Raw genomic sequence first — 131,593 nt, 5'->3', positions numbered from 1 at the left:
TGCCACGCCTTTTTCGATCTTTAAACCTCTCTTCTTCAGACCTTAGTGAGTGAACATTACATACATTCAATATGAAAATATATATTCAGATCAGTCTGGCTACAGAGAAACAAGTGATTTTAAGGATGCAAATGAAAGTTTTTATAATGTTCAATACTTACGGCATGGGAAAGTTCTGCAGGAGAACTACCATCGCCTAATTTGCTGCATGTTTTCCTTTAAAAAAGAAAATCACACAATCGGATGGGGATCCCAAAGAACATTAAATCCACTAGTGATGAGAATTTCATAATTTATACATACCTCAGTGAAATCACACTGTGCTTCCAATGCAATGTACACAGCGTAGTGTAAGTTAAGAAAGAGTAGGTTGTTAAGTTTGATAGTTATGATAACAACAATAATGATAATAGTACATTTTACATTTACATTTAAGTCATTTAGCAGACGCTCTTATCCAGAGCGACTTACAAATTGGTGCATTCACCTTATAATATCCAGTGGAACAACCACTTTACAATAGTGCATCTAAATCTTTTAAGGGGGGGTTAGAAGGATTACTTTATCCTATCCCAGGTATTCCTTCAAGAGGTGGGGTTTCAGGTGTCTCCGGAAGGTGGTGATTGACGCCGCTGTCCTGGCGTCGTGAGGGAGCTTGTTCCACCATTGGGGTGCCAGAGCAGCGAACAGTTTTGACTGGGCTGAGCGGGAACTGTGCTTCCTCAGAGGTAGGGAGGCGAGCAGGCCAGAGGTGGATGAACGCAGTGCCCTTGTTTGGGTGTAGGGCCTGATCAGAGCCTGAAGGTACGGAGGTGCCGTTCCCCTCACAGCTCCGTAGGCAAGCACCATGGTCTTGTAGCGGATGCGAGCTTCGACTGGAAGCCAGTGGAGAGAGCGGAGGAGCGGGGTGACGTGAGAGAACTTGGGAAGGTTGAACACCAGACGGGCTGCGGCGTTCTGGATGAGTTGTAGGGGTTTAATGGCACAGGCAGGGAGCCCAGCCAACAACGAGTTGCAGTAATCCAGACGGGAGATGACAAGTGCCTGGATTAGGACCTGCGCCGCTTCCTGTGTGAGGCAGGGTCGTACTCTGCGAATGTTGTAGAGCATGAACCTACAGGATCGGGTCACCGCCTTGATGTTAGTGGAGAACGACAGGGTGTTGTCCAGGGTCACGCCGAGGCTCTTAGCACTCTGGGAGGAGGACACAAGGGAGTTGTCAACCGTGATGGCGAGATCATGGAACGGGCAGTCCTTCCCCGCGAGGAAGAGCAGCTCCGTCTTGCCGAGGTTCAGCTTGAGGTGGTGATCCGTCATCCACACTGATATGTCTGCCAGACATGCAGAGATGCGATTCGCCACCTGGTTGTCAGAAGGGGGAAAGGAGAAGATTAATTGTGTGTCATCTGCATAGCAATGATATGAGAGACCATGTGAGGATATGACAGAGCCAAGTTACTTGGTGTATAGCGAGAATAGGAGAGGGCCTAGAACAGAGCCCTGGGGGACACCAGTGGTGAGAGCACGTGGTGCGGAGACAGATTCTCGCCACGCCACCTGGTAGGAGCGACCTGTCAGGTAGGACGCAATCCAAGCGTGGGCCGCGCCGGGAGATGCCCAGCTCGGAGAGGGTGGAGAGGAGGATCTGATGGTTCACAGTATCAAAGGCAGCAGATAGGTCTAGAAGGATGAGAGCAGAGGAGAGAGAGTTAGCTTTAGCAGTGCGGAGAGCCTCCGTGACACAGAGAAGAGCAGTCTCAGTTGAATGCCCAGTCTTGAAACCTGACTGATTAGGATCAAGAAGGTCATTCTGAGAGAGATAGCAAGAGAGCTGGCCAAGGACGGCACGTTCAAGAGTTTTGGAGAGAAAGGAAAGAAGGGATACTGGTCTGTAGTTGTTGACATCGGAGGGATCGAGTGTAGGTTTTTTCAGAAGGGGTGCAACTCTCGCTCTCTTGAAGACGGAAGGGACGTAGCCAGCGGTCAAGGATGAGTTGATGAGCGAGGTGAGGTAGGGGAGAAGGTCTCCGGAAATGGTCTGGAGAAGAGAGGAGGGGATAGGGTCAAGTGGGCAGGTTGTTGGGCGGCCGGCCGTCACAAGACGCGAGATTTCATCTGGAGAGAGAGGGGAGAAAGAGGTCAAAGCACAGGGTAGGGCAGTGTGAGCAGGACCAGCGGTGTCGTTTGACTTAGCAAACGAGGATCGGATGTCGTCAACCTTCTTTTCAAAATGGTTGACGAAGTCATCCGCAGAGAGGGAGGAGGGGGGGAGGGGGAGGAGGATTCAGGAGGGAGGAGAAGGTAGCAAAGAGCTTCCTAGGGTTAGAGGCAGATGCTTGGAGTTTAGAGTGGTAGAAATTGGCTTTAGCAGCAGAGACAGAAGAGGAAAATGTAGAGAGGAGGGAGTGAAAGGATGCCAGGTCCGCAGGGAGGCGAGTTTTCCTCCATTTCCGCTCGGCTGCCCGGAGCCCTGTTCTGTGAGCTCGCAGTGAGTCGTCGAGCCACGGAGCAGGAGGGGAGGACCGAGCCGGCCTGGAGGATAGGGGACAGAGGAAATCAAAGGATGCAGAGAGGGAGGAGAGGAGGGTTGAGGAGGCAGAATCAGGAGATAGGTTGGAGAAGGTTTGAGCAGAGGGAAGAGATGATAGGATGGAAGAGGAGAGAGTAGCGGGAGATAGAGAGCGAAGGTTGGGACGGCGCAATACCATCCGAGTAGGGGCAGAGTGAGAAGTGTTGGATGAGAGCGAGAGGGAAAAGGATACAAGGTAGTGGTCGGAGACTTGGAGGGGAGTTGCAATGAGATTAGTGGAAGAACAGCATCTAGTAAAGATGAGGTCAAGCATATTGCCTGCCTTGTGAGTAGGGGGGGAGGTGAGAGGGTGAGGTCAAAAGAGGAGAGGAGTGGAAAGAAGGAGGTAGAGAGGAATGAGTCAATAATACAACTCCCCCAGGAATATATTTCAGGATGTAGAAGACCCCCCCCCCCAAGAAGTCACATCAGCATCCAGCTCTGCAGGAGGTTGATGTATGAATTGTGTGTGTTGTGTAAAAACTGTAGGAAATAGGTCCCAAAAAAAGTCAAGAATGATAAACAAGAAAAAGTATGAGCAATAACAATAGTGTGCTTTGCATGCTGCAAGCACAGAAATAACAATAACTTTTCATATGTTATAACAGAAAATAGGACTAATATAATATACTGAATAGCCAGCATATTACCATCAAAACAAACACCCCACAATTGTTTGAGAAACCTTGCTTTGGTATGCCCTGTGATGTGAACAAGGTACAATTTTCAATACAGGAATGACAATCAAATGGTACAGTTCAGTGGAATAACTTAAAGGAATATCCAACCTGAACATCATCCACACCAAAAGTCCTCCAAGGTCCAGGGGACAAGATCTGAACAATGTTTCTGTGAACACAGTGTATGTGAAAGTAAAGAAAAAGTACAATTCAACAGCTTTTTATACTCCAGCATGCATAACAGTTTTGAACACAGTTGGAACTGAATTATCCCAAGTATTTTTCACAACATGTATGGGTGTGGCTGGACCAGAAAATGTATTTTTCGAATGCAAACACACCATTTCTCACATCAGTGCGCTCACATGCCAAAAATCTTTCCTTGGACACTGTTTCAAAGCAATGTGTAGGCTTTCTTCGTAAATATGTTTAGAAGTTTTTCTTATTTAACAGTTTGCAGTGTGGACAAGTTACAATGACTTTTCTTGACTTGCCATGTATGTTGGGACCAGGTGATTTCATTATTGTATATACTATGTGTAGGCCGTGTAGACTCGCTATGTGTAACTAAGAGAATGGCATTAACGATACACATTTAGAGCCAACCAAGCACAACAAGGCATACATTGAAGAAACACAGAAAATCAATGATCAAATCGATTACATAACTTTACTGTAAACCTAGGCTTACTGCTCAAGTAGGCAAATTTGTCCAAATAAGATTCCCTCATTGTGAGCAATTAGCTAGCCCACAAGCAAAAGGGTGTTAATTAACGCTATGCTAACATCGGTGCGGTAGTTGGTCAAATACAAAATATACCACTGCACTGGTATAACATGAATATTACAAAGTACATTATGCATGATGACAGTCTCACTTACTTCCATGGTTTATATTTTTATCCATGTAGGTTAGGTTCGATTAAGATTCTCTTTCGTTGATGTTGATACCTTCGACGTTTACCTCAACTTGGGTGACCTTGAAGGAGACGGGAAGGGTTCGGGTTAAATGCGTTTGACTCCGCCCACATTGAGCCCGTCCCGCTGTTTGACTCCGCCCACATTGAGCCCGTCCCACCGTTTGACTCCGCCCACATTGAGCCCAGCCCCGAACTGCACACTGCAGTCAGGAGCTTCTCAACTCCAAGGTCCTCTGATAAAGCTAGTCCCGTGCGAAACGACATCCCTATGTTTTGAGAGCAATGTCTCAGTTTGACAGGTGTTTGAGCAAGAAAACTATAACTGATTCGATAAATTGAACGAAGTGCTACGCATAGCCTATATAGGAAGGGCCTACATGTAACCTATCAACTTTCACAGTGATTGCTTTTATTTATATGTTGTGTGTGTATGAATTGAATATTGCCAAATGCATCAGTAAAAAAATATTGTGCCTATTTAATGTAACCCCTGCTATTACTAGATGTCAAAGCTGCATACAACTGGCATACATTTTTGTAAATTATAAGTTAACTTTCTCATCCATAGCCTTAAAACGCATCTCAAGTGCAAGTGCACTGTTTAGCTCACATCTGAAGGTTGGTGGGCATAGAGATCTACTGCGGATCGCAAAAATATCCTAATGATTATGACCACACTTCCACAATTCAAATATTATGGGCACACTATCAGGGCTGGCCCTGGATGTTCTGCCACCCTAGGAGAGACAAAAATCTGCGCCCCCTGCCATCCTCTTATTGTAGTGGGCCACCGAAAACTTCCGTTGCCCCTCATCGCTTGGGAAATTCCCCTCATTATCCTGATGTGGCCCAGCCTGCACTAACATATCCTGTAACGATCCATTCATATATTTTGGCCACTCACCGGGATCTTTTATGTTTTTTTGTCTGGGAGTCGGATTTAGCAGCAGCACCACCACTGTCATCTGGGACGGGGAGTGACAAATCTGAGTCTGGGTCCAAGATAGTAGGGTCTTTCCCGGCATTGTTTGGAGGTGTGGCTAGGCCTGGTGCTCTTGTCTCTTGTCCAGCCAGAGAGCTGTCATCATCGGTGGAAGTGCATGGCTCGGACTCCTCCGGTTTGCCCTCTTTGCTGCTAGAATCAGCGAATGGGGGCTTGTTGTTCTGGCGAATGAATGGCCTGTTCATGTAGGCTTGTCATTCTCCACACCAGCTGATGGACATTGCTCCACGTGGATACATTTCACCAGCGAATTTCTTTGGTTTAGAAATTGTGCCTCTTTTCTCATTGTTTATTTTATATTCGCTTCCTGAGTTTTTGTCTCTTAGACATGGTAGCAAATTGTTTCAAATCTCTATAGATTACTTATAGCTAACATGATATCCACCAGTAGTAGCTAGCTAACAGGCTAGGTTAGGCTACTGCTTTAATCACTAATTGTCTTCGTCACACACAAACAGAAAAAAAAGTACAATAATTTAATTTGCAGATTCATTTTTATTAATGTTTCACAATTGGATAATCCCATATAAACACACACATCACAATAGCTACCATGGATAGTGGGAGTGAACTGGAAGGAAAAGTAGGAATTGGCTTTGGGGGTGACCAGTGAAATATACCTGCTGGAGCACGTGCTGCGGGTGGGTGCTGCTATGGTGACCAGTGAGCTGTGATAAGGCGGGGCTTTACCTGGCAAAGACTTGTAGATGACCTGGAGCCAGTGGGTTTGGCGACGAGTATGAAGCGAGGGCCAGCAAACGAGAGTGTACAGGTCGCAGTGGTGGGTAGTATATGGGGCGTTGGTGACCAAATGGATGGCACTGTGATAGTCTGCATCCAATTTGTTGAGTGTTGGAGGCTATTTTGTAAATGACATCGCCGAAGTTGAGGATTGGTAGGATAGTCAGTTTTACGAGGGTATGTTTGGCAGCATGAGTGAAGGATGCTTTGTTGCGAAATAGGAAGCCAATTCTAGATTTAATTTTGGATTGGAGATGCTTAAGCTGGCGGGCGGCTCTGGCCCAGGATTCACCAGGCTGGGGAGACATGAAGGAGGCCTGGCCCTGGGCGCAGGCACAGGACTCACCAGGCTGGTGGGTGGCTCTGGCTGCTCCGGACAGGCGGGCGGCTCTGGCGGCTCCGGACTGGCGGGCGGCTCTGGCGGCTCCGGACTGGCGGATGGCTCTGGCGGCTCCGGACTGGCGGGCGGCTCTGGCGGCTCTGGCCCTGGACTCACCAGGCTGGGGAGACCCACAGGAGGCCTGGTCCGTGGAGGAGGCACAGGACTGACCAGGATGGGGAGACCCACTGGAGGCCTGGCCCGTGGAGGAGGCACAGGCTTGACCAGGATGGGGAGACCCAATGGAGGCCTGGTCCGTGGAGGAGGCACAGGACTGACCAGGATGGGGAGACCCACTGGAGGCCTGGTCCGAGGAGGAGGCACAGGATAAACCGGGCTGTAGGGGAGCACTGGAGTTCTGGTACGTAGGCTCTTTACCCACACTCCAGGCTGAATGCCCACTTTGGCCCGGCATGGGCGAAGCGCAGGCATTGGCGAACTGGACCCTCCCAGCGCCCTGGAGACACAGTGCGCAGAGCCAGTGCAGGATAACCTGGACCGAAAAGGCGCACCGGAGACCAGACGCGCTGAGCTGGCACAATCCATCCTGGCTCGATGCCTGCACTCGCATGGCACTTGCAGGGGGCTGGCCTATAGCGCACCAGGCTATGAACGCGCACTGGAGACACCGTGCGCTTAACCGCATAACACGGTGCCTGACCAGTACTGCGCTGCCTCCAGTAAGCACGGGGAGTTGGCTCAGTTCTACCGCCTGACTCCGTCAATCTCCTCGTGTGCCCCCCCAAAAAGATGTTGGGGGCTGCCTCCCATGTCCGTCGCTCTCCCTCGGCAGGTTGTTGCGGTGGTCAAATAATTCATCCCATGTCCAGTCAATCCTTGACTCCAACACCTCCAGCGACCAGGATGCCATGACCTCCCGAGCACGCTGCTTCATCCCCTCCTTGTGCTGCTCCTTCCTCCGCTGCTTGGTCCGTTTTTGGTGGGTGATTCTGTAACGGCCGTCGTCAGAATTAGACCAAGTTGCAGCGGAGGATGTGTTCATCTTTAGAATTTTAATTGAAAAAGAGAACACTACAAAAATAAACAAAAGATGACAGCAAAACAGTCCTGTCAGGATACACACTAAACAGAAAACAATCACCCACAAACACCCAAAGGAAAACCAGGCTACTTATGTGTGACTCCCAATCAGCAACAACGAACTACAGCTGTGCCTGATTGGGAGCCACACACGGCCCAAAACAAAGAAATACAAAAACATAGAAAAATGAACATAGAACGCCCACCCAATGTAACACCCTGGCCTAACCAAAATAAAGAACAAAAACCCCTCTCTATGGCCAGGGCGTTACACTGTCTGTGTATATTGGTTCCTGACTTCCCTGAAAAGTTGCATATCGCGGGGTCTATTCGATGCTAATGTAGAACGCCACAGGATGTTTTTGTCCTGGTCAAGGGCAGTCAGGTCTGGAGTGAACCAAGGGCTATATCTGTTCCTAGTTCTACATTTTTTGAATGGGGCATGATTTTTTAAGATGGTGAGGAAGGCACTTTTAAAGAATAACCAAGCATCCTCTACTGACGGGATGAGGTCAATATCCTTCCAGGATACCCAGGCCAGGTCGATTAGAAAGGCCTGCTTGCTGAAGAGTTTTAGGGAGCGTTTGACAGGGATGAGGGGTGGTCGTTTGACCGCAGACCCATTACAGATGCAGGCAATGAGGCAGTGATCGCTGAGATCTTGGTTGAAGACAGCAGCGGTGTATTTGGAGTGCAAGTTGGTTAGGATGATATCTATGAGGGTGCCCGTGTTTACGGATTTGGGGTTGTACCTGGTAGGTTCATTGATAATTTGTGTGAGATTGAGGGCATCAAGCTTAGATTGTAGGATGTTAAGCATGTCTCAGTTTAGGTCACCTAGCAGCACGAGCTCTGAAGATAGATGGGGGGCAATCAATTCACATATGGTGTCCAGGGCACAGCTGGGGGCAGAGGGTGGTCTATAGCAAGCGACAACGGTGAAAGACTTATTTCTGGAAAGGTGGATTTTTAGAAGTAGAAGCTCGAATTGTTTGGGCACAGACCTGGATAGTATGACAGAACTCTGCAGGCTATCTCTGCAGTAGATTGCCATTCCGCCCCCTTTGGCAGTTCCATCTTGTCAGAAAATGTTATAGTTAGGGATGGAAATTTCTGGGTTTTTGGTGGTCTTCCTAAGCCAGGATTCAGACACGGCTAGGACATCCGGGTTGGCAGAGTGTGCTAAGGCAGTGAATAAAACAAACTTGGGGAGGAGGCTTCTAATGTTAACAAGCATGAAACCAAGGCGTTTACGGTTACAGAAGTCAACAAATGAGAGCACCTGGGGAATGGGAGTGGAGCTAGGCACTGCAGGGCCTGGATTAACCTCTACATCACCAGAGGAACAGAGGAGGAGTAGGATAAGGGTATGGCTAAAGGCTATAAGAACTGGTCGTCTAGTACGTTCGGAACAGAGAGTAAAAGGAGCAGGTTTCTGGGCGTGATAGAATAGATTCAAGGCTTAATGTGCAGACGAAGGTATGGTAGGATGTGAATACAGTGGAGGTAAACCTAGGCATAGAGTGACAATGAGAGAGATATTGTCTCTAGAAACATAATTTAAACCAGGTGATGTCACCGCATGTGTGGGAGGTGGAACTGAAGGGTTAGCTAAGGCATATTGAGCAGGGCTAGAGGCTCTACAGTGAAATAAGACAATCACTAACCAGAACAGCAATGGACAAGGCATATTGACATTAGGGAGAGGCGTGCGTAGCCGAGTGATCATAGGGGTCGAGTGAGTAGTTAAACTGGCTGGAGACACGGCGAATCAGGCAGCTAGCAGGCCCGGGGCTAGCAAGCTAGCAGAAGGGCCTTAGAGGTACGTCGCGACAGAAGAAGTCTGTTGTAGCCTCCTCGTGCAGTTCCGTTGGCAGACCAGCCGTGATGGATTAGTAGGGTTCCGTGTAGTAAAGGTGATCAGTCCAATTGGCAAAATAGGTATAGTGGCCCAAGAAATTGGTAGATGGACCTATTCAGCTAACAGTCCGATATGCTGTAGACAGCTAGCGGGCCGCGGCTAGCAGGCTAGCTGATGGGTATTCAGGGGACGTCGCGACTGAGGGGCCTGTTGCAAAAAGAACCCTCGGGCAGATTACGTCAGTAGTCCAGTCGTGATGGATTAGCAGGGCTTTGTGTAGTAAAAGGGGTCTAGGCCAATTGGCAAAATAGGTATTGTAGACCAAGGAGTGGCTGATGGACCTCTTCAGCTAGCCGGGAGATGGGCCTAGCATGGGCTAGCTCCAGGCTAATTGGTACTTGCTTCGGGACAGAGACGTTAGCCAGGAGTAGCAACTCGGATTGCAGCTAGCTATCTGCGATGATCCAGGTGAAAAGGTTCAGAGCTTGCGGTAGGAATCTGGGGATATGGAGAGAAAATAAGTCCGGAATGCTCTGGTTTGAATCGCGTTGTGCAAACTTGCGAGAGATTTCCGAGTTAGAGGTTAGCTGATGACCGCTAGCAGTGGTTAGCTGACTACTAGCTAGTTAGCTGGCTAGCTTCTGTTGGAGGATACCGGTTCGAAAGTAAAGAAAAATACTTTAGAAAATAGCAGATCCATACCACATTGGGTGAGGCGGGTTGCAGGAGAGTTTATTGAAGTTGAGGTTTAGGAAAAATATAAAAAAGATATCTGAAGAAAAAAGATAAAGGATATATACACGGGACACGGGACAAAGACGTCTGACTGCTACGCCATCTTGGATTCTAGATTCACAATCAACTTTCTCTAGTAATACTAGTGTCACACCCTGATCTGTTTCACCTGTTCCTGTGATTGTCTCCACCCCCTCCAGGTGTCGCTTATTTTCCCCAGTGGACTTATCCCTGTGTTTCCTGATTCTCTGTGCCAGTTCGTCTTGTATGTTTAGTCAAGTCAACCAGCGTGTTTTTCCCATACTCCTTTTGCTATTCTCCTTTTTCTAGTCCTCCCGGTTTTGACCCTTGCCTGTTTCTGGACTCTTTACCTACCTGCCTGCCTGACCATTCTGCCTGCCTTGACCACGAGCCTGTCTGCCACTCTGTACCTCCTGGACTCTGATCTGGTTTTGACATTTTGCCTGTCCACGACCATTCTCTTGCCTACCCCTTTGGATTATTTAACATGGTAAGACTCCAACCATCTGCCTCCTGTGTCTGCATCTGTGTCTCGCCTTTTGCCTTGATAACTAGTCCAGTGAATAAGCTCAAAGACCCCTGCCCAGTCAGGCCCCGAGTTTCCTGCCCTGCTAGACCCTCAGCCTCCTAATCTGGGGGACTCTCCGTTTCCTGACCTGGGGTGCCTGCTGTCTCCAGTTATGGAGGGTCGCCCGCCGCCTGCAATGTTAGACCCTCCGGCCCTCGCACCTGGGGAACCACCCGACCTTGTCTCTGGGGCCCAGCCGGGCCCTGCCTCCAGATCCCTGACGAGCCTCACCCAGGGGTCCCCACCTGCTCCACCATGGGAGCCATTGCATTCAGCAGTGGTGAAAGAGTCACCAACCTCCGCAGTAGCCAGTGAGCTGCCAAAGACAGTTGTAGCCGTTGTGCCATATTCCTCTGCCGCAGTAGGTGAGCCATCTGCCCCTCTACCCTGCCTGTCCTGCTAGATAGGACTAGGTGCTTAAGGACAAAGTCCCCCTTTCAGGCCTTTTCTGATGTGTGGGTTTCCATAAGAAATCCAGGGACTGTTGCAAAAAAAGGCCATGCCTGAGCACGTGACTTTACCCACAGTCTCTCTGATTTCTTTCACCCCTTCTTAGTTGTCTATCACAGCCTCCTGGTTTCAGCCAATCTGTGTGCCCGAATGGACATTTGGACTCTAGCTCCTCCCACTCTAGCTCAGAGTGGTTATCGTCTTTAGCCGATGAAGACGCAAAGTTTGGCTAGAGAACGACTTTTCAGTGTGCATCTGCAATAACCATAAAGATCACTTCTACGTGTGTGTGTGTGTGTGTGTGTGTGTGTGTGTGTGTGTGTGTGTGTGTGTGTGTGTGTGTGTGTGTGTGTGTGTGTGTGTGTGTGTGTGTGTGTGTGTGTGTGTGTGTGTGTGCTAATGTCTGGTGGTGAACTAGAGAATACAACTCTGGATATGGCCACATCTGTTCCTGCCGGACCGCTTGTAGTGGGTCAGAACAAGTTAGAGTCAGCTTAAGTCACTAGCGAATGAGGGCATCTTTATCATTTTTACAAATGGCTTTTACAAAGTGTAAGTCACCCAGTAAAATACTACTTGAGTAAAAGTGTAAAAGTATCTGCTTTAAAATGTACTTATGTACAGTGGTGGAAAAAGTACTCAATTGTCATACTTGAGTAAAAGTAACATGTAAATGCTATACATCAAATTCCTTATATTCAGCAAATCTGACGGCACAGTTTTCTTGTTTTTATTTTATTTAGAAACAGACGGGCACGCTCCAACACTCAGATATAATTTACAAACGCAGTATTTGAGTTTACTGAGTCCACCAGATCAGAGGCAGTAAGGATGACAAAACGACTTAATTAGTACTTTAAAGTCCTGGACTTCCTGACGGGCCGCCGCCAGGTGGTAAGGGTAGGTAACAACACATCTGCCACGTTGATCCTCAACACAGGGGCCCCTTAGGGGTGCGTGCATTTTAAGTTTCCTCCCAATATTACACTTTATATACATCACAGAAGACTGAAATATAACAAAATGAAATGAGGATGGACATACCCTGTTTTGTACATTTGAAATGTTCAGTCTTGCAACTCTTTGGACTAATCATTACACCCCAGATCAGCTAGATGCAGGCAAGAGTGTGCAAGGCAGTATTGAATGTGTCACTGTCTGTCACATTGATTACTCAATTTGTAAGTCGCTCTGGATAAGAGCGTCTGCTAAATGACTTAAATGTAAATGTAAATGTACTCCAACTTGCCTCTCGACCTGGGCAAATTGAATTATCATGTAGTAGCCTAAACCTATTGATGTTACATTGAGCTGGGTGAATGGAATATGACTGACAGTCATCCAATATGCTGTAATTGAAATAAGGCCATGCTCATAAAAACAACGTCCTTCTAATAGTAAACAGCACCAACCGCCACTGGTCTGAATACTTATGTAAATAAGGTATCTGTTTTTTATTTGTAATAAATTTGCTAAAATTTCTAAAAACCTGTTTTTGCATTGTCATTATGGGGTATTGTGTGTAGATTGAGGAATAAAATAAGGCTGTACCGTAACAAAATGTGGAAAAAGTCAAAGGGTCTGAATACTTTCCGAATGCACTGTATATCTACATTTTTAAAAATGTTTTCTCAATAAGCTTTGTTGTACAATTACAGGTCAAATGCATTGCATTTAAAACAGTCAGCAATAATCTTATGAATTCAGAGCTTGGTAAATTATACCTACCGGTAGGCTGAATATAAGCCTTCCACAACCATAAGAACCACTAATAATTTAATTATTTTATCAAAATAGTTATACCTGCTTTTTTTGTTGCAATAGTCACTGATCTGGCTTTCAGGTCAGTCTATAAAAATTCCCTTTTTGTTACAAATTTAACCAGAACCATGCATAATGCACATTCACTAATAATGTAGCAGGCATTATAGAAAATGAACACAGGTCTCATAAACAATCTCTCAAGCACAGGCCCACGTGCTAGTGAGTAGCCAGCTAATATATATATTTCAAAATTTAGCCAACTTGGATCTAGGTATAATCACAAGCTCTGAATTCAGCTAACAAGGCAACACAGTTGAATTATTATGAACACACCCTTCTGTCCGTCTCCAACTGTTTGAACAGCATGCTAGCCTGTCCAGTTTGTTCACATGTTGAAATCAAGTGGCCTACCAGAATGAGAACGAGTTGCCAATTCCTTATATAACGGTTTTATGCTTATTGCACATTTCTAAAAGACAGGCTAAACAGCTAGTATAACAATATTTTTTTGGACAAAAATACTGCTAGCGATACGTGGTACCGTAATGCGCATTTAACAAACTGAGCATTCATTTTCCAGAATCAATGTTCATTGGTACATCCCTTTTAGTAGTGTCTGCTCTGCTCAAAATTTGAGAAGTTGGATCATAAAGAGGGTATGGGTCGAAAGGTTTACTTCTCCTCTATTACAGTGAAATATTGTGTTTAGTGTGTTTCGGTGTCCATATGACCAATGCTGTTGGCCCAAACCTCAAATACAAATAGCGGTTAATTAATTAAATTAGTTCAAAATATCGCCCAGCCTTAATATGGAGCCAGGGGTTTACACAGCTAGTGCTCAACCTGGGCTCCAAAATGCAATTAAAGAGTTCAGAGATTGTGCTAGGGTTTGCCTGCAGCTGTCTAGGCCACAGATTGGCTGACCAGGTCACAAGACACAGGTCAGGAGAGAGTTGCCCCAAGCAACAATGTTTGCCAGAAGCAGATGTGTGGAAGTTGGGTGTCTGTAAACAATGGAAAGCCCATCCCCCAGCACCTCTCCCCTCTGTCCCAGAGTTTGTGGGTTAGACCAGGCTGAGAGAAAATGTCCAGGTTTTCTACATTGATTATGTAAGGAATCTGATAACATCAATCACACTCTTCAATACAGTCAACAGTGTGTTTGTTTTGAGTTGATAAATAACACTGTTAAATGTCAAATGTTTGTTGGTCTTACCACATTGTTCCTGTGACATTTGAGAGTTAGAGAGTTACAGAGAGAGAGAGAGAGAGAGAGAAAGAGAGAGAGAGAGAGAGCTGGATAAACACATATTTTACTGTAATTTTACTTCTGCACTCCATCACTTATGCAATAATATTAACTTGAGACAGAATACATGCACATCGTCTTATTTAGAACTGTAATATAACAACTGTTTTAAACCTCTGTAAATTGTTTACATCGATTGATTTTCTGACTTCCAGTTGTTTCCACGGGCCCCATGTGTGATAGTTTTCCTTGTGAAATTAGTTACATGGAAACAGCATTCCCAGAGAGTGTGTTTTTGCTAGTTGTAATCACATCTCTGGGCTCTGTAATGGTTGCTAATGAGATGTAGTGCATGCGCAGCTTGACTTATTCCCCTGCTGATTGCAGTGGCACAGCACACTGAAAACCAGGAGAACATTAGCTCCTTGTATTGTAGTGCAAACAAATTAGTTGCATTGCCAAACACACTAAGTATTACAGATACAGATGTATTCAATTTGATCAGAAAAGGTTTTTCACTGTGTCTACACACACTTTTTGTATTCTCACAGAAGACTGGTTTCTGGTCAATATGCAATAGCCTACATTTCTATAAATAAGCCTGTATGGTCTGAAATGTTGCCAACTTTTTTGATAGATTTAAATTCTTCTGGCTATATATTGTGGCACCTGTTTTCACTCTCCTCCAACTCAGAGTAGCAGTAGGCCTAGATAGTATGCATTACATCTGATACTGTACAATATGGGCTGAGGCTACTCTCTCTATATCAGTCACATCCTACATATTGATGACATCTGGTTTATCAGTAACTTCTCAATTCTCCTATGCCACAAACAAGCAAGTGATGTGATTGGTTGTTTAGGAGGTGGTGTGTGTGTATAAGACGTGTGGTAACTGTAGCTTGTTGCCATTTCTGGAGCAGAAGGGTCTTATTCTCACAATGCTGGTATGCTCTCTCGCGTACTCTGAACTTCCTTATTGTTTTAGTTTGCTGGGTTACTGTTTCAAGTCAGGGCACCTTCACTCTGCTCTCCAAGTGTCTGTGATATAGGTGAGTCTATTGCTTCCCTCAGAAGGACTTATGTTTACAGCATGTACAATGTATTGTATTTGTTTGCTCTTTTAAAAATCTCAGCGCACGCACACTTCAAATCTCGTGCATTTGTAATTTTTGTCACCACAAGCAATTTTATGATGCACTGAAACTTTTCAACTTCCACTACTGCAAAAAGCTGACTTAGTCCTGCTTGCAAATGAACCAAGCTATTTCTTGACATTTGTATGTGACCTTTTGCGTTTTAATCAAATGTTCCCTGTGTTGCCTTTTCAATTAGTGTGAGATTTGAACTATTTTGAACTATGTCTCCATGTCATCAGCAGTAACAAAACAATGTCCTCTGATGATCTACTGCTGACTGAGGTTATATATTGTGGGGAAAAACAACATTTGTGTATTTCATCTCAAAGTCTGGGTTGTTGGAGGAAGTCGCCAGGTTAATTTGGTGTCTTTATTAAATTTGAGCTCAAATGACCTTAGTGTATTACGGTATGAGGAGTTTGCCATGGAGGTATGCTCTGTCTTAATGAGTGGGTGGCATGCTTTAGTTGGTTGATTTCCCTCTACTTAGATAATGGGTGATTCAGTTCATTATTTGGTCATTCATGTTAACACCCTTACAGAAAAAACATGTGGAAATGAGTTCATATTCAAATTGACATGCGAAAACAAGTGTTTGTAACACTTCACATATGATGACATTTTCACATGTATAGTTTAAGGTTATCACGTTACCACATTAACTTCACATAAGATCACACGTAATCATATGAAAACGTGTTTTTGGAGCACTTCACGTGATCACATGTAAAATGAATGTGTTTTCTTTGTAAGGGCATGCTCTCCTATCACGGTTGGATACAAAGCCTAACCTTAAACCGTTAGCTGTCGCTCAGCATCTTAAATAAGCATGCCCCATTCAAAATATGTAGAACTAAGAACAGATATAGCCCTTGGTTCACCCCAGACTTGACTGCCCTTGACCAGCACAAAAACATCCTGTGGCATTCTACATTAGCATGGTTTCGCCACCGCGATATGTAACTTTTCAGGGAAGTCAGGAACCAATATACACAGTCAGTTAGGAAAGCTAAGGCTAGCTTTTTCAAACAGAAATTTGCATCCTCTGGCACTAATTCCAAAATGTTTGGGACACTGTAAAGTCCATGGAGAATAAGAGCACCTCCTCCCAGCTGCCCACTGCACTGAGGCTAGGAAACACTGTCACCGCCGATAAATCTACGATAATCGATAATTTCAATAAGCATTTTTCTATGGCTGGCCATGCTTTCCACCTGGCTACCCCTACCCCGGCTAACAGCTCTGCACCCCCTGCAGCAACTTGCCCAAGCCCCCCCTGCTTCTCCTTCACCCAAATCCAGACAGCTGATGTTCTGAAAGAGCTGCAAAATCTGGATCCCTACAAATCAGCTGGGCTAGACAATCTGGACCCTCTCTTTCTGAAGTTATCCTCCGCAATTGTTGCAACCCCTATTACTAGCCTGTTCAACCTCTCTTTCATATCGTCTGAGATCCCCAAAGATTGGAAAGCTGCCGCGGTTATCCCCCTCTTCAGAGGGGGAGACACTCTAGACCCAAACTGTTATAGACCTATATCTATCCTCCCCTGCCTTTCTAAAATCTTCGAAAGCCAAGTCAACAAACAGATCACCGACCATTTCGAATCCCACCGTACCTTCTCCACTATGGTTTCCGAGCTGGTCATGGGTGCACATCAGCCACGCTCAAGGTCCTAAACGATACCATAACCACCATCGATAAAAGACAGTAGTGTGCAGCCGTCTTCATCGACCTGGCCGACTCTTTTCTCTGTAAATATCAATGATGTTGCTATTGCTGCTGGTGATTCTCTGATCCACCTCTACGCAGACGACACCATTCTGTATACTTCTGGCCCTTCTTTGGACACTGTGTTAACAAACCTCCAAACAAGCTTCAATGCCACACAGCACTCCTTCCGTGGCCTCCAACGGCTCTTAAATGCTAGTAAAACTAAATGCATGCTCTTCAACCAATTTCTGCCCGCACCCGCCCGCCCGACTAGCATCACTACTCTGGACGGTTCTGACTTAGAATATGTGGACAACTACAAATGCCTAGGTGTCTGGTTAGACTGTAAACTCTCCTTCCAGACTCACATTAAGCATCTCCAATCCAAAATTAAATCTACAATCGGCTTCCTGTTCTGCAACAAAGCCTCCTTCACTCATGCTGCCAAACATACCCTCGTAAAACTGACTATCCTACCGATCCTTGATTTCGGTGATGTCATTTACAAAATAGCCTCCAACCACTCTACTCAACAAACTGGATGTAGTCTATCACAGCGCCATCCATTTGGTCACCAAAGCCCCATATACTACCCACTACTGCGACCTGTATACTCTCGTTGGCTGGCCCTCGCTACATATTCGTCGCCAAACCCACTGGCTCCAAGTCTTTGCTAGGTAAAGCTCCGCCTTATCTCAGCTCACTGGTCACCATAGCAACACCCACCCATAGCACGCGCTCCAGCAGGTATATTTCACTGGTCATCCCCAAAGCCAACACTTACGTTGGCCGCCTTTCCTTCCAGTTCTCTGCTGACAATGACTTCGACGAACTGCAAAAATCACTGAAGCTGGAGATATCTCCCTCTCTAACTTTAAGCATCAGCTGTCAGAGCAGCTTACTGATCACTGTACCTGTACATAGCCAATCTGTAAATAGCAGACCCAACTACCTCATCCCCATATTGTTATTTATCTTCTTGCTCTTTCGCACCCCAGTATCTCTACTTGCACATCATCATCTGCACATCTATCAGTCCAGCGTTAATGCTAAATTGTAATTATTTAGCTTCTACGCCTCTATTTATTGCCTTACCTCCCTACTCTTATGCATTTGCACACAGTGTACATAGATTTTTTCTATTGTGTTATTGACTGTACGTTTCTTTATGTGTAACTCTGTGTTGTTGTTTTTGTCGCACTGCTTTGCTCTATCTTGGCCAGGTCGCAGTTGTAATCTGTTTAGGTGTATATATATATTTTTTAAAACATTAGCTGTTTTTTGTGTGCTGTAGAATGTGGAATAATGGTCACTGTGGAATAACTGTATGAATACATTAGGTTTCACTAGGGCTGTGCACAGTGTGTTGTGAGTCTGTTGGTCGTTATAATTAGAATTGAAAAAGCCTGCTAAACCCCCTAGAGTTGATGTCCGTGCCCCCATATAAAATAATTAGCATAATAAAAAAATCCCCATAAAAATCTGTCAGTTTATGCTAGAGATATTTATTGGATGCGTCTCAATACACCGCATCCGCCGATGTCGCACTTCCTCATCTGCGGTGAAAGGTGTCAGAGCTAGAGCGGTATTTGTCAGCCATGAGACATCCCGAACGTCGGTCTCCTCACAGAATTGTCTGTAGCGTTCGAACAGTTTGGCCCACAACTATTATGACCCCTCTATTGAAAGAGAACACGAAAGTGTTCTCTGTTTTGCTCCATGTCCCCCACAAGCGTCTTGGATCTCTGATATCTGTACAGCCGATCTGCCAACTTCTGTCTGAGGCGTCCGAACAGTTTGGACTACACACTAATATTACCCATCTGTGGAAAGGTGAGACTCTCACAAACACATATGTCAGTTGTTTTGCTCTAGGATGCCCACAGACTCATCTGAAGGTCCCTGGTACCAGTTGAAAAAATGAATGGAAATGTATATGGAGACAGTTTAGTGCCTTCTTAAAAGTTCCATACAGTTTAGTAGACTGTAATGGGTTAATTCTACAGTTTTTACATACTTCATTATTTAAATAACTTTATACTTATCTTTATCAGTTAAACATCTTTATCAGTTAAACAAGATAATTTGCTTCTTTATGTCACACCTTGATCTGTGTCACCTGTCTTTGTGATTGTTTCCACCCCCCTCCAGGTGTTGCCCATCTTCCCCATTATCCCCTGTGTATTTAGACCTGTGTTCTCTGTTTGTCTGTTGCCAGATTGTCTTGTTTGTTCAAGCCAACCAGCATTTTGTGTCTCAGCTCCTGCTTTTTCCAGTTTCTCTTTTCTCGCCCTCCTGGTTTTGACCCTTGCCTGTCCTGACTCCGAGCCCGCCTGCCTGACCACTCTGCCTGCCCCTGCCCCTGAGCCTGTCTGCCGATCTGTACCTTTGCCACCATCTGGACTACCGACCTCTGCCTTACCCTGAGCCTGCCGCCCAGTACTGTTGCCCCACCTCTGGTTTCTGACCCCTGCCTGCCTTGACCTGTCTATTGCCTGCCCCTGTTGGAATATTAAACTATTGTTTATTTGATGTGGTCTGCATCTGGGTCTTACCTTCATACCTGATACTTTGTGTCTCTCATCCATTATTTTGGACAGTTTAGATTAGGCCAACTGGCTTTCTCATTTATCATTTGAGCTGAGTAGTGCTGTGTGTTCAAGAGTAGAATGGTTTCAGATCTAAGTGATTATATCCTATGACTTTGGTTTTGATTATCTGCTGTGTGACGAAACATGTTTTTCTGCTGTGACCAAAGATTTTTCCCAGAAAGATGAACAGAACAATTCCCGGCTTAACCCACTTTGTCAGGGTTTTTGGAGACGACTCTCCCCCTCCCATGGTAACCTGAAATTGAGAGAATATGAGGGGACTAGAGTGGGTAGCTAAAAGGTCTGGTCTCCTCCTGCAGGCTCCTTTAGAAGATGGCGGAGAGCTCTTGGGAGAGGGGTGGGGAAGGGGGGGACATGGGGAGAGAGAGGTCACATGGGCTGGGAGTAATTCTGAGTATTGCTGCAATGCTGGCTTTGTTAGATTTTGCCTGTTTTTAGGACATGGAATCAATGTGTGCATTTGCAAATTGGATGTTATACTTTACCATTTGGATGAGTCACATGACTGCTGTGGCAAAATTTCCCCATCACAACTCATATAATCAATCTGAATGAATTGTTTACAATTTTAGCTAGTTAGAAGAAGTGAATTTCTGTACCTTTATTTCTATTCAGATGTTTTCACATCTTCTCAGCTATTGTTGACCTTTAGTTGCAGTGCAGTAACCACTTGCTGAATTATTGTAGCCTTTAGTTGTTATACCATAAGGGGGTAAACACCTACCCACACAGAACAATGACGGCCTAGGAACAGTGGGTTAACAGTGGGTTAACTGCCTTGTTCAGGGGAAGAACGACAGATTTTTACCTTGTCAGCTCGGGGATTCGATCTAGCAACCTTCCGGTTATTGGCCCAATGCACTAGCCACAAGGCTACCTGCTGACCCAAATATACCAACCACACAATGGAAAAGAGTACTTCCTGTTATTTGTTTACTGTGACAGTTTCAAGTCAAGAAAAGATTGTCAAAGAGTTTATGATGCTCAGTCAAGTTCAGGCTATCAGTCATCATCCCAGTATGGAACCAGAAGTGTAGAGAGCAGAGAGATAACTAAATCTCTATGCACACAGGACTCTACCCACACACTCACATATACTTACACTGATACCCCAATACACACACACACACACACACACACACACACACACACACACACACACACACACACACACACACACACACACACACACACACACACGCACACACACGCCCACACACACACATGCTTACTGACGCCACACACACTCACACACACACACATGCACACACACACTTTCATACTCACCACATACGCTGCTGCAACTGCTCCACATATGCTGCTACTACAGCTCAGTCTATCATCTATCCTGTTGCCTTGTCACTTTACCCCTACCTATATGTACATAGCTACCTCAATTACCTCCGTACCCCTGCACATCAACTCGATACTGGTACTCCCTCTATATAGACATGTCATTTTTACTTGTTATTTTTATTCGTTCACTATGTATTTATTCCCTCTGTTACTATTTCTTTTTTTTTTGTCTTTAACTCTGGATTTTTGGAAAAGGATTTGCAAGTACCGATTTCACTGTTAGTCTACACCTGTTGTTCACAAAGCATGCGGCAAATAAAATTACATTTTGATTTGAGATAAGACTTCAGGTATAGTGGGCTTTTTTCTTTACAACCACTGATAGTTCATTGCATTTTGTCAAAGTCACATATGCTTTGTCATATTTTACTGGCCGCACAATTCAGTCCCATAAATGTGATGTTAATGTGGCTAAAATATTATTATGTGGCTAAGAGATTATTGACTCTTTTCACTAAATCATGAATTGATGGTCTTTGTTAAAAATTGAATTCATGCATGTTTTGCTTTTGCAGCCATTACCTACGGTATGTCTTATGATGGGAAAAATCTCTATCTTTCTGTCATTCCCACATGTGGGGACATTATAATGTTGGTGTCTATGCGCTGCTTGTAGATACTGACTGCGTGTATGTGTGCGCATGCGTGTGTGTGTGTGTGTGTGTGTGTGTGTGTGTGCGCTAGGAGGGAGGCTCAGGCAGATATGTGTTAGCTAATGCTGTCTGAGAGCAGCTGGGCAGGGCTAATAAACGAACAATAACACAATGACATCACCCAGAGAGAGAGTGGGGGCGCGTGCAAGCGAGCCAGAGTAAGGGAGAAGCTCAGATGCAGAGAGGCAGGAGAGAGAGAAAGCGTGTGTGAGTGGGAGACCACTGGACAGTACTCACTCAACACTGACAGGGGGATACAGCTCTTTCCAGAAGATTTTGCCGATTTTTTTTTTTTTCTTCTCCCTCTCTTCCATTGCACCTCTCCCCCTCCCCCTTTCCCCTTCCCCTCATCCTCTGTCAGCCCGTCTCAGCCTCTGCTTCCGGCTGCTCCTCCGGGCATGCTACTTAAGCCAAAGTATGGCCGCTTTCGCAACGCCTCTGTGACCTCCTCCGACGACCTGATGCAGAGCTTAGCCATGAGCGGCAAAGTGGTGGCCACCCCGGTGGTCCTTTCCTCCGCCCCCAGTCTGCCGCTGCCCCCCCTGCCTCCTCTGGAGTCCATCCCCGGGTCCTCCTCCGCAGCCCCGGCCCTGGCCGACTCCCCCTGCCTGGACGGGGAGCAGGACGCCACCACCACTTTCTGCATGCTCATCCCCAGGATGCCTCAGTGGAAGTTCTCCAACACTCTGCTGAGCAGGAGCCCCTCTAACTCCAGCTCCAGCAAGGACTCCGGCAAGACAGCAGCCCCCTCATCGCAGGGCTCGCACGGCCCCAGTGGCCCTTCTGTCCCCAGTGGTCCCGTGGCAAGTCTGGCCGCTGTTTTGAACTCCTGTGACCCTGTGTGTGTCACCCCCTGTTCCCTACAGGCCATCAGCAGGCAGAGATCTGCAATGCGCTCAGCCAGTCCAGGGGGCCACGGAGCAGGGGCTGCAGAGGGCACAGGGAGCCCTGGGGGCCACAACGGCTTCAGGACAGGGATGAACCGCAGGACCAGGGTGGAGGGCATGTGGCTGGGAGGGGAGGACTTCAACCAGAAGGGCAGCTTCATCCACAAGCCCTCCCAAGGATGGCTGCACCCAGACAAGAACATCACAGGCCCTGGGGCCTCCTACATTGTCAGGGTGAGTCACCATGCGTGCAGTCCCTCTACAGCTCTCTGCATTACCCACATATTGTTTTCATTCTGTGTATATTAAAGCATTCCTGCATTGCATTTTTTTAAGGGTTGTCTTCCGTGCTGTTAAATACTGTATCTGTCAGGGATAATTTGACAGCTTGTTGATGCTTTCCACCCAGAGTTCCTGTTATGTTGTTTACAAACAAACCTGTAGAATAGTGAATAATTTAAATCCCTTTCGGAGTAAAGCTTTAATAAGACAACACTGTCAGAAAGATATCCTGTTTGCAGATGACATTGGGACGTCTCATTCCTTGGAAATAATATCAGAATGTTAAGATGAGAAACCACCCTAAGTGTGTCTCTTGGATACAATGGGACATTAGGATGCCGGGCAGTGTGTTATGCAGCCAATGTGTCGAGGCTGAGGAGTTAGATGGCTCTCTCTGCTTTATGTGGTGTGATGTAGTGGGCTGGGGAGACTGCGTCAGCCTTCAGGCTTTCGGGTGGGTGGATGTCAGTTGAGTGAAATAAAGAGAATGGAATCGTAAACTGAACAAGAAATATTGCATGTGGTGAATGAGTGATACGTGGAGTGAGTCAGAATCTATATTAATAGAATGTGCATAACAAAGCACAATAATTTAATGAGGTTCATCTCTAGTTTCAATGAAGTGTGTGTGTGGGAGGGGCATGCTTTGTGATTAGCCTGATTGCGCCTAACTGAAGGATTGGATGTCATGTTACTTCAGACAGACAGACATACATTACATCGTCGTAATCAGTGACAACGGTTATTTCCTTGTTACAAATCCTGATGGTAGTGGATATTATGGTATGTGTTATCGCACATTGAGTTAAAATACACCTGAAATAACAAATTATAGTATTGTTGATAAAAAGCTTTTCCTGATCTCCCAACACAGAAGCAAAAAAGCAAATATACAAAGATTTAGATATCATTTCCTGGTCTAAGCTGGTGACTTTGGCTCACAAAGGGTTACATCCGAGGCAGAGTGTTTGACGTCAATGTCAATGATCTCCCCCTCCTTTACTCCCCCCAGCCTCAATAAAACGACATGGCTCTTTATTAGCCCAGTCTAGGCCCAAGCACGCTTTGTAATTACATTACACACAGGCACCATTCATTCCTATATTCAATTACATTTAATCACAGTCATTTGCATCACATGTACTGGGGTAGAACTAGCGTGACATAGCAGGGTATTCTAGTCCATCTGTCGTAGCAGACAGCAGAGAGAGAACACTCAGCCAGGGGTTTCCCTCAGCTCTAATCCTGCTTTCCTCACATGCCTAACATAGTCCGCAGCTAAGCATGCTACAAGGAGAAAAAATACCAAAGAGCATTATAGGAAGTATTTCAGTACTGTTATGCCCTGCACCAGTTTTCATTAGCAGTTTGCTGTAGCCTACCATTATAATAATATTTAAATGGCCCCTGCAGCCAGCCAGGCAGATAAGATGGCAGTGTGTGTATATATATATATATATATATTACTGTCTGTATGACAGCAGATTTCTGCTGCGCTAAAGCTTTTCTCTCTGCCATCTTTATATCTTTATATCTTTATTTTTTATTTAACCTTTATTTAACTAGGAAAGTCAGTTAAGAACAAATTCTTATTTACAATCACGGTCTACCAAAAGGCAAAATGCATCCTGCGGTGACGGGGGCTTGGATTAAAAATAAAAATAAATGAAATAAAAATATAGGACAAAACACACATCACGACAAGACAGACAACACTGCATAAAGATAGACCTAAGACAACGACACAACATGGTAGCAACACAGCATGGCAGCAGCACAACATGGTAGCAGCACAAAACAGGGTACAAACATTATTGGGCACGGACAACAGCACAAAGGGAAAGAAGGTAGAGACAACGATACATCACGCAAAGCAACCACAACTGTCAGTAAGAGTTTCCATGATTGAGGCTTTGAATGAAGAGATGTGTGCTGCTGCCATTGTTTTTATTGTTGTTTTTTATTTTCTTATTTTACCAGGTAAGAAAAAACACATACTCATTTACAGCAACGACCTGGGGAACAGTTACAGGTGAGAGGAGGAATGAGCCAATTGGAAGCTGGGGATGATTAGTTGGCCATGAGGGACAAGTTGGGAATTTAGCCAGGACAATCACCCTTACGGCCTTCCCTGTGGCTCAGTTGGTAGAGCATGGTGTTTGCAACGCCAGCATGGTGTGTGCAACGCCAGGGTTGTGGGTTTGATTCCCACGGGGGGCCAGTACAAAAATAAAAAATACATGTAAAGAAATGCATGAAATGAAATGTCCAGACGCTCTGGATAAGAGCGTCTGCTAAATGACTAAAATGTAAAAATGTACAATAAGTGCCATGTCATCTTTAGTGACCGTAGAGAGTCAGGACACCCGTTTAACGTCCCATCTGAAAGACAGCACCCTACACAGGGCAATCACTTTCCTGGGGCATTGGGATATTTTTTTTTAGACCAGAGGAAAGAGTGCCTCCTACTGGCCCTCCAACACCACTTCTAGCAGCATCTGGTCTCCCATCCAGGGACTGACCAGGATCAACTCTGTTTAGCGTCAGAGGCCAGCCAGCAGTGAGATGAATGCCACATCGTCTTCTCTCTTCTCTGCTGGAAGGAGACACAGGCAGACAGACAGGCAGACAGACACCATTGTGCACATTTCCTCCTAGGCACTTCCTCCCTGTCCCTGCAGCCAGCCGACCACCCCGGCAAGCTGAGGCAGCAGCTGTGGTGTGGTGGTCCTGCATCTGCCTCTTCCACAGCCATTCCACCGCAATGCAGGCCTTCTGAAACCAAACCCACACAGCTGCCATCCATCCACCCTGACCTGGAAAACTGCAACATGAGAAATACTAAGAGTTATTCAGTGAAAAGAAAAAGACTTGCACCTTGGTTGGACAGTAAGGTAGCGACAGTGCAGTATAACTTTTCCACCTAGAAACATGAGCCCCTAGCCAGTATCTCCCTGCATCTATCTAGAGAGCCGAGCATCAACAACATAGATATTAGATCGACTTCGGCTGGAGACTTGAACAGGATGTTCTTGGAAAGAGGGACCAAATTTGCCTCTGTAATATGATAGATACCCTTTGTTGACCGTCACTTCCTTCAAGGCAACGCAACAGTGAGGATGGCGTGTCTTTCAGAGGAAGAGAGCTGGCTAAGAAGAAGGACACATTGTCACGCCCTGACCGTAGAGATCCTTAGTATTCTCTATGTTTGGTTAGGTCAGGGTGTGACTCGGGTGGGAAAGTCTATGTTTTCTGTTTCTTTGTTTGTGGGCCGAGTGTGGTTCCCAATCAGAGGCAGCTGTCTATCGTTGTCTCTGATTGGGAATCATACTTAGGCAGCCTGTTTTCCACCTGTGTTTGTGGGAGGTTATTTTCTGTTTAGTGTCTGTGCCTGACGGAACTGTTCGCTTTCATTTTGTTGCTTTTGGTTATTCTTGTTTGAGTGTTTCTTGAAATAAAGTATCATGAACACTTACCACGCTGCGCCTTGGTCCACTTCTCCTTCTAACGACGTGCGTTACAGAACCTCCCGCCTAAAACGGACTGGAGAAATACTGGCAGCGTGGCCAGGAGGAGTGGACATGGGAGGAGATCCTGGACTGCAAAGGGCCCTGGACGCAGATTGGGGAGTATCGCCGTCCAAGGGAGGAATTAGAGGCAGCAAGAGAGGAACGGCGACGATACGAGGAATTAGCACGGCAACGACGGAAGTCTGAGAGGCAGCTCCCCAAAAATGTTTTTGGGGGGGCACATGGGGAGATTGGCGGAGTCAGGGTTTAGACCTGAGCCAACTCCCCGTGCTTACCGTGGGGAGCGTGTGACCAGTCAGGCACCGTGTTATGCGGTGATGCGCACCGTATCTCCAGTGCGCATTCACAGCTCGGTGCGCTCGTTGCCGGCTCCCCGCATTTGCCGGGCTAAAGTGAGCATTCAGCCAGGACGGGTTGTGCCAGCTCAGCGCTCCTGGTCTCCAGTACGCCTCCTCGGTCCAGGATACCCTGCGCCAGCTCTACGCACTGTGTCGCCAGTGCGCCTTCACAGCCCAGTGCGTCCTGTGCCGGCGCCCCGCACTTGCCGGGCTAAAGTGAGCATCCAGCCAGGATGGGTTGTGCCAGCCCTATGCTCCAGACCTTCAGTGCGCCTCCATGGCCCAGTATACCCTATGCCTGCTCCACGTACCAGGCCTCCAGTGTGTCTCCCCAGCCTGGTAAGCCCTGTGGCAGCTCCACGCACCAGGCTGCCAGTACGTCTCCTCAGTCCGGTGAGACCTGTTCCAGCTCCACGTACGAAGCCTCCAGTGACGATCCATGGTTCGAAGCCTCCAGTGATGATCCATGGCACGAAGCCTCCAGTGATGATCCATGGCCCAGCGCCTGTAGTGATGATCCATGGCACAAAGCCTCCAGTTATAATCCATGGCCCGGAGCCTCCAGTGATAATCCATGGCACGAAGCCTCCAGTGATGATCCATGGCCCGGAGCCTGTAGTGACGATCCATGGCACGAAGCCTCCAGTGATGATCCAGGGCACGAAGCCTCCAGTGATGATCCATGGTGCGGAGCCTGTAGTGACGATCCATGGCACGAAGCCTCCAGTGATGATCCAGGGCACGAAGCCTCCAGTGATGATCCATGGTGCGGAGCCTGTAGTGACGATCCATGGCACGAAGCCTCCAGTGATGATCCAGGGCACGAAGCCTCCAGTGACGATCCATGGTGCGGAGCCTGTAGAGACGATCCATGGCGTGGAGCCTCCAGCGACGGTCCCCGGTCCGGAGCCTCCAGCAACGGTCGGCAGTTCGGAGCCTCCAGCGGGGTTTCCCAGTCCGGAGCCTCCGGCGATGATCTACGGTCCGGTTCCTCCGGCAACGATCCAGTGTCCGGAGCCTCCAGCGACGATCCATGGTCCGGTTCCACAAAAGTGGGGGGAGCCCCAAGCGGAGGGGGATCTGCGTCCCGCACCGGAGCCTCCACCGAGAGGAGATGCCCACCCGGACCCTCCCCTATAGGTTCAGGTTTGCGGCCAGAGTCCGCACCTTTGGGGGGAGGGGGGGGGGTACTGTCACGCCCTGACTGTAGAGATCCTTAGTATTCTCTATGTTTGGTTAGGTCAGGGTGTGACTCGGGTGGGAAAGTCTATGTTTTCTGTTTCTTTGTTTGTGGGCCGAGTGTGATTCCCAATCAGAGGCAGCTGTCTATTGTTGTCTCTGATTGGGAATCATACTTAGGCAGCCTGTTTTCCACCTGTGTTTGTGGGAGGTTATTTTCTGTTTAGTGTCTGTGCCTGACGGAACTGTTTGCTTTTGTTTTGTTGCTTTTGGTTATTCTTGTTTGAGTGTTTCTTGAAATAAAGTATCATGAACACTTACCATGCAGTCCCGTGTGGCTCAGTTGGTAGAGCATGGTGTTTGCAATGCCAGGGTTGTGGGTTTGATTCCCACGGGGGACCAGTATGGGGGAAAAAAAAGAATAAGTAAAAAATTTATGAAATGTATGCATTCACTACTGTAAGTTGCTCTGGATAAGAGTGTCTGCTAAATGACTAAAATGTAAAAATGCCTTGGTCCACTTCTCCTTCTAACGACAAGCATTACACACATTTTCTGAATTTCTCTGGAATGTTTCTTGGAAATGCTGCATCACAGGTTTCCGGAAGGGAGTATTGGAGATTATGTCTGGGGGGGCAGAAGTAGAGTAGAGCGCTTGGAAGCACAGTGTATCATCCAAGAGAGTGACAATGAAGGCATTGAGAAGGAGAGGGAAAAGGAGGGAGAGGAGGAGACTGTCTGACTGATGGAAGACTTCCCCTGTCTCCTAATCTGGTTAGGGTGCTTGTTTAGCTCTCAGGCAGTGGAGTTAGCCTGATTATTTCTTTCCCTGTCTCTGGCAGCAGCCAGCCACAACAACAGATCCAGACAAACTACACATACAGTAACAAGACATTGATTGAGCTTGAGTCAAATGAGGATGCATAGGTTGGCTAAGCTCCTACACCTGTGAAAGTGAAGGACTACAGTATACCTACCCCATACACTGCATGTGCAACACATTAAGAACGTTCTTCCTAATATTGGTTTGCCTCAATTCATCATGGGGTCTACAAGGTGTTGAAAGAGTTCCACAGGGATGCTGGCCCATGTTGACTCCAGTGCTTCCCACAGTTGTGTCAAGTTGGCTGGATGTCCTTTGGGTGGTGGACCATTTTTGAGACACACAGTAAACTGTTGAGCATGAAAAACCCAGCAGCGTTGCAGTTCTTGACACAAACCAGTGCGCCTGGCACCTACTACCATACCCCGTTCAAAGGCACTTAAATATTATGTCTTGCCCGTTCACCATCTGAATGGCCCACATACACAATTAATGTCTCAAGGCTTAAATATCCTTCTTTAACCTGTCTCCTCCTCTTCATCTACACTGATTGAAGTGGATTTAACAAATGACATCAATAAGGGATCATAGCTTTCACCTGGATCCACCTGGTCAGTCTATGTCATGGAAAGAGCAGATGTTGCTAATGTTTTGTGCACTCAGTGTACATACAGCAGGTTGATACTGTATAGTGGAAGCACAGTCAACTTGGTGTGCTCTTTAAAAGTAGCACAGTAATGCAAATGGGTCTGCGTAGGTGTATCAGTCAATCAGTGAGAAGTGTGTGTGTGTGTGTGTGTGTGTGTGTGTGTGTGTGTGTGTGTGTGTGTGTGTGTGTGTGTGTGTGTGTGTGTGTGTGTGTGTGTGTGTGTGTGTGTGTGTGTGTGTGGGTTTACTCGGCTGATTTATCTGTTGTCTATATTGGTGTTTGGTTTAAATTGGCTTATATCTATGATGTTTATTTTACTCCGATGCTGATATGGTTCAGTAATACAACCCATTTAATGTCCTAGTATACGTAGCATACGTATGGTGTATAATAGTATTTTTGGTAGTTGATGGGAGTTTCAGTGTGACTAATAACAGACTCCAGTGGAGCCCTGGTGATGAAGTAACCTCTCCCAGAGCACTTTCCCTGGTCCCCCGTGACACACACTCTCACAAACACACACCCACACACAAAACACGCATAAACACACACACACACACATGCTCCATTGGGGCCTCTGAGGCTGCAGCTCCCTAATCTAATACCCATTATTACCACCTTAACCTGACCATTACCCCGTCCCTAACACTGCCTGCAAATGACTGGGCCTCAGTCATATTGACTATGTTACTATATAGGGTATTAGTACTATGGTAGAGATATTTTTCATTCTGTACAGTAATGTGTTAACCATTCTGGAAATACATGCCACACTGTGTGTGACCCATTGCCGTAGGGCCATGTATCAGTGAAAAGGGCGGTCATGACAGTTCCTGTCTTGTAAAGCACTGTATGTATTAACGACCCTCTAATTGGATTGAGAAAAGGAATCTGTAGAAGAATAAATCTGGGTTGGAAATCTGTCATGTAATAAAGTATGTTTTTTTTTGTCTTTGCAGTACATGGGCTGTATTGAGGTGTTGAAGTCGATGCGATCGCTGGACTTCAACACTCGGACCCAGGTGACGAGGTAAGCGAGAGTTGAGTTTGTCCTGCTTGTGATGAGTCAGTAGAACCCGATCTGAGCAGAGGGAGAAGGTAAACACAAGTCACAGTGATACCAAATCAGGTAGAGATTCACAGGCATGCCAGCCCTGCTTTCCCCTGTAATGATATCACTAGAAGGCCCAGAATACTGTGTGACATTTTGACTGAGCTATTTATGCATGTAAATGGCACATGTGAGCTTTTGCTGTGTGCGTGACTGTTGGCACTCACACGTGTGTTTGTGTGTCTGTGTGCGCGGGGCTCCATGCCTTAGTTGGAGCAGTGTAGTCCCTCCCTATATTTCTCTCCTCCATGATCGATTGTCAGTAATCTGAGCCCACACACACACAGGGCTTAAGTGCTGGGGAAGAGGCAGAGATGGAGTGATGAAGAGATCTATTATTGATAATGCTCACTAATGACTGTGGAGAGCTGAGCTGCAGTGGTCCACATGGACTCTACCCTGCCTGTCTGTGGGAGACAGAGTAAAACAACAAGGAAGAAGGAAGTGGGAGAAATATAATGTTTATATGGTTTAAAGAGCAGAGATTGAAGATGGATGTATTTATGACAGTGTTATGGCAAGATCTATGATATAATGAACTTACCAGTGCTCCATTTTAATCATTTAGTAACGAGCTCAGTTGTCATTGCTTTCAGAATGACATTTGTTTACACTATACCGTTATTGTTTAAGGATGTTGAAGAACAGTTTGGGATTTGTACATTTAACCATGCATTCCGAATGAATGAGTTTTTCCTGTTCTGCTTCTATTAGTTTTTTTCCTGTTGTGTATTTTCTGCAGTCGTTTGTTATTGGCAGCTTAACAAAAAGCCTGACATTCCCCATGAAACAACTTCAAAGACTGCCTGGAGATTAAACCACTGATTATTTGTTGGTCCAGCATGAGTCTGAAGGTCCTCTTTGACAGGTCATGCAGTGTCATGGTTTTGGACCAATATGCTCCAATGGGACTGTACTTGGCCAGGACAGAGACTGCAGACTAACACACCAAAACACTCACGCCCAGGATCCATGCACTGCTATTCTCCCAGGCCTCAAGTTGAGTCACATGCAAATGCTGTTTTTCAAAACTCTCTTAAAAGTTCTTTACTAGAGATGGACGGTGATCCTTGACTCTAGCTGGCGTCACCACCTGTCCCCTCTGTCCCCTGACAGACCCTGTGTTCCGGCTATCTCTGCCACCACACAAGGGGACAACATCATCAGACATCATCACTCATTAGTCCCCAAGGCTGCCCATGCTCACAGTTAGAGCAGCTTAATGGCATAGAATACACTGCAGTAGTGCACCACAAAATGTGGCTCTCCCATTGCTTCTGAATCAGGAGAATAAATGGAGAGGAAAATGAAGGCTAATCGAATAGAGCCTAATGAGCCCATAAATCCTCAGACCAAGACATCAATCATGCTGAGATGTTTTTGTTCCTTACCCAAACAGAATTTACTGGGGAGAATGTGCTTATGTGAACTCAGCTGAATAGGATATTGATATTAAGTGTTCCTCCTGTTAGCCTTGTGTAAACTGAGATTAGACATCTTCTGTCCTGCTTTGTTCTGAGGGACCTCGCCGTGACCTTTGAAGTGAGATGGATTGGTGACCCCTGACCTCTGACCTGAGGCTGAGGGAGGGGCTACTGACCTGCTTTCTCTATAGCTTACGTAACCACTTCACCCATAGGCTGTCTATAGGTTGATGATGAAGGAGTACAGTTAGACTGTTCAACCTTTTCCCATGTAGCTGCTTGATTTGAACCCCTAGCCCATATCCTCTTTAGTAGATCTGAGTGGATTGGCTAGGTGTATCCAACATGGCAAGATGCTCTTCTAGCCTATCAAAGGGCAAGATGGAAATATTACCATGATGCTCAGATCTAGAACTCTTCAAGGGTATGGTTAAGGGGGAGATATGGGATTCAGTATGGCTGTAACTGTCTCGTCTTAGTGTGTTGTCATTGTGACCCCTCCGCCTCTCCTCTTTCCCTCTCCACCCACCCAGGGAGGCCATCAACAGACTGTGTGAATCTGTGCCTGGGAGTAAGGGGGCCTGGAGGAAGAAGGTGGGTGAAAAAATCTGTTGATGCAACACTGTAGTTAAGTGTGTGTGTGTGATGCTAACCCAGGCTCTGTGCTCCTGTCCTGAAGAACATTAACAAGGCCCTGCAGTCCATCATGGGGAAGAGTAACCTGCGCTTCGCTGGTATGAGCATCGCTGTCAACATCTCTATAGAGGGCCTCAACCTGCTCATCCCCACCACACGACAGGTTAGGGATCCCCTCTCTTCAACTAACCACAGAACATAGCACAGGATATCACACCCAGGGCCATCATTGGAGTATGGCAGTCGCCATATCCTAGCTCAAAACCAAAAATATAAAAGCAGGCTACAAAAAAGTAGACCAAAATGATTCCAATCCCGATTAAAATGCAACGGCTGTTTAGTGTGTTGGTTGGCTGGCTTTATGACCATACAGAGCATCGATCGGAGAGAAGCTGCCAGTCTAGCCTGCATGCCTTTCTCTCACTTTAAAGTGGAACTGAAACACTCAAATCAACCTACATCATTGCTTTACATGTCGATGTTAGGTTTTCTTGTTGAATGTGCTTTTAGAACATAATATTATACATTTTTTGAGCACCTAGCACAAGCTTCGAGAGATGTGGCCGCAGCCATATTGAAACAGCGTCATGGGAATGGTAGAGCGTCCGTCTGCCTACTTTACTCATGGATTTTTTAAAACAAGACTCTGATCAAGAAGTGAATAAACTTAAAGTTTAAACTACCAATTTGAGATGGAAAAACAACTAAATACACACAATCATGTTAACAAGCCTTTATAATCCGGTTAAAAATCCACTTGCATACATTTTTGAGCTCATTCAGCTGTAGGCTACATTACAGTGATTTTCACATGGGCAGTGGATCTACTTTTACCCGACATTATGTAAGCTAGCTAAATGCATGATGTCCACAAGAACGAAGTTGGTAACTTGCATCGAATAAGCCGGAATAGTCCAGTCAAAAACCCACGTTTTTGTGTTCATTTAGCGAGTAAGGTCTAACTGTGTTAAACAGTTTTGACATGGGCATCGGATCATACTGTGTTAGACGAAGTTAAGGCCTTTTCTCACCAACTGCTTTGCGATCTTTTTGTCCAAATCCATCTTATTTTCATAAACTGTGTTTTTATTGTTGTCAAAATGAAAGCATTCTCATTGAGGCTACTAACATGCATTGTAATCTGTGCTGCCTGTCAGACGAACCATTCAAGGGATGTCATTGGTGACACGTTATCAAGATGGCGGCACGTAGTAGTCAGATGAGGCAATTTCCAAACGTTTTAACATAAATATGAGTTTTAGCAGTTTTAAGGGTAGCATCATGCTTCTTTATCACATTTGGTTAACAAAATCACCTTAACTTACTAAAATATTTCAGTTCATCTTTAAGAAGGCAAAGAGCAGAGACAGTGCCAGAGAGTTTGCTTTACCAGTCAGACATTTAGGCAGTGCACCGATTGATTTGAATTTGATGTCTGCATTTGACCTCGGCCTAGTAAGCCTCGTGGCCAGCTGTTTTATGCATCTGTTACTTTCACATTAATCTCGGCATTTGAAGTTGGCCTTGTTGTGACTTGATACCGTGTATTATGCATCTATTTCATGTTGCACGGTATGGGCCTTTCCACAAGTAAATGCATCATTTTATGATGCGGTTGACATTGTATATGCCGTTCCACGGACATTTAAACCTATTATTGCGGTGATAATTAATGGCTGGGGTCATTTTTGTTTGTTTTTGTTGTTCTCCAAATAGCATTTTAGAGTTTTTCAATTGTGTAGAAATGCAGTAAATGACATTCAACTTCCCCCACCATGGAGAGGTGAGACCAATGGGGCTAGCTAATGCCAAGTGTGTGAAATGAAAGGTGTGATCAGGCGCGTCAGTTCAGCTAAACCTAAGGAATGACAAAGCTAGGGAATGACAAAGCTAGGGAATGGCAAAGCTAGGGAATGACAAAGCTAGGGAATGACAAAGCTAGGGAATGGCAAAGCTAGGGAATGACAAAGCTAGGGAATGGCAAAGCTAGGGAATGACAAAGCTAGGGAATGGCAAAGCTAGGGAATGGCAAAGCTAGGGAATGACATGCTAGGGAATGACAAAGCTAGGGAATGACAAAGCTAGGGAATGGCAAAGCTAGGGAATGACAAAGCTAGGGAATGGCAAAGCTAGGGAATGACAAAGCTAGGGAATGACAAAGCTAGGGAATGACAAAGCTAGGGAATGACAAAGCTAGGGAATGGCAAAGCTAGGGAATGACAAAGCTAGGGAATGACAAAGCTAGGGAATGACAAAGCTGAAGATGTGATATTGATGTGGTGAAGGACTGATATAAAGTCTGCACCTTCCTTTCTTTCTCTCTCTCTTTCACAGGTGATAGCACACCATCCCATGCAGTCCATCTCCTTTGCCTCTGGGGGAGACACGGTGAGAGTTGGCAGCATAAGTGCACTTTAGGCTTTCCCTGTTTTCCTCTGTCTGTTTGTTGAAATGGGCCTCTTGGTAGACTGCATGTCTGACTTGGCTGCTTTTGACCGTTTTCCAATCCTGTGACCATCTTATTCAATTATATTCTAATTCATCAGAGTTTATTGAGGTTTTTCCCTCTGTTGCAGGACACGCCCGATTATGTTGCTTATGTGGCCAAAGATCCAGTCAATCAGAGAGGTATCTTCAGTTCACCATTCTATTTCATAAACAGAAATAATATGTCTATTATACGTCCATGCAGTTTCTTCCTGGTATTAAACGCATGAGGGTTTACTGACAATATGGTTCACTAACAGTTGTTAAAGATATTGATGTTTCTAACTATTCTTTAAAATATAAGTTGTTATGCTCACAGGGGTGTTGCAGCGCTCACATCCTCTGTGTTCTCTTCAGCATGCCATATCCTGGAGTGTTGTGACGGTCTAGCCCAGAATGTCATCAGTACCATCGGCCAGGCCTTTGAACTGCAGTTTAAACAGTATCTCCACAGCCCTCCCAAAGCCATCCCCACCATGGAGAGGTGAGACCAATGATTTATATATACACTAGATCAAGCCTGATGAGGAGTTGGTTATTTGAATCAGCAGTGTAGTGCTAGGGCCAAAAACCAAACGTTACCCAGGACCAAGTTTGAGAAACCCTGCAATAGATGACTGATAGGAGACGCTGGGTTGAAGCCACCGTGCCTCCACCATTGCAAAAAATAGTTAGGAAGCTAAAGAAATGCATTTATTGCATTAGTTTTTGCCACGTTTATTCTATTACAGACACCTTTGTGCATACTTTTAAATTAGATCATGTGAGCTAAACATAAAAATGTAAAAAGTATAGAAAAACATATAAAACAATGTGTATTTTTGGGCAACCTGACCAAATTCACATAGTAAGTTAGAGATCTGTCATTCTCATTGAAAGCAAGTCTAAGACGTGGTAGATCAGTTCTATGTTCACTATTTCTATGCTTCCCATTCTTATGTTTCGTTTTTTGCGTTTTTTACTTTGGTTTTGTACACTAGCTTGAAACAGCTGAAAATACAATATTTTTGGTTATGAAAAAGATATTTCACAGCGGTTTAGATGGTACAATGATTCTCTACACTATACTTCCTTGTTTTGTCACATAAACTATTAGAGTTTTAGCAACCAGGAAATGGCGTAGCGACTTTCTGCATAGTGCAACTTTAAAGTCAGATTTTTTGAGATGACTAATGTTACTGTCCCCACTACAACAACATAAAAGACTTAAATACACACAATGTATTCATCCTATGTGGTTAGCACACATTGGTACAGTGCAAGCATGGTGTCCTATTTAAAGCGTTGACTTGCATTTTACACTGACACACACTAAACTTGATATGAAACTCGTCCTTTTTTCTCTCGGTCAGGTGTTAGAAATGTGATATGCTGCGCTTAGATTTCAGCCCATCGTCCTGTTTTGAGCCCAATTAAATCAAAACGGTTATTTAAAGTGTAATGTGTTTCGCTGTGTCACCGGGTAGACGGAAGAACTCTACTGTACCTGCTCTGCTCTTGATTCAAATGTATCTCCTGCTACCAACAATATAACCATTCAAACCTAGTGTTTTATGTTATCGGCTGTGGAGGATGTGTCTGATCCCTTTTCCTTGTCACATTTGGAAATTCAATTACCTCTATTCTAACCGTGTCACCTCAGGAACATCAGGACAGAGGACTCGGCGTGGGGTGATGACGAGGACTCCTCGGAGCATGACTACTACAACAGCATCCCAGGGAAGGAGCCTCCTGTTGGAGGAGTGGTGGACTCGAGGCTGAGGCCTTGTACGGCCTTGCTGGGCCACGTCCACAGCCAACCACAGAGCAAGGCAGTGCAGGTGATTCCCCAGCCTCCAGGATTACCTACATAAACCCTTTGATCTAGTATCTGTGGACACACGACTGATGACCTTGCCTGCCTTTCCCCCATAATGTCTATAAGAGAGAGCTGTGGGCTTACAATAGCAGTGAACTCAATAACTGTAGATGTGCCTGCTACATAGTTACAAGAGATAGACATCACAGGAGATAGAAACCAGGCCTCTGGGTTGCCTAATTGGTGAGAGGAAAGTCTTCCTTATACCCTACAGTCTATACTGAGGATTCAAACATATGGTGTCTGTAGAAGTGTATTACATAGGCAAGAAAGGGACTATTTATTAACAGGTGGTCTGAAGAGTCATAAAGAAACACATGTCTACTATTAGTAATGCTAATGAGATTTTGTGGAATCTGTTTTTAGATGGGTTCTCCGGCCAGGAGAGACACTGCGTCCTACCCCTCAGGTCAGCTGTGCTACGAGCTTCACTGGGACACTGAGAACAACGGCAGCTCAGGTGAGACACCATGTGGCCTGATATGGTACTGCAGGACACAATACTGCAAGTCATAGGCATTATAATGGTTGGGTAAATAATTCATTTTCATTCCCATATCATTTCACCAAAGTATATACACTACATGGCCAAAAGTATGTGCTCGTCAAACATCTCATTCCAAAATCATGGGCATTAATATGGAGTTGGTCCTTCCTTTGCTGCTATAACATCCTCCACTCTTCTTGGAAGGCTTTCCACTAGATTTTGAAACATTGCTGCGGGAACTTGCTTCCATTCAGCCACAAGAGCATTAGTGAGGTCGGGTACTGATGTTGGGCGATTAGGCCTGTCTCGCAGTCGACTTTCCAATTCATCCCAATTATGTTCGATGGGGTTGAGGTCATGGGCTCTGAGAAGGTGAGTCAAGTTCTTCCACACCGATCTCGACCAACCATTTCGTTTTGGACCTCGTTTTGTGCACGGGGGTATTGTCATGCTGAAACAGGAAAGGGCCTTCCTCAAACTGTTGCCACAAAGCTGGAAGCACAGAATCGTCTAGAATGTTATTGTATGCTGTAGCATTAAGATTTCCATTGCTCCAGAGTCCAATGGTGGCGAGTTTTACACCACTCCTTTTGACGCTTGATCTTAGGCTTGTGTGCAGCTGCTCGGCCATGGAAACCCTCCTGACGAACAGTTCTTGTGCTGACGTTGCTTCCAGAGGCAGTTTGGAACTCGGTAGGGAATGTTGCAACCAAGGACAGATGATGTTTGCACGCTACGCGCTTCAGCACTCGGCGATCCCGTTCTGTGAGCTTGTGTGGTCTATCACTTCGCGACTGAGCCGTTGTTGCACCTAGATGTTTCCACTTCACAATAACAGCACTTACAGTTGACCAGGGCAGAAATTTGACGAACTGACTTGTTGGAAATGTGGCATTCTATGACTGTGCCACATTGAAAGTCACTGAGCTCTTCAGTAAGGCCATTCTACTGCCAAAGTTTGTCTATGGAGATTGCATGGCTGTGTGCTCGATTTATACACCTGTCAGCAACGGTTGTGGCTGAAATAGCCAAATCCAGTCATCTGAAGGGGTGTCCACATACTTTTGGTAATGTAGTGTGTTAGTAAACTGAGTTGTGATTGACAGGTCTGACATCAGATGGGTACCTGCGGGCAGATGGCCATCCCCCGGGAAGTAGGGACTATGAAGAGCACCTGTATGTGAACACCCAGAGTCTGGAGGGCCTGGAGCAGGGAGCAGAGGGCCATAGGGGGGCCAGGGGGCCAGACAGCCCCAAGAAAGACATATTTGACATGAGTGAGTCTCATCAACAGCTACCCATCTGCTGAACACAGCCACTGACACAATAGAGATACCGTTATTATTCAAGATGTGGGGAGTATCTGGGCAATTGGGTTGGCATGTATGGATGATGTCATTCATGTTACAGGTTCCGTGTGTGTGCCATGCATGTGTTCTCACTCTTCCTGGTTCTCTGCAGAACCCTTTGAGGATGCTCTGAAGATGCACGAGGCCGGTGGTAACGGTGGGGTGCGTGTGTTGGAGGACCAGTGGCCCAGTCCGCCCCGGCGTCGTGCCCCTGTCGCCCCCACAGAGGAGCAGCTTCGGCGGGAGGCCTGGTACCATGGCCGTATGAGCCGCCGGGACGCTGAGAAACTGCTGGTCCGAGACGGGGACTTCCTTGTACGAGACAGTGCCACCAACCCAGGCCAGTACGTCTTGACGGGCATGCACTGCGGTCTGCCCAAACACCTGCTACTGGTCGACCCAGAGGGAATGGTGAGTGATAACCGCTGAGTGATAAACAATATTGGATGGGGAAATGATGGTCTATGGGGCTGGAGAGTATACAGAAGACTCAAGGCTACTTATGCAAAAATGTCTACCAACCTGTTTTCACTTTGTCATTATGGGGTAATGTGTGTAGATTGATGAGGATTATTTAATCCATTTTAGAATAAGGCTGTAACGTAACAAAATATGGAAAAATTCAAGGGGTCTGAATACTTTCTGAAGGCACTTTAAATAGTTTACTGAAATGATGTCAGTCACCTGAAATGTGAATTTGTTTATTTAGCTACAGTCAAGCATTAGCATTGTTGTGCTAGTGCAAAACATGCTAAAGAATAATAGTGGTAGCACCCCTCTTAGCAATTGCTCCAGAAAGCTGATACTTGTATTTTTTTACTTAGCTACAGCCTAGCATGAGTATTGTTGAATGCAAAACAATGGTGGTGGGAGCATCCCTGTTAACATGCATCAAGAAGTAGCCATTTAAACTCTTTGTGACCTACTAACATCTGTTAGCCCACTCCTCCCCGTCACTGCCAGGTACGAACCAAAGACATGCTGTTTGAGAGTATCAGTCACCTGATCAGCTACCACCTGAAGAACGAGCTGCCCATCGTGGCAGCCGAGAGCGAGCTGCACCTCAAACAGGTGGTCCGGAGGAAAGAGGGGACAGCGTTCTGGAATGGTAAGAGACAGAAATGACAGCCCAAAGTGATTGTGCTCAGCACTGCCTAGTTCTATTTGAATTACTGTTTTGTGATAACCTTTGTTTCAGTGTGGGCAGTTTATTGATACATTATAGTGTTTTAATAAAGTTTATGTTGTAGATTTTAGTGTTCTGCTGGTCTAGTTCTTTAGTATGTGTTTGATTGATATCCTTTGAAAGTTTTCCAATTTTGCCTGTTTTACTAGGAGTCAGAGGTGTGTCCATATAACCCCCAGGGAGGAAGATCTTCACTTTGTCATATCCCCAGAATCAGAGCTTTCGCAGGGGTAGGAGAACACAGGCAACTCCCTCTGTCCAGGACCCAAGGGCATGGCTGCAGTACCTGGCTGCCTCCGACAGTGCCGACAAACTTTCCACCATCTCCACCTGAACTCTCAGTATACAGTCATTAAGCTAACCGACACCTCGGAACAGCCCAGCCAATCACAAGGATGGAATGTGAGGTCACAGAGGGTCACAGTCACATACAGTAGTTGTTCCATAGGAAAGCATCATTTTTGAGTGCATGATGATGTTGCACCTCATACTGAGTCTCATACTGCTGATGTCATACGCAGTCCCAGAATGATTTGGGTTCCCTGTGTCTTTCAACGGACAAATGTGAACATTTTAAATGATATGTGAGAAACTCCTGGCAGCAAAATATCACTAAATTGTTTTATCAGAATGCAGTTCTTTGCTCCTCAGACATTGGGATGCTTTAATGGACTTTTATAAACTGTTCATCTGCAGCAGCAGCACCTTCATGATTTATTCATATGTAATCTCAGGACCTAATTCTGAAGGCGTTAAATATCTGATTGCATGAATTGAAATATGCTTCAGAGATAGAGTACTAACCAGACACCAACCTTGAAAATGTGTCTGTCTCACTGTCCCATCAATATCCACAGGAAGTCTGCATAACACAACATTGGGTATATACAGTTGGCCAAAACACATGGGTAGAACTCCAAATATCAATGTGTTTAATATTAACCACATGCTTGTCAAAGTGTTTGTATGGGACAGTCATAGCTCGTCAGTGAATACCTACCCAAGTTGTGTGTTACCATGCCTACTGTGTGAAGTTATCACACTGGTCAGAGCCTGTGCTCTCAGAAGGCAGACTACACTCAGTGTAAAGATAATTAAGACCCATAAAATAGTTCAGTGCCTTAATACTTGGTGTTTCATATCTTTCCTCCCAAATCACTTGTGCAGTATCATACATTCTATATATACCACAGCAGAAGACAGTAGTGTGTGCTGCATGTATGTATGCCCTGAGAGCAAATGGCAAATTTTCTTGCCATGCCAAATCACACTTTAATCAATGAATGGACTGAAAGTCAAATCATCCCTTTTTATTGTGAAACTTTCTATAAGCTGCTGATTGGGGGGGGTGTAAATACTGTAGAACACTGGCTGTCGTCTTTTGTGTGCTTCCTATTCTATTGTACCAGTCCTCCAATCAACACTCTTCATGAGCATAGGCCCTTACTGATTTGATCACCATCCTGTGTTGTTAATGGCAACATGTTTTATCAATAGATAGGGGATCTCCTGGTATCTGCTGTGTCCTTGTCTCAGTCCAGGCACAGGGAGACAGAGAGGACATGGCTTTCTGTGATGTTAGTGTACTTTACAGTATGCAACTTTTCCAAATGACCCCTTTGCTTTATCAGGCCTTTCTTGTATCTACTCTTCTTTGAACTAAATACATTTTTTTCAATAAAATGTGTCAAAATTAAGGTTATTCAAATGTGTGTGGTTTGTGTTGGATCCAATCCACATCATTCGGGGTGGCAGGTAGCCTAGTGGTTAGAATGTTGGACTAGAAACTCAAAGGTTGCAAGATCGAATCCCTGAGCTGACAAAGTAAAAATCTGTCGTTCTGCCCCTGAACAAGGCAGTTCCTAGGCCATCATTGAAAATAAGAATGAGTTCTTAACTGACTTGCCTGGTTAAATAAAGGTAAAATAAATAAAAACTCTTCCTCTGTCTGGATTGATTAGGAATGTAGGCTAATGTTGATGTTTTAAAGTGAGATGTACATACAGTATGGAGTGGCTCCATGAAAAGTCCAGCTGTCAGGCATTATTTGAGCACATGGCCGCCCCCAATGAAGACTGGTCTTTTCCATTTGAAGGACCCATGAGTGCCAACATGTGAAGTTCCTAGAAGTATGTCAAATGAAAGCTAAAAGTATATATTTTTTTGATTTTTTAATTAAGGCTATATACATTTTCCACCATTTCCCACCCTTAAAATTAGAAATAAGCAAAGGCTTTGATTTCTGGTCAAACAGATGGAAAAGGGCTCTTAGAAATCATCTACCAGAAAAAGTCTTAAAACGTACATTACATTTGTATATCTATTTAGCATACATCACCATGAAGAAAATTACATTCATATCCATAATTATGGATTTCTGTGTAGTACAGATCAGTGGCCCATGAGGAAATTCCGTTACCACAATTCAGTTACCGGTTGTAAATCCACTTCACTTAGTGTAGTTCAATAACCAAAATATATTTTTTCAACTTCAATGTGTCATGACATAGCTGACACCCATTCTTTCTGCCAACATCTTGAATCTTAATTCAGAGCAGATATTTAACAGTTTTGGGAAAACTTGGACACAAGAAAATGGGAGATTTTACAAAATTTCTCTTACCAAACTTTGTGTCTGCAAAGTTCTTCCAGTAAATGTTTTATAAATTGTCAGTGTAAATTGTTAAAATTAGTTGTATGGTTTGTTAAACTTTTAAATCAATGGTTTTTGTTTGGAATACATTTTAAGTGAAAAATCAGAGTCTCTGTGCAATTCCGTTACCATGGAATTGCCCGACCCCTGATTTCCCTGACCTAGCCTAAAATAGATCAAGGGAATAGATGGAAAGCATCACCTTTGAGCTTTTATTCATCCAACAAATGTTCAACAAATAAACAATGAGGTAGAGGCAGGAGTTTGGTTTCTTTCTATATCTTTACTGTAAGAATATCATACAAAATACAATCAGTCATACAATCAGTAGGCTCAAGAGACAAGGGATACATTCTTGTTATTCAATACAAGTACATCTCTATACAGACATTTCTCTTTCTGATACCAGAAAACCATACTTGTCCATGCATATCCAGTTCAATGCGAGTCATAAATGGGTTAGCCTTGATGTCTATCTAAGGCTACACGTACTGTACTGTATTGTATTGTATGCAGCTGTCTCCAGAACAGACCAGCTGCTTTCAGTAAGTGTGTACATATTCTGTAGTTAGTAGATGGTACAGTACAGTGCTGGATCCCATGGCCTGTTGTGTCTTCCAGTGTACAGTGAGTATTCTCTGTCTTGTCTGTCTGCCTGCCTGCCTGCCTGCCTGCCTGCCTGCCTGCCTGCCTGCGGGGTCAGTGTCCCTGGTCCTTGTGTGACATGCTGAGGATCTGAAGTAACAGACCCTGTACCTCCTCGTCCATCCGGCCCTGAGGAAGATGCAACACAAGTCTACACAACAATTCATTTTGCACTGACCCTATACTGATATGTCTTCTACAAAAGTGCATAGAGTACTTACCTGGACAGCAGCCAGTAGGTGGGATCGGTACACAGCTATGACTTGTCTGTGCGTTCGTTTCCAATCCTGTAATAACATATAGAGTACAGTATGCTCAAGCAGTCTTTTAACCATGAACGTGAATAAAGGTATTTATTTTGGCTCATTGGTGCCCTCACTTGGATTTCCTTGGAGAGTACAGCCACTCTGTTCTGCAGTGACACCTGCTGGCCAGGGTTCCCAGGGTGGACTCTCTCAGACTGGGAGTGAGAGGAGGAGGAAAAGCCCAGAGGAGGACTCAGAGCCTCCACAGCCTCCTTCAGACAGAACACTTCCTTAGACAGCTCAATTATCTACACACAACAAGGGAGGAAGGGAGATCATAGATCCCTTCATTTCCAAAGGTCATTTTCTCAATTCAAATCACACTCATGCCCTCACTCTTAAGCACTATGTGTAGATATAAAGGAGTGTATAGCAATATGGAACCCAGCTTCCCAGAGGGCAAGGAACCTAACCCTTAAGATCTGGAAGAAGTGTCAGGGGGTAGGTTGCCTGACGACTCATACTGAATGTAATTCCGCTGCTCTATCGCGACATGCAGTGCATTTGGAAAGTATTCAGACCCTTTGTCTTTTTCCACATTTTGTGACGTTACAGCCTTATTCTAAAATGGATTCGATTGTTTTTTCCCTCATCAATCTACAGTACCCCATAATGACAAAGCGAAAAAATGTTTTTAGAAATGTTTGCATATATATGTTTGCACATACATACATACATACATACATACATACATACATACATACATATAAAAAACAGAAATACCTTATTTACATAAGTATTCAGACCCTTTGCTATGAGACTTGAAATTGAGCTCAGGAGCATCCCGTTTCCATTGATCATCCTTGAGATGTTTCTACAACTTGATTGGAGTCCACCTGTGGTAAATTCAATTGATTGGACAAAATTTGGAAAGGCACACACCTGTCTATATAAGGTCCCACAGTTGACAGTGCATGTCAGAGCAAAAGCCAAGCCATGAGGTTGAAGGAATTGTCCGTAAAGCTCAGAGGCAGAATTTTGTTGAGGCACAGATCTGGGGAAGGGTACCAAAACATTTATGCAGCATTGAATGTCCCCAAGAACACAGTTGCCTCCATCATTCTTAAATGGAAGAAGTTTGGAACCACCAAGACTTCCTAGAGCTAGCCGCCCGGCCAAACTGAGCAATCGGGGGAGAAGAGCCTTGGTCAGGGAGGTGACCAAGAACCCAATGGTCACTCTAACAGAGCTCCAGAGTTCCTCTGGGGAGATAGGAATAACTTCCAGAAGGACAGCCATCTCTGCAGGTAACAGCACTCCCCCAATCAGGCCTTTATAGTAGAGTGGTCGCTTGGAGTTTGCCAAAAGGCACCTAAAGACTCTCTGACCATAAGAAACAAGATTCTCTGGTCTAATGAAACCAAGATTGAACTCTTTGGCCTGAATGACAAGCATCACATCTGGAGGAAACATAGCACCATCCCTGCGGTGAAGCATGGTGGTGGCAGCATCATGCTATGGGGATGTTTTTCAGTAGCAGGGACTGGGAGACTAGTCAGGATCGAGGATAAGATGAACGGAGCAAAGTACACAGAGATTCTTGATGAAAATCTGCTCCAGAGCGCTCAGGACCTCAGACTGGGGCAGCCAAGACAACACAGGAGTGGCTTCGGAATAAGTCTCTGAATGTCCTTGAGTGGCCCAGCCAGAGACCGGACTTGAACCCGATCAAACATCTCTGGAGAGACCTGAATAGAGACCTAAATAGCTGTGCAGCGACGCTCCCCATCCAACCTGACAGAGCTGGAAAGGATCTGCAGAGAATAATTGGAGAAACTCCCAAAATACAGGTGTGCCAACCTTGTAGCGTCATACCCAAGAAGACTCAAATCACTGCCAAAGGTGCTTTAACAAAGTTCTGAGTAAAGGGTCTGACTACTTATGTAAATGTCATGTTTCAGTTTTTATGTTTTATAAAATGTGCAAAAATGTCTAAAAAACATTATGGGGTATTGTGTGTAGATTGATGAGGGGAAAAAATGATTTTATACATTTTAGAATAAGGCTGTAACGTAACAAAATGTGGAAAAAGTCAAGGGGTCTGAATATTTTCCGAATGCACTGTACATTCAGTCGGAGACCGCCACTGTAGAAGCTGTTTCTGCTGACGTCAAAGTGAGGGGCGTTGTACAAAACAAGTCATCAGCGATTGGATTGTCTGTAACCAATCAGAATATCAAAGGCAATTTCTATTTCCGAAATGCCGCTTTCACAAGTGTGTTCAGGCTCTAGCCCAACCCATCGGTTTTTGGGACCAATCAGAATTGTTTGAATGTGTTCGCATTCGAAAAGTCGTCGGGGAGGAGATCAAATCCAGACTCCTCGTGTAGAATAAATGTTAGTTGGTGTGGTGTTTGACCAGAGTGATGTGGATGGGTAGCCAGGCGAAGGGGGAGGGGCTAGAGGTTGATTTTGAATAAAGGACAGTGTTGCTAAATTTTACTTCTATCATTTGTGTCTCAGTCTTACCTTGCGGTCCTTCTCCTTGACCAGGGCCTGGGAGTCCTGGATGTCTTTCTGGAGCTCCTGGACGTGGCTGGACTGGGCCTGCAGGTCAGCCAGCTGCTGCTGCGCCGTGGCCAGCTGAGCCTCGGCCACCTGACACTCACTCTTATTAAACAGAGCCTCACGCTGCACCTGGAACACCTGTTGGGAGGGAGTCAGGGGAGAGAGGGGGGAGTGAGGAGAGATAAAGACAAGGGGAGGAGGGAGAGCACGTCAATGGCCATGAAAGGAAAAGCGGCAAGGAGCTACTGTATAGTACACACACATAACTAATGCTAGGAGAAAGGAAACCCTGGTGCACATCAGTCCAATGTGTAGTCAGTAGCATGTGGCTTGTGGTTAACTCTTGAGTTAAGGTTTCAGTCTCTAATTTTGTTAAAATTCTCTGTATTTTGGTGAACAGGAACAAATACAACACACACACCTCGGTGCAAGTCTTCTGGTGATTGCGTGTGAGGTTGTTGAATTGGGCGGTGAATGCGTTGATCTCGGCCTGCAGTGAGAGGCGCTGGGACTCGTGGTCCTCCTTGGACACCAGGCCCTGTTCCACAGCCTTCTGGGACCTCAGGTCTCTCAGCTCTGTCTCCTTCACACTCAAAGCCTCCTTGGCCTCCGCTGCACTGTTCTCACTGGCCTGCAGGGAGCGCTGCAGCTCCGCCTGACACACAGCAGAGACAACACACACAACGTGAGGGTGCTTTCCTAGTACTTTTACTGTAGGTAACAGTAATTGATTTTGGGTCATACATGATGACGGAGGGGTTGTTATTAGTGCCAAATTATATTGATTGCACAACCCCATGATTTTTATCTACAATTTGTAGATTTTTTTATAAAAGCCTAATGTCCATTCACTTAGGACCTCAAAGTAGTATGACAGCTCATTCTTGTTATTTGCTAGAATACCATTTGAAGCTAACCTTAACTTTGTCATGCTCCTCCCAGGATATAAGGTCCTGTTGTGTGGCCTGTAGTTGGGCCTCCAACCTGGCCGTTTCTGTCTGGGCGTGGCATCGCAAAGCCCTCTCCGCCTGCAGTTCCTGGGCTGTCTGGGCCAGCTGCTCCGACAGAGCCGTCAGCGCCTCTGTGTGTTGGGACAGGGATACTGCATGTCTCAGGTGGAGGGTGTCCTGAGACCGACCCTCGCGCTCCGCACACAGACAGTCCGGAGCCTGAGCTGCTTCCTGCCTAGCCACCTCCAGTTCCTCCCTCACCCGTCTCAGGGAGAGCTCTGATATTAGAGAAGAAATATTACAGATGTAGAGAGTGCTCTTATTGGTGAGAAGTATCACCACGCAAAGCTAAGAAAGAGCTCTGATTGGACAGAACCCACTGGGCTCAGATGTTAATTCAACATCTATTCCACATTGGTTCAATATAATTTCATTGAAATAATGTGGAAACAACGTTGATTTAACCAGTGTGTGCCCAGTTGGAAGTGAAAGCAAATGAGACATAAAAGCAAATTAATGGTTATAAACTAGTTATTTACAGCTTACCACTAATTAACTACAGTAAAATAATTTGTCCTTATGCCCCAAAGTGAGCAACATTTTTTGATAAGTGACAGAGATCATTATAATAGCGGAGTAGCTAGGTTTCCATCCAATTGGCGACAGATTTCATGCAAATATTTCCCACCAGAGATGTGTTTTCATCACACTGACTTGTTGCAGATAAAAGGCTGTGCGTGATCAAGTAGTGCACATGAAAATAACTTTTGCGGTTAAAGTTAAATGGGTTTCCATCGCATTTTCAACTCTATCAAGGTTTTTTTTCACAAAGTGCTCTAGCCAACAGCTCACAGATACAGTGCTGGTAGGCTAGTCTACATGATGAGATTATTATGGATAAAAGCAAGATCATTTTGGGGGGTCAAACGGCAGCCCAGCATCAATCATCATGTCACCAGAATAAGACCCTCGATATTTATTGGAAATGAGCATCAAGCTCATCACCCTGAACTTTCACCAACCTTATGAAGTTCATCAACTTATTTAATCTGTAGCCTAATAAACTGCAATAAACCGAGTCACACAACATATCATTGTGTGACTCCAAGTTCATTTCGATATGATGGTTATTATATCAATATTTATGCATAAAGGCTTTTCCTCTGATGTTTTTTGCATAATCAATTTTACAGACATAAAAAGAACCCACAATGTCGAACAAACAAATTGTCTGCAGACAATTATGAAATTGTTCCGGCATTTCCTGTTTCCAACAGCCCGGTCATTACTTTTTTCATGCATCAGGTAATTCATCTGCATGAAATGGTTGGATGGAAACCTGATTAGTAACAGGACACCAGGTTGACACCAGGGAAAAACACACCTGATGTAATGGAGGGCTCTGACCCTTCCGACCTCTCTTCCTCATCTCCCTGACAGTGTTTGGGGCTGGGGGACCGTAGTCTGTCCAGCTCCAGTAGGGCCTCGTTCAGTCTCAGGCTGGCCTCGGACCTCTCCCTGGCCAGTTGCTCACACTGCAGACCCAGGGTCACCTGCACCTCGTCCATCTCCGAACGGGGAACACAGTCCCTCAGCTCCCTCTCCAGCTCCACCACACGGCCCTGGAGCCTCAGCAACACCTCTCCGTCTGACTCTACCACTTTCTCTCTCCCTCCCCCAGCTCTCCCTGACTCTTTGCTCTCCGCCAGGGTGGCCTCCAGTTCGCTCACCCTCTCCCTGAGGCTCCTCACCCTCTCACTCTCCCCTCCTCCGTCCTCCTTTTCAAACTCTTTTTCTGTCCCTTTCTCTTCCAGGACTGCCTGTAGTTCCTCAACTTTCTTTCTCAGCTGTTTGACTGTGTCATTGTCCTCTGCGCTCTCCCCCTCTCCCTCCCTCTGTCCCTCCCCCTCTACCTCCCTCAGGCCCGCTTCCTCCCTCTGTCCCTCTCCTTGTCCCTCTCTCTCTTTCAGCGCCTCCTCCAGCTCCCTCACCCTCTCTCTCAGCTGCTGCGTCTCCAGGCTCACCACCTCGCCGCTGCCCCTGGGGGTCTCTCTCTCACCCCCCATTCCCCCTGCCTGTTCCCCAGAATATACCTCCAGGTGCACCTGTTCTCTCAGCTCCTCCAGCTCAGACTGGGAGTGGGCCAGCTGTTTCTCCTTGCCACACAGCCTCTCCCTCAGCTCCTTACTGCTCTCATCCTCCGTCCCCTTCCCCTCTGTCCCCTCCTTCTCCTCTGCCGCTGTCTCTCCCTCTCCTCCTCCCGCCACCTCACACCTGGAGGTGAACAAAAATAAACATCAGAACTGAAGTGAAGTGAGAGGCTTACCTATTGTGTTAGAATCTTCAATTACAATACTGTGGCTGGCAGGGTTCAAATTACATATTGACTCTTAAATAGTGGGCTTAAAGACTCTAAAATAGGACTGGACCAGTGTTAATATGTTGAAGCCTTCTGGGGGTGTCCATGTTTATATATTACTGTAGTGCCCTGGGGTGGACTACCCCAGGGCACCAAATTGAACTCCACCCCAGGGCACCAAATTGAACTCTAACCTTAGTGAGTGATGTAAATGTGACATTTTAGTAATTTAGCAGATACTCTTACCCAGAGGGTATACAGCGGGGCTGGTGTTGTGGGTGATAATCCTTACCCCTCTCCCGCCATGCTGGAGGCCTCAGCTGAAGCCTGGGCCTGGCAGTAGCGCTCCTGTAGAGCTTCAAACTCCTTCCTGAGGGAGTCATACAGAGCCGTGGGGACAAAGTCTGGGCCGGTTGTCTGCATGTCAGGGTCATCCTTCTCAAACATCTCCAGCATCTGCAAACCACACAAAATCACAGTACAGAAATAATCAGTAAGGGTTTTCTTTCTTCGCTAACAGTTGTAATGTGTATCTCAAGTCAAGCATCCTATTTTTATGTCACAATTTTAGGTCCACATTCACAGAACTGCTTCCTCTCCTCTTCCTTCATGACAGCTTCATAGTTAGCTTCTGTGCTGTACCACCACCCCTGCTGCCCCTCACACACAGTCCCAGACAAACCCTCCAATAGTAGCCTGGTTATAACCAATGATTTATATTTTCAGTACACTAGATGGCTGATAGGAGGCGTTGTGTTGAAGCCACTGTGCCTCCATCTTGGCACGCCCTCACCATTGTAAAAAATAGTTAGGAAGCTATAGAAATCTATTTATTAATGTCTACATTAGTTTTTGCCACATTTATTCTATTACAGACACCTTAATACAAATAAAAAAATACAAAATATATTAAAACATTTCCCTGAAAGTATAATTTTTAGAGATGTTACTGTCCCCACTACAAAAAAAAAAAAACACATGTAATTTTGACCTTTAAACATTTAATTGAAATACTGTAGAATTCCATTCATGCCTATGGAGGACTGTTACGTACTGGGGAGTGTCAATATGGGCGACCAGTGGCTTCAAAGCCTCTCAATAGCCAATACATAGCATCAGCAATCCAGGGTTTAAATACATTGAATAAAAATATGTAAAATGTTGGTCCCATGTTTCATGAGCTAAAATAAAAGATGTTCCACACACACAAAAAGCTTATTTCTCTCATATTTTGTGCACAAATTTGTTTACATCCCTGTCAGTGAGCATTTCTCCTTTACCAAGATAATCCATCCCCCTGACAAGTGTGGCATATTAAGAAGCGGATTAAACAGCATGATCATTACACAGGTGCACCTTGTGCTGGGGACAATAAAAGGCCACTCTAAAATGTGCAGTTTTGTCACACAGCACAATGCCACAGATGTCTCAAGTTTTGAGGGAGCGTGCAATTGGCATGCTGACTGCAGGAATGTCCACCAGAGCTGTTGCTCTACTATACACCGCCTCCAATTTGGCAGTAAAAGGGCCTCACAACCGCAGACCACGTTTCACCACGCCAGCCCAGGACCTCCACATCCGGCTTCTTCACCTGCGGTATCGTCTGAGACCAGCCACCTGGACAGATGATGAAACTGAGGAGTATTTCTGTCCGTAATCAAGATCTTTTGTAGGGAAAAACTCATTCTGATTGGCTGGGCCTGGCTCGCCAGTGGGTGGGCCTGGCTCCCAAGTGGGTGGGCCAATGGCTGCGCCCCTGCCCAGTCATGTGAAATCCATAGATTAGGGCCTAATGAATTTATTTCAATTGACTGATTTCCTTATATGAACTGTAACTAAGTAAAATCGTTGAAATTGTTGCTCTATACATCATTGGCTGTAACCCTTTGTCCTAATTCTGTCTACTTGTACAGACCATGACCCAGTTAGTGAAGAAAGCCTGCACCTCTGTGTGATGCTATTATTCTATTTATACCTGGGTACTGCTTCATCATAGACCTATAAAGTGGTAATATGACAAACGGTCCAATCTGACGCTGTTCAGCCATCCTTGAACCAGTGCATCATCATCATCATCTGCTGACTGGGACTTCTCTGGTCTGGATTACCTTTTGATTACCCCATTTTTATCAATGAATCAGCTGATGGCGTGTATGTGTGTGTGTGTGTGTGTTCTTACCTGCACTTTGAGGACCAGCTCCTGGTTCTGTGAGGTCAGCTCATCCACCTGTCTGCATAGCTCAGCCACAGTGTCTGGGTCTGCAGGACGAGGAGAGGTGGAGTTGGGGGAGTGTGCCTCCTCCTCGTCCAGAGCAGAGGGAGACTCTCTGGACCACCTGGAGAGCAGCTTCTCAGCAACTTCAAGATATACGGGGTAAATCAATGTCATATTTTGTCAAACACATTGCAAAACATCAGCCATTACCATGGCAGTAGAATTTGAGTGAAATGCATCATCTAGTTATGATGTATGACTCATTAGGGTTATACAACTTAGTCCAACATTTGGTCCATTTAACAAATATACAAATGCCGTATCTTAATTTGATCATCCTGTTGTTGCAGGAAATGCAAGCTTGTAGTATATTTGGGGTTTAAAAAGGCTTTCAAAGTTTGTAAATTCCTCTTTATTTCATACATGATTTTATTTCACCTTTATTTAACCAGGTAGGCAAGTTGAGAACAAGTTCTCATTTACAATTGCGACCTTGACCTACATTTGCCCTAACAAAAAATGTATTAAGCCCTACAAAACAATGTCCATTCATTATAATCCACATTTCCTGTTGCTGCAGGATTATTTTTAAGAAACTGGGACAAAAATTAAGATACGGCATCTGTAACAATTTGCTAGCAGTATTCCCTCTCTCCCCCCACACACACCTGGGAAGTCCAGTATGTCATCATCTGAGTCACTGGCTCCGATCACCTGACCTGCCTTCAGCTCCTCCAGCTCAGTCTGTAGCCTGTCCCGCTCTGCCTCCGCCTGTTCCAGACACTCTCTCAGCTGGGTCAGCTAGCACAGGGAGACAGTGAGGGCACAGCTATTACCAGATTTCTAACATCCTTTCAGATATATGAGACGTTTCCAAGGAAGGGGGTTTGAGCTTGATCTCAGACTGGGAAATGAACCGTGCATGCAGTACCTCCTCCAGGTCAGTGGGTGCGCTGTTGTGCTGCTGCTCCAGACCTTTAATCTTCTGGAGCAGACGCCTCCTTTCCAGACGCAGCCTTCGGATCTCCTCAAAAACCTCCTCATTCTCCGTCTCACAGACACACACAAGGAAATGCATATCAGTGGTATCACAGTCAAACAGCAGCACCGTACTCATTAGCAGTCTCAAATTGAATACAGTAGATAGTGATTCACTATGTATTGTCTGTTACTTTAGTCATGAATACTGCTCTTCAAAATTGATATCTAAAGATGAATCCTTTGAATTGAGTTGTTTGTATACCATAAATATAAGCCTATTCTATCTCCTATATGCTTAGGGTGCTATGCAGACAGTATGCCGTGGCAGGGGAAGTAACTCACGAGGTTGGCCTGATTAGAGCGCCGTGTCTCTGGAGACTGAGCTGAGGGAGAGGCAGGGGGAGGAGAGCTCTGGGGGGCAGGAGAAGGCAGGGATGGAGAGTCCTGGAACATCGTTATTAAAGTTAGTATGATTATGATCATCACAGCCTAGCATAAGTTAGAGTTAGTAAGAATCATATAGAAAGTATTTTGTAAAAACTGTGCCATCCATCTCTGGAGTTAGCCTCGTACCTGGGGAGGGGAGTGAGGTGGAGGAGGGGCTTTCCTCTTGCGGGGGGTGGTCCCCCCTGGCAGAGGAGGGGGAGGTGGGGGCTGCCTCTGGAGACACAGACAAGCAGAAGGAACAGGAAAACAGGAGAGAAATAGCAGCAAGGACAAAAGCAAAGCCAGGCAGTACTGTAGCCCAAAACGTTGTGAAATTAGCTTTTAATGTGTGATGTTACTTCAGCTGTTGTTGTTCAAAAGATGTTGTAGATTGAAAATGGGATAAGAAGTTGGTGTTCCTTCTTATGTTGTAAATTCTATTATGTACAATCTAGAAATAGTTGTGTTTTCACATGTACTGAATGTGTAGTGAGTGAAAATGGAAAGCTGAGTGGTCAGTTACCTCCTCGCCGTTGCCCTCAGTGGCTATGTATGCATGGGGAGAGACAAACGGCAAATCCTTTTAACCTCTGGTCCATTGAGATTCAATACACGCGCATGCACGCACACGCACATACACACTGTAGTTATAGCTAAACAGCATACCGGCCCATAAAAATCCTCCTATATATCGTAGCACTCAGTATAACACCAAACAACAGCCCTACTGTAAGACACAAGAGTCCTCATATATCACAGATACATCAGAGACATTTCAGGCACTGATCTGTTCCATTCATCTCCATTTCAAACGAAGCACACATCTGTTTTTCGTAAATCACCAAGCCTTTGTTTGAAGATAAAAGTGCAGCAAGCCTCTCTGTTTCAGGCTTTTACAATTACCCCCAGCTGTCCCCTTTACTTCATCCACTTCCTCACATTACAGCCATTTCCTGGGGGACCAGAGTAGGGCCATAGACCAGGCCATAAAAGTACAACTGATAGAAAGGATTATGCTCCATGGATTCTGGTACAGTACATTAAATAGCATACAAAGTGTTGTAGTAGTTGGCAATACTAATTAATTGAACATTTGAAATTGTACACCAAATATGGCCCCTGGTATAACCAGCAGGGAATGTGGTCTGTTCTATCAATTATAATTATATCCACCATTCTACCAGGGCCCAGAATGAAGCCCCAGACTGGGCTTAAAGGGTAGCAGAGCAAGATTGCGCTCAATTTAATTTCAAGTCAGTTCAGTCAAGAAATGGATTGAAGTTCCAACTAAACAAAAATCCAAATTTAAAAGGAATTGAGCCCAAACCTGCTTCAGTCAGCAGGTGAGACATCAAGAGGTTACCGTGGGTTACCTGGAAGACAGTTCTGCAGAAGCTGTGCGATCCGCTGGTTGCCGGCGGTTACGCCGTAGTGGGCTGCGTCGTGTCTGAAGGCGTCGGCCAGCTGTGGGTTAGCCCCCCCCTTAGCAACACCTCCACTGTCTCTGCACTGTCACTCTCACAGGCCAGCATCAGGGCTGACCTACAACACAAAAACCAGGACATACTTTTTTTCCACCAAATCTCTATGTTTGATGCAAATGGAATGTGTCCAGACCCTTTTTGGAAATTTCACTTTGGTTTCGGGAAACTTACCCCACCAGTGATAGACTTCCTCATGCTCGTTCTACAGTTTCAGGCAGAGATCAAACCGCAACAAAGGCTCCAAAAACACCCAAATACATCCTTTTAGAAATGGCAATGCTCTCAGTATAGTGATGCAGGTCTTTAGATATTGTACATATGACATTTTGTAATTCCAAACTTTATCCGCAACGTTATATTCCATTTTGTTGGACTCGAGCGATACATTTCCGTGTACGTTCTTTCTCGTTTCCCGTATCACCACAATGGGAACGAGAAAACCTGTGTGTGTTCGACCACGGAAATGTATTGGGTTTATGGAGCCTTTGTTCATGTTTCTCTGCCCCTGCAACAGCAGAAAGAGCATGAGGAAGTATATTGCTGGTGGGGTAAGTTTCTCAAAACCAAGTGAAATCGCAAAAACATTGTCTGGACACCTAACATGTTCTTTACAAAAACAAAGTGAACTTGACCTTTCAGTTGTGTTCACAGTTTGTCTTGCATAAGTCAATCTAATGTTGAATTACCTGCCCTGGTTGTCCTGTATGTTGGGGTTGGCCCCTCTGTCCAACAGGAAAGCACACAGCTCCACTCTGCTCATGTGGGCTCCTAGGATCAGCGGGCTCAACCCATCCTGAGATAGACAAGACCACAATGGCTTAACATGGTTGATTGAATCACATTTTAGTGCTTGGCTGTAACAAAACCCTGCCCACCCTGTAGTTCTCCAGGACCTGGCTTGGTGATTGTTGCTGTACAGAGGCAGTCTAAAGCCTACGCCACTTACCCCATCCTGGGCATCCAGACTGGCCTTAAAGTTCCACAGAGTCTCAGTGCAGGACAAGCAGCCGCTCACAGCTGCAGGAAGATGGGGAGACACCATAGGTAGACAAATGGAAGGTATAAAAGGGTTGGGTTGTTTACAGTGTTACACAGATGGTGCTGTAATCAATTGCATTATCGCTAGGGCATTGCATACCTGCGTGATGCAACGCTGTCTGACCAAAGCTGTCTGTGGAATCTACAGGCAATCTCTCCTGTGGGAGTATGAGACGTATTCACCAAAAATGTATGATAACTGCATACCTTATTTTCCATGTATCGTTGAAATGTTAACTATGTCTGTCTGCTGTACCTGTAATAGTCTCTTCAGGCACTCAGGCTGGCCGTTCTTGGCTGCTAGGTGAATGGCACTGAAGCCTTGAAGTTGATAAGGCCATCACCAAGCGAGAGAGGGAATGAATGAATTAACAAAAACAAATCGCAAGAGAGCATGTTATAATTGAGATAATCAACTTTGAATGTTGTTTTGACCAATTATAGCCACAAAGCATTACCTTGGCACTCAGTGACACTAAACATGTTAACATGTTCACTGAATGAGACTGTCTTCTTACCTGAGCCATCTGTCACGTTAATGTCTGGCCCGTGAGCCAGGATGACCTCCAGACAGTCCAGATGACCCTGAGACGCACAGAGGTGGAACCTACCAGGAAGAGAATAACAATACTGGTTATGAATATAACCAACAAGAAGATCATCAACACTAGTAATGACAACAAAGAAAGTAGAAAATATTTAAACTCTTTACCCTCTCTTACTGACAGTTTGAACATAAAGGGACGTTTTGTGGACACATTTAAACCTAGTCCTAGACTAACAAGCAAGTTCAATAACGATTCTCCATTGAAAGTACTTCTTAGTCCAAGACTAGGCTTAACCTGTGTCAGGGAAACTGTCCCTAAGTGTTTGGTACTTACGCTGACTTCCCCTCTGCATCCAGTTTGGTGGGGCAGAGTCCCTTCTTCACGATCAGAGCAGCTACTTTGTCAGGTTCGTTCTGCCCTACAGCCTGCAGTAGTCTCTCATCACTCTTACTCCAGTCCTGGCTCTGAGGGGACAGGGACAGACGGGTCATAACCCAGTCACAAGCTGGGGCTGATCAGAGCTAACCAAATGACTGTACATGCTGTACTATACAGAGTAGACCCTGACCCCCTATCTGATTACACACTGTACAAAGGTCTGAGTGATGACTAACCATACAGTAGGTCTAGATGACACACTACTAAATCTAATACTGCGGATCTCAAAGTGAAATAAAGACTGACATACAGTACCATCTGCTTGCTTTTATGGTAACATTACACACAGTGCACAAAATCACTTTCAACTGTTTTTTTCCAAAAAAAGTAACCCTTTGAGAGAAAGTACAATGAAAAGACAGCTCAGGTCAAACGGAGAGGGATACCTACCACCAGTAAGCTGAAACAAGTACAGAAATAACGCTTCATCAGGCTCAGAGCTGACGATCCATAGAGCCAAAGAGCTGTCCACAGTCTGACCAAAATACTGACACACACAAACATACACTACTCAACTACCCACAGGCCTCAAACACACCGTCAGAGTTGCACATCAACTTAGCACTAAATGACAAAGCATAAATACACAGTATAACTACACAGACAACCGATAACCCACTAGCACAATCCAGAACAGAAGAAATGTATGACAGGAAAGTCGTGATGATGATGCTACATAAACATGAAGTCTATACATCCCTGTACAAACAGAAGACCACTGCTCTAGCCCTCTGAGTCGCACAGCAATGTAGCTCTCCATATGCAGTGCTTTGCTCTCTCAGCCAAAACACCCTCCCCTCTTCCTGCACTGCTGTTAATGCTCTCAGGGACCTACATTCTCCGTCTTCAGTCTCAACCTGGCACGCAATGTCTCTCTCTCACACACACCACCTCCCTCTTTCTGTGCCCTTCTTATTTCACACCCCAGCCTAGTACGGTCTTCTCTTCCCACTCCTCTCACAGTCTGTCCATTTGTTTCAGTCAGCTCTCTCCCTCTCTGTGCTGTCCATTTGTTTCAGACGACGGCTCAGCAGAAAGAGGAGAACAGAGCTGGCTGGTACAGGGCTGGTAGGGCAGAGAGGACACGCTGATAGCAGCCATTTACATAATTAAAATTGATTTTCAGAATAAGTGTAAAAATATAATCTATTATTTTATTAAACTGAGATAACGCCATAACGTTTCTTGCTATATCATTTTATGTTTGCATTATACAACGAGTGTACAAAACGACGACCTACCAAGAGAAAAAAAAGGCACCCTGCGAGGACAGGGGCTGGGATTAAATATACAGTTGAAGTTGGAAGTTTATATACACTTAGCCAAATACATTTAAACTCAGTTTTTCACAACTCCTGACATTTAATCCTAGTAAAAATTCCATCTCTTAGGTCAGTTAGGATCACCACTTTATTTTAAGAATGTGAAATGTCAGAATAATAGAAGAGAGGATTATTTATTTCACCTTTTATTTCTTTCATCACATTCCCAGTGCGTCAGAAGTGTACATACACTCAATTAATATTTGGTAGCATTGCTTTTAAATTGCTAACTTGGGTCAAACGTTTTGGGTAGCCTTCCACAAGCTTCCCACAATAATTTGGGTGAATTGCGGCCCATTCCTCCTGACAGAGCTGGTGTAATTGAGTCAGGTTTGTAGGTCTCCTTGCTCGCACACGCTTTTCAGTTCTGCCCACAAATTTTGTCTGGGATTGAGGTCAGGGCTTTGTGATGGCCACTCCAATACCAAGACTTTGTTGTCCTTAAGCCATTTTGCCACAACTTTGGAAGTATGCTTGGGGTCATTGTTCATTTGGAAGACCCATTTAACTTCCTGACTGATGTCTTGAGATCTTGCTTCAATAAATCCACATTATTTTTCTTCCTCATGATGCCATCTATTTTGTGAAGTGCACCAGTCCCTCCTGCAGCAAAGCACCCCCACAACATGATGCTGCCACCCCTATTCTTCACGGTTGGGATGGTGTTCTTCGGCTTGCAAGCATCCTGTAACGGCTGTCGCGAGAGAGAGTAGACCAAGGTGCAGCGGAGTTAGTGTTCATCATTTAATATTTAATAGACGAAAGAACACTATACAAAAATAAGAAAACCGACAGCCAAACAGTCCTGTCAGGTGCAAAACACTAACAGAAACAATTACCCACAAAACCCCAACGGAAAAACAGGCACTTATATGCGACTCCCAATCAGCAACAACACTCTACAGCTGTGCCTGATTGGAAGCCACACGGCCAAAATCAATGAAACAAACCAACATAGAAATATGCACATAGAACGCCCACCCAATGTAACACCCTGGCCTAACCAAAATAAAGAACAAAAACCCCTCTCTATGGCCAGGGCGTTACACATCCCCCTTTTTCCTCCAAACATAACGATGGTCATTATGGCCAAACAGTTTTATTTTTGTTTCATCAGACCACAGGAAATTTCTCCAAAAAGTACGATCTTTGTCCCCATGTGCAGTTGCAAACCGTAGTCTGGATTTTTTATGCCGGTTTTGGAGCAGTGGCTTCTTCCTTGCTGGGCGGCCTTTCAGGTTATGTCGATATAGGACTCGTTTTACTGTGGATATAGATACTTTTGTACCCGTTTCCTCCAGCATCTTCACAAGGTCCTTTGCTGTTGTTCTGGGATTGATTTGCACTTTTCGCACCAAAGTACGTTCATCTCTAGGAGACAGAATGAGTCTCCTTCCTGAGCGGTATGACGGCTGCGTGGTCCCATGGTGTTTATACTTGTGTACTATTGTTTGTACAGATGAACGTGGTACCTTCAGGCATATGGAAATTGCTCCCAAGAATGAACCAGACTTGTGGAGGTCTACAATTTTTTTTCTGAGGTCTTGCCTGATTTCTTTTGATTTTCCCATGATGTCAAGCAAAGAGGCACTGGGTTTGAAGGTAGGCCTTGAAATACATCCACAGGTACACATCCAATTGACTCAAATGATGTCAATTGGCCTATCAGAAGCTTCTAAAGGCATGACATCATTTTCTGGAATTTTCCAAGCTGTTTAAAGGCACAGTCAACTTAGTGTATGTAAACTTCTGACCCACTGGAATTGTGATACAGTGAATTCTAAGTGAAATAATCTGTCTGTAAACAATTGTTGGTAAAATGACTTGTGTCATGCACAAAGTAGATGTCCTAACCAACTTGCCAAAACTATAGTTTGTCAACAAGAAATTTGTGGAGTGGTTGAAAAACGAGTTTTAATGACTCCAATCTAAGTGTATGTAAACTTCCGACTTCAACTGTAAAAATGTAGGACAAAACAAACATCACGACAAGAGAGACACCACAACACTACATAAAGAGAGACCTAAGACAATAACACAGCATGGCAGCAACACGATCAATGTAGATGAAGGGGAGGAGACATGCTAAAGACAGATTTTTAAGCCTTGTGACAATTGAGACATGGATTGTGAATATGTGCCATTCAGAGGGTGAATGGGCCTGACAAAGGGTGTAAGTGTCTTTGAACAGGGTATGGTAGTAGGTGCCAGGCGCACCGGTTTGTGTCAACAACTACAACGCTGCTGGGTTTTTCACGCTCAACAGTTTCCTGTGTGTAGCAAGAATGGTCCACGACCCAAAGGACATCCAGTCAACTTGACACAACTGTGGGAAGCATTGTAGTCAAGATGGGCCATTATCCCTGTGGAATGCTTTCAACACCTTGAAGAGTCCATGCCCCAACAAATTGAGGCTGTTCTGAGGGCGGGGGGTCTTAATGTTTTGTACAGTGTACATCGTTGTATCAAATGGTTAAGTTAGTAGAAAATAGGACAGGGTATACCAACATTAATAACCAGTAAAGTAGGCTGGTCCTATTCCCTATAGAGTGCTTATGTGTGTCGTGTGTGTGTGTGACCAACATTGTGAGAAAAATTAAGATGGATGATAAGCTACAGTCTTAGAAAAAAAATTGCTATCAAAAGAGGTTATTTGGCCCCATAGTTCGGAGAACCCTTTGAAGAACCCCTTTTGGTTCTAAGTAGAACCCTTTTGGATCCAGGTAGAACTAATTTGGGTTCCATGTAGAACCCTTTCCACAGAGGGTTCTACATGGAACTCAAAAGAGTTCTACCTAGAACCTAAAATGGTTCTTCAATATGGTGTGTGATCCCCCTTCTCTCCCTCCCCCACCCCCTTCTCTCTCACTCTCTCCCTGTCTTTAAATGAAAATCTGAGCATCCCTCCCAGTGAGAGGGTAAGTCATTGATTGATGAATTAATAACTTACTCTGTTCTCTCTCAGCTACACCCCAGCAAAGCAGTCATATTACTCTGGCTATGGGGATCTCTCACTAAAACAGGTCAAGGCACACAGGAGTTACATTTCTACTCAGAGCTTACAGTAGAGCTAACTGTACTATAACCTATAGCATAGCCACACATAGCTATCGCAACCAGCTTCAGTTGCATAGACATTTAAGACATTAGTATATACACAACATTTGTACAGAATTTTTGTCTTGGGATTGATTACTTTATTTTCACTCTCACATGTCACATTAAAACCACCTGCATAATGAGATGGTGACGACAGCAGGAAATTAATGATTCTTGTGTGTGTGTGTGTGTGTGTGTGTGTGTGTGTGTGTGTGTGATGGGCTGAATAATTAAAGGCTACCTGAGAGCTCTGGTTACAGCAGATTGGCCTGCTCCCCTGCTGCTCAGTGATACTGACATCCAGCTCAGTGCCCCCCCCCCAGCTACACACACACACACACACACTGTCTGTCAGCACAGGGACCTACACAGCCACCTAAGAAGAGCCTAGCACCACCCATAGCAGTCAATACCAGGTTCAAAGAAAGTTTGAATAAGAAGTTTTACTGCACATGAATACACCTCCAAACTCTAAATGTAAATTGACTCAGTGTATTGTAGATATCAGTGCATGGTTGGATGGTTTTGTAAGAGAGATTCTCCAACTCTTACCTCATTCTTCTTCAATTTTGCCTTGAGGTTCTTCATTTTGGCTTACTGCACTTTGCATCCAGAAAAGTGAAACTCTGAAAAGAAATACACCAATTATTTCACTCACCATAGCATTTCAACACGTGGGTTGCTAGATTTTAACATGCATTCAAACTGGTGTCCCTTTGCATTACCTAAAATACAACAATACCCGGTTTGATGGACTCTTGTGTGATAACCACAATTTATACCATGGCATTGTTAAATACTAGTTTCTGATTGGCTTAAATGGCATTTTACAGCATGCATTATTTCCATATAATGCACAGTATATCAGCATGGTATATCCGCTAGTGCATTGTGGAACACACCTTCCATTTTGTTCATTATTTTCCATATAGAATGCATAGACCATCATTGATTATGCCTTACATATTTTTAGAATGCCATCATCGAGACATAGGCCAATTCTCAGTTTAATTTATGAAGCATTTTGCCTTTTGGGAAACATAACCAATACATTTACAGTTTTTATCAGTGTTGGGGAAGCTACTCTAAAAATATAGTTTACCAAGCTACAAATTATTTCACATGAGAAGAATTTACGCTTACACTAAAGCTACCCTTAATAAAAATGTGTATTTTAGTTAACTAAAGTTACTTTGAAAAAGTAGTTCACTACATCCAAACTACTTTGGGGAAAAATTATCCTTTGTAAATCTGTAATGTCATAGACCACAAATTGCAAGACACTTTGAGGTCATATGTTAACAGAATGTGTAATTTAGCATATTAAACACAAAATTAGGCAGGTCTGATGCCAAAAAAAGAAAGGAAATGATTGCCTACTTCATCCAGAATTGATTTTTGCATGAAAAGTAGTGCATAGTTCCAGTATTCTAGTTAGCTACACTGCTACTTGACAAAAAAAACGTATTAACTACTGGAAACACTACTTATATTTGAATTTAGTTCAACTACCACCCAGCTACTGCAAAATGCAGTTCAATTACTAGTTGAACTACATGTAGTTCACACTGATTATTACTAAAGTGGTAATGTATAGGTAATGTGCATGTAGTAGGCCTACCCACATTAGGCTACATACCTCTAAATTATCTTGGTATATAAATAAATACCTGGTGTAGAGGGTTGTTACTTGGAGGGGTTGCTTCGGTCGCCTGCTGTCGCCAGTGTTGCCAACTAATTTTCAGGGTAAGTTGCTAGAGGCAGGTTGATTTGTTGCTAAATGACGTTGTGATGTCATTGCGTGATAACGTAAAACTGCGTCATTGTACTCAAATATGATTTTACATTTGTTCAGGTACAGACTCTCACTCTTTTCTGTACTTCTGGCTGTACAATTTTGATTGAGACACGTTGATTGATGTTGTAAGTTCTGATCAAACATTCGTCACCAACTACATTCATTGGGTTTGGCTCGTCGAACCCGTACTACAGCTGCTGCAGTCAGCCAACAATGATTTGCAATTTGCTGAAATTGCTGCAGGCCTTCTGCTGCCTTGCACGAGCTGAGCGCCTGCTGCTGACGTTTCTCACAATGCACTTTTGCAGGCAGGCACGTGTGTTGTGACTAAGCGTTGACCTTTTTTGCACTAACTCTTTTGACTCATAACATACGCTGCTGTTACTGTTTATTATATATTCTATTGTCTAATCACTTTATCCCTATGTACATACAATTGAAGTCGGAAGTTTACATACACTTAGATTGGAGTCATTAAAACTCGTTTTTCAACCACTCCACACATTTCTTGTTAACAAACTATAGTTTTGGCAAGTCAGTTCAGACATCTACTTTGTGCATGACACAAGTAATTTTTCCAACAATTGTTTACAGACAGATTATTTCACTTATAATTCACTGTATCACAATTCCAGTGGGTCAGAAGTGTACATACACTAAATTGACTGTGCCTTTAAACAGCTTGGAAAATTCCAGAAAATTATGTCATGGCTTTAGAAGCTTCTGATAGGCTAATTGACATCATTTGAGTCAATTGGATGTGTACCTGTGGATGTATTTAAAGGCCTACCTTCAAACTCAGTGCCTCTTTGCTTGATATCATGGGAAAATCAAAAGAAATCAGCCAAGACCTCAGAAAAGAAATTGTAGACCTCCACAAGTCTGGTTCATCCTTGGGAGCAATTTCCATATGCCTGAAGGTACCACGTTCATCTGTACAAACAATAGTACGCAAGTATAAACACCATGGGACCACGCAGCCGTCATACCGCTCAGGAAGGAGACGCATTCTGTCTCCTAGAGATGAACGTACTTTGGTGTGAAAAGTGCAAATCAATCCCAGAACAACAGCAAAGGACCCTGTGAAGATGCTGGAGGAAACAGGTACAAAAGTATCTATATCCACAGTAAATCAAGTCCTATATCGACATAACCTGAAAGGCCGCCCAGCAAGGAAGAAGCCACTGCTCCAAAGCCACCATAAAAAATCCAGACTACGGTTTGCAACTGCACATGGGGACAAAGATATGACTTTTTGGAGAAATTTCCTGTGGTCTGATGAAACAAAAATAGAACCCTTTGGCCATAATGACCATCGTTATGTTTGGAGGAAAAGGGGGGAGGCTTGCAAGCCGAAGAACACCATCCCAACCATGAAGAACGGGGGTGGCAGCATCATGTTGTGGGAGTGCTTTGCTGCAGGAGGGACTGGTGCACTTCACAAAATAGATGCATCATGAGGAAGGAAAATAATGTGAATATATTGAAGCAACATCTCAAGACATCAGTCAGGAAGTTAAAGCTTGGTCGCAAATGGGTCTTCCAAATCGACAATGACCCCAAGCACACTTCCAAAATTGTGGCAAAATGGCTTAAGGACAACAAAGTCAAGGTATTGGAGTGGCCATCATAAGGCCCTGACCTCAATCCTATAGAAAATTTGTGGGCAGAACTGAAAAAGTGTGTGCGAGCAAGGAGGCCTACAAACCTGACTCAGTTACACCAGCTCTGTCAGGAGGAAGGGGCCAAAATTCACCCAACTTATTGTGGGAAGCTTGTGGAAGGCTACCCAAAACGTTTGACCCAAGTTAAACAATTTAAAGGCAGTGCTACCAAATACTAATTGAGTGTATGTACACTTCTGACCCACTGGGAATGTGATGAAAGAAATAAAAGCTGAAATAAATAATTCTCTCTACTATTATTCTGACATTTCACATTCTTAAAATAAAGTGGTGATCCTAACTGACCTAAAACAGGGAATATTTACTAGGATTAAATGTCAGGAATTGTGAAAAACTGAGTTTAAATGTTTTTGGCTAAGGTGTATTGTGTGTAAACTTCCGACTTCAACTGTATCTACCGCAATAACCTCGTACCCCTGCACATCAAAACGGTACTATTACCCTGTGTATATAGCCTTAAATAAAGGCTACAAAGCTAATTTTCGTTGCTCATTGTGTATTTATTCCTCATGTTATTATATTTTTATGTTTCTATTATTTATCTTCATTTCTCTCTGCATTGTTGGGAAGTGCCCGTATGTCAGCATTTCACTGTTAGTCTGCAACTGTTGTTTACAAACCATGTGACAAATGCATTTTTATTTTATTTAATTTGTTTACTTTATTTTCCATCTCTTGTTTACCACAAAGTCAACACTGGCTTACAGTAGAATTTCATGAGAAAAAAATTGCTCTGTGGTCTTATTTTAAGGTTAGGGTTAGACACAAGGTTGACATTGTGGTTAAGGTTAGAGTTAGGTTTAAAATAACGTTATCAGAAGAAAAATTTTAGAAATGGCCGTGGTTTATGACTTTGGTAACTAATGACGACCTTTGCCCTGAGTGCACTACTGTACTTCCGGGCTGATCTTAAATACCACCCCCAATTATCTTCTTGCTTTGGTCTTCTAGCCTTGGGCTAGATAGAATGTATCAAATAATGTAGGCTATTCATGTCTCGAAGTCGTCCAAAAATGCAACATTTGACCGACTAGGTTAAGTTTGCAGACGACACAACAGTGGTAGGCCTGATCAACGACAAGACAGCCTATAGGGAGGAAGTCGGAGACCAGGCCGGGTGGTGCCAGAATAACAACCTATCCCTCAACGTAACCAAGACTAAGGAGATTATTGTGGACTACAGGAAAAGGAGGACCGAGCACGCCCCCATTCTCATCAACGGGGCTGTAGTGGAGCAGGTTGAGAGCTTCAAGTTCCTTGGTGTCCACATCAACAACACACTAGAATGGTCCAAACACACCAAGACAGTCGTGAAGTGGGTACGACAAAGCCTATTCCCCCTCAGGAAACTGAAAAGATTTGGCATGGGTCCTGAGATCCTCAAAAGGTTCTACAGCTGCAACATCAAGAGCATCCTGACTGGTGGCATCACTTCCTGGTACGGCAACTGCTCGGTCTCCGACCGCAAGGCACTACAGAGGGTAATGCTTACGGCCCAGTACATCACTGGGGCTAAGCTGCCTGCCATCCAGGACCTCTACACCAGGCGGTGTCAGAGGAAGGCCCTAAAAATTGTCAAAGACCCCAGCCACCCCAGTCATAGACTGTTCTCTCTACTACCGCATGGCAAGCGGTACCTGAGTGCCAAGTCTAGGACAAAAAGGCTTCTCAACAGTTTTTACACCCAAGCCACAAGACTCCTGAACAGGTAATCAAATGGCTACCCGGACTATTTACATTGTGTGCCCCCCAACCCCTCTTTTTACGCTGCTGCTACACTCTGTTTATCATATATGCATAGTCACTTTAACTATACATTCATGTACATACTACCTCAATTGGGCCGACCAACCAGTGCTCCTGCACAGTGGCTAACCGGGCTATCTGCATTGTGTCCCACCCTCTACCCGCCAACACCTCTTTTACGCTACTGCTACTCTCGGTTCATCATATATGCATAGTCACTTTAACCATATCTACATGTACATACTACCTCAATCAGCCTGACTAACCGGTGTCTATGTAGCCTCGCTACTTTTATAGCCTCGCTACTGTATATAGCCTGTCTTTTTACTGTTGTTTTGTTTCTTTACTTACCTATTGTTCACCTAATACCTTTTTTGCACTATTGGTTAGAGGAATAGAATAATGTGTCCCTGAACAAAAGGGGGTCAAAATCAAAAGTAACAGTCAGTATCTGGTGTGGCCACCAGCTGCATTAAGTACTGCAGTGCATCTCCTCCTCATGGACTGCACCAGATTTGCCAGTTCTTGCTGTGAGATGTTACCCCACTCTTACACCAAGGCACCTGCAAGTTCCCGGACATTTCTGGGGGGAATGGCCCTAGCCCTCACCCTCCAATCCAACAGGTCCCAGACGTGCTCAATGGGATTGAGATCCGGGCTCTTCACTGGCCATGGCAGAACACTGACATTCTTGTCTTGCAGGAAATCACGCACAGAACGAGCAGTATGGCTGGTGGCATTGTCATGCTGGAGGGTCATGTCAGGATGAGCCTGCAGGAAGGATACCACATGAGGGAGGAGGATGTCTTCCCTGTAACGCACAGCATTGAGATTGCCTGAAATGAAAACAAGCTCAGTCCGATGATGCTGTGACACACCGCCCTAGACCATGATGGAACCTCCACCTCCAAATCGATCCCGCTCCAGAGTACAGGCCTCGGTGTAACGCTCATTCCTTCGACGATAAACGCGAATCCGACCATCATCCCTGGTGAGACAAAATCATGACTCATCAGTGAAGAGCACTTTTTGCCAGTCCTGTCTGGCCCAACGACGGTGGGTTTGTGCCCATAGGTGACGTTGTTTCCGGTGATGTCTGGTGAGGACCTGTCTGGTGAGGACCTATCTCTCAGCCTATTGCGGACAGTCTGAGCACTGATGGAGGGATTATGCGTTCCTGGTGTAACTCAGGCAGTTGTTGTTGCCATCCTGTACCTGTCCCGCTGTTCTGATGTTCGGATGTATCGATCCTGTGCAGGTGTTGTTACACGTGGTCTGCCACTGTGCGGATGATCAGCTGTCCGTCCTGTCTCCCTGTAGCACTGTCTTAGGCGTCTCACAGTACAGACATTGCAATTTATTCCCTGGCCACATCTGCAGTCCTCATGAATCCTTGCAGCATGCCTAACAGGCTGAGTACACCACTCGCGTTGCAAAATAAATTTAGAAATCTATGTTATTCAATTATTACACACGCACTGCTCGCACGCGCCAAAGAGCGTCTGCGTTGCCAAGGGCTAAAATAGAAGTCAGTTCTATTTCTGACACAGATCGCGCTGCAAGTCCTGCCTCTCCCATCTCCTCATTGGTTTATTGAAGCAGGTACCCACATGCCACCTCCTCATTGGTTATTCCCACGTGGGTGACTGAAAGACGAACGAGGTCAGTGGCAGTAATGCACCTAATTTATGAAATTTGCAATCGCAATATAAAGTCAATAGAAGAAAAAGCCTGGAAGGAAGAGAGATGACTAGAAACAATTCGGTTGATCGTTTTATATGTGGATTAATTGGCAGAGTAGAGGACCTTGTGCATTTCATGTAAAATAACAACTCAATGTTTTTATCCCAGGACAAATTAGCTAGCAACAGCAAGCTAGCTAAATAGGACAAATTAGCTAGCAAGTGCAAGCTAACTAGCTAAAGTGCCATACATGTTTAATGCTTTTCGACCTTTCCCCAAATTAATATAATTGGTTCAGAGTTTGTTTTGATATTTTAACCTGCATGTCGTGATCGCGTTTGGTGTGGGGGGACAAAATATGCACGATGGCGCACGTGCGCAGCCGATTTGGGTTTCGTGTAAGGCACGTTTATGCAGATGAGCAGGGACTCTGGGCATCTTTCTTTTGGTGTTTTTCAGAGTCAGTAGAAAGGCCTCTTTAGTGTCCTAAGTTTTCATAACTGTGACCTTAATTGCCTACATCTGTAAGCTGTTAGTGTCTTAATGACCCTTCCACAGGTGCATGTTCATTAATTGTTTATGGTAGGTTGAACAAGCATGGGAAACAGTGTTAGAACCCTTTACAATGAAGATCTGTGAAGTTATTTGGATTTTTGCGAATTATCTTTGAAAGACAGGGTCCTGAAAAAGGGTTACTTTTTTTGCTGAGTTTGATTGAAAAGTTATTATATCAATATTTGAGCATAAAGGCGTTTACACGCCATTTCTCTCATAACTAATTTTACCGACACAAATAGATGCTACCATGTCAAACGAACAAATGTTTTCCTTTTTGTATGTATTTTTTTATATTATAATTATTTGTAGTTTTAAAAAAAGAAATTACAACTAAGAAATTATCTGTTGGCATTTATAAAATTGGATCGACACTTCCTCTTTCCATCACAGCTGTCGTGATTTTGTTTTAATAAGGTATAACTTTACTAGCATAAAAACTCTGGACGGAAACGTGGTTAGAGTTACAATTTGGGATATGCCGCAAGACAAACTGCAATGCAGTAAAACATGGCTTATCGCAATAAACCAGCATTGAACTAGATTATTTATAACTAGAAATTAGCCTACGCTAATTTGAAATGAAATAGGAATATTTGTCCTTAGTTGATAAATATGAGTTATTCCAATGTTTCCATAAAAAATACATACGATACTAAATCTGTCATCTACCCCCGCCAAACAAACTCTGATCCAACCTCTTGCGCATAGGTGATTGGAGGATCTAGAAGAAAGGGCAGGTGCCTTTGAAAGTCCTAACATGATCAGTGGTGTACGTTGCGACAGCCAGTGATGCCAATTTAGCAATTTTGTTGCTAGATTTAGCAACTTTTCAGACTACCCTGGCAACTTTTTTTTCAAACAGCACCTAGGAACTAATTTAGCTACTTTTAAAAATGTATTTGGAACCTTTAGCAGCTTTTGAAAAATGCACGCATTTTCCTTCTAAATGACACAAAAACGATTTTCTCTGTCACGCAGATAGTCCCGGTAGCTATTTGGCAGTCTTATGGCTTGGGGGTAGAAGGAGTTCAGGGTCCTGTTGGTTCCAGACTTGGTGCATCAGTTCCGCTTCATGTGCGGTAGCAGAGACAATAGTCTATAACTTTAGGGCCTTCCTCTGACAAGTCCTGGTACAGAGGTCCTGGATGGCAGGGAGCTCGGCCCCAGTGATGTACTGGGCAGTACGCACAACCCTCTGTAGCGCCTTGCGGTCGCATGCCAAGCAGTTGCCATACCAAGCCTTGATGCAACTAGTCAAGATGCTCTCAATGGGGCAGCTATATAACTTTTTGAGGATCTGAGATCACATGCCAAATCTTTTCAGCCTCCTGAGGGGGAAGAGGCATTGTCGTGCCGTCTTCACGAGTGTGTTGGTGTGTGTGGACCATGATATTTCCTTAGGGATGTGGACACCGATGAACTTGAAGCTCTCGACCTGCTCCACTACAGCCCTGTCGATGTGGATGGGGGCGTGCTCGGCTATCCGTTTCCTGTAGTCCACGATCAGCTCCTTTGCCTTGTTGACGTTGATAGAGGTTGTTGTTCTGGCACCACACTGCCAGGTCTCTGACCTCCTCCCCATAGGCAGTCTCATTGTCATCAGTGATCAGGCCTAAAACCGTTGTGTCGCTTGCAAACTTAATGATGGTGTTGGAGTTGTGCGCGGCCAAGCAGTTGTTTTGTCCAGGTGCGAAAGTGGAGTGCAATAGAGATTGTGTCATCTGTGGATCTGTTGGGGCGGTATGCGAAATGTAGTGGGTGCAGGGTGTCTGGGATGATGGTGTTGATGTCAGCCTTGACTAGCCTTTCAAAGCATTTCATGGCTACAGATGTGAGTTCTACTGGGCGACTTGAACGAGCTGCAACAAACACTCAAACTGGACCGTTTTATCTCAATCTCTTCATTCAAAGAGTCAATCATGGACACTCTTACTGACAGTTGTGGCTGCTTTGCGTGATGTATCGTTGTCTCTACTTTCTTGCCCTTTGTGCTGTTGTTTGTGCCCAAAATGTTTGTACCCTGTTTTGTGCTGCTACCATGTTGTGCTGCTGCCATGTTGTGTTTCTACCATGTTGTAGTCATGTTGTGTTGCTACCATGCTGTGTTGTCATGTGTTGCTGCCATGCTATGTTGTTGTCTTAGGTCTCTCTTTATGTAGTGTTGTGTTGTCTCTCGTCCTGATGTGGGTTTTGTCCTATATTTTTTATTTTTGTATTTGCATTTTTAATTCCAGCCCCCATCCCCGCAGGAGGCCTTTTACCTTTTGTTAGGCCGTCATTGTAAATAAGAATTTGTTCTTAACTGACTTGCCTAGTTAAATAAAGGTTAGATAAAAGGGGGAAAGGGGGATACCTAGTCAGTTGTCCAACTGAATGCCTTCAGCTGAAATGCGTCTTCCGCAATTAACCCAACCCCTCTTTGGCGCTCTTGGGCACAGGGACTATGGTGGGCTGCTCGAAACATGTAGGCATTGCACAGTGTAACCTAATAAGGTTAGAAAAGTCCGGAGCAGTTTAAACGACATTTGGCTTCTATTCATGTTTCCCTGCCCCCCACATTTTTGCAGTCAATTTTATGCCAATTTCAGGCAATTATAACACTATAAATAGACCTACACTAAAATATTGGAACTAAAATATATATCTATCTAATTGAAACTACTGGACGTTCAGTGTGTAACCCTCCAAAGCTAACTTAATTATACCTGAAATCTGTTCTTTCTCAGAAGGATGGCTGTGGCTATGTGGATGGTGGAGAGCAGAGCACTGTAGGGAGAGACACAACCCCAGGAACAGCCCAGACAAAACCACACCAGCCAAACAGTCAGTTCAGCTTCTCCTACACGAATCACATCATACAACTTAATCAGATAAATTATCTAACAGGTGTCATTATGAGAATGATGGATACATTGTGAAGTCTTTATGCAGTATGTTCAAATCACCACCAAAAGGGGGCGATAAATGCCAAGCATTAGTATTTGCTATTTTGTCACTGGTCTTCATTGATGATTGTGTTAGAAGTCTGTCCACGCACATCGATTTTCATTCAACTGGATTTGATTTGAGTCTTTGGTGGAAAAAACTGGAAGATTGTTTATGCAAACACAACATCGTATCAATAAATTTGGTCTTTTTTTTGTCCTCCTCTCTCTGCAGGGGGTTCTGCCTTCTGTTTCTTGCACTACTTCACTCTTTTGTTCCCCACTGTCCCTCCTGCCTGGCATACCAGTCTGGAAGAAGTCATTTGGGGAGTATTGCGGGGGAGGAGAGGGGGAATTGTAGCGATGGTGGTGAGGGCTGCAGCTCAGCTATGACCTCATCCTCTCTTTCTCCCGTGGAGGGAGTGAGATCATGGCTGTCGTAAAGAGGCATGAATGGTGTCTTAACTGGCCCAGACAGTACTGGATCACCCACCTAATTGCTGAAATCCAATTGGCTCCTTAACAACCCTGTGCCCAGGATAAATGGACATTTGTGGAAGTATGAAGCACACTCTGCCTAGATGACAAATGTGCAATCTATTTTAACATAAATTATGTTTTCTCTTTGTGTCTAGACCTATTATGTGGTTTTCTTTGCAGATGTTGCATCACCATGCTTTTGCATAGGTGGGCATGTCTTGGAGAGTATGGCAGGCAGGCACCTCACATCTCCCATTTGCTTGCTCAATATGTGTGTGTCAGACTTTGCTGAGGATGACAGTTTGTTGGTGTAGGTGTTAATTATTGTGCAGAGGAAATCCTTTTTCCTCTTTTACAAATTGTCCCACCTCATTTACATAATTTTGAGTGGCATAGCCTAACTTGTTATTAAGCCATACTAATCAGCAAAAGAGTGTTGGAATGAGGAACATCTGAGAGGAAAAAAGAGGAAACTGTAATTATGCAAAGCTTTTAGTCTCTTTTGATGAGTTTTCAATTGTTATTCAACCAGAACAAGCATTTCATTAATCTGGTCAAGTGTCTGAAATGCATAGCCGCAGGAAGTAGTTTTTGGGTATATAACTGGTCCCTAATATAGGACTAGTAAAGGCCCAGGGCACTACTTAACAACATTTGTAACTTGAGTCTGATAATTATCTGTACATAACAGTTAATCTGATAATTCTTGTGGAAAATAATAATAGATGCTTGATATATGTTTTCCAGTTTCTTTCTATGTGAAAACTGAAATAGTCTATTAATTCCTTTTAAGTAGACACTCTTATTCCAAGACATACATATTCATACTGGTCCCCTGTGGGAATTGAACCCACAACCCTAGCATTTCAAGTGCCATGCTCTACCAACTGAGCCACATCATATCATCACCAAACCACTTGCTGTCTCTATGTACTCAATGACCAGCCTATGTACAATATATTTACATTAAGTTGTTTGTAAGGATGGTATATTAATACTGCACAAAAAGTGGCTGTTTTCTATGTTATTTCATCAAGATAAATATTTCATTTGATGTGGATGTTTTGTGTCTTTACCCAAAACTTAGCACCTTTAGATGTACATGTTTGAGGACAGGGTTTTGTTCTTTCTGGAATCCATTAGAATGACAATCTCAGAGAAAGGGACAGGGCAACAACTCTTACAAAGCGGACACACTTTTTTGCCCATGCTACAGAAGTCTATAATCGGTCTGCTAATGCTAGTAAAGGCCCAGTACACTACGTTTGTGAAAAATATATATTTTTCTAAAAAAGAATGTTATAATTATTTATTTATATATATTTTCCTAGGGTGCTGTAGCACCCTCAGCACCCCTACTTCCCGTGGCTATGCTGAAGTTAGTTTTTTTTTCTTCCTTTAATTTGTAAGGAACATAGAATCGTGTATTTTTTATGTTTATTTTTTTCTATTGAAGCAATTACTCAGACGATATGGGATTAGTGGTCTGTGTTGAATGTTTCAATGAAAATCGGCTGATTTTTAAAGGGATAATCCGTTGGGACTCGTGGGTTGTCACCCTCCCCTTTAATCGCGTGGTTTCTCTCGTAGGTTTTGCTCTCACTTGCACATTTGCGATCAGTCGTTTCCTTCTATCGGAACTCTACTGTGCTTCTCCACCCTCGTACCGGAGCTGACTGTAGTTGTTTTACTTTCTCTGTTTACAGTAACGGACAAAAGCTATCAAAATAGGAAGACTTTCCACGTTTGACTTTATTACGATCAAAATGAAGAAACGTGGAATAAAGCGCTCGAATACTGAGTGGTAGAAGAAGCCAATGACCGAAGGTTTGTGTCTCAGCGCAATGCACTGTCAGTAGAAAAGCAGGAATTTTGTGAAAAGCTTGTTTTAAAAGCTGCAGAATTTACATGGAAGTAAAATTATAAGTTGAAGTGTATAAATTGTAGTTTGTTTCAATTTTATCGTTGTTGATGGTCAAGTAATGCACAGATCACAGAGGACTAGAACGAAAGGAAACTATGATTACAGTGGAAGGTTTTGGACCTAGATGTTTTTAGCCTATAATAAACTTTGATTAGGTATAATTGCCTTCAATGTGTGTTAAGGCGTTACCTGTATTGTTGATTTCATGATAGTGGCAATGCAGTAGGCTAATACAGTCGTATTTTGTTGTAAAATATAATTGTGATGTAACATTTAGTTATTTCATTTGGTGATGATTGCCTGCTGTTTTGAAGCAGGATTCGACACAGGTCAGGAAAAAACTGTTTTATTTTTATGATATATTACTGACAGTTGTCCCTAGTGGATTCAGTGTCAGTGAATTAAATCATACTTTATTACCTGGGCTTTAAATGTAATAGTAAATAAAGTCCAGCTGTCGTCGGAAATAGGGTTTGTTTTTTTTCGGATTTTTTTTTAAAGCTGTTGCACAGTGGCCCCTGCACCAGTGGATGTGGCCCCTGCACCAATGTCCTGCATTATAAATGGAAGAAGTTATGTTACAGTGTTTTACATAACTTCAGGACAGACAATGTCAATCCAATCCACTGTCTGTTGTCTATTTAGTCTGAGGTCTAGAATCAGTTCACCCAAGGGCATGTAAGTAGTTTAACCTGAATCATCATATTTGTCCCCAACAGCAACCTGTCTTTAAACTCATCAAGTGTCTAAGGGAGCAGAGGTCAAATGGCAAAGTGGCTCAAAGACTATCTTAGTTTTGGGAGCAGGAGGATGCCTCCTCAGCCACCCAAACCAGACTACACAGAGAGTGAGATTTTAAAAGCCTATCGGGCTCAGAAAAACCTAGACTTTGAGGACCCGTACGAGAACTCTGAGAACCGGGACAGAAACGACTCTGGGTCATCAGACTCTTCGCTTGCTGCCTTTGGTTCTCCTCTGAAGTCCGCCAGCCTGGATATGAAGGTTGTATCTCCCAAACACCGCCTCATCAAGGTGGACTCACAGGAGCTGGGGCGAACTAAGATTTTACTGAGTGCCGTCTCCTTAGAGGAACAAGAGCCTGTAAGTCATTTTTCCTGTTCTACATTAACATTAACATTCATTACCATTACAAAGACCTCTCCGCTTATTGATAAAACCCATAAGCAAGTGACTGGTAATGTGAGTCAGAAGTATGCAATGTTTCAATACATCACGCCATGTTTGAAGTGGCCCGTAACATGGTTGGCCTAGATGGCAAATGGAAGGAAGTGTTATTGATGGGCTGGATGGCTCATTGAGTGGGGCGTCATAGTCCCCTGAGTTTATGTCCAGCCATAAATAATAAATGGCGTTTGGTTTAGCAAGCTGAGAGAGACCCCCATGTGAACACATGGTGAAGGAAGCCCTGGACGGTATGCTGCCATCAGGCTTCCAGTCCCACCCTGGATGAGAACAGTATGTGTTGGCAGGAGAACACACAGGCACAGCTGCAAGGGTCAGGGATGCTCAGGATTTCATAGAGATATAGAAAGAGAGAGAGGGAGAGTGAGAGTTTGCCTATGTAGAAAGGCAGCGAATGCACATTAATTCATTTAACAAATCAGCTCACACATCATGACTAAGATAATGATGTATCATTTGAAAAGCCACAAGTGCGCAGCTCCTAACAGTACATTGAAGGTCTGAGGGAAAGTAGAGTCGATACAGACTCTCTGCATGCGTGCTCTGGCTGCCCTCATTAATGTCTCAGTGTAGAATTCTGGTGTGTGAGAACATCTATACCCTCATTAACATTGCAGATTCATTCCTGGTCGTTCGATAACCTGTTACTGAATCAACAAGGGAATGTATATAATTTGTAGCTGCGTGTCTAACAGGGGTTTGTTGAGTGACTTGGTTGTCTGATTGTGTGTGACCATATGGCTGCCTTTGTAGTTGTCAGTGTGCCAGCTGACTACTATTCCTTCCTGTGTGCAGCATGTATGGGCTATTCCACACCAGGACAGCCTGAATTGTTTTGTTGTTATCAAATCAAACTTTATTTGTCACATGCGCCGAATACAACAAGTGTAGACCTTACCGTGAAATGCTTACTTATAAGCCCTTAACCAACAGTGCAGTTCAAGAAGGGTTAAGAAAATATTTACTAAAAAATAAAAAATAAATAAAAATTAACACAATAACATAACAATAACGAGGCAATATACATGGGGTACCGGTACCGAGTCAGTGTGCGGGGGTACAGGTTAGAGGTCATACATGTAGGTAGGGGTGAAGTGACTATGCATAGATAATTAACAGTGAGTAGCAGCAGTGTACAAAACAAATGGAGGGCGTAGTCAATGTCAGATTGTTCTGGTCATTTTCACATAGACGCTTCAATGGGAGGAACACAGATCATAGGGTCTTGCAGGAGGCATTTCTGACATACTCATTTCGTGTTGCTTTCAGATGTCAACGAATTCATTTCATAGAAAAATTGGCAACACGTAGAAAAATTGGAAGTCTATTTTTGGACAATGAAAATATTTTAGAATTCTGGTGTCAGTGGTCTGTAGTTGAGACTGCTATGTGTATGAATGGTGTAGTGCACCTTATCTTTATGTGTGTGTCTCTGTATCCCAGGTAGTTCCTTCTGCCCCAGCAGCAGGGGACACAGATTACTCTGATCCGTTTGATGCTCACCCAAACCCCTGGCCAGAATCTGATCTAGGACACGTTCCCTGTGAGAACAACGGCTACATGGAGCCTTACGAGGCCCAACGTGTCATCACAGGCGAGTCTCATGGTTTTGGATGTATTTATGTCATTTTTAGAACATTGTTAAACATACTACAGACCACACGACAGGTAGGCTGATAACAGGTAGGTCACACATAATACAAAAGTATATATTTTGTAATTACATTCCTATTGTACATCCCTAGCTCATTGCCAGATCTGTTTGTGCTTTAGCCAACTCCTCTGACTTTGGTTGTCATGCCTTAGATAGAAAAATTGGCTAGAGCCTAGAGTACAAACAGATCTGCTGACTAGGCTACTTCCCCTTCCAGCAGAAACAGTTTTCCCCATCTCAGACAGTTCTTTCAGTCTGACTCACTCAGCTCTCACACAGCCTTTCACCTCCCCTTACGAATATCTCTATCCAACTGCGCCCTTTCCCGCTCGCTATTCTTCCATCCTTCAGATCTATCGTTTCTCATTTGGCTTTTCTGTAGTAACATCTCTTATTCCCCGACCACTGTCTGTCAGGCTTGTGTAGTGAAGCGTCTCTCCAATCAGAATGGTGGTTTCTCCCCTTGCTGCCCTCGGGGGAGTCTGGGTAGCTTTTTAGTCCATCTGAGAGTTAGTGAGTATGTGTTTGACTGTTGTCTTTGCTGGCTTCATTCAGGTCATAAGTACTTCATAGTCACAGGGTTAGGATGAAAGGGCTCCTAGTCTTTCAGTTTGTTAGATGCACAATGGAGTCTGAGCCAGTCAACCAAGGACTGAGTCAGTGTGGTGTGTCTGTGGCCGCTCATTAAAAAACATGGTGGAACAGAGAACCAGGTGTCTGAGACTGAATATCTCAAATTCTCAAGTAGAATCGCTATTATAATCCCAGAGACGGATTATTACTGACCATAGCCGTAACACTCGTACCCTTAAACGGATTGAAAATGGCAGATTTGGACATTGATGGATGCCTAAATTGGAACGTAGTGGCTATACAGTAACATGAATTCAGAGCTCAGGCACTGCGCTTCACATCGCTGAACAGGCGACAAGAAGTTGACCCATCCCTCATGCTAATTGGGCAACTTTTGCACGTTTTTTGTTGTCTGAATGAGGGAAGTGTCCAGAGTATTTTCACATTTTTAATAAACAAATATGGCAAAAGTACAGTAAATGTAAAATGCACAAAATCAACATTGTAATTTTTGGATTCAGGTGAATAGTTGCTACCATGGCCATATATATCCTTTTCATACTTCTTCTGTAAGAAATATTTCAATTTAGCCCTATCCATATAGGCTAATTTCCACGAGTGTAAAGGGTTAAATTATACAAATATTGGCAGATGTCATCCCAATGTATCTTTGATCTGGTTCTGTCACGTTTTTTAAAGTTTAGTAGAACTCAGTTTCTATTCTCTATCACCCACTGGTCTGCCACCCATCTGCATACTGTAATAGATTCCTCATCCCCCCCACCATCATGTTCCCATCCATTTCTCATTTCCAACCCTGCCTGTTTTTATCTCCCTCCCCTAATCTCCTCTCGGCGCCCTGACACTCCAGGCTCCCTGCACAGGTACAGCAGTATGCCACGACACTGAGCCTGCCTCTGTCTCAGTGACTTAACATCAAGCCAACCCAGCCCTCCTTTCCTCACCTCCTCCTCCCACCTCAGGGTCTGTCCCCAGGGCCTCCTCTGTCGCCATGGAGACAACAGGGGCGCCCAATGGCAGTGTGTCCTCTGAAGGTTAAAGTTAGCCCGTTCTGTGTTTCACCAACCAACCCTCCCATTTAGCTCCAGCACTCTTTCCCTCTTACATAACTGCACCTCCATAGCCAGGCTGGTAGTGGAGACAAAAGATCCTTCCACTTTCCTCACACCCAATATGTGATATGCCAGTGTTGAGCTTCTCAGCCCACATCAATGAGACAGCCACTGATTGCTGAGGCTCATCGATACGCCTGTTGTTTCAGAAGTCTGTCTTCAGATGTTTTGTTATTTCAATAATCTATGACTACGTAGCTCAAGGTCACACGTAACTCTCTGAAGGTTGATTTTTATAGAACATGCTGCATGCTGAGAAATCTGATGAAAATGCTAATGAGTGGCTGTTGTGAGATGCAGTAACTCGATTGCTGCTGTGACTGTGAAGAGAAGGGACTGTTGTTTGTTCTGCTCCACAGCTGCGGGTCTAGCCCAGGGCTTAGTTAAGCCTCCAGCAGGCTGCGTAAAAATAATACAAATACAAATAGTTGAACGCTCTTTTCATTTTAAATAAGGCAAATGTTTGTGTTCTCTCTACCAGAGTTGCAGCGTGGCCCCAGGGCAGGCCTTGCGCGGGGCGAGGTGCAGCTCTACGACACCCCCTATGAGGATGAACGGGGGCGGCCGTTGGGGGTGGGGCTGGGGTACGGAGACCTCCTGGAGGAGGGCAGGGAGAGCCGGCTGCCGCAAGATGACGAGCGGCCAGCAGATGAATACGACCAGCCCTGGGAGTGGAAGAAAGACAACATCTCTAAAGCCTTCGCAGGTACGGACTGACTTCAGTCTCCTCCTCAGCAACATGACTACCAATCTCACACTTTTACTATTACACTCACAACCACAGTTTTACACTCAATTACCAGTATTTCACTTTTGTGTCTCACCCTACTATACACGTTGAATGACCACTCTCACTCCAGCCACAATGCCCCCCCTTGAATGAATGACCACTCTCACTCCATTGCACACATATGTTGAATGATCTCACTCTCACTCCATTGCACACATATGTTGAATGATCTCACTCTCACTCCATTGCACACATATGTTGAATGATCTCACTCTCACTCCATTGCACACACATGTTGAATGATCCCACTCTCACTCCATTGCACACACATGTTGAATGATCCCACTCATGACTACTTGCCTATTGAACACGAGGCTTTTTTATTTTATTTCTTAGAAAAAATATTTTGGGGTACTTTCAAGTTTTATTGCCAGATACAGGTTAGACATGTAGAGGGGGAGACGGATGAGAAGGATAAAGCTAAGAAAGTAAGTGGCGGAATGGGGGATCAAACTGCTGCCCTCCAATGGGGCGGCAGGTAGCCTAGTGGTTAGAGTGTTGGGCTAGTAACCGAAAGGATGCTGGATCGAATCCCTGAGCTGACAAGGTAAAAATCTGTCATCCTGAGCAAGGCAGTTAACCCACTGTTCCCCGGGCGCCGAAGACGTGGATGTCGATTATGGCAGCCCCCCCCCCCACACTCTGATTCAGAGGGTTTGGGTTAGATGCGGAAGACACATTTCAGTTGAATGCATTCAGTTGTACAACTGACTAGGTATCCCACTACCACTATACTATCCCTGGCACACAATGAGTTGTCTGTCTGTGTCAGAGAGACCTACATCTTAACAATACAAGGTACAAAGTGTATTAATGTTGTGAAGCCCTGTCTCTATCTGTGTGTATGAGAGTGACAGATGGCGGTGGGCAGTAGATCAGTGTACGATACGGTAGAGCCTGCTTAAATGAGCTGCATCTCAGAGTCCGGAGGTCAAGGTGACAGGAGACTAAATCAACACGCTCGCTTTCACTCCCCTCTATTTCATGCTCTCCCTCCCCTCCTTCTCCTCCCCCTCTCTTCTCAGTTAATTACATGCTCACGTTTGCATGACTGATCCAGTGCTAATAAGCCGGTGGTCGGCAGAACTGCTACAGCAGCCCATGACAAACACAGACACACACACACACACACACACACACACACACACACACACACACACACACCAAGGTGGTTACAGTGAGGGAAAAAAGTATTTGATCCCCTGCTGATTTTGTACGTTTGCCCACTGACAAAGAAATGATCAGTCTATCATTTTAATGCTACAAGACCATCGCTAAGCAGCTTGGTGAGAAGGTGACAACAGTTGGTGCGATTATTCGCAATTGGAAGAAACACAAAAGAACTGTCAATCTCCCTCGGCCTGGGGCTCCATGCAAGATCTCACCTCGTGGAGTTGCAATGTTCATGAGAATGGTGAGGAATCAGCCCAGAACTACACGGGAGGATCTTGTCAATGATCTCAAGGCAGCTGGGACCATAGTCACCAAGAAAACACTACGCCGTGAAGGACTGAAATCCTGCAGCGGCAGCAAGGTCCCCCTGCTCAAGAAAGCACATATACATGCCCGTCTGAAGTTTGCCAATGAACATCTGAATGATTCAGATGACAACTGGGTGAAAGTGTTGTCGTCAGATGAGACCAAAATGGAGCTCTTTGGCATCAACTCAACTCGCCGTGTTTGGAGGAGGAGGAATGCTGCCTATGACCCCAAGAACACCATCCCCACTGTCAAACATGGAGGTGGAAACATTATGCTTTGGGGGTGTTTTTCTGCTAAGAGGACAGGACAACTTCACCACATCAAAGGGACGATGGACGGGGCCATGTACCGTCAAATCTTGGGTGAGAACCTCCTTCCCTCAGCCGGGGCATTGAAAATGGGTCGTGGATGGGTATTCCAGCATGACAATGACCCAAAACACACGGCCAAGGCAACAAAGGAGTGGCTCAAGAAGAAGCACATTAAGGTTCTGGAGTGGCCTAGCCAGTCTCCAGACCTTAATCCCATAGAAAATCTGTGGAGGGAGCTGAAGGTTCGAGTTTCCAAATGTCAGCCTCGAAACCTTAATGACTTGGAGAAGATCTGCAAAGAGGAGTGGGACAAAATCCCTCCTGAGATGTGTGCAACCCTGGTGGCCAACTACAAGAAACGTCTGACCTCTGTGATTGCCAACAAGGGTTTTGCCACCAAGTACTAAGTCATGTTTTGCAGAGGGGTCAAATACTTATTTCCCTCATTAAAATGCAAATCAATTTATAACATTTTTGACATGCATGTTTCTGGATTTTTTGTTGTTGTTATTCTGTCTCTCACTGTTCAAATAAACCTACCATAATAGTTATAGACTGATCATTTCTTTGTCGGTGGGCAAACGTACAAAATCAGCAGGGGATCAAATACTTCTTTCCCTCACTGTATGGCAGATTTGATGTGAGCTCAGTGGATGTTTGTGGAACCCTTGCAAAGCCGGGGGGCATTGTGGCAGGGTGCAATCAGTCACCTGCTGACAACCTCTCATTTACAGGGCTGTCCCTGCAGTCCTCTCTCCCTACTGAGGTGACACACACAGGCAGCCTGATAACGCAGGGGGTGTAGGGGGACGGGTGGGCATCACGATCTGCCAACAGTGCCTCAGCTCTCACCCCGCCCCCCTCCCCACACACAAATCACACACACTGCTGTCAGTAGGCCTGATTATCACCAGTCACCTCAGTCGGGTGAGAACAGGATGCTCGTAAATAAATATTTACAGGGCTTTTTGCATGGTTGCGTATTATTGCATGCACAATTATGATAATCAGGAAGTTAAATGTTGTGCATATCCTCTTGCCAGTGGGACTTAGTGTTCACTGTGGAGTCCAGCTCAGGTGGTTGAGATCAGGGTTAGGGTGTGAGTTGGTAGTCAATTGCGTTACACCAGTAGTGAGAGAGCCTGCGGCTGACAGTCCAGTAAGTTTTAATTAGTACACCGCAAAGCTGTCACAAGCACCTAGCTACCCCCTCATCCAGCCATCATTCATTTCTGGGAGTCATCGAACATTCAACAGTGAGGGAGGGATAGATAGCCCTGCAGCCATGCAACACCAATTAGTGAGCTAATGAAATGGACAGACTCATTACTCCACACAAAATGCCCTGTCTAATGAGTAAATGAGTGGTGTTAGGTTCACGGTGTCTTTGATTTATGTGCTGTTTGTATCTGATCTCTATCTGGTCTCCCTCCACAAGTAAGGCCTTAAAGCTAGACTCAGCGAAATGATGTTGCCATGAGCACCACCGGAGATATTGAGATGAGCGAGATGCAAGACTTCGCTCTCACACAGTCACACACAGTATCTGCGCATGTCCACGGGTTCGCTTCACGCTGTTAGTGCGTAGTAGCCAAGGCACCAAAACAGCAGAGAAGTCGAGCCTCACGCTTTAACGCTCTTAGTTGTTGTGGAAATTGTTCCACTATGTTGTTTACTTTCTGCATCTACGTCATATCGCTGAGTCTAGCACCATCTTCACACCATCTTTTGCAGATATGGAATATTAGATTGGTTAATACTGGAAAGTCTACAAAGACACGTGTGTGTTTCCTTGACTGTGTGTGAAGCTGCAATAATGAGATTTCCCTGGTCTGTTAGCTCACTCTAAGTAGGCCCTGGGGGTCCAGACTGGCTTCTCCATCAATTTACAGGATGTGTCGGGAAGATGCTCTCCCATCCATCCCTGGCTCTCTCTCTCCCTCCTTCACTCCCTCACTCGATCTGACGTTAATGATAAGACATGTCCTCCGCGATCCCGGCTCGCTCCCTCAAGTGAGCTGGATGGGAGGCAGAGCGAGATGGAAAGAGGGGAGGAGAGAAGCAGTGAATGGAGAGATAATGCCCCACTTAGAGGGGAGAATGAGTGGGGGAGAGAGGGAGGTGGAGAGAGTTGTGTGCAGGAAGGCACCAGAATATACAATCCCTAGAAAAATGGAAGAGAGCGGAGAAAGAGGAAAAGGAGGAATAGAAAATCCTTGGGTCGACTTGAAATACAACATGAGACACAAAGCAGCACATATTTTTTTCAGTTCTGTCCATGAATTCCAAATGCCATGCATATTCATCTTGTATATGCCTCAGTGTGAATTCATGGCTTGTGAATCCATGCGTGTTTCACACTCGTGTAGGGTGTTAATTGTCTTTCATTAGTAGAGAGCAGTTGTGCCCAGCAGAAGGCCTTTGTGGGCACAAAGGACATGGGGAGCTGGGCATGATACAAAGCTGATGTCTTCATAATTGTGTTTAATGAAAAGATACGACAGGATTTATCCAATGCTCCTGTCGCTTGATTCCAGGATATTTATTTATGATTATGCTAAATAAAAAGGCTTTTTATATTTACTCAGCTTTTTAGATTGTTGTGGCATTTTCTTCCAGACTGAAAGAGTAAAATGGATTGAAAATGTGTTTTGTTCAGATCCTAAAATGCCTTTTTCATGGTTCAATCCACTCAGATTGTTTGCATGTGGAATGATTACTATGATAGTGATTCAGCCAAGCCATTAATTAGTGAGTTGCTTTCACCTGTTGCCAACCACACCAATGGACCCACTTCAGTGTGAGGTTTTCTGGCTGCATTCACGCAGGCAGCCCTGTTCTGATACTTTTTGACCAATCACATCAGATCTTTTTCTGAGACGATCTGATTGGTCAAAAGACTAATTAGCGTGTCTAAATGCAGCCGCTTTTGTGTATGCTTAGTGGTCTGTTCAGGTTTCTGTACTATAATCCTGAATATTCTATTGTCCTGAAATCTCAATCTGCCTGCTAGTCCTCTCTCAGAACATTATGTTGTCACAATGTCTTATATCACAAGAAAGACCTTTGAGCAAATGGGCTCCCCAGCCTGTGTGACAGAGCCACCGGTTCTCATTAGTAGTAAATGGTGCCCAGATGTGCCTTCTGTTTGAGTGACCTCTCTCTATGTAATGTTATGTATGTGCGTGCGTGCGTGCACCAGTCCAGCAGAGGGTCACGTCCTGCCATTTGTCATGGTGATGAGTGCTGACATCCTCAGGAGGAGGTAAAGGTGATGTCATGAGGGAGTTACAAATGGTTCATTCAGGTTTGATGTTACACTGCAGACAGGTCACACTGGAACACAGATGGACCAAATAGCGTCCCCAGAAATTCAAACATTTATACTAGGCACTTGTGTGCTACATATCGCAGCAACTTTGGAATCACAACATATGAACAGAATGCTCTCATACTAGTGCAACTGGTTCATAAGCACGTGGTGGTATTATACTGTACTGCACTGAATGTCCTTTGTGTTGAATGCTGTCTGGAACTCCCCCCAAACAGGGCAGGAATTCTGTTGGAATTTTCCCATTAACCATGACACACAAAGCTTAACTCTGTCCTCTTAAAAAAAGATCTATAAAGAAATAAAATAAATGGCCACACACTCTGAAGTGCGATTCTCTTCACCGAGTTCATTCCCCTCCTCCTTACATTCTAACCCTCCCTCATTTTTGTTTGCTCTGAGCCTGTTTCTTTACCCCACACTCTCCCCTCAGTCCTTTTCTCTCTGTTTGGAGCGAGAGAGAGGTGGGGATGGGAGGCAGCCAGGAGAGGAAGTGTGGTTGGGGGGAGGTGGTGGGGGGGGGGCAGCGGGCGGAGGTCACACTTTAATCATGGCTTCTGCAGGGCTGGGGGGGGGCTCTCCAGATGGGGCCATTGTACTGCACCATGCATCAATAATTCACAGAGAGCCAGAGAAAGTGGCGGAGTGTGTCTGCCTGCTCAATAATTAAGCAGAGGGAGGGATGAGGGAGAGGGATGTATGTACAGCAGCACTGGGGTCTCTCTCCTAATGTCCCGTTCAGCTGCCCTTTGATGTCACACACCCAGGGGGTCTTTGGTTTTGTCAGATCATTAAGATGTCAGCCCCCTTTCCCTTCATTTGTTTTGTAATCCTGTTTCACTGTGTGTGTGGTGTGTAGCACAGGCATGGAGGATTCTGTGTGAGCTTGTGTGTGTGTTTCTGCCATTGAGGCTGCAGTAATGTGTTGCGTGGTTACTTGCCACGGTTTGTAATTGGGCTAATTTGGTTGGCTCCTGCCTCACTGTCCGCCCTGTCCCTGACACACAGTCCACCTCATTGTCAACCGGACATGCCACATCTACTACGCTCCCTTCCGTACTTATTTTCACCAAGACTTTCACATTCTCTATATTATCGTCCTTTCACACACTTCTCCATATATATTTTTCTCTTCCTTTCTGCCTGCCTGCCTGTAGAGATGTCAGAGCTGGCTGAGCTTCCCTGGCCCCCTCCAGTGGGGCAGCAGCTGGAGGAGGAGCTCCCAACCCCCCTCAGAGAGCAAGGTGACCTCTCAACCTCTCATCCAGGAGAACAAGACCTCCCCCAACCCCCTCCCTGACCCCCTATGACCCCCCAGCCTGAACCCCCAGTGTCCTGCATCTGCCCTGCCTGCTTTCTGTATGATGTTAACACACATCACTGGGTCAAGTGACCTAACAACCCACCACTAGGTTTGGCAACACGTAGGCTAATGTAGATGCTGGTGGTAACGCACAGCGATTGGTCTCATAAAGCATTTGGGTCATGATGAGCTTTAAGCCTGTCGCCACACATTGCGCTCTCTCTCTCCCTCAACACAGCACTGCAGCCCCTCGGGGCTCGTTCCCCACCACTACCCATAAGCTCCCTGTGCTATGTGGCCCTCTCATGCCTTGTCGTATTAGGTCACTCTGGAGCATCTCCCAGTCCCAGCCAGCCACTGGATGATGAGAAAGTTGCACCCAGTCAGATCTGTACTACCAGCTCTCCTCTCCTTTGTGGACCACTTCAGTAGAAACACTGTCTGTCCTCTATCCTATGGCACCCTTTGCCCTCTGCACCAACAACCGTATCTCTATTTTTACCAAGCCTGACTCTCTCTCATTCTTTTTTGCTCCTCCCCCTCTCTTTTAATATTTATCCTCACCCTCTGTCTCTGTACAGTACAGTTTGATGGTGCCGAGTGGGACCGGTCCTCGTCGCCCACGGAGCGCCTGCGTCCTCCCAGGTCCAGTCCCCTGGCAGGAGGGGGTATGAAGTTCCGGATGCCCTGCTCTGACCCCCACAACATGATGGGGGAGAGAGTAGACCCCACCCTGCCCCTGGAGAAACAAGTGTATGTACTGTACTCTTCTTTTGTAATGACAGTTTATTGTGTACTTTGCTATCTCTGGTTTGGGTTTTATTGCTCTGTCTATACAGTAAAACTGAACGCATGACAGTAGAATGTAAAATATGGTTGTTTTGTTTTATACATGTATATCATTAGAATAAAGTGTGTTTCTCCATATATGAATGAACAGGTCTACTAATCAATCACGTGTACACAATGCCGTAGGCATAAAGTGAGCACAGTGTGAGTGGGTAGTCCATTACTCTTCCTGGTGGTCTCTTAAGGGCTGTTACAGGATCCACTGGAGAGCCCCACTCATCTCTGGGTTTGAGTGAGCATGGTCTGGTCTGTGTGACCCCTGCGCCATCTGCCCTTAGTTAGTAAACCGTGACGGAAGGAGATAATGCTTGTTTAAAGTGACAAGGAACAGATTGTTAAAACACATTTGATGACACAGCAAACGCATTCCAGCAATGGTGACAATAAAATATTTGCACATCACTTTATTAACACGTCTGTGTAGCCTGCATCATGAAAATAATATACCGTAATTTGCCCTTCACTTCCATTAGTATTTCACAAAGCACTGAGCTGCTGGTCTCCTTCCATCCTTTCCATTACAGTTTTTTTCAATCGCTAACAAGCATCGGTCAATACTGAAGACACTTTTTCAAACTCTTCACACAGTCTGTATTACCAACATGCATCTTGGCCAAACAGTTAATCTCACCTCCAAAACTCGCTCAAACCACCAAAACACTTCATACATGTCTCAAAATAAGCTCGTTCGACCATAACACTGGTAACAGTTCTCACTCAGAAAGCATACAGTCACTCATAACACACTGAGCTAAAAAACACTAACAACAGGGAGCATTACATAAATGATGAACTTTTCTCTTTGAAGTTTGAATGATTTTTCACATAAATCAGTATTTCATTATAGAATAAGAGTAACACCCTTTTCACTTTATTGACTGTACTAAAGTATATGTAACAAGAATGAATCAGAAATGCAGCAATTTGCTTCAATATACTTTATATATATATATATATATATATCTTTGCATATACTACTTTACTTGTGAATAATAAAAAGTCCAAACAAAAAACAAATTCCTAAAATTCCAACAACATGTATAATCACTCATACTGTACAGTACTGTGAGGGTTCTAGTTCTCATCAACATGTATAGTATAATCACTCATACTGTACAGTACTGTGAGGGTTCTAGATCTCATCAACATGTATAGTATAATCACTCATACTGTACAGTACTGTGAGGGTTCTAGTTCTCATCAACATGTCTGGTATAATCACTCATACTGTACAGTACTGTGAGGGTTCTAGTTCTCATCAACATGTATAGTATAATCACTCATACTGTACAGTACTGTGAGGGTTCTAGTTCTCATCAATATGTATAGTATAAATCACTCATACTGTACACTACTGTGAGGGTTCTAGTTCTCATCAACATGTCTGGTATAATCACTCATACTGTACAGTACTGTGAGGGTTCTAGTTCTCATCAACATGTCTGGTATAATCACTCATACTGTACAGTACTGTGAGGGTTCTAGTTCTCATCAACATGTATAGTATAATCACTCATACTGTACAGTACTGTGAGGGTTCTAGTTCTCATCAACATGTCTGGTATAATCACTCATACTGTACAGTACTGTGAGGGTTCTAGTTCTCATCAACATGTCTGGTATAATCACTCATACTGTACAGTACTGTGAGGGTTCTAGTTCTCATCAACATGTCTAGTATAATCACTCATACTGTACAGTACTGTGAGGGTTCTAGTTCTCATCAACATGTCTAGTATAATCACTCATACTGTACAGTACTGTGAGGGTTCTAGTTCTCATCAACATGTCTGGTATAATCACTCATACTGTACAGTACTGTGAGGGTTCTAGTTCTCATCAACATGTCTAGTATAATCACTCATACTGTACAGTACTGTGAGGGTTCTAGTTCTCATCAACATGTCTGGTATAATCACTCATACTGTACAGTACTGTGAGGGTTCTAGTTCTCATCAACATGTCTGGTATAATCACTCATACTGTACAGTACTGTGAGGGTTCTAGTTCTCATCAACATGTCTGGTATAATCACTCATACTGTACAGTACTGTGAGGGTTCTAGTTCTCATCAACATGTCTGGTATAATCACTCATACTGTACAGTACTGTGAGGGTTCTAGTTCTCATCAACATGTATAGTATAATCACTCATACTGTACAGTACTGTGAGGGTTCTAGTTCTCATCAACATGTATAGTATAATCACTCATACTGTACAGTACTGTGAGGGTTCTAGTTCTCATCAACATGTCTAGTATAATCACTCATACTGTACAGTACTGTGAGGGTTCTAGTTCTCATCAACATGTCTGGTATAATCACTCATACTGTACAGTACTGTGAGGGTTCTAGTTCTCATCAACATGTCTGGTATAATCACTCATACTGTACAGTACTGTGAGGGTTCTAGTTCTCATCAACATGTATAGTATAATCACTCATACTGTACAGTACTGTGAGGGTTCTAGTTCTCATCAACATGTATAGTATAAATCACTCATACTGTACAGTACTGTGAGGGTTCTAGTTCTCATCAACATGTGTAGTATAATCACTCATACTGTACAGTACTGTGAGGGTTCTAGTTCTCATCAACATGTATAGTATAAATCACTCATACTGTACAGTACTGTGAGGGTTCTAGTTCTCATCAACATGTGTAGTATAATCACTCATACTGTACAGTACTGTGAGGGTTCTAGTTCTCATCAATATGTATAGTATAAATCACTCATACTGTACAGTACTGTGAGGGTTCTAGTTCTCATCAACATGTGTAGTATAATCACTCATACTGTACAGTACTGTGAGGGTTCTAGTTCTCATCAACATGTATAGTATAATCACTCATACTGTACAGTACTGTGAGGGTTCTAGTTCTCATCACATGTATAGTATAATCACTCATACTGTACAGTACTGTGAGGGTTCTAGTTCTCATCAACATGTATAGTATAATCACTCATACTGTACAGTACTGTGAGGGTTCTAGTTCTCATCAACATGTATAGTATAATCACTCATACTGTACAGTACTGTGAGGGTTCTGTTCTCATCAACATGTATAGTATAATCACTCATACTGTACAGTACTGTGAGGGTTCTCATCAACATGTATAGTATAACACTCATACTGTACAGTACTGTGAGGGTTCTCATCAACATGTATAGTATAATCACTCATACTGTACAGTACTGTGAGGGTTCTCATCAACATGTATAGTATAACACTCATACTGTACAGTACTGTGAGGGTTCTAGTTCTCATCAACATGTAGTATAATCACTCATACTGTACAGTACTGTGAGGGTTGTAGATCTCATCAACATGTATAGTATAATCACTCATACTGTACAGTACTGTGAGGGTTCTAGTTCTCATCAACATGTAGTATAATCACTCATACTGTACAGTACTGTGAGGGTTGTAGATCTCATCAACATGTATAGTATAATCACTCATACTGTACAGTACTGTGAGGGTTCTAGTTCTCATCAACATGTATAGTATAATCACTCATACTGTACAGTACTGTGAGGGTTCTAGTTCTCATCAACATGTATAGTATAATCACTCATACTGTACAGTACTGTGAGGGTTCTAGTTCTCATCAACATGTATAGTATAATCACTCATACTGTACAGTACTGTGAGGGTTCTAGTTCTCATCAACATGTATAGTATAATCACTCATACTGTACAGTACTGTGAGGGTTCTAGATCTCATCAACATGTATAGTATAATCACTCATACTGTACAGTACTGTGAGGGTTCTAGTTCTCATCAACATGTATAGTATAATCACTCATACTGTACAGTACTGTGAGGGTTCTAGTTCTCATCAACATGTATAGTATAATCACTCATACTGTACAGTACTGTGAGGGTTCTAGTTCTCATCAACATGTATAGTATAATCACTCATACTGTACAGTACTGTGAGGGTTCTTTCTCATCAACATGTATAGTATAATCACTCATACTGTACAGTACTGTGAGGGTTTAGTTCTCATCAACATGTATAGTATAATCACTCATACTGTACAGTACTGTGAGGGTTCTAGCTCATCAACATGTATAGTATAACACTCATACTGTACAGTACTGTGAGGGTTCTGGTTCTCATCAACATGTATAGTATAATCACTCATACTGTACAGTACTGTGAGGGTTCTAGTCTCATCAACATGTATAGTATAATCACTCATACTGTACAGTACTGTGAGGGTTCTAGTCTCATCAACATGTCTAGTATAATCACTCATACTGTACAGTCCTGTGAGGGTTCTAGTCATCAACATGTATAGTATAATCACTCATACTGTACAGTACTGTGAGGGTTCTAGTTCTCATCAACATGTCTAGTATAATCACTCATACTGTACAGCACTGTGAGGGTTCTAGTTCTCATCAACATGTATAGTATAATCACTCATACTGTACAGTACTGTGAGGGTTCTAGTTCTCATCAACATGTCTGGTATAATCACTCATACTGTACAGTACTGTGAGGGTTCTAGTTCTCATCAACATGTATAGTATAATCACTCATACTGTACAGTACTGTGAGGGTTCTAGTTCTCATCAACATGTATAGTATAATCACTCATACTGTACAGTACTGTGAGGGTTCTAGATCTCATCAACATGTATAGTATAATCACTCATACTGTAGAGTACTGTGAGGGTTCTAGTTCTCATCAACATGTATAGTATAATCACTCATACTGTACAGTACTGTGAGGGTTCTAGTTCTCATCAACATGTATAGTATAATCACTCATACTCTACAGTACTGTGAGGGTTCTAGTTCTCATCAACATGTATAGTATAATCACTCATACTCTACAGTACTGTGAGGGTTCTAGTTCTCATCAACATGTATATTATAATCACTCATACTGTACAGTACTGTGAGGGTTCTCATCAACATGTATAGTATAACACTCATACTGTACAGTACTGTGAGGGTTCTAGTTCTCATCAACATGTAGTATAATCACTCATACTGTACAGTACTGTGAGGGTTGTAGATCTCATCAACATGTATAGTATAATCACTCATACTGTACAGTACTGTGAGGGTTCTAGTTCTCATCAACATGTAGTATAATCACTCATACTGTACAGTACTGTGAGGGTTGTAGATCTCATCAACATCTATAGTATAATCACTCATACTGTACAGTACTGTGAGGGTTGTAGATCTCATCAACATGTATAGTATAATCACTCATACTGTACAGTACTGTGAGGGTTCTAGATCTCATCAACATGTATAGTATAATCACTCATACTGTACAGTACTGTGAGGGTTCTAGTTCTCATCAACATGTATAGTATAATCACTCATACTGTACAGTACTGTGAGGGTTCTAGTTCTCATCAACATGTATAGTATAATCACTCATACTCTACAGTACTGTGAGGGTTCTAGTTCTCATCAACATGTATAGTATAATCACTCATACTCTACAGTACTGTGAGGGTTCTAGTTCTCATCAACATGTATAGTATAATCACTCATACTGTACAGTACTGTGAGGGTTCTCATCAACATGTATAGTATAACACTCATACTGTACAGTACTGTGAGGGTTCTAGTTCTCATCAACATGTATAGTATAATCACTCATACTGTACAGTACTGTGAGGGTTCTAGTTCTCATCAACATGTATAGTATAATCACTCATACTGTACAGTACTGTGAGGGTTCTAGTTCTCATCAACATGTCTGTATAATCACTCATACTGTACAGTACTGTGAGGGTTGTAGATCTCATCAACATCTATAGTATAATCACTCATACTGTACAGTACTGTGAGGGTTCTAGATCTCATCAACATGTCTAGTATAATCACTCATACTGTACAGTACTGTGAGGGTTCTAGTTCTCATCAACATGTCTGTATAATCACTCATACTGTACAGTACTGTGAGGGTTCTAGTTCTCATCAACATGTATAGTATAATCACTCATACTGTACAGTACTGTGAGGGTTCTAGTTCTCATCAACATGTATAGTATAATCACTCATACTGTACAGTACTGTGAGGGTTCTAGTTCTCATCAACATGTATGGTATAATCACTCATACTGTACAGTACTGTGAGGGTTCTAGTTCTCATCAACATGTCTGGTATAATCACTCATACTGTACAGTACTGTGAGGGTTCTAGTTCTCATCAACATGTCTGGTATAATCACTCATACTGTACAGTACTGTGAGGGTTCTAGTTCTCATCAACATGTATAGTATAATCACTCATACTGTACAGTACTGTGAGGGTTCTAGTTCTCATCAACATGTATAGTATAAATCACTCATACTGTACAGTACTGTGAGGGTTCTAGTTCTCATCAACATGTGTAGTATAATCACTCATACTGTACAGTACTGTGAGGGTTCTAGTTCTCATCAACATGTATAGTATAAATCACTCATACTGTACAGTACTGTGAGGGTTCTAGTTCTCATCAACATGTGTAGTATAATCACTCATACTGTACAGTACTGTGAGGGTTCTAGTTCTCATCAATATGTATAGTATAAATCACTCATACTGTACAGTACTGTGAGGGTTCTAGTTCTCATCAACATGTGTAGTATAATCACTCATACTGTACAGTACTGTGAGGGTTCTAGTTCTCATCAACATGTATAGTATAACACTCATACTGTACAGTACTGTGAGGGTTCTAGTTCTCATCATGTATAGTATAATCACTCATACTGTACAGTACTGTGAGGGTTCTAGTTCTCATCAACATGTATAGTATAATCACTCATACTGTACAGTACTGTGAGGGTTCTAGTTCTCATCAACATGTATAGTATAACACTCATACTGTACAGTACTGTGAGGGTTCTAGTTCTCATCAACATGTATAGTATAATCACTCATACTGTACAGTACTGTGAGGGTTCTCATCAACATGTATAGTATAACACTCATACTGTACAGTACTGTGAGGGTTCTCATCAACATGTATAGTATAATCACTCATACTGTACAGTACTGTGAGGGTTCTCATCAACATGTATAGTATAACACTCATACTGTACAGTACTGTGAGGGTTCTAGTTCTCATCAACATGTAGTATAATCACTCATACTGTACAGTACTGTGAGGGTTGTAGATCTCATCAACATGTATAGTATAATCACTCATACTGTACAGTACTGTGAGGGTTCTAGTTCTCATCAACATGTAGTATAATCACTCATACTGTACAGTACTGTGAGGGTTGTAGATCTCATCAACATGTATAGTATAATCACTCATACTGTACAGTACTGTGAGGGTTCTAGTTCTCATCAACATGTATAGTATAATCACTCATACTGTACAGTACTGTGAGGGTTCTAGATCTCATCAACATGTATAGTATAATCACTCATACTGTACAGTACTGTGAGGGTTCTAGTTCTCATCAACATGTATAGTATAATCACTCATACTGTACAGTACTGTGAGGGTTCTAGTTCTCATCAACATGTATAGTATAATCACTCATACTGTACAGTACTGTGAGGGTTCTAGATCTCATCAACATGTATAGTATAATCACTCATACTGTACAGTACTGTGAGGGTTCTAGTTCTCATCAACATGTATAGTATAATCACTCATACTGTACAGTACTGTGAGGGTTCTAGTTCTCATCAACATGTATAGTATAATCACTCATACTGTACAGTACTGTGAGGGTTCTAGTTCTCATCAACATGTATAGTATAATCACTCATACTGTACAGTACTGTGAGGGTTCTAGTTCTCATCAACATGTATAGTATAATCACTCATACTGTACAGTACTGTGAGGGTTCTCATCAACATGTATAGTATAATCACTCATACTGTACAGTACTGTGAGGGTTCTTCATCAACATGTATAGTATAATCACTCATACTGTACAGTACTGTGAGGGTTGTTCTCATCAACATGTATAGTATAATCACTCATACTGTACAGTACTGTGAGGGTTCTCATCAACATGTATAGTATAACACTCATACTGTACAGTACTGTGAGGGTTCTGGTTCTCATCAACATGTATAGTATAACACTCATACTGTACAGTACTGTGAGGGTTCTAGTTCTCATCAACATGTATAGTATAATCACTCATACTGTACAGTACTGTGAGGGTTCTAGTTCTCATCAACATGTCTAGTATAATCACTCATACTGTACAGTCCTGTGAGGGTTCTAGTTCTCATCAACATGTATAGTATAATCACTCATACTGTACAGTACTGTGAGGGTTCTAGTTCTCATCAACATGTCTAGTATAATCACTCATACTGTACAGCACTGTGAGGGTTCTAGTTCTCATCAACATGTATAATATAATCACTCATACTGTACAGTACTGTGAGGGTTCTAGTTCTCATCAACATGTATAGTATAATCACTCATACTGTACAGTACTGTGAGGGTTCTAGTTCTCATCAACATGTATAGTATAATCACTCATACTGTACAGTACTGTGAGGGTTCTAGTTCTCATCAACATGTATAGTATAATCACTCATACTGTACAGTACTGTGAGGGTTCTAGATCTCATCAACATGTATAGTATAATCACTCATACTGTAGAGTACTGTGAGGGTTCTAGTTCTCATCAACATGTATAGTATAATCACTCATACTGTACAGTACTGTGAGGGTTCTAGTTCTCATCAACATGTATAGTATAATCACTCATACTCTACAGTACTGTGAGGGTTCTAGTTCTCATCAACATGTATAGTATAATCACTCATACTCTACAGTACTGTGAGGGTTCTAGTTCTCATCAACATGTATAGTATAATCACTCATACTGTACAGTACTGTGAGGGTTCTCTCATCAACATGTATAGTATAATCACTCATACTGTACAGTACTGTGAGGGTTCTAGTTCTCATCAACATGTAGTATAATCACTCATACTGTACAGTACTGTGAGGGTTGTAGATCTCATCAACATGTATAGTATAATCACTCATACTGTACAGTACTGTGAGGGTTCTAGTTCTCATCAACATGTATGTATAATCACTCATACTGTACAGTACTGTGAGGGTTGTAGATCTCATCAACATCTATAGTATAATCACTCATACTGTACAGTACTGTGAGGGTTCTAGTTCTCATCAACATGTATAGTATAATCACTCATACTGTACAGTACTGTGAGGGTTCTAGTTCTCATCAACATGTATAGTATAATCACTCATACTGTACAGTACTGTGAGGGTTCTAGTTCTCATCAACATGTATAGTATAATCACTCATACTGTACAGTACTGTGAGGGTTCTAGTTCTCATCAACATGTATAGTATAATCACTCATACTGTACAGTACTGTGAGGGTTCTAGTTCTCATCAACATGTATAGTATAATCACTCATACTGTACAGTACTGTGAGGGTTCTAGTTCTCATCAACATGTATAGTATAATCACTCATACTGTACAGTACTGTGAGGGTTCTAGTTCTCATCAACATGTCTGGTATAATCACTCATACTGTACAGTACTGTGAGGGTTCTAGTCCTCATCAACATGTATAGTATAATCACTCATACTGTACAGTACTGTGAGGGTTCTAGTTCTCATCAACATGTGTAGTATAATCACTCATACTGTACAGTACTGTGAGGGTTCTAGTTCTCATCAACATGTATAGTATAATCACTCATACTGTACAGTACTGTGAGGGTTCTAGTTCTCATCAACATGTCTGGTATAATCACTCATACTGTACAGTACTGTGAGGGTTCTAGTTCTCATCAACATGTGTAGTATAATCACTCATACTGTACAGTACTGTGAGGGTTCTAGTTCTCATCAACATGTGTAGTATAATCACTCATACTGTCAGTTCTGTGAGGGTTCTAGTTCTCATCAACATGTGTAGTATAATCACTCATACTGTACGGTACTGTGAGGGTTCTAGTTCTCATCAACATGTATAGTATAATCACTCATACTGTACAGTACTGTGAGGGTTCTAGTTCTCATCAACATGTATAGTATAATCACTCATACTGTACAGTACTGTGAGGGTTCTAGTTCTCATCAACATGTATAGTATAATCACTCATACTGTACAGTACTGTGAGGGTTCTAGTTCTCATCAACATGTATAGTATAATCACTCATACTGTACAGTACTGTGAGGGTTCTAGTTCTCATCAACATGTCTGGTATAATCACTCATACTGTACAGTACTGTGAGGGTTCTAGTTCTCATCAACATGTCTGGTATAATCACTCATACTGTACAGTACTGTGAGGGTTCTAGTTCTCATCAACATGTCTGGTATAATCACTCATACTGTACAGTATTGTGAGGGTTCTAGTTCTCATCAACATGTATGGTATAATCACTCATACTGTACAGTACTGTGAGGGTTCTAGTTCTCATCAACATGTATGGTATAATCACTCATACTGTACAGTACTGTGAGGGTTCTAGTTCTCATCAACATGTATAGTATAACACTCATACTGTACAGTACTGTGAGGGTTCTAGTTCTCATCAACATGTCTAGTATAATCACTCATACTGTACAGTACTGTGAGGGTTCTAGTTCTCATCAACATGTGTAGTATAATCACTCATACTGTACAGTACTCTGAGGGTTCTAGATCTCATCAACATGTCTGGTATAATCACTCATACTGTACAGTACTGTGAGGGTTCTAGATCTCATCAACATGTATAGTATAAATCACTCATACTGTACAGTACTGTGAGGGTTCTAGTTCTCATCAACATGTATAGTATAAATCACTCATACTGTACAGTACTGTGAGGGTTCTAGTTCTCATCAACATGTCTGGTATAATCACTCATGCTGAACAGTACTGTGAGGGTTCTAGTTCTCATCAACATGTATAGTATAATCACTCATACTGTACAGTACTGTGAGGGTTCTAGTTCTCATCAACATGTCTAGTATAATCACTCATACTGTACAGTACTGTGAGGGTTCTAGTTCTCATCAACATGTGTAGTATAATCACTCATACTGTACAGTACTGTGAGGGTTCTAGTTCTCATCAACATGTCTGGTATAATCACTCATACTGTACAGTACTGTGAGGGTTCTAGTTCTCATCAACATGTATAGTATAAATCACTCATACTGTACAGTACTGTGAGGGTTCTAGTTCTCATCAACATGTATAGTATAATCACTCATACTGTACAGTACTGTGAGGGTTCTAGTTCTCATCAACATGTCTGGTATAATCACTCATACTGTACAGTACTGTGAGGGTTCTAGTTCTCATCAACATGTCTAGTATAATCACTCATACTGTACAGTACCGTGAGGGTTCTAGTTCTCATCAACATGTATAGTATAATCACTCATACTGTACAGTACTGTGAGGGTTCTAGTTCTCATCAACATGTCTGGTATAATCACTCATACTGTACAGTACTGTGAGTGTTCTAGTTCTCATCAACATGTGTAGTATAATCACTCATACTGTACAGTACTGTGAGGGTTTGAGTTCTCATCAACATGTCTGGTATAATCACTCATACTGTACAGTACTGTGAGGGTTCTAGATCTCATCAACATGTATAGTATAAATCACTCATACTGTACAGTACTGTGAGGGTTTGAGTTCTCCCTCTCTCCTGCATTTGGCCACAAGTTCTCATCAACATCATGTCTTTTCTGGTGATGCATCTTGGAAAGTATCTTCTGGAATGTCTAATCCAACCCTGGCAGTCTTCAAGAGAAGTGTCTCCACACCCCACATTCAAGGCATCCAGTATGGACATCTGGTCATGTGGATGATGGTCATAAACCTTCCACCTCCACCCAGAGAAAAACTCCTCTATGGGGTTTAGGAAGGGGGAGTATGGAGGCAGGAATAGTACTGACATCCTGGGATGTGCAGCAAACCAGTCTGTGACTGCAGCAGAGTGGTGGAATGCCACATTATCCCACACAACAACGAAGGTAGGGGAGTTTCTTGCCCCTCTCTCCTCCGCTGGCACAAGTCGATTATGTAGGTCATCAAGAAAATAAATGAGCTCCTCTGTATTGTAGGGGCCAATGAGTGGTTTGTGTAACAGCAAACCGTCATTGGACAGTGCTGCACACATTATGTGGCTCAGTTGGTAGAGCATGGTGTTTGCAACGCCAGGGTTGTGGGTTTGATTCCCACGGGGGGCCAGCACAGGGAAAAAAAATATAATAATTATGAAATGTATGCATTCACTACTGTAAGTCGCTCTGGATAAGAGCGTCTGCTAAATGACTAAAATGTAAATGTAAATGTTAGCTCCTCTCTGGCCTGGGACATCCATGGTTGCTCTCTGTCCAATCACATTTCTTCCCCTGCGGTGTGTCCAGCTTCATCCACAAAGATGAATGTATGTGCAGTTTGCCTGGCTTCCATCTCCATTACTCTCTAAAATACAATAAATCCACAGTTTTACAGTACTTTACATAATGCATAGCTGTGTATGTACCCTGTTTGGTTATTGAACATTTTTTACATTTACATTTTAGTCATTTAGCAGACGCTCTTATCCAGATCGACTTACAGTAGTGAATGCATACATTTCATACAATTTCATACATTTCATACATTTTTTTTTTTCTGTGCTGGCCCCCCGTGGGAATCGAACCCACAACACTGGCGTTGCAAACACCATGCTCTACCAACTGAGCAACAAATTGGTACCAGAGTTCTTTCACACGTTCACCGTTTCTCTCAAAGGGTACAGTGTACAACTGCTTTATCCTTATTTTATGTTTCTCTAGGACTCTGGCAATTATCGTTGTGCTGACCGTATTCACATTCCCAAAAGTGATATTGTCTGCCAACACTCTGTCCCGAATTTCCCACAGTTTTATTGCATTGTTGCCAATTGCCATGTCAACAATGGCAATTTCCTGCGCATCTGATAATGTTCTGCCTCTCCCTCCTGTGGGAGGCAACATTTTGGATCCTACTGATAAAAACAAAACAATCAATATATTTCAAAATGTCAGTACAAAATGTGAACATACTGTACTGTAATATGTAGTTCAATTATCATTGAAGGATGCACATCTCACCTGTTGTTTTGCCGGAAATGTTGTACTATTGATGCAACTGTTGAATGCTGCAGATTTGGTTTCACCCTTAAACTGGCCTCTCTCAAAGAGAGACTGTGGTTTACAACATGGTCAATAATTGTGGCCGTTATCTCATCAGAGACCACCGCTCTTGGTCTTCCTCTCCTTTGTCCTCCACGTATTCTCCCTCTCCCTGCCACTCTTCTTTCCCCACCAACCTGTCTTCCTTGATCCATGTTTCCAAGCTAAATCATTCCGAAGCCGTCTTCTTTTGTCTGTTTGGTAACGAGACTAAAAACAGGACACTTGGGTAGGCTTTCAGCTGTGTTTGGAATTTATAAAATATTCTGCTGAGATTTCCTGTATGTTTCAATCTGGTTACTGCAGAAATGCATGACATTTGCCATCATTCTGTTTTGAATATGTTTTTAACAGTTTTGGAAACGTGCTGCAAATATGGTGGTGGAGTATGAATGAGAAAAGAGCTCATGGATTTCAGAGAATGTGGTCATTGAATGCATTTTGTGTGAAAGCAATGAAAAATGATTCACAGTTTGGTCCACATACACTTCTGTTTCGCTGACTGTGGGAAGAGTTTTGACAATGTGACTTCAGTTGTGACCAATGCATGTTAGCAATTGAAAAAAAACGAATGTCCCTGTGGTATGTTTGTCAGGTGGTACCACGGGGCCCTATCACGTTCAGAGGCGGAGTCTCTTCTGACCCTGTGTAAGGAGTGTAGCTACCTGGTGAGGAACAGCCAGACCAGCCGCAACGACTACTCCCTCTCACTACGGTATGACGCTCAACATAATCACACCATTGACGTTTACATTTCAACGGCAACATCAAATCATTGCTAATGCACTTAAATACAGATTGATCTGAGTCACATGGTGCAACAATTACAGTAGGTTAGAATATTTATTGAATCATCCTCAGATCAACTACTGTATGAATCTGTTGAATGTTTTTCTGCTGTGTGGGTTCAGGATACTTGCTGCCACCTCCACTGATCTTTTATCTCACTGTATGTAGGCCTCAATCTGTCTCTCTTCCTCTCCTCCTTCCCCTACTCTTCTCTCTTCTCCTCCCTCACCCCCACCGAAGATCAGTGACACACTGATTTTCCTCTCAATACTCTTTCTGCATACTGCTTATCTGGACAAATCTCTTCTCTCTAATTACTAGCTTGATCCATAACCTTTTCTCCATCGCTGTCCCCCTGTCCTCCCTCCCTTCCTTTGTCCCTCCCCACGGTCCTTCTTCTCTCTCTGAGAGGTAATCAGGCAGTGAGAGCACACTCTAGCTCTCACATCAGCCACTCTCAGATCAGCCGCTCTCACATCAGCCGCTCTCACATCAGCCGCTCTCACATCAGTCATGAATATGAATCACCTTCGGTGGGCCACAAACAGGTGCACGTGAGTGAGTGGACACGCACACTCACACTCTCTCACACACAGATGTTAACAGTGAAGGATGGCATTGTGTGAAGCGACAGTATGTGGCCCTCGTCTCACAATAGGAGGTTCCAGGGGTCAAGAGAAGAAGTGGTTTGATCTTTTCTCTGAATGGTTGTGAGGGAGACAACCAGTAGAGCAGGGTTCCCCAACTGGTGCCCCCCACTCCCGCAATTTTTGGAATCTGTTCCCTAGTATTTGCACACATAATAGAGAGTGAGACACGTGATTGTATACAAATGTAAGCAAAGTTTGAAATTGTGTTTTAGTCAAATAAATATGTTTGGGTTTCTTGTGGCCAATTGCAGTCTACAAATTATTTGTAATTATGTTCCGACCATCCGCTCCAGAAATTGCCCACTGTTGAATCTAGTTGATACCTGGTGCAGAGAGTAAGTCGGCTTGGAAACAGACTGACAGACAGCCCAGCATCACACCAATATAAATAGAGATCAGACCATGTCTCTTCAAGAGATTTTACTCTGACAGCTTGTCAGTGACCTGTGGTTATTTAATGCAAAATCTACCTTTCATTCCTGATGGTTGATGTGCACTAAAGTACATTAAGGTTGAACCAAAAGATTACATGTAACAAATATGAAATTAAATACGAAATTATGTGATGTACAATATATATGATGTACAATATTCCATTATGTTTCTACATGATAACAATAGTGTAATATATTTAATATGCCATATACTATTTTTTTAACAGTTTCACTAAATAATTTTAATTAACTTAATCATTATGACACACCCCTCACTGTTGTCATTGGTTGCACTAATTGCACTGTTTGTCTACATAACCTGGTTCAAGTATTCATGTCATTACCCTGAAGAAGGCACAGTGATGCCGAAATGTTGGTAAATACCCAATCAATTGACTGGGAGTTTATACATGGAGTGTGTGACTTTCTTTATTTTGATAGTTTACACTAAAGTACACACACAAAACAGCGCTAGCAGTTTAGCGATACTGGTTCTGTTTGTTGTTGTTGTGTAGAACAACAGATTTCCCTGGTCTTTAATGTTGATTTTGCTAACTGTAATAATGACTAAATGTAGCTCCCCAATTAGAGCCCTTGTCTTTCTCTCTGCTTCTGTAATTAGACATCCATCATGATGGGCTGGTTGCTCTTAAAGGGGAGGTGCCGCTCTGCTCTACTGCTAGTACTGTATCGCTCCCCCCTCTCTCTCTCATCCCTTCATCTTCTTTGTCTTTCTTTTTTGTCTTTTCTCTTACATGCCATTACATCACTCATTTATACTGTATCACCCCCCCCATTCCCTCTCTGCTTTCTAGTCATACATTACGATATGGTGTTAAATCTTGATGAGAAATACCTCATAAAATGCCAGAAATAAGTAGGCTGTATTTCAGCCCTGTCCCTTCCACTGTGTCATTATGTGATATGATGTGGTCCATGACTCTTCCGTGCTCTGCCCACGCTGTCTTCTCTCTCAGGAGCTGCCAAGGCTTCATGCACATGAAGTTCAGCCAGTGTAAGGATGGGAAGTATGTCCTTGGGCAGAACAGCCTGCCATTCGACACCATCCCAGAGGTCATCCACTTCTACACCACACACAAGCTACCGATCAGAGGAGCCGAACACTTGTCTCTGCTCTTCCCCGTGCTCGTACAGACCCTCTGATTGGCAGGGACTCTGTTCCTGGTATCCTGGGTCACATTGTGATTGGACACTGACTTTAGATTGGGTAAATCCCTTCGATATTCAAGTCAATCAGGCTGCCAGTGCTCTAGTTGGACTGGACTATTTTGTTGAGGATTCAGCATTTTGTTGAGGATTCAGCATCTGCTGGCTTGTCAGTACAGTACCTTCACGGGCCTTCTTGTTTCTATGATGCCAACTCTCTCTGATTTGGGAACAGATTCACATAAAATGCAATACCTGGACTATACCGGCACCTTCGGTACCTGGGATGCTATCTGGATTAACTGTTGCAGAATGAGCCTCTCACTGAGCTAGTATTGCCCAACTGGTTGACAGTCTCAAGGAAAACTTGGCTGTACTCACACAAACACACCTCTGTTGATTTGATACTTTCTGTACTGTTGAGTAAATCCTATTTGACACTGCTTCATGTTGACAAATTGGAAGTCAAACCCGCATCACTGTATGGCTGTTGTAGCAGCAGCTGTAGGGCTGTGTCTAATTGTACTACTGTTTCCATGTGTTTGTCATAATGATCTGTATGTCTGGACACCTTCACTGCCTGGTTGCAGTGCTCTGTAGTTGACCAGCACCATTTTCAGTAGAGATGGCCAAATCACAATGATAATGGGTGTTATGGTTCAATGATCATTCTTATTACCTGGATATTCATACTGTAATCAGTGACTTTGTCATCGCTGATGTATAATTATGGATAGGACATGTTTTCTCATTTACCTGCTGTGTTCAAACGTTTCACCTGTGGTAAAAACAATAAATGGTTTCTTAAAGAGCAGTGTCTGCTTTGTGTATCATGTGGAAAGACGAGTATTGCAGTTTCTGATTCTGTAGATTTGTCCTTGGTGTTATCCAGAGCCATATAGAGAGTTGGGCCAGGTTTTAGAATGGCTGCCGTGTTAACGCCCCATATTGAACTTTATTCTTGAAATTTTGTTGACATTATGAGAGCGCCTCTGACAATTTCCATATGAAATGACCCGCAGTAAAACAAGCAAAACAGAGCAGCAAATTTTAGACGTTTATATTGAGTAGCAGTCGGCATAATAGTTATCCAAGTCTTTACTGTGTTGTAGTGTCAACAAATTTCTTAATCTGCTTTCACTGAACATCTTCATAGGTTTTTAAAAATGTTAGAAATAAACAGCGCAACTCGGAAGCATTAATTCTCAACGGCTATGGACGAGAAAGTGGCGCTCTCCGGAACGTTCAACTGCGTTGGTCTAACTCTATACAACGGGTGGGTCTAATCCTGAATGCTGATTGGTTAAAAACGCATTCCAGACGGTGTCTATTCAACATGTTACCACCGGCTAAATCTATGACGCTAAAATGCCTATTTACTCTGTTCCATCTGACTTCGCAATCCATTCTCATCGGCCCAGGCAGGGAAATTATTTAATTTTATTTAACTATTATTTAACTAGGCAAGTCAGTTAAGAACAAATTCTTATTTACAATGATGGCCTACCCCGGCCAAACCCGGACGACGCTGGGCCAACTGCACCGCCCTATGGGACTCCGAATCACGGCCGGTTGTGATACAGCCTGGAATCGAACCAGGGTCTGTAGTGACGCCTCTAGCACAGATGCAGTGCCTTAGGCCTCTGCGCCACTCGGGAGCCCAAACTTGATCTCCACTATAAAAAGCATCTAGACATTATCTCACATTTCTTTTAGACTAAAATTTAATTTTCAACAGCGGAGATTTGTATAAACCCTACAGTCTGGTATGTTGTTTTGCACAGATGGGGGCAGCCTTTGTTTGTTCACTGTTCCGAGCATGCTAGTCTTCTTTGCAATGCACTTGTCTGCCAGGGAAATGGATGTGAAGAAGTTGTCCATGGTCACATTTCTGCCTTTGGCCATGTAAGGCTCCACGAGTCTCAAAACCACAGTCGCTCACCTGCTGGTCTGGTTTCATCTTTCCCCAGATATGGAAAGCCATTGAGCACGAATCTGGTTTTGACATCGGCGCTAACCAAATCTTAACTGAAGTCACATGCACCATTATCAGTTTCTATCTGGTTTCTAGCACCCATTCACCCATTGACGACAGAATAGCATATTTTAATTTTATCTTAATAGTTTTTGTTTATAGTAGCTCATCATTACGCTGTTGTCTTTCTAAATTAAATCAACCTCCTTATTCAGTTACGCCTAATTTAAATTCAATTGTGAAGTAAGGTGCACAATTATCGCCCATTCATCCATTCAGTGAGGAGAGAGGGATGCATTTGCCAAGTGAACAAACAGATCACCGACCATTTAGAATCCCACCGTACCTTCTCCGCAATGCAATCTGGTTTCCGAGCTGGTCACGGGTGCACCACAACCACGCTCAAGGTCCTAAACAATGTCATAACCGCCATCGATAAAAGACAGTACTGTGAAGCCGTCTTCATCGACCTGGCCAAGGCTTTTGACTCTGTCAATCATCGCATTCTTATCGGCAGACTCAACAGCCTTGGTTTCTCTAATGACTGCCTCGCCTGGTTCACTAACTACTTCTCAGATAGAGTTCAGTGTGTCAAATTGGAGGTCCTATTGTCCAGACCTCTGGCAGTCTCTATGGGGGTGCCACAGGGTTAAATTCTCTGGCCGACGCTCTTCTCTGTATATATCAATGATGTCGCTCTTGCTGCGGGTGATTCTTTGATCCACCTCTACGCAGACAACACCATTCTGTATACATCTGGCCCTTCTTTGGACACTGTGTTAACAAACCTCCAAACGAGCTTCAACGCCATACAACACTCCTTCCGTGGCCTCCAACTGCTCTTAAATGCTAGTAATACGAAATGCATGCTCTTCAACCGATCTCTGCCCGCACCCGCCTGCCCGTCTAGCATCACTACTCTGGAAGGTTCTGACTTAGAATATGTGGACAACTACAAATACCTAGGTGTCTGGTTAGACTGTAAACTCTCCTTCCAGACTCACATTAAGCATCTCCAATCCAAAGTTAAATCTAGAATCGGCTTCCTATTTCGCAACAAAGCATCCTTCACTCATGCTGCCAAACATACCCTCGTAAAACTGACTATCCTACCGATCCTTGACTTCGGCGATGTCATTTACAAAATAGCCTCCAACACTCTACTCAGCAAATTGGATGCAGTCTATCACAGTGCCATCCGTCTTTTCACCAAAGCCCCATATACTACCCACCACTGCGACCTGTATGCTCTTGTTGGCTGGTCCTCGCTACATATTCGTCGCCAAACCCACTGGCTCCAGGTCATCTATAAGTATTTGCTAGGTAAAGCTCCGCCTTATCTCAGCTCACTGGTCACCATAGCAACACCCACCCGTACTACACGCTCCAGCAGGTATATTTCACTGGTCATCCCCAAAGCCTTTCCTCTCCCTCTCTCCCCCTCACCTCCCCCTCCTCACCTGCCTCTCCCCCCTGCTGCCTAATGGCTGGGGAAGAGCTTGTGTGTACTAGAGTAGAGGAAGCATGGACATGCTAGAATGCTTTTGTACTCCACCATCCTCTCTTTGTTCCACTCTGAGTTCTCCAAATCGATGTCTATTCTTGAGATATAGTGCATTCGGAAAGTATTCAGACCCCCTTGACTTTTTCCACATTTTGTTACATTACAGATTCATTCTAAATGGATTAAAGCGTTTTTCCCCCCTCATCAATCTACACACAATAACCCCACAATGACAAAGCAAAAACCCGTAAAAAAATAAATAATATGACATTTACATAAGTATTCAGACCCTTTACTCAGTACTTAGTTGAAGCAATTTTGGTAGCGATTACAGCTTTGAGTCTTCTTGGGTATGACGCTACACGCTTGGCACACCTGTACTGCTGCTCCAGCAGGTATATTTCACTGGTCATCCCCAAAGCCAACACCTCCTTTGGCTGCCTTTCCTTCCAGTTCTATGCTGCCAATGACTGGAAAGAATTTAAAAAATCACTGAAGGTGGAGACTTATATCTCCCTCACTAACTTTAAACATCAGCTGTCAGAGCAGCTTACCGATCGTTGCAGCTGTACACATCCCATCTGTAAATAGCCCATCCAACCAACTACCTACCTCATCCCCATATTTGTTTTTGTTTTTCTGCTCTTTTGCACGCCAGTACTTCTACTTGCACATCCTCATCTGCACATATATCACTCCAGTGTAAATTGCTAAATTGTAATTACTTTGCCACTACTGGCCTATTTATTTATTGCCTTACCTCCTGACTTCATTTGCACACACTGTATACAGATTAGAGGTCGACCGATTAATCGGAATGGCCGATTAATTAGGGCCGATTTCAAGTTTTCATAACAATCGGTAATCGGTATTTTTGGCCACCGATTTGCCGATTTAAAAAATATATATATATTGACACCTTTATTTAACTAGGCAAGTCAGATTAAGAACACATTCTCATTTTCAATGACGGCCTAGGAACGGGGGTTAACTGCCTTGTTCATGGGGTATTCGGGGATTCGTTTTTGCAACCTTCCGGTTACTAGTCCAACGCTCTAACCACCTGCCTTACATTGCACTCCACGAGGAGCCTGCATGGCAGGATGACTACCTGTTACGCGAGGGCAGCATGAAAGCCAAGGTAAGTTGCTAGCTAGCATTAAACTTATCTTATAAGAAACTATCAATCTTAACATTATCACTAGTTAACTACACATGGTTGATGATATTACTAGTTTATCTAACGTGTCCTGCGTTGCATATAATCGATGCGGTGCCTGTTAATTTCTCATCGAATCACAGCCTACTTCGACAAACGGGTGATGATTTAACAAGCGCATTTGCGAAAAAAGCACTGTCGTTGCACCAATGTACCTAACCATAAACATCAATGCCTTTCTTTAAAATCAATACACAACTATATATTTTTAAACCTGCATATTTAGTTAATATTGCCTGCTAACATGAATTTGTGTCACTTCTCTAGCGTTCCGTGCAAGTCAGGGTATATACAGCAGTTTGGGCCGCCTGGCTCATTGCGGACTGTGTGAAGTCCATTTATTCCTAACAAAGGCCGTAATTAATTTGCCAGAATTGTACATAATTATGACATAACATTGAAGGTTGTGCAATGTAACAGGAATATTTAGACTTATGGATGCCACCCGTTAGATAAAATACGGAACGGTTCCGTATTTCACTGAAATAATAAACGTTTCGTTTTCGAAATGATAGTTTCCGGATTCGACCATATTAATGACCAAAGGCTCGTATTTCTGTGTGTTATTATGTTATAATTAAGTCTATGATTTGATATTTGATAGAGCAGTCTGACTGAGCGATGGTAGGCAGCAGCAGCTCGTAAGCATTCATTCAAACAGCACCTTCGTGCGTTTTGCCAGCAGCTCTTCGCAATTCTTCAAGCATTGCACTGTTTATGACTTCAAGCCTATCAACTCCCAAGATTAGGCTGGTGTAACTGATGTGAAATGGCTAGCTAGTTAGCGGGTGCGCGCTAATAGCGTTTCAAACGTCACTCGCTCTGAAACTTGGAGTAGTTGTTCCCCTTGCTCTACATGGGTAACGCTGCTTCGAAGGTGGCTGTTGTCGATGTGTTCCTGGTTCGAGCCCAGGTAGGAGCGAGGAGAGGGACGGAAGCTATACTGTTACACTGGCAATACTAAAGTGCCTATAAGAACATACAATAGTCAAAGGAATATGAAATACAAATCGTATAGAGAGAAATAGTCCTATAATTCCTATAATAACTACAACCTAAAACTTCTTACCTGGGAATATTGAAGACTCATGTTAAAAGGAACCACCAGCTTTCATATGTTCTCATGTTCTGAGCAAGGAACTTAAACGTTAGCTTTTTTACATGGCACATATTGCACTTTTACTTTCTTCTCCAATACTTTGTTTTTGCATTATTTAAACCAAATTGAACATATTCCATTATTTATTTGAGGCTAAATTGATAGTATTTTGGTATTATATTAAGTGAAAATAAGTGTTCATTCAGTATTGTTGTAATTGTCATTATTACAAATAAAGATGTTTTTTAATCGGCCGATTAATCGGCATCGGGTTTTTTGGGGCCTCCAATAATCGGTATCGGCGGTGAAAAATCATAATCGGTCGGCCTCTAATACAGATTAGTCTATTGTGTTATTGACTGTACGATTGTTTATCCCATGTGTAACTCTGTGTTGTTTTTGTCGCACTGCTTTGTTTTATCTTGGCCAGGTCGCAGTTGTAAATGAGAACTTGTTCTCAACTGGCCTACCTGGTTAAATAAAGGTGAAATAACTAAAGAAAATTACAAAAGTAGAGTTGAGCAAGTCGAGTCACAAGTTTAAATCAAGTCTCAATTCAAGTAAAAAAATATTTTTTACGTGTTTTTGCTTTGTCATTATAGGGTATTGTGTGTAGATTGATGAGGGGGGGAAAATGATTTAATCCATTTTTGAATAAATCTGTAATGTAACAAAATGTGGAAAAAGTGAAGGGGGTCTGAATACTTTCCGAATGCACTCTATCTCAAGAATAGACATCGATTTGCAGAACTCAGAGTGGAACAAAGAGAGGATGGTGGAGTACAAAAGCATTCTAGCATGTCCATGCTTCCTCTACTCCAGCACACACAAGCTCTTCCCCAGCCATTAGGCAGCAGGGGGGAGAGGCAGGTGAGGAGTGGGAGGCGCGGGGGAGAGAGAGAGAGAGGAAAGCAGGGCTCATTATTTAGGGTGAGCTGGAGTGAAAGGTACTGGGATTGCTTTCATTACTGAGCCAAATGAAATGGCACCGGCTGATTACGAATGTGACGGAGAGCAGAGATGAGAGAGATCGCTCTCCGTTAACAGCCTGAGAGAGAGAGATACAAAGAGAGTAGGCCCGAGGGATGGAGAGTGTCTGTATGCCTGTGTTCAAACAGGACTCCCTGGAGATAGAGATGACTAATAACAACAGCGTAAGTATACCACAAACACAATGATTATGACACGTTTTCAGCTTTCTCCCTTTTGCTTTGCATGTGTTCAGATAAGCTTTCTATCAAATATGCTATGTTATTGGGGACTGATATATGATTTCTATAAGGCTTTTGTTTGAATATGGTTGAACATGAGTTCAATGGGTGGGTACTGGACAGTATATGTACACATGCATTACAGGCAATATCCAGCTGTTATCAGAATGTGTGTATGGAATATGAGGTTTGTGGTGTGTGTCGATAATAATATGGCAGCAGCTGAAAATCTATTAGACGGGTTGACATCAACACCTGTGATCACTGTGGAGTAAGAGAAATGTTTCACACACACACACACACACACAAAACCTTGAGATTTACTCTGTGGCACTTCCAACACACACACACACAATAAGCTCAAGGTCATGGGTGATACCACCACACATAGCGTTCTCACACACATACTGTACATAGAGCAGAGAAATACCCAGCTGTGAACACACACACTGCTTGCTACAAGTGGAGGACACGCACGATGAGCCAGGGTTACTGTCTCCCCTGTCACGTGCTCCCACAGACACTAATCTCTGCTGTTGTGCTGCAGCAATGAGACTGGGCAGCCAGCTGGGGGAGCGTGCCTGTCTGTTAGGCCCCAGACACTGCGATCAGAGATGGGTCACAAAGGCAGCTAGATAGGGGAGGTGGAAGGGGATCGACCATAGAGGAGGAAGCAGAGGGTGGGTGGTGGAGGGGTTGCCTGGCTACCCAAACTCCTTTCTCCGACCAAACACTACGTCCACGCCGAGGGACGTTAGTTTCTTCTCCGCAATGAGTCTGGATCTGAGTACCTCCCCGACCCTTCACAGAATGTGAACACATTCGGGGCCATTTGATTGGTCTAGAAACCGATGGGTTGAGCCAGAACACTCGTGGGTAAAGCGGCAGTTGGCTTTGATACTCTGATTGATTAGAGATGATCCAAGCACTGATGACTTTGTTTTGTACAACGCCCCTCATACCCCTCGTCACCACAAACAACTTCAATGATGGCAGTCTCCGACCAAAGTATGTATCGAACGACAGAGCAGCAGAAGAATTTAGTGTGAGTCGTCAGGCTAGTGGAGGGGCCTGCTTAGACCACTTTACACCTACAGTACTGCCCCTGTCGGAAATGGATGGGCAGCATTCATAGGCCAACAATTACGAACTTTGACAGCGTCCATCATTAATCACTATATATTGAATATTACCTTACCTAACTGACAATAATGGAAAATAGCTAAGGGTTTGTCAAATTAGATTTTAACATTAGAGATTAGAGGAGGCACTTGAGATTCTATGGTTGAGATACTTGCTGAAGTTGGTCATGTATATTTCTAGCAATGCCTATGCAGTATTAATGTGTAAGCAACATTTCAGTGCTCAACAGAGCATAGCAGGCTGAGGGGTTATGCCTGGGTAATGTTTAGGGGGTGATTGAAAGGCGATGGGGCGTGGGTATGTGGGATGTGCAACACTGCTCTCTGTCCTCCAATATCCTGTGGAATGACCTTTAAATCTCCGCCAGCCTGCTCCCAGCTGCTCCCAGATAAACCTCCTGATCCTGGGGAGTTTATCACTAAAGCCTGCCTGGATCCAGATTTACCTCCTGATCCTGGGGAGTTTATCACTAAAGCCTGCCTGGATCCAGATAAACCTCCTGATCCTGGGGAGTTTATCACTAAAGCCTGCCTGGATCCAGATAAACCTCCAGATCCTGGGGAGTTTATCACTAAAGCCTGCCTGGATCCAGATAAACCTCCTGATCCTGGGGAGTTTATCACTAAAGCCTGCCTGGATCCAGATAAACCTCCTGATCCTGGGGAGTTTATCACTAAAGCCTGCCTGGATCCAGATAAACCTCCTGATCCTGGGGAGTTTATCACTATAGACTGCCTGGATACCAGCTGCTCCCAGATAAACCTTCTGATCCTGGGGAGTTTATCACTAAAGACTGCCTGGATACCAGCTGCTCCCAGATAAACCTTCTGATCCTGGGGAGTTTATCACTAAAGACTGCCTGGATACCAGCTGCTCCCAGATAAACCTTCTGATCCTGGGGAGTTTATCACTAAAGACTGCCTGGATACCAGCTGCTCCCAGATAAACCTTCTGATCCTGGGGAGTTTATCACTAAAGACTGCCTGGATACCAGCTGCTCCCAGATAAACCTTCTGATCCTGGGGAGTTCATCACTAAAGCCTGCCTGGATACCAGCACTTGTTGTTCCAGATGCAATTACATTGTGTTGGACTTAGGAGGTGTGTGTGTGCGTGCGAGGGTGCGTGCGTGCATGCGAGGTTGTGTGCATGCATGCGCGGCCAACCACTATCCTTGTGAGTACTAGTCCTCACAAGGAAAATTTGGATAAGTGGGGACGATTCGCCGGTTCCAACAAGGAAAAAGGCTTTTTTAAGTTTAGGGGTTAGTGTTACAATTGGAGTTATGAATTAAGATCAGGTTTGGGGTTAGGGTTCAGTTTAGGTTAGGGGTTAGGGAAAATGGGATTTTGAATGGGAATACATTTTTTGGTCCCCACAAGGATATTCAAACACGTGTGAAATATTCAGTTGTGATGGACAAAGGAGAGATTGGGAGGATCATCCAGGACTCTGGGGTGCTAAAGGAACACCTCCCAACGCCAACCAGCCACCCTCACAATGCTCTGACCCACTCCATCCCTGAGCTTGTGAAGGGGAACCTGTGGTCTTGTGAATAGAATAAATGCTCAATCCTGGCACATCCTATGGTGGAGGCCAGATGGAGTCTTTGTCTTCACAGACACCAGTGGGCTCAGTGGAATGCCGTGCCTAGTGTGACTCTCTTGTCCTCCACCATGTTCACATGACTCGTATGCTAATTAACAATATTCACAGAGAATGATACAAATCCTCCATGTCTAAGACCAGCACAGCACACTGGTGATGCTTATTTACCATGATGGCACAGTTTAAGGAGTGTGATATGACTTCGACCCAGTTGGAGATCCCAACTGTTTTTGACGTGTTTATTATGAAGCAGGGCGTATTAGCAGTTATTGACTGGTATCAGCAAGTGATGCAAATGTCCTGATGCGTTGTTTCATATGAAAACTATGTACACTGTAGATTTGTTTTTGCTAGTAAACCAACATCGACCTTTAAGCTAGATGGAGAAAGAGAGACTCCCTATGGTTTAGGTGAGTGTCTGCTCTCAAATGTCATTCTGTCAGCAACAATTGGATCCACCTATCACTGAAATGTCATTACTCAACAGTAGGACATATTGTTTTAGAAATATTTGCAGATCTCATGAAAATAGAACTCTTCGGCCACGTAATCCAGTGGTGGGTTTCGCATCAAAAGAAAGATGCATATGTAGAAAGGGGGGGGGGGGGGAGGATTTCTACTAAGCTATATGGAATTGTTTTAAGAAGTTCATACCAAGGATAATTATATTTAGATTTTTACGACCCTTTGAAGTATCAACAGAAATCTAGAAAAAAAATGATTTGATATGTTTGGCCTTACTGCTATTAGCCCATACAAATGCATTGAATAACAGATTCACTACATCGATCAACAGATAGGCCCCAAAAAATGTTATGGAAGTTTGTTCTAAAGTGTCTGTCCTATATCTGAGAGATATAAGAAAGATCAGGATTTGAATGTTTTTTTTTACATGTATTTAACCTTTTATTTTTGTCACTAAACAGTCTCCATATATACTTCTAGAAATGTGTTCAACTGGTACCAGGGGACGAGTCTTGTGAGGCCTGTGGATGTCCTAGAGCAAAACAACAGACATGTACGTGTTCTTGAGAGTCTCACCTTTCAACAGAGGGGTCATACTAGTGTGTAGCCGTTGTTCGGACACTACTGTACATACAGAAGTTGGCAGATCGGCTGTACTGACTTCAGACGAGTCCCAAGACGCTTGTGGGGGTCGGAGAGCAAAGCGGAGAACACCGTCATGTTCGGGACGCTACAGACAATTTTATGCAAAGACCGATTTTCGGGATGTCTCATGGTCTGACAAACACTGCTCTAGCTCTGTCACCTTTTACCTCCTAAAGATATCTCTAGCTTAAACTGACAGATTTTTATAAGGATTTTTTTCATTATGCTAATTAGATTTCTGCGTGGTGCGGAATTTGACCTTAGGGGTTTAATCAGGGGCGCCGCCAGGGGTTTAATCAGGGGCGTCGCCAGGGGTTTAATCAGGGGCGCCGCCAGGGGTTTAATCAGGGGCGCCGCCAGGGGTTTAATCAGGGGCGCCGCCAGGGATTTTGGGCCCCATGAAAAGATATCACATTGGGCCCCACCACCACAGGCCACACCAACCCTGCGCAATTGCTGTAACCACACCTCCAGAACCCAATCGACCCATACAAAGCTTTAAATAACTACCTTTGCAACTCTCTTGTAGTCCAATATTTACTGTACAATATTTACAACAATATGTACAACAGTGAGCTGTGAAAATACACTGCTCAAAACAACACAATGTAACTCCAAGTCAATCACACTTCTGTGAAATCAAACTGTCCACTTAGGAAGCAACACTGATTGACAATAAATTTCACATGCTGTTGTGCAAATGGAATAGACAAGTTGGAAATTATATGCAATTAGCAAGACACCCCCAATAAAGGAGTGGTTCTGCAGGTGGTGACCACAGACCACTTCTCAGTTCCTATGCTTCCTGGCTGATGTTTTGGTCACTTTTGAATGCTGGCGGTGCTTTCACTCTAGTGGTAGCATGAGACGGAGTCTACAACCCACACAAGTGGCTCAGGTAGTGCAGCTCATCCAGGATGGCACATCAATGCGAGCTGTGGCAAGAAGGTTTGCTGTGCCTGTCAGCGTAGTGTCCAGAGCATGGAGGCGCTACCAGGAGACAGGCCAGTACATCAGGAGACGTGGAGGAGGCCGTAGGAGGGCAACAACCCAGCAGCAGGACCGCTAACTCCGCCTTTGTGCAAGGAGGAGCAGGAGAAGCACTGCCAGAGCCTTGCAAAATGACCTCCAGCAGGCCACAAATGTGCATGTGTCTGCTCAAACGGTCAGAAACAGACTCCATGAGGGTGGTATGAGGGCCCGACGTCCACAGGTGGGGGTTGTGCTTACAGCCCAACACCATGTGGGACGTTTGGCATTTGCCAGAGAACACCAAGATTGGCAAATTCGCCATCTGTGCTCTTCACAGATGAAAGCAGGTTCACACTGAGCACATGTGACAGACGTGACGGAGTCTGGAGATGCCGTGGAGAACGTTCTGCTGCCTGCAACATCCTCCAGCATGACCGGTTTGGCGGTGGGTCAGTCATGGTGTGGGGTGGCATTTCTTTGGGGGGCCGCACAGCCCTCCATGTGCTCGCCAGACGTAGCCTGACTGCCATTAGGTACCGAGATGAGATCCTCAGACCCCTTGTGAGACCATATGCTGGTGCGGTTGGCCATGGGTTCCTCCTAATGCAAGACAATGCTAGACCTCATGTGGCTGGAGTATGTCAGCAGTTCCTGCAAGAGGAAGGCATTGATGCTATGGACTGGCCCGCCCGTTCCCCAGACCTGAATCCAATTGAGCACATCTGGGACATCATGTCTCGCTCCATCCACCAACGCCACGTTGCACCACAGACTGTCCAGGAGTTGGCGGATGCATGCCCAGGCATTGTAGGGAGGTCATACAGGCACGTGGAGGCCACACACACTACTGAGCCTCATTTTGACTTGTTTTAAGGACATTACATCAAAGTTGGATCAGCCTGTAGTGTGGTTTTCCACTCCAAATCCAGACCTCCATGAGTTGATGAATTGGATTTCCATTGATTATTTTTGTGTGATTTTGTTGTCAGCACATTCAACTATGTAAATAAAAAAGTATTTAATAAGATTATTTCATTCATTCAGATCTAGGATGTGTTATTTTAGTGTTCCCTTTATTTTTTTGAGCAGTGTATAACACTGTGCAGACATGCATGCAACATTCTGCATACAGTGAAATGTATGCAGAATGCAAATCATTTTATAACATTTTTGACATGCGTTTTTCTGGATTTTTTTGTTGTTATTCTGTCTCTCACTGTTCAAATAAACCTACCATCAAAATTATAGACTGATCATTTCTTTGTCAGTGGGCAAACGTCCAAAATCAGCAGGGGATCAAATACTTTTTTCCCCTTACTGTACCCTCACTAATCTGCCAGACTTTCAGAACAGCAGAAAATTCGAATACAATTTTTGCAGTGGTGTGGATCCTAGTGTCCAAGTCACTTATGATGTTGTCCATAGCAGTAAAAAACATTGTGTTCTGAAACACCATTGCTGCACTGTCCTGAGCTGAGGTCTCATCATGGAATCACTTCCTTTTCCTCTGGTGTTCCTTGCTAAATTGGAGTGCAACATCCATTTGCGTAGCAATCAGTGTTGCCTCAGACAGGAGACTCCCATCCATCTCTAAGAGCCTGCATCTCTTCCTTTAAGGCTCTGATATTGGCTGCCTCTGTGTCAAGTGAGATTTTTCCTGACCGGAGAATCACATTCCTCTCCTCAATGCATTGCAGTACCTGCAATTATGCCAACTGACATGTCATTCAACACAATGCTGCTCCTCTCCTTCTTCAGTTGGGAGTAGGGCTGGTTCAGGGCTATGGGGATGGGGAGACAGGGCTGGTTCAGGGGTATGGGGAGACAGGGCTGGTTCAGGAGTATGGGGATGGGGAGACAGGGCTGCTGAGCCTGAAGCTGCATCTGTTGGGCCTGGCACCAGTCAGGGGCAGGGACAACTCATTTAGTATGAATAGCTTGGTAAAATTTTGCCTGCACTGATTAAATGTTGGCTAGAAGAGGAGCAAAATGTAAACACTCAGAATTTTCTGTGAAGATATTAAGTAACTAATGTTAGGGGAGCAAAGTTAGCCTGTTTCACTATGGACTAAGCTAACAGGTTCATTTCCAACACTCATGGACTACACCCACCTTACAGGATGAAAAATTGGCTGACCTGCTGTCGCCCTTTCTTTTCTCTCTCCAGTCTTTCTTTTCGTTTTTGGAAGCCAGATTTGTCAACTATTTCATAGTTTTGATGTCTTCAGTATTATTCTACAATGTAGAAAACAGTACAAATTAAGAAAAACCCTTGAATGAGTAGGTGTCCCCAAACTTTGGACTGGTACTGTATATATCAATAGTTTGTAATAGTATTTTGGTTGTCTCTCTGTGTCTTTCCAATATTTAACTCTTCATTTGTTTTTTATTTTGAATTGAATGTTATGTCTTATTTTGTTCTTGTCTATAACTGTTCTGTACTTTGTCATGTATTTGTACATTTTTGTGGACCCCAGGAAGAGCAGTAGTACTGCATGTGCAGTAGTTAATGGAGATCCTAATCAACTAAACACACCAATTAGGAGTATTATATTATGGTATCTGTCTGTGAATTAAAGCATAGATTAACAAGTCTTGGAGTTGTGTGGGTCCGTGCTTGGTAAGAATTTTGTAATTCTTCAGAACCATGCAAATCTTCAGAACCATGCAGCCACTTTAATTCTAAATTGCTGTTATGCAATTAATACGCCCCCAATTACTGTCACTTCTCTTGAAGGTTTATGTCAAGGTCCCAGGGTTCCGGTCTGGATGCACACTTTCCACTCCACCTGCAGGTCCGCTTCCTTTCAGCACTGGACCACACGACTGGACAATAATCAAGATTAGACAAAACTAGAGCCTGCAGAATTTGCTTTTTGGAGTGTGGTGTCAAAAATGCAGAGTATCTCTTTATTACGGCCAGACCTCTCCCCATATTTACAACCATTGAATCTATATGTTTTGTATTAAGGCACAAGGCGAGACCCAAATGCAGACACAGGAGGCAGATGGTTGGAGTCTTACAATGTTTATTAATCCAAAGGGGTAGGCAAGAGAACGGTCGTGGACAGGCAAAAGGTCAAAACCAGATCAGAGTCCAGGAGCTACAAAGTGGCAGACAGGCTCGTGGTGAAGGCAGGCAGAATGGTCAGGCAGGCAGGTACAAAGTCCAGAAACAGGCAAGGGTCAAAACCGGGAGGACTAGAAAAAGGAGAATGCAAAAAGCAGGAGAACGGGAACACACTGGTTGACTTGGAAACATACAAGACGAACTGGCACAGAGAGACAGGAAACACAGGGATGGAAACACAGGGATAAATACACTGGGGAAAATAAACGACACCTGGAGGGGGTGGAGACAATAACAGGAACAGGTGAAACAGATCAGGGCGTGACAGTTTTGACCATGACAGTTTACAATCTAAAGTAACACCAAGTAATTTAGTCTCCTCAACTTGTTCAACAGCCACACCATTCATTACCAGTTGAGCCCAAAAAGACAATTCCCACATTTGTAAATATTAGTAAGCTAGTTATTCACACATTTATAAACAACTTTTAAAGTATATAATAATGATTCATAAGATAATTCATGAGATGTTTAATATAGTTCCTTATAAACCATTTACTAATAACTACTGCCTCATTTATACTTTATGAATGTTTTGAGTGGCCAGTGTAATTTCTCACAAAAAGATGGACATGCCGTTCATTGGTAGACATTCCAGCAGTACCTGATGCAGCCTCCCTTCCTTTCTTTCCCCACTAGGTGGCAGTGTGAAACAGATTGAGTTGTTGAAATGCATCATCCTTTCATGATATGCAAGATTCATTTCTGGAAAGAATAGCTTCCAAATTATGTGTGAAACGGTTGAATGAATGGCCTGGATATTTTCTATTAGGATATTAAATGGTATCATCTGAAGAGTTAATAAACCATTAAAATATACCGCTATTCTGTGTGTCATTATTGTTAGTATGTTTATTATCTCTGGATTAGGATCCCTGTTAAAAGTGGGAAGATTAAGGCTTGGAATATGGCCCTTAACTAAAACAAGTTGAAATGTAACATATGTCATGTCTACATACAGTAGCAGATTGAATTAAAACATAATATTGTGAGAAAACATGCTGCAATGTTGTTGTTTACAGTAACTGATCTGAGAATGCATTACATGAAAGCCTAACATACAAAACCACGAAAAGCTACCAATGCTTATGAAGCAAGTATTATTTTTATTAAATTGGTATGTAATGGTTTTAGACACCACACCACTCAAGATTTAAATGTAACTTACAGTCAGTCCATTGTTGGTTAAATAATTTGTGCGAGTGTCTTGTATCTATGTTGCTGAGAGTTACCAGAATCGATATTGACACGTTCTTTACTCTAGCAGTAAACTTCAAATCATTACAAAATCAATATTTTACTCACTATACAGTTAAGACATACACACAAAGGATTGTCACACAGTTCAAAGCACTAAGAAGGCCTTGGTCTTCATTGAAAATAAATATCCTGTGCTGACATAGAAAGAGAAAGGCAGGTGAATCGGAAAAACAATAGACACTGCATGTGCAATACACAGTGATCCTACTTTTATTTGCACACCACCCATCCTCTATTACACACATATAAACAGTTTATTACAATTAATTCACTGTTCCCACACTATATATAGTTAATAAAGCTATATTATGCTCTATTACAGGGCTGTTCAATTCAAAACACTTCTGCTTTTTGTTTGTACCTGGTAGTCAACTGCACTCACCTGGTGTCCCGGGTCTGAATCAGTCCCTGGTTAGAAAGAGAAGATGAAAAACAGAAGTGTTTTGGCTCTCCAGGACTGACATTAAACAGCCCTGCTCTATTGCATGACTTGGTAACATTTTGCATTGTGTTCCATAGTTATGTCAATTATGTATTAGGTACAAAGGTTCAATGTGAGTCCTTTGAATGTTTTTGCAAAATAGTGGCTTTAGATGAGCTATGGTAAGAGTAGATCCTTAGCGGAGCTTCGCTTTGCGGGCTCATTGGTGAAGCGATGCATTTACAGAAAGTTCATCAGTAGAAACCTCATCCAAGTGTTTACCCAAGGTCTCCTCGGTCATTACTTTCACCAGTACATACTGAAATTGTCCCATTGTTCATGCCTGTACAATGCCCACACACAGCATTGCCAGCTAGCCATGTTGTGTGAATCTAGCCTAGTCCAAGATCTGGATGTGCATTAGCCAACTATGACAAACATGGCATGACAACGATAGTCAGAGTAGTTGGCTAGACTATTAGAGCGCATACATATCTGGGACCAGTCTACAGTGAATTAGCTGTCCAGTCAGAACTTGCTGAGGGAGGGCAGTGCCCCAGCCTTGACCAGCACCGCTGACAGCAGGTCGGCTGGTCCAGAGAGGTGTGGCACCGTGGGGGCTGAGGGGTCTAAATGCTGGTTGTTAGAGTTCAGGGGCATTGGGATCTTCCCCCGGGTCAGAGACTTGGCAGCCCCCGTTATCCCACTACTTCCTCCCCCCACACTGGACTTGCTGTTCTCAGCCGTGGGGATGACAGTCCCCAGGTGGGGGTTGCCTGCCATGGGGGCTGGGGCCTCCAGTTGAGGCTGATAGCAGCACAGCAGCCTAAAGAAAGCTGCTCTCATCTCCCTGCTGGACAGGGTGTAGATGAGGGGGTTGAGTGCTGAGTTGAGCACGGCCAGGGCAATGAACCAGTCCACATGGTAGAGCACAGGGCAGCGCTCCGGACTGCAGCCCACGTCCAGAAGCAGCAGCAGGAACAGCGGGGCCCAGCACATCACAAACACCCCCAGAACTATCACCACCGTCCTCAGCAGGGCCAGCGAGCGCTCCGAGGGCCTGCTGCTCACCCTGCGCCCGCTGGACGTCACCAGCCGGTAGATGCGGATGTAGAGGATGATGATGGCCACCAGCAGGGCGCTGAACACGCTGATGCAGAAGGCCACGTAACTCTTGTCGTAGAGGGGCAGCACGGTGGAGCAGGATGCCAGGTGTTCCAGGCAGTTCCAGCCCAGGGAAGGCAGGGCACTGAGCAGCACCGACACGGCCCAGCATGCCCCCAGCAGCCCCAGTAACCTCCCCCGCCCCGCCGCCTCGCACGGACGCAGACGCACCATGGTCATGTGTCTCTCGATACCGATGGCCAGCAGGCTGAAGGTGGATGCGCTGAGGGCCACGAACATGCTTCCCTCTCTTGCCAGCCACTGGGCCGGCGTCAGGAAGAAGGTCCTGCTACCAGAGGTGAATATGTTAACCATATAGGCCACCCCAGCCAACAGGTCAGACAGGGCCAGGTTACCGATGAGGAAATACATGCGACTGTGGAAGCGTTTGTTCCTCCACAGCGCCAGCAGCACTGTGATGTTCTCCAGCACGATGAGGACACAGATGAGGAGGAGGACAACAGTCTTACAGGCCGCACTGCTCCGAGGTCGACCCCACTTCCCAGAGTGGTTGTAGTGGGCAATGATGACAGGGTTCATCCCCTCCTCAAACACGTTCTCCATCCTGTCTGTCCCTGGCCTTCCCTCGTCACACAACAGAGGGCGCCAGAACACCACCGACTGTAGACAGAGGATCAACTGGCCGTGGACTACTTTATCTGGCACTGTTGGCATCACACTCTTTATAGGGACCTGTTGGATACACTGCATTAAAATGTATTTCACAAAATTCAGTAGGTACTTTATTATGAATGAAGGAATCGCTTATATGTTGATTTAACCCATGAGATATTCCATGCCAGAGGGTAAGAATTAACTGACAAATGTCATGTCACATCTCTGGTTAGTTTGAAAACTTTTAGTAGGCTGCAAAGGCATGCTATAGTAATCAATCATCATGAATTACATTTAAGAACAGGGTTTCTACATCTTGATGCCATTCTAAACATTTACATTTGTACTCAAAAATACATGATTGAAAAGTGTAAATTTAGTGGATAAATCTTTCCCCTATGTTTGGATAGAATGTGTTTCTTCCATTCTGCCAATCTTATTAGAATAAGAACTGATAAAGTAAGATGGTTCATTACTAATGTGTTTGACAGTAATCACTCGAATGAAATAGTTATTTTTTTCCCTTACTATAAAAGATTGCTGTTAGAGTGCTGTGTAACTGCAGTACGCAGTAGTATAAATGCAATTACAGTGCAGAAAAACTCCAGCATGCTGAAAATACTGCCGTTAGAGTGCAGAAGACTTAGAGCGCATAATAACTCAGTATGCTGTAAATATTGCATCCAAAATAACCGCTTTTTTTACTGTAGTAATTTTGCAGTGTAACTGCCGTTAGAGTGCAGTATAACTGCAGTCCAATTGCAGTACACCGCAGTTATTCTGCAATTACTGCATCCAAAATACCACAGTTGACTTCAGTTACTGCACTTTTACTGCAGTTTCAAAACTGCAATCTTTTTTTTGTAAGGGCAGTTTTGAAACTGCAGTAAAAGTACATTATCAACGGTTGACAGTTGTATTTTGGACACAGTAACTACAGAAAAACTGCAGTGTACTGTAAAATTACAGCAGTGAAAAAACAGTTATTTTGGACGAAGTATTTACAGCATAGTGCAGTTATTCTGCACTCTAACTGCAGTTATACTACAGTGTACCGCAGTTATACTGCATACTGAATGCAATATTTTTCGTAAGGGTACAATCTTTTTTTGTAAGGGTTCGATGTAAAAGTATGAAATTGTCCATCATTAAATTTAGGAACATCAGTCAACCCTAGACCTACCTGAAGGACTGTTTACATTTTCATTTGAGATTGTAAACATGGATACGTTCATACGGCCCCTTGACAGATGTGTTGGTTCAAAATCCCTGCTTCAATATCCAAACAATCCTCGGATTACGTCGTGTCATCGATTCCATATTTTATCGCGGACATTCAAGTAAACTATATGAATATGCCTGTTATTGATATTCCCGCTAAAATGTCATTCCGATAAATTAGCTATAGCCCACAACTCCGAAACAGTCTTCTCACATCTGTCAAACTTTTTTATGGTCCAGCGACTTCTCCCTTCTCTGAAACGTCCAACTCTCACTTCTCCCAGTGCTAAACTGAATAGGGCGGGATCATTCCGTATACCCCAGCTTCATGTGATGACTGGAGGTTTGGATGAAACCAAATCTAATGTAATTTGTCACAAGCGCCGAACACAACAGGTGTAGACCTTACAGTAAAATGCTTACTTACAAGCCCTAAACAACAATGAAGTTCTAAAAAAACCTAAAAAACAAAAAAAAACGAAGAAAATAATAATTAAAGAGCAGCAGTAAAATAACAATAGCCAGGCTATATACAGGGGGTACCAGTACAGAGTCAATGTGCGGGGGCACAGGTTAGTCAAGGTAATTTAGGTAATATGTACATGTAGGTAGAGTTATTAAAGTGACTATGCATAGATAACAGAGAGTAGCAGCAGTGTAAAAGAGGGGGGTGGGGGTGGGGGCAATGCGATTAGTCTGGGTAGCCATTTGATTAGATGTTCAGGAGTCTTATGGCTTGGGGGTTGAAGCTGTTTAGAATCCTCTTGGACCTAGACTTTGAGCTCCAGTACTGCTTGCCATGCGGTATCAGAGAGAACAGACTAGGGTGGCTGGAGTCTTTTTGGCCTTCCTCTGACACCGCCTGGTATAGAGGTCCTGGATGGCAGGAAGCTTGGCCCCAGTGATGTACTGGGCCGAACGCACTACCCTCTGTAGTGCCTTGCGGTCAGAGACCGAGTAGTTGTCATACCAGGCAGTGATGCAACCAGTCAGGATCCTCTTGATGGTGCAGCTGTAGAACCTTTTGAGGATCTGAAGACGCATGCCAAATCCTTTCAGTCTCCTGAGGGGGAATAGGTTTTGTCGTGCCGTCTTCACGACAGTCTTGGTGTGCATGTTAGTTTGTTGGTGATGTGGACACCAAGGAAGGGCATAGCGGTATTTCTTATAAGCTTCCGAGTTAGAGTCCCGCTCCTTGAAAGCGGCAGCTCTACCCTTTAGCTTAGTGCGGATGTTGCCTGTAATCCATGGCTTCTGGTTGGGGTATGTACGTACAGTCACTGTGGGGATGACGTCATCGATGCACTTATTGATGAAGCCAGTGACTGATGTTGTGTACTCCTCAATGCCATCGGAAGAATCCCGGAACATATTCCAGTCTGTGCTAACAAAACAGTCCTGAAGCTCAGCATCTGCTTCATCTGACCCCTTTTTTATTGACCCAGTCACTGGTACACCCTGCTTAAATTTTTGTTTGTAAGCAGGAATTAGGAGGATATAAGGAGAGAGCTTAGTACGCGTCTCTGTGTGTGGAGTAAAGGTGGAGTTTTTCTCCCTCTGGTTGCACATTTAACATGCTGGTGGAAATGTGGTAAAACATATTAAAGTTTCCCTGCATTAAAGTCCCCGGGCACTAGGAGCGCAGCCTCTGGATGAGCATTTTCCTGTTTGCTTATGGCGGTATTCTCAACCAATTTGAGTTACCAGAGGCCAAAGTCGGTGTGATGCTGATGTTTGACTCAATAGCGCAAGATACACTGTATCCCTTGTTACTGTAGCTGGGCTGGAGATGATTTCTTTTGAATTACTCAGGTGTGTGTGTTTTGTTTCTATAGTCAAAGTTTTTGGTTTTTGCACTTTGTCGTCACCAATACATTATACATGCCAAGGTAAATGACTAGTTTGAGGCTAGAAAACACACTTATCTGTCTCATTGAATGTGTCACCCTTTAGGTGCTGATGGTAGCCTACTATACATACAGTAGTGCTATTAAAATGATTGCCTCTGTCTGTCTCTACTTTTAGCTAAATGTCTTATGCACCTTGTGAGTCATTCCTGAAATCAAATGTTGCCCAATACCACCACAAATAATCCACTACAAACACAATACAGAACAAAATGATTCACTTGAATGAAACAAACATGAGACAATATAAAACAAACAACATAACATTGATCGTTTTGAAAAACAAAACAGACTGATGCTCCGATGGTTTGTTTATTTGCCTTAGAAATTCTCCCAATTGACAAGTCAAGAAAAAATAAGTTATGACCCTTGTTTTTCATGTTCAGAAAGATGGATAACTTTTTCCCCTTGGCCCTTCCTGTGTGTGGGATAGGTCACCCCTCTCCCACTGCCCTGCCTGCCTACAGCGGATGAGGAAACACAATCACACACATTCTATCTTTCTGACAGGATCGTACAGTCACTCACACTCTAAGTTACTCACAGGATGAGAAGCTTCTCCCTGGCTGCAGTCAAACACAATGTGACATGAATTTGCTGACTTCTACAGAATGACCAAAACAGGAGGAGAAACTACAGCTCAACATTTGGGAACTTGAGGCAGGTATTCTGAGTGCTGTGTTACCTCAGCCCCCCTCTCCATTTTAGTCATTTAGCTGATGCTCTTTTCCAGAGAAACTGAGTGCGTAATCTTTTGTACTCCCCCCATACTGGTCCCCCATGGGAATAGAACCCACAACCTTGAAGTTGCAAGCAGCATGGTCTACCAACTGAGCCACACAGGATGACTCACTACTCCACACTTGGCTCTCTCCCATATTGTGTTGATAGTCCAGGCAGCGCCTTCCCTGTATGGTATCCCCAGGGGAAAGTGAACCAATCTATTATTCCAACTGTTAGATGGTACACTGGCAGGGAAATGCTAACAGGCTGCCGTTACATGCCATTTTCTCAACTGCTTGCTATACACTGAGTGTACAAAACATTAGGAACACCTGCTCTTTCCATGACATAGACCACCAGGTGAATCCAGGTAAAAGCTATGATCCCTTATTGATGTTAATTGTTAAAGTGCCTTTGAACAGAGTATGGTAATAGGTGCCAGGCGCACCAGTTTGAGTGTGTCAAGAACTGCAACGCTGCTGGGTTTTTCAAGCTCAACAGTTTCCCTTGTGTATCAAGAATAGTCCACCACCCAAAGGACATCCAGCCAACTTGACACAACTGTGGGAAGCATTGGAGACAACATGGGCCAGCATCCCTGTGGAACGCTTTCGACACGTTGTAGAGTCCATGCCCGGACGAATCTAGGCTGTTCTGAGAGTAACTCCATATTAGGAAGATGTTCTTAATGTTTTGATGCAGTATTCACCTTTTCAAAACAACACTGCTCCTCAAAAACAAATCCACCAAGACTCTCAGTAGATGTCACAAAACCAAACGTCCATCCAAACAGTATCACTTGGCATCTAATTAGAAGGTTATCTCATCATTTATGACTTAGCAATGGCACAACAAATATAGACATGTTTCATTCACTCTATTTCTATAGAGAAGTTAGATTTCTTCTGAATAACATTAAAGAAATCTCAGAAAATCTGGAAGAACTTCACTGAAAAATATTTTTATTGATTTGCAATCGCAAAAGAGTTCCTGATACAGAGAGTGCTGTTATTGTTTACATGACATGATCTAGGCTGTGATGCTAGACTTCGCTAACAACGCCATCCAAAAACATGATAGGGCATCTGCAAAGGGTCCACTGAGCCTTAGACAGATGTTAAGAGTGAAGGGTTGAGGAGTACACCCTTAGAAAAAAAAGTGCCATCTAGAACCTAAAAGGGTTCTTCGGCTGTCCCCATAGGAGAACCCTTTGAAGAACCATTTTTGGTTCCAGGTAGAACCTTTTCAGTTCAATGTAGAACCCTTTCCAAAGAGGGTCCTACATGGAACCCAAAATATTTCTACCTGGAACAAAAAAGGGTTCTCCTATGGGGACAGCCAAAGAACCCCTTTGGAACCCTTTTTTCTAAGAGTGTATAAGGGGATTTAAACCGACAAGGAGATGGAGGAGAGTGAAATAGAGACTGAGAGATGGGGATTGAGAAGGAGAAGTTGGAGGGAACTGAGTGCAGACAACTGAAGAGTAGGAGAGGGGGGTGTAGAGGAGAGAGGACAGAGACTGCGAGAAAGTGGTGGAGGCTGTGAGAGTGATGGATTGAGTAAGAGAGGATGGAGGGGACTGTGAGATTTGGCTGTGTCCCACTTTGGGCTTGGGTGTCAGTGAGTGTGAGGAGTTACAAGCGGCCTGGCCCTCTCATATGTTAGCCCCAGGCCCTGCAGATTAATGAATGGCACCCAGCACTGTTGACTTTACCCTGATCAACAAGCGATTTGCAGTACAACTCATTTATAAACATATTAAAACACTCCAGAGCTCTTGTTGATGCAAGCTTCGTGATTTCCTGGATATATGGCAGCCTGGTCACTCAAGATCTAAGGCAATTTTTGACGTTCGTCCAGGTCCCCAGGACTTTGGGAGATGCCTTCAAAACTGGCCACTAGGTCCAACGGTTGTGCTGTTTCCATCAAGAAGGCTTGCAGCTTGCTAGGATGTTGTGGATGGAGATAACCAGGGATGGGCCATCCCCATCCACATGTTGTGGATGGCCGGCTTTAGCCTTTTAGGGGCCTCTCACCGGCAAAAGTATTTTAGTGGCTCTTCTCTTGACGGCGGAGAGAAACATTTTATTTTGAAAGTTCCTCTCCTGCAATTCAACACATTTTGCCATGAGGCAGAGAGAAAATTTTGCAATTTGATAAAACATTGAATGCAATTTCTACTCATCTTTTTTTGTTGTTGCAGTTTTATAGCTAGCTAATTTCTTGCAATTCTACTCATTTTGCCATGGGGTCGAGATATATTTTTGCAGTTTCAAGGCTATTTCCTACAATTCTTCACATTTTGCTATCACTTATGCCATGTTAATACAATATCTTAGTGAGAATGACTAACAACATCAATGGGGGTGCCCTGAAAGTCAGGGACCCTGGCCATATGCCCTGCGTGCCCGGTCGATATTTGGCCATGGGGACGGCTCCAAGCTGCGAGCTCTGGCTCCGAGGGTCACGTGTTCAATCCCAGTGTTAGGCACTTTTTACATATATTTTGTTTTAACCCTATCCCAAACCTTAACCCTTACCTTAACTATTCAGTATTAATGCCATCGAAATTGGACATTTATCCCCCCTGGACAAACATTGAATAGTGAAGTTAAACTGTTTCAAACCGTGAGATCTTGTTGCATATGGTGCCGTGGGGAGAGAAGAAATGCCGTTATGGGTCAAGAGAGAACATTTAGCATTTTTCAGTGTCTAGGTTTACAATCGTGTGTGTGTGTGTGTTTGTGTGATTGTGTGTGTGTACGCTAACGCTATTGTTGGTTACATGTGTGTTCGTGTGTATGTGAAGGGCGATGTGAGTCAAGGCTGGCTGGCTGATGGAGAGTTAGCTTGTTTGGAATTTCATGTTTAGTGGGAACTGGGGGGGGGGGGTTCTGTGGTGGAAAGCTCTTGGGACTTCACCGTTCTACCCCTAACCCTCCCTACCCCCCTCTGTCTACCCTGCCTCCCCGTCTCTCTCTCTCTCATTCCCTCCTCCCCCCATACTGAAACAGTTATACAAGAATGAAATGTCCTTCTCAACCAACCCTTAAAACCTTCACATTTTAAATGTTTACCCTCTGAGTTTGAATTTCATCAGACTACCTTGTACAGGATATCCTAGAACTCAGACAAACACAGCATTAGCACAACAGAGAGGTGTTTACTATTTTATATCTCTGTTAGGCCATCATCCTCACACGGGAATATGAATTTAAAATATATTTTTTGGATTATTTTTTTTAGGTTGTATGAGAAATATAAAGAATTTGCTAAATAATGTATTTTTTACATTTATTTAATACATTTGAAATACATTTCAACATATATTACGGAATGTATTTAAAATGTATATATAAATGTATATCACAATATATGTTGAATACATCGGCAAATGTATTTCAAAATAAATTATATTTTAGAATATATTTTCACATGTATTTGTAAATGTTTTGTAAAATATATATATTCCAACATGCATTTAAATGTAACTGTAAGACATATGTTTGTTTATTATAATATACAGTGCATTCGGAAAGTATTCAGACCCCTTGACTTTTTCCACATTCTGTTACGTTAAAGCCTTATTTAAAATGAATTTAAAAAAAATTCAATCACAAAACTCAATAATGACAAAGCAAAAAGAGATTTGTAGAAATGTTTGCACATTTATTTAAAATAAAAAACAGAAATACCTTATTTACATAAGTATTCAGACCCTTTGCAATGAGACTCGAAATTGAGCTCAGGTGCATCCTGTTTCCATTAATCATCCTTGAGATGGTTCTACAACTTCATTGGAGACCATCTGTGGTATATTCAATTGATCGGACATGATTTTGAAAGGCACACACCTGTCTATATAAGGTCCCACAATTAACAGTGCATGTCAGAGCAAAACCCAAGCCATAAGGTCGAAGGAATTGTCTGTAGATCTCCGAGACAGGATTGTTTCGAGGCACAGATCTGGGGAAGGGTACCACAAAATGTCTGCAGCATTGAAGGTCCCCCAAGAACACAGTGGCCTCCATCATTCATAAATGGAAGAAATTTCAACGGAAGCCACTCCTCAGTAAAAGGCACATGACAGCCCACTTGGAGTTTGCCAAAAGGCACCTAAAGGACTCAGACCATGAGAAACAAGATCTTCTGCTCTGATGAAACCAAGTTTGAACTCTTTGGCCTGAATGCCAAGCGCCACGTCTGGAGGAAACATGGCACCATCCCTACGGTGAAGCATAGTGGTGGCAGCATCATGTTGTTGGGATGATTTTCAGTGGCAGGGACTGGGAGACTAGTCAGGATTGAGGGAAAGATGAACAGAGAAAGTACAGAGAGATCCTTGAAGAAAACCTGCTCCAGAGCGCTCAGGACCTCAGACTGGGGCAGCCAAGAAAACGCAGGAGTGGGTTCGGGACAAGTCTCTGAATGTCCTTGAGTGGCCCAGCCAGAGCTCGGACTTAAACCCAATCGAACATCTCTGGAGAGACCTGAAAATAGCTGTGCAGCGACGCTCCCCATCCAACCTGACAGAGCTTGAGAGGATCTGCAGAGAAAAATGGAAGAAACTCCCCAAATACAGGTGTGCCAAGCTGGTAGCGTCATACCCAAGAAGACTTGAGGCTGTAATCGCTGCCAAAGGTGCTTCAACAAAGTACTGAGTAAAGGGTCTGAATACTTATGTAAATGTGATGTTTCCGGTGTTTTTTTTATAAATGTGCTGAAATGTCTAAAAACCTGTTTTTACTTTATCATTATGGGGTATTGTGTGTAGATTGATGAGATTATTATTATTTTTAATCAATTTTAGAATAAGGCTGTAACGTAACAAAATGTGGAAAAAGTCAAGGGGTCTGAATACTTTCTGAATGCACTGTATGGCAAAAAAAAAGCTAAATAATATTGTAACGAAATGGTGACTGTCTTAACAATATAACTTTAGTGGACTCTTTGGTATCACTTGCACTTATGGCAGTCTCAACACTAAATCGATAAAAACTCAAATAAAATAATTATAAAAACAGCCTAGTGCCCAAGATTTTTATTCATTATTAATTTAAGCTGAAGAGACGCACTTACTATAGTAAAAAAAAAAGACCTCTTGAGATGGGAAAACATGTTTTTTATGAAGGTGAATATGTTGAACATGAACATGTGCTCTTTATGACAGAATTATTCAAATTAAGTGAAATCAAACAGTTTTTATAATTCATCACCACAATTGAAATTATGTTTTTGACTTGGTGGCCAAAAACGTTATCTCCATTAATCAATACGAAGAAGCCAAATTAGGAACCATTTTGGCCACCATGTAGACTAGATGTCATAGCCATGTGTCTCTGGAATATGCATCTCTGGAATACATTTTAAGGCGTTACATGCATTTTTAGCAAAGATGCAAATGTATTGACATGTATTTGAAATACATTTTCCGTGACATTAAATATATATATATTGAAGGGAAAAAACTGTATATGTCTGTATCTCCATCACATGTCAGTCTGATATCTCTCTATAGGAGGTCTTGATTAGAGCTCTGATAGCTGATAGTCTATCTGGACCTGTATGGTTATCTGAGAGTCTGTGGCCCCTACAGGGTCCAGGTGGCAGACAGTCTGAGGAGCAGTCCTGCTGCGCTCCTGAGATAGCTCTTTATCTTGGTTGGTTGAAAATAGCAACATCAAAGGTACAACATGGAGAGGTATGTGTCAGTGACTCCGGGTTGAAGTTGCAGTGGCACAGATGTAGAATCAGTTTACCCTCTCTAGATCCTAACCATAGGCACGTTTGTGTGCTTCTTGATCTTTTTTTGTATGGGTACAGTGTCACTACTGCCATGTTAGTGCAGATTTGCTTAGAGAAAGTGGGTTGTCGTGATCACCTCCTGTTCCTGAAAAGAAGTAATCAGTTAACAGGAAGTCTGATTAGAGAAAAAGATAACAAGGGGTGATTCCACGCCAAGAAGGCCAAAACATTTTTTTTTACATTTATGGAACCAGGGGCACACTCCAATACTCAGACATAATTTACAAACGGAATAATTTATGTTTAGTGAGTCCGCCAGATTCAGCGGCACTAGGGATGACTAGGGATGCTCTCTTGATAAGTGTGTGAATTGGACCATTTTCCTGTCCTGCTAAGCATTCAAAATGTAACAAGTACTTTTTGGTGTCAGGGAAAATGTATGGAGTAAAAAGTATATTGTTTTAATTAGGAATGTAGTGGAGTAAAAGTTGTCGAAAATATAAATAGTAAAGTAAAGTACAGATACCCAAAAAAATCTACTTAAGTAATACTTTAAAGCATTTTTACTTAAAGTTGCACTATGCTGAAGTCGCTTCGCCATTTCCTGGTTGCTAAAACTCTAATACTTTTACTAATTTCCATTTATGTGACAAAATAAGCTAAAATAGTGTAGAGAATCATTGTACGATCTAAACCGCTGTGAAATATATTTTCCATAACCAAAAATATTGTTGTTTCAGCTGTTTGAAGCTGCTGTACAAAACTGAAAGTAAAAGACGCAAAAACAAATCTTAAGAATGGAAAGCATAGAATTAGGGCACATATAACAGATATACCGCTTCTTAGACTTGCTTTCAAGTAGAATGATAGATCTATAACTCACATTTCTATCACTCAAAAAGTTACATATTGCCACTTTAAGTACTTTACACCACTGCTCAGATTGCTTTGGCAATTCTCACATATATACTTAATTGGAAGGAAGGACGTTTGATAAGCTTTTTACATTTGTATCACAAACCATTTTTGAGAAAATAATGATAACAGTTGCCATTTTAAGCACTTTTTAGACCTATACATGCCTCCTGTAAGACCCTATGATCTTTGAACCGTACACGATACCGACAATTCTTTTTCTTCATATTTATTTATTCAACATTAAAAATATTAATATCTCAAAAGTACTCTTTTGGATTTTGTTCATTTTTAGACATATGGTTTTAAACAAGTACATACAATTTCCAGAGTGGGTGCTCTGCTACTTTTGTAGTTATGATGA

At 43.6% G+C, this 131,593-nt stretch overlaps 4 protein-coding genes, 1 long non-coding RNA gene and 1 other non-coding gene across 8 annotated transcripts; 2 read left to right on the top strand and 4 right to left on the bottom strand.

Annotated features, from left to right (window-relative positions):
- The first annotated feature begins 14,882 nt into the window (after positions 1 to 14,882).
- On the top strand, positions 14,883 to 41,374 carry shc2 (SHC (Src homology 2 domain containing) transforming protein 2). Of its 3 annotated transcripts, XM_014169718.2 has the most exons (14): positions 14,883 to 15,033; positions 22,318 to 22,572; positions 30,099 to 30,169; positions 32,208 to 32,268; positions 32,354 to 32,473; positions 34,645 to 34,698; positions 34,887 to 34,938; positions 35,155 to 35,281; positions 36,440 to 36,617; positions 37,022 to 37,115; positions 38,249 to 38,419; positions 38,604 to 38,902; positions 39,431 to 39,599; positions 39,827 to 41,374. In XM_014169718.2, exons 2-14 carry the CDS (start codon positions 22,342 to 22,344, stop codon positions 39,847 to 39,849), a joined length of 1,650 nt encoding a protein of 549 aa, XP_014025193.2. In that variant the 5' UTR covers positions 14,883 to 15,033; positions 22,318 to 22,341; the 3' UTR covers positions 39,850 to 41,374. The 3 variants fall into 3 exon arrangements, with proteins under 3 accessions (XP_014025193.2, XP_014025189.2, XP_014025191.2); XM_014169714.2 differs by lacking the exon at positions 14,883 to 15,033 and having other exon boundaries at positions 20,728 to 22,572; XM_014169716.2 differs by lacking the exon at positions 14,883 to 15,033 and having other exon boundaries at positions 20,730 to 22,572; positions 39,455 to 39,599.
- A 1,219-nt stretch (positions 41,375 to 42,593) lies between these two features.
- On the bottom strand, positions 42,594 to 54,231 carry ankrd24 (ankyrin repeat domain 24). The gene is made up of 15 exons (XM_014169711.2): positions 54,093 to 54,231; positions 53,243 to 53,265; positions 52,867 to 52,953; positions 52,636 to 52,737; positions 52,244 to 52,363; positions 51,981 to 52,113; positions 51,277 to 51,455; positions 49,390 to 49,553; positions 48,123 to 49,012; positions 46,706 to 47,016; positions 46,210 to 46,443; positions 45,750 to 45,926; positions 43,355 to 43,528; positions 43,197 to 43,262; positions 42,594 to 43,104 (listed from the first exon to the last, which is right to left on the bottom strand). The coding sequence occupies exons 8-15, from the start codon at positions 49,551 to 49,553 to the stop codon at positions 43,030 to 43,032; spliced, it is 2,091 nt and encodes a 696-aa protein (XP_014025186.2). The 5' UTR covers positions 51,277 to 51,455; positions 51,981 to 52,113; positions 52,244 to 52,363; positions 52,636 to 52,737; positions 52,867 to 52,953; positions 53,243 to 53,265; positions 54,093 to 54,231; the 3' UTR covers positions 42,594 to 43,029.
- Positions 54,232 to 56,168: 1,937 nt separating this feature from the next.
- Positions 56,169 to 61,277, bottom strand: LOC123729818 (uncharacterized). The gene is made up of 3 exons (XR_006761475.1): positions 61,201 to 61,277; positions 60,500 to 60,563; positions 56,169 to 56,253 (listed from the first exon to the last, which is right to left on the bottom strand). It is a non-coding gene; the product is annotated as an uncharacterized lncRNA (long non-coding RNA).
- Positions 61,278 to 72,350: 11,073 nt separating this feature from the next.
- trnas-uga (transfer RNA serine (anticodon UGA)) lies at positions 72,351 to 72,421 on the bottom strand. The gene has a single exon. It is a non-coding gene; the product is annotated as a tRNA-Ser (tRNA).
- Positions 72,422 to 73,114: 693 nt separating this feature from the next.
- Positions 73,115 to 103,099, top strand: shdb (Src homology 2 domain containing transforming protein D, b). The gene is made up of 7 exons (XM_014169710.2): positions 73,115 to 73,349; positions 74,166 to 74,547; positions 76,093 to 76,243; positions 78,491 to 78,715; positions 85,808 to 85,979; positions 99,844 to 99,963; positions 102,099 to 103,099. The coding sequence occupies exons 2-7, from the start codon at positions 74,212 to 74,214 to the stop codon at positions 102,283 to 102,285; spliced, it is 1,191 nt and encodes a 396-aa protein (XP_014025185.1). The 5' UTR covers positions 73,115 to 73,349; positions 74,166 to 74,211; the 3' UTR covers positions 102,286 to 103,099.
- Positions 103,100 to 118,344: 15,245 nt separating this feature from the next.
- Positions 118,345 to 122,217, bottom strand: LOC106584412 (sphingosine 1-phosphate receptor 3-like). Its single transcript, XM_014169709.2, has 2 exons — positions 121,902 to 122,217; positions 118,345 to 120,796 (listed from the first exon to the last, which is right to left on the bottom strand). Exon 2 carries the CDS (start codon positions 120,776 to 120,778, stop codon positions 119,468 to 119,470), a length of 1,311 nt encoding a protein of 436 aa, XP_014025184.1. The 5' UTR covers positions 120,779 to 120,796; positions 121,902 to 122,217; the 3' UTR covers positions 118,345 to 119,467.
- Positions 122,218 to 131,593: the final 9,376 nt, after the last annotated feature.

This window comes from Salmo salar, chromosome ssa23 (assembly GCF_905237065.1).
Source record: "Salmo salar chromosome ssa23, Ssal_v3.1, whole genome shotgun sequence".
Taxonomy (NCBI): domain Eukaryota; kingdom Metazoa; phylum Chordata; class Actinopteri; order Salmoniformes; family Salmonidae; genus Salmo; species Salmo salar.
This window is presented reverse-complemented; position numbering and strand designations above follow the sequence as displayed.

Bases quoted from the DNA above. Each gene is read 5' to 3' on its own strand.
- shc2 (XM_014169714.2), top strand. From the start codon at position 21,850: ATGCTACTTAAGCCAAAGTATGGCCGCTTTCGCAACGCCTCTGTGACC. The intron at 37,116-38,248 runs GTGAGACACCAT...TGTGATTGACAG, and splicing joins TGAGAACAACGGCAGCTCAG to GTCTGACATCAGATGGGTAC. The intron at 38,420-38,603 runs GTGAGTCTCATC...GGTTCTCTGCAG, and splicing joins GAAAGACATATTTGACATGA to AACCCTTTGAGGATGCTCTG.
- ankrd24 (XM_014169711.2), bottom strand. From the start codon at position 49,553: ATGCTGGAGATGTTTGAGAAGGATGACCCTGACATGCAGACAACCGGC. The intron at 46,444-46,705 runs GTTAGCTTCAAA...GCTGTGTGTCAG, and splicing joins AGGAGCATGACAAAGTTAAG to GCGGAGCTGCAGCGCTCCCT. The intron at 43,263-43,354 runs GTGAGGGCACCA...ATGTTATTACAG, and splicing joins TACTCTCCAAGGAAATCCAA to GATTGGAAACGAACGCACAG.
- shdb (XM_014169710.2), top strand. From the start codon at position 74,212: ATGGCAAAGTGGCTCAAAGACTATCTTAGTTTTGGGAGCAGGAGGATG. The intron at 74,548-76,092 runs GTAAGTCATTTT...TCTGTATCCCAG, and splicing joins CCTTAGAGGAACAAGAGCCT to GTAGTTCCTTCTGCCCCAGC. The intron at 85,980-99,843 runs GTATGTACTGTA...TATGTTTGTCAG, and splicing joins CTGCCCCTGGAGAAACAAGT to GTGGTACCACGGGGCCCTAT.
- LOC106584412 (XM_014169709.2), bottom strand. From the start codon at position 120,778: ATGCCAACAGTGCCAGATAAAGTAGTCCACGGCCAGTTGATCCTCTGT.